Here is a 131715-nt window from a genome sequence, read left to right on the forward strand (position 1 = left end):
TCCAAACCGTCTCTGAGTAACAGAGCCAAATGCAAAAATTGTTCCAACTGTCCCCGGTCTCCCCTAAAGGAAATGTCATATGAAAAAAATCACTTCTTTTCAGGCTTTAAATCTCCTTGACAAATTAAAAAACGTACATGACATTTGTATGTATTCTAAATAAAAGATATAGATTGTACTAAATACCAGCTCGCGAATGTTCGTTGGAACGATGGTTTCAGGAAACGACCCCCCCCCACCCCACTCCCCGCCTAAACCCCCCATGACATAGAGTTAAAAACATTATTTGTTTTTTTATTTAATTTGAAAAAGTAGGCTATGCTATATTATTACCTCATATTTGGATAGGTTTAATTAGTGAACATTTTTAAATCGTTGCTGAATTTGTTTTGGTAATGATGCAAAGAGCACGCACCAAACCTCACACATTAGTAGCCTAATACTTTCTACAACTTCCTTTTCCTACCACATCAGGGTTACTGACTTACAAAAGGCAGTGCTTTCAGAGTCAGAGCTCACATCCTTTTTTATCTGCACATTGATCAACATGGCCGCAGAGGTATGCAATTTCGTTCCAACAGGTTCATTTTTTTTAAATTACATATATAGCAAATTAAAAGGTAACACTTTACAATAAGGTATAACATTAGTTCGTTAACTACCATGAACTAACAATGAGAAAACTATTTATACAGCATTTAATAACCTTTGTTAAATCTAAGTTAATAAAAATGTAAATGTGTATATTAGTTCACAGTAGCCTACATTAACTGATAACAGATGCAACTTTTGATCTCAAAATTAGCACATGCTGTGATTTTCACAAACTAAGATAAATAAATGATGTAGAATAATGGTTTGTTGTTAATTCATGTTAACTAATGTTAACAAATGAAGTGTTATTAAAAGTTTACATAATAAATAATAAAGTTTAAAATAAATAAAAAAATATAGTAATTGATCAATGTCTGTATTAGTGTATATCTATCTATCTATCTATCTATCTATCTATCTATCTATCTATCTGTCTATCTATCATCTGTCTGTCTATCGTCTGTCTATATCTATCGTCCGTCCGTCCGTCTGTCTGTCTGTCTGTCAATCTATCTATCGTCTGTCTGTCTCTCTATATATCTCTATTTCTGTCTGTCTGTCTCTCTATCTATTTCTCTATCTTTCTGTCCATCTATCTTTTGTCTGTCTGTCTATCGTCTGTCTATCTATTGTCTGTCTCTCTGTCTGTCGATCTATCTATTGTCTGTCTGTCTCTCTATCTATCTCTCTATCTTTCTGTCTATCTATCTATCTCTCTCTCTATCTATCTATCTATCTATCGTCTGTCTATCTATCTATATATTTCTGTCTATCTATGTATCTCTATCTAACTTTCTATCGTCTGTTTGTCTGTTTGTCTATTTATCTATCTATCCATCTATCTATCTATCATCTATCTATCTATCTATCATCTATCTATCTATGTATCTCATATCTATCGTCTGTCTGTCTGTCTGTCTATCTATCTATCTCTCTATCTATCGTCTGTCTGTCCATCTTTCTCTATATATTTCTGTCTGTCTGTCTATCTATCTCTCTATCTATCGTCTGTCTGTCTATCTATCTCTATATATTTCCGTCTGTCTGTCTATCTCTATCTAACTTTCTATCGTCTGTCTGTCTATTTATCTATCTATCTTCTCATTCACAAAGGGAGATAAACTCTAGATAAGTAGCAAAAAGCAAATTGTCAGAGAATTTGTTTTTCTTTTAAGTTCATTTTAACAGGTATGTTATATTATTACAATAAATATAAATTTAAAAATAAAAAATATTTATAAAAATCAGATCAATGTCCACATGTGTGGCATTTTGTGTTCTCTGTGACCCAGTTTTCCCATGTTCTAATTAGTTAATTTGATTCCAGCTGTGTGTTATTTAGGCTTACCTCATTAGCTTATTTGTTTGGTTCCTGCTTATAAGTCCTCAGTTCTCCCTCAGTGTTTGTCAGTTCTCGTTTATGTTAGTTTGTATATTATTCCTGTCTGCAGTTTATTTATTAAAGTTGATGTTCTAGCATTCTCCTTTCGTCTTCGTGAGTTTATCCTACACTGTATAGTGAGTCCTGACATTAGTCATTCCTACTCTATTTATTTACCGTCTGTCTGTCTTCTCCTTTTTCACAAAGGGAGATAAACTCTAGAAGTCTAGATGATAAGTATAGCAGAAAAATCTAGGCCTTTTCTGACCTTCTGTTTAAAGGATCCTTTTCTACTCAATCACATCCATGTTTATGACACGAGAGAAATGAAACTGAAATTTTGACAAGTCTAGAATAATCATGTGATCATGTGTGGGCGGCATTTGAAATAAATATTTTTGAGACCACCTCATTGTGATTCTTTTCCAAATCCTTTGTGTTTTCAACTGCACTGAAGCAAATAATTTCCTCCCGTAGATTGTACACCATCCGAGCCCTGGAAAAACAGAAGAGCGTGAATCTGAGGACACGAGTGGCATGAAAAGGAAGATGAAACTGAGATTCAGCCTGACGATGTTAAGTGAGGACGATTTGGGGAAGGGTGGGCACCAGGAACATCCACGAACAGAGTCGATAGATGAGGACATTGAGGACGACTGTTTCGATGATGACGATCAGCTGCTTGTGTCCCTGGCAAACATGAGCTTCAATCTTGATGACCAAGGCGCCAAAACTGATGAACCTTTCTGTAGCTGTGATCACCAATTTAATGAAGTCGTGGTCACCCCTGAGCAAGCTAATCTTAGCATTAGTAAGAAACATTCAATAATCTTTTATTCCTCACCTTTTTATGAATTTGAATTAACTATACTGTTGAAGTGACCGTTCCATTTTTATTGTTCATAAGAAAATACAACCCCATTTTTAGAAATGTTCTAGTCTGCTGCCTTTTTCACAGTTTCTACACAAATTGGAAAACTGAATAAAGAACAAAAGGATTTGTTCTTGAAGTCAAAATCATTCAAAAAGTATATTGCATCCGGTCAGTATAATCAGATATGTTTGGTGGACACCATGTCAGGTATGTATCAAATAATGAATATATATATATATATATATATATATATATATATTTAGTTTTAAAAACTAATTTTTTTCACATATTTTGAATTTTTTTCAGCAAAAATCACCATCTTCCGATTCAAGCCCACCAAAGACACAGAATCGCTTGTTCCTGTTGTGCTGAACTTCACTGGCACAGATAACTTCTTCTGCTGCACCAATGAAGGAGAAGAAAAGATGTTGAAAATTACAGTAAGTTTTCAATAATGTTCTCCATTTCTTGACTTTACATTTGAGCTTTGTTAGGGCTGCATACTGTTTCATTTGTATCTTAATATTTTCTGAACAGCATAACATTGAGATATACAATTCAGAAAATAAGATATATTTACAAAGTCTCCCTGCTCATGCAAAATTACTCACCAATCAATTTTTGTCCCATAAGCTGCAGTTAAACAAAATTATATTTCAGAGGTATGACAAAACAAAGTTACACATCGGTGAAGAAGATCAAGAAAAAACAGCCCTTGTTTTTTACATGACCATAACCCCGTTGGGTCACCGGCAGTTTGAGTCAGCGCTCCACAGAGGATGGTATATTCACACTGTAGAGTCAGGCGCTGTGAAAATGCAAAGAGACAGACTTCTATCCAGCAACTGCTTCGACTTAGTTAAAGAGTGACGCCACAAAAACCTTTCCATTTTAAAATAAAGATTTTATTCAGAATGTGCTTCTTTTTGTACTTTTATGCTGAACTGCTTTTCATTATATTGTAGTACCACATCACTGGGTATGTTTTTATAGTATGTATAAAAAAAAAGTACTTTATCCATATATTTATAATATTAATCTCTATTTACATCTGTATGTATAAGCTATGAGCAATTTGAGCCATCCTGTTGGTTACAGTAAATTTGTCATTATGTGTTAATGTATCTTTTTTACACTTTTACATCTGACATTTAAATAAAAATTTGTGGGAAAAAAGTGATTGTTTATTGTATTAGGAAATAAAAAATGTCTCCAAACGCATGTGATGATGTGGAAGCTTTTTTCATCACTCTCAGTTCTGATGTTAGATTAGAGATGTTTTTGAAAACCCCTTTTTCTTTACAGTCCTGTTTGTTCAATGTCTTGCTCAAAGGCTTTGTTTACTTCTCCTTCTGAATTCTCATATGGGTTCACAGTCTCCTCGGCCTTCTTAGCTTTCCTGAAAAATTTGGAAATATAATAATTCAGTCACTGAGCTAACAAAAATGTGTTATAAGAATGTTTTGCTACCGTTCAAATTAAGTTATGAAAATTTTATTTCTGAATGTTTTCAAAATGTCCAGTTTGTTTAAAAAAAATGTTTGTATAAAATTTTGCAGACATTATGGGAATGTTACTTTTGAATGTTCTCTGAACATTCTGAAACAAGAAGTAGCTTTAAATAATATTAAAAAAAACATTGAACAAATGTCCAACTGGCATAAGTTCCATGAACAATGTATAAATAACATTTTTGTGCTAACATTATTAAAGACAAAATAAATATAAACGAACATTCTGTCAGCGTTACTGGAAGAATGTTTGTTCATTACTTTAAGAGAACCTTGCCAGAACATTAACCAAAATTCTGAGATGTTAGCTAACGTCTGAGACAAGTTCAGTATTTGCAACAAATGTAAGAAATACAAAAACAAACTAGCTGTGGTCAAAGTGTGGATTTCAATAATATTTTTGAAGCCCATATTTTACTATTTCTATAGAAAAATGTGTGTAATCCATAACATGGATGCTAAAAATAAAGTGTTACTTATTATATTGCACCAGAAAAGGATGTTGGATTATGTCATATTTGTGTGTGTGTGTATGTATACGTGTGTATATATATATATATATATATATATATATATATATATATATATATATATATATATATATATATATTGTCTGCAATGCATGTAGCTATACAGTTTGTAGCAGTTAGGATGATGCAATTCCAACAAACATACCAATCTGTTATACGGACAAGAATTGCATAATTCACTGTCCCTAAAATGTTTCTAAGCCAGTTCCATGATTGACTCATTCTTGAAGTGGCTTCCCCTCTACTACTTACTTCTTCCTGTTTAATATCCCTGTGGTAATGAGATAAATCCCTCCACACACAGTTACTCCCATTACCACTCCAAACACCACCAGCCAAACTGTGATTTTTTCCTCTTTGGGTGGAGCTAATGTTGCCTGCAGCCCAACAAATTCCAGTGTTTCATCATTGAGTAGAAATGCACCATTGATGCGTTCTCTTGACAGCCTGTGAAGAGTTAACAAAGGGAAATTCTTTAGTCACAGGAACAATTGCTTTAGTTCCCCATAATTATGTCAAGATATGGCACACAATATTCATTCAATTATTTCCAAAATAGTACAATGTATTCAGTCGATGAGTTGAGATTAAGAATAAAATAAGGAATAATCACATTAATATTCCATTTTTATATGTTTTATATCAATAAAATAGTTTATAGTTAATATATTAAAATATATTCATAATATATAAATAAAATATATATAAATATACAAATAAACATATATATATAAATATATATATTAATATATAAATTTACAAATAATATTCTATAATCTAAATAATAATAATGTATTATTCAAAATAAAATATTTACTGTTTTTATTTCTATATTTTTATATAGTATGGTTTCAAGAAATACCAGATAGCCTCTTCTACTTCTGCCTTAGGAATAACTGTGCCTGGTTTGGTTGGATCCATCACAACAAAATAAAACGAGATTCTGGCGGTCTCATTGTACGTGTGGATGTCCTCTGGCCTGCGTGCAACAAATATGTTAATTTTATGATGAAAATGGTCACATTACTCTGACATGTGCAGTTTGTGAATGAGAAGAATACTTACATGAAATTCACATTTATTTTCTTTACTTCCAAGTAGTACTGGCGCATGGCAAAGCCCATAGTGGACTTAAAGAGATACATTTCATTTGTATTCCAGGTGTACTGGAGATAATAATGAACAATAATTAGCAAATTAACATTATATTTGTATCTGTAATTCATGATGAGTGTTAAAATTGAAAGAGACTTACTGCATCATTTCCCATGGCAGATTTTAGGCTTATTCTGACTTTGAAGGCGTTTTCTGAATCTGCATTATTTATATAGGAAGCTGTGATTAAGACAGTTCGCCTAATGAAAAACATTGTCATTTTTCAACAGACAGGATGTAGGCATGTCAATACTGGAACTTTATTTGGACTGCATTGATGGATGAAGGTAATATAATTTAACCATAGATTTATTATTAAAATAATCTACAGAAATGTAACCATCTTTAAGTACACCCCTTCATTTAGTAGTCACTTTTGCTTATTGTTTCTTACATCTATCAGTTTCTCACATTAACTGGGAGGAATTTTACTTTTTGTAAAAGAAAAGTAAGGTTTATGTTAAAATGAAATACTAACTTAATATTCTGTTAATATTCCAGCCGGGTACTCTGTTGTTCTTCTGGTTCTCCTGCTTTAGCCACTCCATGAGAGTGCTGAAGTAATGTAGCAGTGGCTGGGAGTCTATCCTCGTGGTTCCTGCAATATCTTCCAGAGCACGAGTCCAAGACATGGATCTGCCTAACTCAAGCATATGCCTGCGGACCACAATATTACAGTTAGTTTATAGTGGTTATGTTTATCCTAATATCAAAGAATACAGGTCTATTGCAGTGCAAAGTAGAAACTATATCAATAAGCAATATCAAAGACACAAAGCATTCTGCAAACCTGAGTTTGTTACCAGCTTTGGTCGAGTTGGTAATGTCACATTTGTGAAGGGGACCGGTGTGGCCAGCTGCCTCGCATAATGCCTCTTGAAACTGGAACTGATATATGGTTCTAGTGAAGTACCTATTTGAAAAACAAGACATAGCTGTTCATATAATATTTAGCCACATATTTAGCCTATATTGTATTGCAAAAAAGAAAGACTTATAATAATTCTGGCTATACAAATTATTACCGATGCAGATTTACCAATTAATTTCTGATTCCTACAGCTCTTGGTTCGATTCGACTCATTGTGTCTCAGTTATAATCGGTGTTGGGTGTGACATATTACTAAAGAATTTTTTACTATAATTAATTACTTTTCCCTTGAAAAAGTAAAGTAAGGGACTGTAATTTAATTAGTTACTTTTGATGTAATTGCATACTGTATAAACTATAGAACAACTCTATATAAAAACATTTTTTGGATTTAACATCAAAATTTCAATACTTTGGTCAGATCAAGAATATTTTTTGAATTTTACTTATTTGATAGATTTAAAAGAACAGTTTCATGTCTACCCTAGTATTGTTCAACTGGTCGAGGTTTATATGGTATTTAGAAAGTACTAATAATAAGTAATGCAGTACTCATAGAGAGAGTATTTAGTAGTAGTACAGTAATCTAATTACACTGTTGAAGATGTCATTAATAACTAGTAATGAATTACTTCTTTAGAGTAACTTATCCAGCACTGGTTTATAAAGTGCATTTTGTTTAAATATGAAAAACATTATTTCTCAGCTAAACCTGTAAATAACACAATCAGGTTGTTGTTGTTTTTTTGTAAGAACCAGCTCAATTAAGTACCGGCTAAGAAGAGTCAATTGTTTTTGCAATTGAGCAACCCTGGCGCCATATGTTCTGATTCACTACAAAGAACCATCTCAAAAGAGTCATTTGTTTCAGGAATCGACTACATTGGTCGTACAACATGTTGATTCACTAGAAAGGACCAGCTCAAAAGAGACATTTGTGTCTGGAATATATGCAATGTATGTTTCTATTCACTAAAAAGAACTGGCTGGTAATTTGTTCATAAATCGGACTACAGGGGTTGTGTTGTATGTTTGTTCTGTGCGGTCTGCAAAGGTCTCAATATAAAGACGTTTCTTGCTATTCTTTCACAGTTAACTGTATTTTTATTGCACTGCCTTTAACAAAAACTTCAAATTCACAGCTAATGTGAAATATGAACCATTTTGATTTTAGATTTGATATAACTATTCAAATAAAAAAACTCAACTTACGTAGTGGCAAAGACAATCAGCACTTTGTCAAATGCAAAACTTTATTAATACAGATCGCATTACCTTATAAAAGAATAATCCCCAGACACATGGAAAAGTGCAGGTGGGTCACAATACGACTCATCTCTGGGCACAGCCTCAGCCACTCCAACTAGTTCTCTCCTGCGGTTACAAATGTGATGAGCCACACTGAATAAAACTTCACAATGTTTGGATTCTGATCTTCATTTCTTCTGTCACTCACTTCATTTGCCACCAGCGGAGCATCCACTCGTCTTTGGGAATTGTCTCTTTAAAGGCTTGCCACCTCCATTCCTCCAGCATGTAGGTGAAGGGCAGAGTGGCCACGATGGTGAGGGCCTGCTTCAACAGGAAGTTAATCTCGGTCTCTGTGCATACAAAAAACGTTTTGGTAAAGAATGATCTGCTAAAATCAGTTTCTGTCATTTAGATGAAGTCAGACTCCTGACTCGGCATGCAATGGCCCTTTACCATAGTCCTCCTTGAAGTCAGACGGCAGAAGGCCCAATGACTGCAGGTGAGAAGGAGTGGCAGCCGAAAGAGACATGATCTCTCCCACAGCCTCATGGAAGCCTTCGTTAGCACCATCTCTCAGCAGGTATGAGAGGTTACGGTAAGCCATTTGGTATTGGTTATGTCCCATCTCATGGTGAACAGTTAAGAAATCATCCATGTTCACTTTAGTGCACATTTTGATTCTGTAAAAAAAAAAACATTTTAATTAGTTGAAATAATTATTGATAAACTTTTGAAATGTTCTATTGGTGATAATGCTGAAAATTCAGGTTTGCCATCACAGAAATAAATTACATTTTAAAATATATTTGAATAGAAAAGTTATTTTAAATTGTAATATTTTACAGTATTAATGTTTTTTTTATCAAATAAATGTAAACAGCAAAAGAAAATATTATTTTAAACATTTTAACTGAATTGGATTCTTTAAATTAGTATCTTTTCTACCAGTTAATCATTACCAAGCATAGCAGTATTATCAGCCCCACCTGAAGTCCTCTTTGTTTCCCATGTCCCATGCGGTAGGATGGCACACCACATCCTTTCCTTCAGGTTTAATAAACATTGAGTTTGTCCAGAAGTTGTCAAACATTGCAGACATGTTTACGGACATAAAGAATTTTTCCGCCTCTTTAAACAGGCGCATTTCATCCCAGCCCTGAAATGTACAGCAGTGTCAAAAAAAAAAAAAAAAAAAAAAAAGCTTGACCACATTTTGACAATTTACAACTCCATAATCTTCAGGGATGCTTTTATTGCTCCAAATAAAGAACAAAATGAATAAAAGAATAGATCACATTTAATCTTTGATCAAATAAAATCTGAACTGACCTTGTACTGTTAAACGTATATAAAGATAAAAGATAAAACCTTGGAGATAAAGAAACGCTCAGAGCAAAAGGGTAGGGTATAGAAATAAACAATAGTCACGTGTCTTACCTGGGCCACCATTGCAGAGCTCACGTCAATATCAGGCTTTTCTGGATACGGGATCATGAGAGGATACAGGTTGGTCCAAAACCGCCCCCACATATCACCTTAATGCGAAATGTCAGAAAATGTCAACCTATATCTCCACATTTCATCAGACAGTGCTATATCCTAATAGCATATATGTATTATATTAGCTGTCATTAATACCACTGTTTTGGCACTGTGAATCACTTAATAATATTCCATATATTACCAAGCAGATGTGCTGGAAGGCAAGCGTCAGAAGCGATGCGACCAGGATAGACGGTTTGCAGTTTTGCTCTCACATAAGCATGAAGCTCTTTATACAATGGTAAGATCTGGAACATCATATTTAGTGTGAGTCTCTGAATCAAAACCAAAGAAAGTCTTGTTTTGGCTTTTTTGACCAACCTCCTTGTAAACGCGCCTGGCATCTTCCATAACTTGGTCTCGGGAGTAACTGTATTCGGGTCCATCAATTGTTTCGTAATCCCCCCTCCAATAATCTCCATGGTCTTCGTAATCTTTCAGAAAATAAATAAATAAATACGAGAACAACTTTTATTGTTGGGCACCACCACATTAGCTGTCCATATAATTAGAGCAGTAAAAGCTAAGGTGTAACATCATCATTTCTGCAAACTAAAAACCTATTTCATAAAAGAACAGAGTTCATACTGTTGAGTTTGGCGGCTTCGTTTTTCAGATCGACATATTTCTCATACAGGGGTCTCATCTTCATCCCCGTCGCCACTCTCCAGCCCTCCCACACATTCAGACGTTCGTCGTAGTCTCTGCTGTTTGCCATGATGCTCTCTAGGCCTAGTGAATAAAAAATCTATTGAAGTTAGGTGAATTGGTAGTTTATGTTAAAAAGACATTCATTCACTAGTGTTCAAAAGTTTGGGGTTGGATATTAAATGGTAATTATGGTTGCCAAAGCTGCATTTTTTTATCAAATATACAGTAAAAACTGTAATATTGTGAAGTATTATTATTAAACAGCTGTTTTGTCATTCATTTCAGCATAACTGACTTTTCAGCAACATTACTCCAGTCTTTAGTGTCACATGATCCTTTAGAAATCATTCTAATATGCTGATGTGATGCTCAAGAATATTTAATAACTGAATATACAACATCTGTTTCTCAAATTCTGTGAATCTTTCTGCAGTGTTTGGGCCGGGTGATTCATTATTGAAATATTTATTAAATCTTAAAGGATTATGACACAACAAACCTTTCTGGCCATTTTACCTTTCCTTCACCTTATGTTTCAAATATATCCACATTTTCTAATAAACATCTCACCACATTCAACAATGGATCTGAGAATAGAAACTTACAGTTTCCTTTTACAGATTTGTACATGTGTATGAATGAAGCAGATCATAGAAGCCTTTTACACAGACTCTTTTATTATCATGAGTATGAAAACAAGGTATCTGTTAATGATCCTGAGATTTCGCTTTATCATTAGGATGGTGATGTGTATGCTGACATTACCTGGCTCCAAAGTCTGACAATCAGAGGGATCGTCCATTTTACACACAGTCGCTGTGTTGTAAATAGTGCTCATCTGTGCCATGATATTCCTTAACTGTGATACACAAGGCATTCAGAGCATTTTAGTTTTAATACTCATGCAGGAGAAGTGAAACATGAGAGCGTGGTGGAAACAAGGGTGATTATTGTAAATCAGCAATGTCATACTTACTTCGCTAGCCTTGTCAGGTGAAAGTGCCCCCGATCCTTTATCTTGGAGCTTTTGGAGCTGCATTTTAATCTCTGGATCGGAGATCTGATCGATAGGGTAGGCACTGGACTCCTCTGACATCTTGTTGTAGTATTCGCTCCAAACTGTATATGCTTCAGCCTGAAGAGAAGTTTAAAGATAACTCATTTTAGAATACCCAATTTGTGATGTCAACAGCTGAATGGGTTAAAACTGTCTGCAGAAGATAGAAAAAGATGCTCAACTTATCATGAAACACCCATATCCAGTTACTACTAACGTTGTTCAACTATTATTTTTACCAATAATTTCAATAACTAAACGAGTTAAAAACTGTCTGGAAAAGACAGAAAGAGATGCTCAACTTGACATGAACACCCATGTCCAGTTTCTACTGATGTTTTTCAATTAATATTTTCCCTAAAAAGAGATATTTTGTCATTTCAATAGTTGAACTGGTTAAAAACTTTATTCAAATGCTAGAAAAAGATGCTTAACTTATCAAGAACATCCATATCCAGGTGATACTGATTGTTCAATTAATATTTCACCCAAAAATGAGATGCTAAACTTGTCTGTTTACATCACACTTACCTCTTTATCTGCATTTTCCTGGGAAATATCTGTGTTGTAGGCCCAGGATGTAAGGGAATACTTGTACACGAGATTAGATGCTTCCTCATCAAATTTCTTTAAGAATTCCCTAGCACTTTCCTCCACGGTCTGAGAGTAAGCCATGGAGGCCATGGCCAAAAGCAGGAGCCACCGAGCACACATCATGACAGCGCGTATCCCACCGACACTGACTCTGTTGTTTTCCCCATGCACGGTTTTATCGAAGACAACTTAATTGCTTTGCCCTTTGACCAGTACCATAACCTAATAGAACAACATTCTGTTTGAATGCAGATGGGTTGGTTCCAGTAAATGAGTCCCACTGGACATTGCATAACATATTTTCTGCTCAAATTATCATATGTATAGTTTAGGTATTTTTTAAAAGTTTTTTTATGAATAAAACTTACTCGGTTACCTAACGTAACCTCGGTTCTCTCTAGAAGAGGGAACGAGTATTGCGTAAGTATAGCTTACCCTACGGGAAAGATTCATCTTTTCGAGATATTGAAGCCAAAAATTTATCCTTAATTTTTGTATCCATTGTCAATGCATTGCAGCAGCTAGCAGACCTAGAGTAGGCTGTCTAGCGTGCTCATAGGCTGCCCTGCGGGAACTGCAGCAGCCTATTACTGAACCCTTCACAGCGTCAAAGCCCGCCAATATATAAGCAGGGTTCGTAGGCTGATTCTCTGGTTTTTATCGACTGAAGCAAAAAACGCTCGTGGCGCAAGCACGGCAGGTTATGCAATACTCGTTCCCTCTTCTAGAGAGAACCGAGGTTACGTTAGGTAACCGAGTACGTTCTCTTACGAGCGGTTCTCTCGTATTGCGTAAGTATAGCTTATGCAACGGGAACCCCTTCTCAACGCCGTGCGTGCCAGCATCCACTTATGAGTCCCAGAATTTCGGGGAACCCAGATCAGCGGGAATAAGCGAATGTATATATAATCGCATGTATATAAGCACTCACAGGGAATACAGAGCGGCGACGGCGGTCAATGTATAAGCATATAGCACATAACCTGATACAGTGCAGCTCAACCAGAAGAGCTAGTCATATGAGAGTAGTTTGCGCATGATAGTATCTGGGCAGAACAGACCAGTTCTCACTAAACTGACAGTAGTTTCGCCTGTATGGCGGGAACTTCCAGATTATAGAATCTGACAAAGGTGAAAGTGGAAGAACAGCCTGCCGCCACACATATGTCAGGAATGGAAATTCCACTGGACCATGCCCACGAAGAGGCCACGCTTCTTGTGGAATGAGCCCTGACGCCCAGGGGGCATTGCAGACCTTTTGCTGTATAGTTAGCTGCAATCGCGTCTATTATCCATCTGGATAGACTCTGTTTCGAGGCGGCGAGACCCTTGGTGCGCCCACCAAACGAAACAAAAAGCTGCTCAGAACGCCTGAAAGGGGCGGAGCTCGTAATGTAAGCTCTCAGCGCCCAGACCGGGCAGAGGAGATTAACATCACTCTCACTATCGGATACTGGCAGAGCCGATAGCGAAATTACCTGTGCTCTGAACGGAGTGCCAATCACTTTAGGAACATAGCCATGTCTAGGTTTGAGGATGACTTTTGAGTCATTCGGGCCAAACTCAAGACACGCGGCGCTAACAGACAGCGCGTGTAAGTCCCCCACACGTTTGACAAGTACTTTAGATCCGCAGAGTCTAAAGGTTCAAAGGTGTATGCCTTCAGGGCCTCGAGGACCAAAGAAAGATCCCACATGGGAACTGAAGGGGGGGCGCGGAGGATTCATCCTTCTGGCTCCTCTGAGGAAGCGGATGATGAGCTCGTGCCTGCCTACTGACTGGCCGTGCGTCGATTCTGAGAATGCTGCGACGGCTGCCACAGGTGCCACATAGACTTTGAGCGTGGAAGGGGACCTTCTCTTTTCCAACAGCTCTTGAAGGAAACTGAGCATCCGCGAAACCCCACACTCCCGTGGGTCCAGATTTTTGTCAGTGCACCATTTAGAGAACACAGACCATTTGGACGCGTAGAGCCTTCTGGTAGAAGGAGCTCTAGACTGCGTGATTGTGTTCATTACTGCACCTGGCAAGGCAACGGGTAACCGTTGGTCAACCATACGTGCAGAGACCAGCGCTCTGGATGGGGATGCCAGATCGAGCCGCGAGCTTGCAAGAGGAGATATGCTCTCACCGGAATAGGCCACGGGGCTGTCTGTGACAGCCGCATCAGCTCCGGCAACCAAGTCTGGTTCTCCCAACGCGGGGCTATGAGGAGCACTGATTTGCGCGTTTCCCTGATTCTCTTGATTACCTGTGGTAACAGAGAGACCGGAGGGAATGCATATAGTGGGTGGCTGGGCCAGGTTTGGGCCAGCGTGTCCTGGTTCTTTGAAAAGAACTTTGGGCAGTGAGCATTGTCTTGTGACGCAAATAGGTCGACTTCCGCTTTGCCAAAAAGGCGCCATAGCAACTGGACTGTTTGGGGGTTCAGGGACCATTCCCCAGGGGGAACATTGTCCCTGGACAGTAGGTCTGGGCCGTCGTTCAGGTGGCCTGGCACGTGCGCAGCTCTCAGTGAGTGCAGATGGTGCTGAGACCAAACGAGGAGGCGTTCTGCCACATTGCAGAGGTTTCTGGATCTGACACTGCCCTGACGGTTCACATAGGACACTACAGACATTTTGTCCGAGCGGACTAGAAAATGGTGGTCCCATATAAACGGGAGGAAACGCTTCAGCGCATTCTCGACCGCTATCATTTCCAGACAGTTTATATGGAATTTTCCCCAGTCTGACCATAGGCCAGAGACTGTTCTGCCTTCGAAGACTGCGCCCCAACCCGAGTTGGATGCGTCTGTCGAGATGACCTTCCGGTATGAGACAGTCCCCATACTCACTCCCCACTGGTACCAGTCGGCCGCTAACCAGGGCTGCAGAGCTGTAATGCAGCTCTGAGTCCCTCTGATCGGGGTGCAGCCTGACTTCCAGGCTCGGTGAGACATATGAGCGGCCAGCCAGCGTTGTAGCGGGCGCATACGTAGCAAACCCGGCTGAAGTACCGCAGAGGCTGAAGCCATGTAGCCCAGCATCCTCTGGAATGTCTTCAGAGGTGCCGTGCTGTTCTTCTGGAAAGACGCAGCCAGTCGCGCGCTGTGTTGACAAGCGGGCCGTCATAGCCACGGAGTCCAGTTCTATTCCTAAAAAGGAAATTGACTGACTGGGCACTAATGAACTCTTGGTCCAGTTGACCATGAGACCCAGGCTTTCCAGGTGACTGAGGAGCACAGCTCTGTGAGGCAGTATTTCTGTCTCTGATTGTGCTAGAACCAGTCAATCGTCCAGATAGTTCAGAATTCGCATGCCCTGATTTCTCAAGGGGGCGAGTGCTGCGTCCATGCACTTCGTGAATGTACGGGGTGCTAAGGACAGACCGAACGGCAGGACGGTGTATTGATAAACCTGACCGTCGAAGGCGAATCTCAAGAATGGCCTGTGATGGGGTATTATCTGAATCTGAAAATAGGCATCCTTTAGATCGAGAGATATAAACCAGTCTCCTGGGCGAACGTGCGCGAGGAGTCGTCTGGTTGTAATCATTTTGAATGGTCTTATCATAAGAGCTTTGTTCAAATGTCTCATATCTAGAATGGGTCTGAGACCCCCGTCCTTCTTGGGCACGAGAAAATAACGGCTGTAAAAGCCTGACTCGCTCAGAGAAGGCGGTACCGGTTCTATGGCCCTTTTGCACAGCAGCTTTGCTATTTCTGAGCGAAGTAGATGTGCTACTTCTGCATTCACTGTCGTCGTGGTACGTGCTCGAAAGCGAGGGGGACGGCGAGCGAACTGTAACGCATAGCCCTGCTTTATTGTGCTTAGCACCCATTCTGATACCCCTGGAATCGCTTCCCATGGTTTTATATGTGCAGCTAGGCACAGAATGGCCTCCGGCATCTGATCGCCGCGCTGTGCGGGCTCGAGAAACTGGACCGGAGGAATGAGCGCAGCGCACGCGCTCTCTGTGCTTGAATGGGGCGGCTCGCCTACAGCGATAGCAGGCTGTTTCATATATAGCGTCCCGATCGCTGTGAATGGGGAGCACTTTATAATCACTTTGTGATGCGCAAGCGGCGCCATGGGCGGCGTGTATGTTGGTAAGCGTGGGCGCTCGTGAGCGGGCTTCATAATTTGACCGATATGAGGCTGCACTTTGTGACGCGCGTTTAACACCGTGGGCGAAGTGCATGTAGTAAGTGTGAGCCCTTGCAAGCGGACACGAGACTTACGTTCATATTCTGACTCATATAAGGCTGCACTTCGTGGTGCGCGCACTGCGCTGTGTGCGAAGTGCTTGTTAGTAAGCGGGAGCTTTTGCGAGTTGGCACGAGACTTACATCCACAACTTGATTGATATGAGTCTGCACTTTGTGATGTGCGTGACTTGGCCGTGTAATAGAGCGGGCAGATAGTAGATGTGGGCACGGACATGTGGGCACATCTCCTGCAGTTAACACTCGAGCGGCATTTGCCAGCTTTATGAGAGTGGGCTCTCTGGGTGACACAAGAAGTGCTGGGTTTGTGGGTAGGGGTGAGCACTGTGACGTGGGCACTTTTTCTACACTTAAAACACCACCGGCGTGAGCCGGATAACCAGACATTATGCTCTTTCTGAGATTTCTCTGGTTCGCCGTAAAAACGGTGGTTGTGTGCAGGCGAGCGGGTTGTGTTACCGACTCATTGGCTGCTAAATGACTCACTGCAGTAGCCTGAGTTTTAATGACCGTGTGATAGAGCGCCGGAAATATGGCATCTCGCTGAGGAGAGCCGCAGCTGCGAGACCCGGGATCGAACACGGGTCTCTGGCGCGAAGCTGTGGGTTTCGCCACTGAGCTACAGGGGGGAAATTACATCAGTTTTCGTTAGCGTGAGCAGATAAAGACAGCGTCATCACAGTTTCTGTGTTTCGGCGTTTGTTTGCAGGCGTGCGTGTTATATAACAGGCTCATGCTGCAATATTAACATTACCAGCCGCTCAAATTAAGAGGAGCTGAGAAATTTTTGAGAAATGGGGGATAGTCCGGCCTCGGCGGGACTATAACACACTCTTTCCTCATTTCGCCGGTGACGCATGCGCACGGGGCGCTGGAGGGCGTGTGCGCTTTCTGTACGTAAGAAAGCTGGCCGCGATCTCAGAGAAGAGAGCTGCATAAAAATTGTATCCGCTGCGAGAGCCGGGATCGAACACGGGTCTCTGTCATGAAAGCTGTGGGTTTCACCACTGAGCCACAGGGAGAAATTGAGAAATTTGAGAAATGGGGGATAGTCCGGCCTCGGCGGGACTAACACATTCTTTCCTCATTTCGCCGGGATGGGGTAGCTTTCTTGTAACATAAAGAATGCTAGCCGCGGTTAGAACAGCTGTCAGTGGCCACCGGCTCCAGCGGTCTTTGAGAACGGCGCTTCTTTCCTTGAGGGTTAGACACTTTGAGCCAAGTCCGCAGGGTCGACATCGGAAGTGCCACGCTGAGCTCACAAACCCCCGAGAGGGCAAGAGCTGCGTGTTCCTGGCCCAGGCAGAGAGCGCAGATCACATGGCGGTCTCTGTCGCTGAGCGGGGCTCTGCACGAGCCGCAGGAAGTGCGAGGCATCTTGAAAAAGAAGCTCGCTGCACTTTTAGACTAAGTTTTGCAAGAAAGGATATGTCGCCGGATAGCCTAGCTCGCACGGATAGCTGAAGGTGGCGAAGACGGCCGGCTTCTTCAGGCGCTGTCCTAAGCTGGCTTGTCGCTTTCTCGACGACGGCGGCTTCTCTCTAGATCCAGCGATACAAGAGCTTCGCTGAAGAGATGAAAATCAGAGAATCAGCCTACGAACCCTGCTTATATACGCTAAGCCACGCCCATATTGGCAGGCTGCCAGGCTTTGACGCTGTGAAGGCGCAAAGCGCCTTCATTGGACGTGACGTCACGTCGGGTTCAATGATAGGCTGCTGCAGTTCCCGCAGGGAAGCCTATGAGCACGCTAGACAGCCTGCTCTAGGTCTGCTAGTTGCTGCACTGCGTTGACAATGGATACAAAAATTAAGGATAATTTTTTGGCTTCAATATCTCGAAAAGAGAACCTCTCGTAAGAGAACGGCAAGTTCTGTAGAACACCTGCCATTATGATGCTAGAGTGTTCTGGACAGTTGCCAGGGTGCACATGAAATTTATCCAGAATTATTTATTTTTTTAAAGGTTTAATTGGAAATGTCTTAAATTATGGAATAATACTTTCATGATTAAGGGGCTATTTAAAATTTTCTAGTTATAAAGTATGCTTACAAGCAGCTTAGTTCATAAAATTAAATTACTTTTAAAAATAGATTAAAACGAAATTAATTAACTAAAACGAAATCCATAGAACCTGTTAGGGGGTTCCCATCATGGGATTGTATGAAGCACCTGAAAAATCCCTTTAAGGTTCTAAGTAGAACATTTTCTTCTAACAGGTTGCTGAATTCGGAAATGCATACTACTCTTACTATTCCTGCCATAGAAAGATATGGTAAACATAAGAGTAGTAGGCCTATGTTAGTATGTTCCGAACGCGTCTGTTGCGGCACAACAGCTTGATTGGCTGCATCTGAAATCACTACGGCTGCATCCGAAAACGCATACTCTTTTGAGTGGGTACTTATTTTGAATAAGTAGTTACTTCACGACCACTAAAGTATGAATTTAATGAGACGTACAACATTCGCCATGTTGTCATTATCATGTGACCTACCAGCGTCAGTTGCGTCGCTTAACTGCCATTCTCAAATCCTCTCCCACCTCATGGGTAGTGTCCATCGCGCACACTTCAGAATGTGAATTCGACATACTTCCTTTGTCTCATACTGATTTGCACCTAAATAGTATGTGATTTTGGATGCAGCGTACTCTCTTGAGTTCGAACTTATTTTGAATAAACTTGTAATTACTTCACAACAACGTACGTTCCATAGTAACCTATGAGTAGTAGCCTATGAATGTAATCCAGAAGTACTAAACTTGTCGCCCTGCTGTCATTATCATAGATATCATATAGAGCCTATATGATGTCTATGGTCATTATCATGTGACCTACCAGCGTCAGTTTCGTCGCTTCACTGCCATTCACAAATCATCTCCCGTGGCCTCATGGGATAGCAAAGCGTCGATCTTATGCACACATCTCGCCGGAAGTGGTAGGTCATCCGGGTACTTTTACACACAGGTCTACTTCTGCGTCGCTACTTGCGCCACATCCCAATTTGATAACTGATTAAAACCTCTGTGTTATTTTATGTTCTATTTATTTATAGTGTTTACAAAAATATTTTTGTTTTATATTTGGTTGGGAATGTATGTATCGTTATGTATGTGTTTAAATTGTTTTGATATTGAAGGTACGTACTGTTAATATGAATTTGTAATAATTTTTTTTTTAAGTTTTAAAAAAACTTACGCCACATCCACTGCTTTTGATGTGTTCTATCTGTCGCCTTGTCGCACCGCGCCGCTCGCTTCTGGGGTACACGGTGGCTATAGTGTGTAACAAGTGAATCATTTCAGCATTTTATTAATTTAATGTGGGCTTCGTATACGGACAGAGTACCTGTTGTATTCAGTAACAGCTACAAAATATAGCATACTGATTTTTTTTTTTTACTGACCAAAAAATACTGATTTCTGTAAAGAGACCTCTTTACTTTGAGCAGCGAGTCCATTGTGCAAACATAATATATGCCTATAAAAGCATAAATAACTGACCATAAAGGCTAAAGTAGTTCTCAAGATAAGGTGATGACTCAGAGAGTTCATAATAAATTGGATTGAACAGAAAGATACAGCTGTATTGTGCTGAGGCACAGATAAATGTTTTTAATGTTTTCTTGAATAATGCCATGAATTGTTACATTGCAATTGTTAGAACATTTTAATTTAGAGCATTTACACAGGGTTTTAACAACAAATTCTCTTTTCAATTACTACAATGCTCAGACAAACTTTCAGTTTTTAGTTTCAGCTTTCTGAGTTTAAGCAGATTGCTAACAGATCTGTTTAATGATTATTTTAGCTCATCCATCAATGAGAAGATGTGGTTCTATCTATTGTGTGTCTGTTTTATGGTTTCCATGTGAGGTTTTAAAGCAAAGGTTGGGTTAAAGTAAGATTATCTTTGTCAGATAAAATCCAGCACACTCACAAAACGTGTTTAAATGTTAACTAATACAATCATGATTAATCACTACACTTTATTTCTTTCATACATGTTCTCAGTGTTCTTAAAATTGATTCCAATTTGATCCTTGTATTTTGTGAAAAGTACAATTTACAATCAGAGTTTAATTAAAGGTTAAATGTATTTTAAATGCAATTTGCAACCATGTTATCAAAATAGCCTGTAATTCAAGTTATCCTCAAGATCTATTAACCGATTGCATCTTTATTTTCTATATTTGATTTCTTTATTTCATAATAATAAAATAATACACTTCCTCGTAGAAATACCATATATTGCCATAATAATTCTCGCAGTTGCATAATATGACCACCAGATAGTGATATCTTTTTGAATCCTTTGAATTTTAGCTTCTGCACTGCACTGATTTCGCCACGAGAGGCTGCTCTACACATATTTAGATTTTATCTGGAGTGGCTCTCATGACTGTGGATTATTAATTAGCCTATATTAATCTTTTTAATTAAAACAATAGTGACTAAATTCGGAAAAAGTCAGAGTAACTCCTTGGTCATCACATTCACTTCTCAGATCTATACACGCTATACCGTTCAGTTAACTTTTCGTATTTGAACAACAGTGTTTTTGCAGTGAACAACAGCAGTAAGCATCTGTAAGTCCTCGACAAAAGAGTGGATAAAGTTTATCCGAACGATTTCTTCTAACCGGAAAACCGATGCGCTGATGTAATACTGCTGCCTTTGCTGTTCCAAAACGAGGCACGGATACTTTACGCTGTAACCTTTGTGGAAATCACAATAGCATTAATGACGTAGTCAGGGATTGTGAATGAACTTCTTCATTTCAGCAGATTGAAAAGATATTGAACTCTGTCTATATAGGAGACTTTATTGTGCTGTAACGCAGGGAGAGTTAAAATGTTGTTTAAAAGTAAATAAATAGATTAAAGACGACCATCCAACTAAACGTTTAAAAAAAAACATTCCATGAACAGTAATGTTTTTGTGCTAACGTTTTGACAAGTGTTCATAACTTTGAGTGAACCTTGTCAGAACGTTAGCTGGGAAATCACTACCATACATAACCACCACCCTCCCAAATGATTTTGAAGTTGTATTATTAGAAAATAATATTTTTAATGCATTATAAGGTTACACTTTATTTTAAGATGTCCTTGTTACAGTGTAATTATACATTTAAGTTGCCTACTTGGTTATAATAATTAACTACGTGTAGCCTACATAGCTGAGTGTTAGGAATAGGGGTTGGTTTAGGGTTAGTTAGGCTACTGTAGTAATTATGCATAATTTATCACTTGTAACTACATGTAACGTGGAACAAGGACACTGTAAAATAAAGTGTTGCCCATAAAAATTGTTTTGAACAGTAGGCTGCATTTGATTTCCACAACAGTTACCTTTGAAATGTAGCCTACCTGCAACAAAAAGACAGGGAGTTAAAGGTGTTGAAAAGTCTCTAATATAATGTTTCAAGAACTACTTATCTAGAACATTGGTTGCTTGACAAGATGAATTAATCAAAGCTATAAACACGAGTGATAGACCTGTATAGATCATCTATGGAAGTTTTTTTTCTTTTAAAAACTAATACGGTTAAGGCCTGGCTCGTGAATATTAATGAAGCACCTGACTGGACGCCTATCAGGTGACGTCATCGTGTCCTAATTAATATTAAAGTACCACGCCTTCGCCATAGTAGAATGTGTAATTTTTCTCCGCTCCTGGCACAAGTAGACCAGTCCGTGTTTTTGCAAAGCCTCTCTCAATCCAACCTCAGCCTCAAAGCCCTGAAAGAACACAGTAGCCTACCAAAAAGCATCCAGGACCAGAGGAGGAGTAGAGATTTTCACTGAGAAACCTCCATCTCTTGTGTGAGCTCCTCTAACGGGAGAGCTGAAGTGATGGCGGGTTGCGCGGAGGATTCGTGTTTTTTTGCTTGACAGGCACCAGAATCTTCTGTGGGATTAGTTGATTTACTCATTTATGGGGGATTTGACTTACCTACTGAAAAAATGCCTTTTGCCAAACGGATCGTTGAGCCCCAGCTGCTGTGCAGACATCCCATCCCTAATGATGAAGGGTTACTGTTCGAGGATTTGTGCTCTATCACCAATGTGGCTCTATCCCGGACCCTGCGGCAGCTCTCCGACCTGTCCAAACACGCCTGCTCCTTATTTCTGGAGCTTGAGAACGAAATAATCTCCACAAACCAACGGGTTTGGGCTTTGCAGAACAAAATAGGCAAAATTCAGCAAACCGCCAGTGCGCTGGATCCAAAACTGGAGGCTGTGCGTAAGTAAACCATTACGCGTAAATTATATGGCTTGGTGATTTTACACATGAAAGTGGGATGGTTTTTAAATTATTTGAAAATAATGAATGAGTATAGTGGTTATATGTATCAAGTCACATGTAGACACTGCCTCGAAGCTTTGCCGAGCAAATTATAATGTGTCACACGCCTGTATGCGTATAACCAACACCTGCACCGTGACCGGGTGCGCTTTTCGCTACGAATCGAAAAACGTCTTGCCACACAGTAACCCACCTCTGCATATTATTTTTTATAGTTTATATGTGTGGTCGTTAAGATTTTGAAGACATACGTATACTGTTGGTCATTTTCAGCTGTTTGGAGAGAGGGGCGTGAGGTGCCATTTCAATTCCACTGCTTATTAAAATAGGTAAACGCAACAGCTATCTCTGCAGGTATGACATGTTTGTTTATTTAATTAAGAAGTATTTTAGTCATTTTTTTAGCATAATAAGAAATCTATAGTGTCTTCGTTTAAAACGCATAGTTGCATAATCTGCCTGCGCTAAAAAAAAATATGATGCTCATTTTTGCACAACCCTATTATAAAGCCGATATAAAAATAAACCATTATGTCCTTGTGTCACATTAAACTGGCACTGCACCCATCAAGCTGCTACAACAGAAATACATGCAAGATAAAGATAAATCTAACCTTAAGGTTATCTGTGATGTGACATAAACACGACGAGACGAGATATATTTGTCGCCCACATTTAAAAGTGGCTATGAAAATTATACATTTTACATCAAACTTCCAGGTTGTTGGATATTAAGGGTGTGGAGAGAAAATAAATACCCCAGTTGATTGGATGCAGCATTAAATGCAAAGCTACCTGAACCTCATATCCATGAAGAAATGTCCTAAAAGGATAAATATGTGATTTCAAAAAACTCCTCTTACATCATTTCAAATGCATGGGCAGATGAAACCAGGCCCCTTCTTTGAAATAAAACGCTACAGCCTCAGCGCCCTTGTCAAGCCTCTGAGGAGATCATAAACTCACGGGGATCATAGCCTCAGCACTGGGTGCTGCTGTATAGCTTTAATTATAAGCGGATGTTAAGCTGCAGTGGGGCTAAATCCAGTTCATGAACACTGCACTAGAAAGATGGAGATTTCCCCCTCTGCTTTGAGGCAAAGAGAAACAAGCACATTTACAGACTTTTGCAATTAGTTTGAATAGGATGAAATTGTTTCATTCCTGCCAATGCCTTGTGACGTGTGGTTACATCCAGGAATAAACTGATTTGACCCAAAAAAGATTAAGCCATGTAGGTCAAGCTAGGACCTGCTGAAATAATCTTTCTCCCTGAGTGATTATTACCATCGGACCAAAACTACTTCACCCATACAGCTCCTCTGCTCCTTACAGAATCTGTGTGCAATAGTGTGTCATTTTGGAGGACTCGATGTTATTTGTCATGTTACAGAGTTCAGAGCATGTCATGCCCTTGTAGCTTGGCAGAATGAGGTAAAGCTGGCAGTGTGTCTGGGTTTATTGGCGTACCTGGGTAGACTGACATCCTCCCCTGCAGGATAATACAATGTTTTCTTCTTGGTGGTAATTAAAGGATATTTTAGATATGAGCTTTGCTTTGATTGATGCACTTAACGTTAGATGGCAGGGTGATCCTGTTTTATGTGCCATCGGAGTTTATAAGGACACCAAACTAAAAATATCCATATGATGTTGGAAATTTATGTCAAAATGATTTGACCATTGATTAAAATTTAGCCTTGTTCGCAGCTGAAAGGCAACATTCTCAAAAAAATGGCTAAGGTTCTGGCAAGTCATTAGGGGAACCTTGCAGAGTTCTGTTCATTCAACGTTATCTTTAATAATGTTCTCAAAAGGTTCTAGGTTCTATGTATACATTGTTCATGAAACCATTTCTAGAAATGTTTTAGTTGGATGTTCGTCTAACATTTTTTAAATGTTACTACTTGTTTCGGAACGTTCAGAGAACATTCAGAAATAATGTTTGCACAACTTAATGGGAACGTTAGCAAAACGTTCTTAAAACATATTTTTGTTAGCTGTGTTGTCAACAAGCTCTGATGAAATAATACAAAGTTCTGTCATGAAACTTTAGATGGCGCAGGCTATTAAGCCCTTACTCCAATCTGCTTACAATTACATAATTCTCTATCGGGCATGGCTGATTGGTTTCCATTATATTGGTAGCCATATAGGCCCTGTCCCAAATGGCACACCCATATGCACTTTTGATCTAGAAGACTTGGCAGCCACGTGCGTTTGTACGTTAAGTCCACAAGACCGTAGGGTGTCCTGTTTGTCATTTTAGGTGTCAGAAAGGTGCTCACAAACTTTTGCGGTCGATATGTGCCCTCGATGCTCAGCAGCCAACTTCTTCCCGACATTCAAAACGGTGTTACATCACGAAAGTGCATACTCGTAGGAAGACCGCGAGTGTTTAGAGTGCCATTTAAAACAGAGCCCAATTCAAAGGCTGCATCCTTTGAAGGCCGCGAAGGTTGGACTGAGCGTTGTTAAATGGTATGGTTTAGGTATAGGGGGAAAAGTTGTTCTTGTCGTCTAGCAACTGTGACAGCTGCCGTTGATGAGTGACAGTAATGTTTATTCTAGACTTTTTTGAAAGTTATATTAAACTGTCTGAAAACAATACAGGATTGTCTAAATATGTTCACCATAGTCAATTTCTTTATATAATAAAAAGAGTATAAACTATATATAATAACATCTTAGTAAGATATAAATCAACATTTGAACAGTTTTAAAACTTTTTTTTTTACATTTGTATCATTGGATATTTGAGGAAGTTGAAACCCAATACTTACGTTTCTTACGTTTAAAAGCGTAATTCAGCAGTTTCTCTCAAAAATATCCTGTCGTCACCGGCGCAATGAATTCTGGGGTAGGCAAGGCCGCAAAGGATCCATTTGTTGTATCCTTCATTTCACGGGAAATGAAGGACGCTTTTGAAGGAGCCAACACATTAACATTGTCATACTCAGTACCATGTCAAACTCTCAGAGAGTTGTCATGACAGAAATATACTAACTGTATATTTTGTATGATTCTTTAAATTACTATAATAAAAAAATATATTTAAAAACTATTTCACAACAGTAACAACTTTTCTTTCATTTATTTTTTTTTATTTTGAAGCATTTATGCATTTTTCTTTCATTTGTTAGAGTTCAGGCATGTCTCTAATCAACATTGTGATGATTATACATTCACTTTAACCTCCAAAAAGCTTGATTTCTCAAACACATGAAGACGGTCAGAGCTATACTGTACGATTCTGACTGTGGATATCTGAGAAAAGCCCAAAATCCAGAGAGTCCAAAAGCCTGTTCCACATCAAAAAGGTTGGATTCATCCCTGGTGTTATCCTGTAGCTTAATGTAGATAAAAGAAAGGAATTACCAAAAATGATAGAGTACAGTCTACATATGTGTTTGTATGTCGCATGATTAAAGGAGGACAGTGTTATGCTAAAGCTGGTTGCTGTGTCTGACTTTCCAGTCAAAATAAAAAGATCAAAAGCAGGGATTTTGCTGTCTTAAGTTTTGAGGAGCACAAACTTATGGTAGTCTGTAATTTTTGCATTCTTTAATAGAAAAAAAAATCTTAAGACGTTTGACTTTTTTGCGCTAATTTCAAGATTCAGACAGTTGTTTTTTTAATTTTTGGAGAATTAATGATGACATAAAGCATTAATAAACGATGGACAATGAATAAATATTACCTTGCATTTGGTTATAAAACATTGGTTGTAAACAACTGTGCTGGGGGCCTCCACTCATTGTGCGTGTGATAGCCCTTTATGGCTTGATTAGTGTAAATGATCCTTATCCCATAATTGCAGTGTATTGTCATGTTATTCCAGTGATGGCATGTGGTGCCTGGAACGACACCCTGCTGAATTTGAATGGACGGTTGGCCATATAACTTTAATTGTGACCTTTTGTCTCTGTAGATTCACAACAAACCTTGAATACTTAAAGTAGGTTTAGATGATTTGTAAGAACCAACAGCGTCCAACTTTAATTTACAAAACTCTTTTGAATTTATATTTTGAATACAATTATTATATCCTTTAATGAAATACCCAGCTAACAAAAATATGTTCTAAGAATGTTTTGCTAATGTTCATATTAAGTTATGAAAGTGTAATTTCTCTGAACATGCAAATGTCCAGTTTTATAAATGTTTAAAAAAAATCTTGGATATTTTTTCCATTCCATTTCATTTAATATTTTTTCAAACATTATGGGAATGTTGCTTTTGAAAGTTCTTTGAATGTTCTGAAACAAGTAGTAAAATTTTTTTTTAAATGTTAGGTAACATTTTTTTTTAAATGTTTGGCAAATGCTCACCTAAAACATTTTAGAAAAAAACTTCCATGAACAAGGTATAAATGTTTTGGTGCTAACGATTTGAGAACTTTACTGAAGATCAGATAACTTTGAATAAACGTTCTATTAACGTTACCGTTAACTTTGAGAAAATCCTGCCAGAATGTTAGCTAAAGTTCTGAGAACATTAAAACTACTACATGTAGTTTCAAAGAAAACTTGTTGCAAACATGATGCATTTAGAAACACACTATGCACAGCACAGTAACTCAATGTTACAGACAATAAATTCACACAATAAACAGACGGAATTTACAAACAATAGACAAAGCCATAAAATGGCTAGTCCAACATCCTGTAACAATGACAGCTGCGGGAATTGTTGTTATAGTGATTGTCACAGTTTTAAAATGGCTATAGTGAGGTGGAATATTAAGGTGTCTAGAGCAATAAATGTGATGCAATGTATGTGCAATATATGGAGAGGGGGGTCCATATGAATCCTGTCGCTTTGTCATGTGTGAAAGCTGACAGTGTTGTTGATTATTCTGAAAAAACTAAAAAGGAAGTCAAAATTGCAAATAATCTATTAGTTTTAAGGGTAAGTTTAAAGGGTTTGTTTAGCTTTCTGAATCCATATAGACTGCAACGTCATTGCCACTTTTTAAGGCCCAGAAAGGTAGTAAAGACATCGTTGAAATAGTCCATGTGAGTACAATGGTTCAATCTTAATTTTATGAAGCGACGAGAATACTTTTTGTGCGCAAAAAAACCCCAAAAACGTCGCTCAACGCTTCATAAAATAAAAAAATATATATCTTAATTTGTGTTCTGAAGATGAACGAAGGTCTTACGGGGTTGGAACGACATGGTGAGTAATTACTCTAATAACAGAATTTTTGGTAACCCTAGAAATATTCATTATTGAAATCTTTTAGCATTGCATAAAAATGATACTTAGATATGTCAATGCATCACATTGCATAACAGCACAGAACAAAAACAGCTACAGTACCTCACACAGCATTGTGTCTAGTCTTGGATCTAATCCATTCTGGGACGCTTTACTCTTTCCATCCTGAAAGTGAGAAGGCCTGTGATCTGGCCTACCCAGCGAGGATGGGTAGAGATTACCTTGCCTGCCCCCGGACCTGTTTAATTAGACAAGATCTCTCCCAGAGCATACAGCTGTTTGCAGGTTTTACTAATGAAGGCAAACTATCAGACTGAGAAAAGTCGACTCGTAGGGACTGGAGAAACAGTTTTGACTTGTTACGCTTAACACCCTTAGCAATGTGTCTAAAAGAAAAACAGTCTCAACTTTGTACTGTTGAAAACTGCGTATTTATGATCTGAGGAAACCTCTGAGGTTTAGTCATTTGGTAACACTTTATTTCAATAGTCCACTTTAGACATTCTACTAACTATAAGGAACTTTGCAACTACATGTGAACTAACTGTATTTGAGTATTAGTAGACTGTCTGCTTAATATCTGCTAACACTTTATTTTGATGGTTCCCAAACAGACACTCTACTGACTATAATTAACTTGGCAACTACGTCAACTTATTCTCCTAACCCGAACCCTAACACCTAACCATAACCCAACAGTATTCTGACAGTCTATTACAGTCTACTAATACTCTAATGAGAGTTAGTTGACATGTAGTTGAAAAGTTGCTTATAGTTAGTAGAACATCTAAAGTGGACTATCGAAATAAAGTGTAACCAGTTGTTTTAATCATAATTCTTGCAATCTATGCCATTCTTACATAAAAAAACCTGTTAAAATAGATATTGCATTTGAAAATATGGTAACACTTTATAATAAGGTATCATTTGTCAACATTAGCATTTGCCTAACGTGAACTAACAATGAGCAATATATTTTTAAAGCATTTACTATTGGTTAACAATAGTTTATATATATATATCTGTGTGTGTGTGTGTGTGTGTGTGTGTGTGTGTGTGTGTGTGTGTGTGTGTGTGTGTGTGTGTGTGTGTGTGTGTGTGTGTGTGTGTGTGTGTGTGTGTGTACAATGATGGTGTAAAAAATGAGACATTTGAAACATTTAAGACATTAAATGAATGTACAAAAATAAATATATATATATATATATATATATATATATATATATATATATATATGTATAGCAGAATAGTAACAGAAGCCTGAGGTAGAGGGGGTCTAACCTTTTAACAGAGCCCACTGCTGCATCCACTCTCTTTGCTCTAAGAGCCCCTGGAGCAAAATTCATTGTCCTGTTGCTTTAGACATTCCCACACACATAGTGCATAGTACCCATGAACAGAAAAGGATTTTATATGTTTGTACATACAAAAATACATGCAAATGTAAATACACATATAAAAGACACAATCATTTGCAACCCAGAAAACACACTTAGCACACACTCAATCTTCCATTCTCTGTTTGTCTTATAATGGGTCGAGGACTCTCTGTCTTGTTCCATTTTGTTAAGTATCATACATAAATGAGCCTCAGTGGCCTGGAATTAAAGTAGCTATGTACGGCACATCATCCTCTCAGCTCCGGGCCACTGTGTGCTCAGTTCTGATTGGTCAGATTCAGAGAGCGCTGCAGCCCATGGTTTAAATACTCGTTTGCCCACCATTTGCACACACACACAGTCTTACAGAACAAGTCTACCGTGAGCACTTATGCATTGCCTCAGGTCAAAATAAGGATATGCATGCTTTTACTTTTGATGATTTTTAGCTTATATTTGATCTTACATGCTACAGTTTGGTAAAGATGCGTAGTATGTTGGAATCCCAAATGCAGCATAGCACAAAACATTTAGATGTTTAACACATTTAAAAAACCCATTTACACATAGCTTATTGGGGGGGGGACTATATTAAATTATTAATAATTTCTGGACTTTACGGTGTGAAATGAAGCAGTTATTTTCTATAGAGAGAATCTTTAATTAAAAAGGAACCTTTATTTGTATATTTTACTTCAACTGGCGACATTTGAGCTCTTAGGTCTGTCAATTTGAAGCTCTTAGTGGGTCCTAGATTCGGGCTTAAGACTAGAGGAGATTGAGCATTTTCCATAGCTGCTCCAAGACTTTGGAACAATCTGCCTACTGAAATTAGAACTGCGCCCGCTCTGTCCACTTTCAAATCTAGGTTAAAAACTGTTTTATTTGATTTGTGTTACAATATATGACTGTTGATGCAGTGTCCTGTTTTTTAGTTTTATAGTTTTTATCCATGTCTTTGTTTTTGTTTTTATTCTGTTATTGGTTTTTACTCTGTACAGCACATTGGTCAACGGTAGATGTGTTTAATTGTGCTTTATAAATAAATAAAATGAAATTGAAATAGAATTTGTGCAAAAATATATGCCAAACATTTGCTTGCATGCAGCAGTCATTTCTGAGTCCAAGAGTGGCAAACTTAATGCCAATCACACTAACTTTAAACGTAGTAAAAGTGCTTTTTGTTTTATGTGTAAATCATATTCAATAATTTTTCTGTTACAAGTTGCAACCGTATTTAAACAGTTTCAAAGAAAAATGAGAATTCCTGATTTTCCTCACGCAATATAACAGTTTTTTTGTTTCTAATACTTGCTTTGAGAAGATATTTGGGTTGTAGATCTCTTTGCCCCAGGGCTGGGCCGTCTCTAACATAGGGGTTAACACAATGGAATGGTAAAGACTCAAGAGTGTTATACTACTTCCTTTCAGGTAATTTAGTTCACACAAAGGGCAAATGACACTCTCAGGTTATAATTTACTTCAAATACAAGCTCAAAATGAAGTATTAGGCAGGTTCAAAGGATGTCGAAGAGGGAAAAAAAATATATAATATTTATAGTCTAATGGGTGCTTTATGTTAAGGAGTTTATGCTGACCTGTACCTCTGGTTGGTCATGCAGTTTTTTTCTTCGAAATGTCAGACTCATCTCTGTGTATGTATATATATATATATATATATATATATATATATACACACACACACACACATAGTATGGGGTAAAATGTTCTTTTAGAAGTAATTATTACTTTTATTTAGCAAGTACACATTAAATTGATCAAAAGTGACAGTAAAGACTTTTTACATTGTTACAAAAAAATTATACTTCAAATAATGCTGTTTTTTTTCAACAGTCAAAACTTCAGAGTAGGCCACATCACCACATAAATGAAGTTTTTTTTTTACCTTCTATCCATCAAAGAATCCTGAAATATTTGCACTGCAAACATCAATAACAACGTTAAGTCGTCAATGCTGGCAAATGACCATGGTATAAGCAGAATAATCCACGGCTGGCTCTGCATTAAATGATTTGTACACTCCGCAGAGGCAACTACCCTCCACTTTGCATCGCATTAATTATCCCTTATAATTCATTGTATAAGTGGTACCCCATGCTCTCACTCATTTAAACATCTGGTTAACGACAGAGTTTAAGTCCTGACCTCATGAATAATTAGTAAGACCAGCAGGTCCAGCGAGAACCTTTGTTTCTTTTATTGCCATTAAATATTAATAAACTAATTGTATAGGCTACTTTTGAGGGAAGTAGTACAGACTACATAGCGTTAAAAGAAAAGGGATGTGGAGCAGAGTGTATCTTCCAGCTTTCACTGACACTCTGTCAAGACAAAATTAAACCAATGGATTGGTTGATCATCAAGACCCCAGTGTTTTAATCTAAAAAGCAGATGCCATTCGCTATTTGTCCCAACATGTTCTGAGCAGAAACCCCTCCCCCACATCCTACAGTACCACCATCCTAAAAAGAACAGCACAGAGAGCAGCGTGCACAGACATACTGAAGTCAGAGAGCACCTGTGTATGCGGGTTAGTGGCAGGTTTCCCTCTCTCTGCAAAGGTACTTGCCCTTTCTATATGCAGCAAAGCATCACTGTTCTTGTGTATTTCAGGATAATGTTTTAAGTTTCATTCAAACTATAGAGGTAGTGAAGGACAGATTTCTGAAACTACCCAAGCTAACAAACATTTTTTCTTTTGTCAAATCAACTTTCAAATCAATTCATGTGGTTCAGATAACATAATATTTTAAGTTTCTATTGATTAAAACAATCTCTTTCATTGTATTAACTCAAATATTTAAGGCAACCAGGTTACTTATTTTTTAAATTTTTTTAAGTATATTATAATCAGAACTTCTCTGCCATCTTGGATTTATTTTTTAACTGAGCTTGTTGCGATGCATTATGGGATTAGGTTCCCTTGGTTTGAGACAGAACAATATTACTAAAATTTTGTTTTTCTGTTATAAACAATTAAAATCAGTTAAAATATATGCATAGATAATTACATATTTAAGTATGCAGGCGAATAGAAGAGCACAACAAGGATCATAGAGTCTACATTTTTTGCCTTCTGCCTTCTAGCCTTCTCAGTGCTCTACTTTTCCCTTAGAGTTGGTCTACTTCTGAGTTTGACAGTACTTTTAATGTTTAATGCACTTTGATTTTCACTGCAGACACATCAAGGCAATGAGGCCTGTCTGAGAACGGTTCATCGTGATGGAAAAGAAAAGTGCATCCTCTTAAAACAAAGCCTCAGAAATAAAGGTTGAGCTGAGAAACAGTCAAACTAGTAAATGCCAGAAAAGTATGTTAGCCTTGGCCATATGGACCAGAAACAGTCACCATTTTGATCAGACTGATAGAGTGAGGCATTTTCTTTAAAAAATAAAAATGATCGTTTGCTTAGACTTACTGTAACATAATTGTCAGGTATAATCCAATTCAGTCATATCTACAAAACTGTTTTTATGATGTTTTTAATAACAAAGTGTGGGAGGAGCATGTTCAGATAATTAACCTAATTAACCTATAACCTAACCTACAATTTTTTTAATTCTGTCATTAATTACTCACCCTCATGTCGTTCCAAACCCTTCGGAACACAAATGAAGATATTTTTGATGAAATCTGAGACCTTTCTGTCCCTCCATTGACAGCAACGTCACTTCAACTTTCAAGGCCCAGAAAGGTGGTAAAGACATAGTTAAAATAGTGCATGTGACTACAGTGGTTCAACCTTAATGTTATGAAGTGATGAGAATACTTTTTGTGTGAAAAAAATAAAAATAAAGACTTTATACAACAATCTCTTCCATGTCATTCTCCTACACTTTTGACCTAGTGTAAACATTGCAGCGCTTTATTGCTGTATTATTGGCTAGCTGTCATCACACACATGACCAGTGTCAGCCAATAGTGAGCCTACGTTCTGACGTAGAACCCAGAAGCGCTGCACTGTTTACACTACGCCAACAGCATAGGAGAACGACATGGAAGAGAAGAGATTGTTGAATAAAGTTGTTATTTTGGGGGTTGTTTGTGAACAAAAAGTATTCTCGTCGATTTATAACATTAAGGTTGAACCACAGTAGTCACATGGACTATTTTAATTAGGCCTATGTCTTTTCCACTTTTCTGGGCCTTGAAAGTTGCAATGAAGTTGCTGTCAATGGAGGGACAAAAAGCTCTTAATTTGTGTTCTGAAGATGAACGAATATCTTACGGGTTTAGAACAACATGAGGTTGGAATTTTGATCACATTCAGTTAATCAACTCAATTAGCGATTTAAGATATTAAATACAGCGAATTACCTCTGTTGTTTGACAGTTTTCCAGCATCCTTCCACCACCCCATCTCTTCACCTCTATCTATTCCTGTCCCAACCTAGAATAGGGGGAGTACTCTGGGTTCGGGCCAAATTCAGAACTTGGAGCCGTCCCCTCGGACAGCATGCCAAACACGCATAACCTTTACTCTTTTTAATTATATGTAAGTGTGAACTTGTGAAATACACTCTTTTATCAAAATGCACCAGACATCTGAAGGCTCCTTGCCCTCTTATCCTGGGTTATTCTGCACAGTGAGAAATTATCATACAGATTCCCCAAAAATTCCACTCAAATTTCTCAGCCTGAACGCTTTTAGTCTTGGTGAAAGAAATGTGTCTTATGATAAAATATAAATGGACGGAACCATTTCTCAGTTGGGGATTTTGACCATAACTCTATAAGGCTGTTTGTGTCAGTTTTGGGTTGCTTTCTGAAGCAATCGCAGCTGTAGTTCAATTTTACATTTTAGGTCATGTCCCACTTTTAACATGGTAACTGAGATGGGAAGTGACAGCCTAAACCAAGGTTTGACCAGTTATCCCCTGCTAGTAGGCCTAGTAGATGCTGTAACTACACCATTATGGGGGCAACAAAAAAAACTTTCTTCATTGATGGTCCACAATATTTGTCATCTCATCTTTTGGTTGTTTTCTGTTGTACAAGTGGTCTTGTTGCTACATGTACATTGGTAGGATGACATTTCTGAAAATAAACCACTTTATGGGGACACCCCCACAAGGAAAATTGATTCATAAAGGGATTAAATAATATCTTATGTCATAGGCCTATCTAAAATTTATATTTTAGCTTCAAATTTGGAGCTTCATAAATGCTGTTCATTGATTCGAGTAAATTTTTTGAGATTTGGGTTTAAAGTGTTTTAATTCTATAATATATGGTGTAAAAACGTCTGAGTGCTGCCCTCTTCAGGTTGAACGGTGGCTACTGCAGTTTAATTTTCCTATTGGATGTTGTGGTACCCTTTTCAAATATTGCCAGTGGGTGGAGTCAGGCTCTGACCAGGGGTTTAGTTACCCTTTAAATGCTAGCTAAAGCTGATGCATAAACATGCCTCAGTTATCCCACAACTTAACCAGTCATCAGCTACAAAAAGAGAAGTCAATGTTAACATCATATCATATAATGTTAGGTCTAATTCTCATGACAGAAATGGCAACAAACGTTTTTCTTTACCCACTCGAGGGCGGCGATATTGACTCTATTGCGTTCTGCCACTAGCGTCAATAAATTTATGTCTGACGAGAATGTTTACCTTATACCACCCTGAGAAACATTGTCCTTGACAACATTTCAGAAATTTAGTATAAATCGTGTATCCGTATTTACACGATTACACGCAGCTTAGAATCAGAACTAGACTGATTAGCAAATGAAACCTTATTTTGAGTCGGTTATTTTCAAATTAATCAGTCAAACGGGGAGAAATGAATCGGCTGTTTGTGATTGAATCACTCTTTCGATTCGGTTCTTTGGAACCCTCTTCAATCGGCTTAGCGAAAATGTGTGAATGGATTCGCGGTTGAATCATTAGAATAGTTTGGAGTAGGGATGTAACGATTCACTCGCAACCGGTTGAAAATCGATAAAACTGTGTGACGATTCAAGTCGGTTGAAATGTTAAACGAATCGCGATACACGTTTTAAACAGCAGGGCGCGTTTACTGAATAGCCTACTGTGAAGTTGTGAACCTCGCTTTACAGGCACAATAGCAGCGAGCACACACTGGCGCGAAACTAGCGAGTGTTTTCACTTCATTAAAGGGATACTCCACCAGTTTTTCTTATTAAACTATGTTATTCCCTTAACTAAGACGAGTTGATACATACCTCTCTCGTCTCATTTCGTGCACTATATCGCTCTGTATTGCCGCAAAACTATGTTAGCACTTAGCTTAGCCCATGCATTAAATATGGGCCAAGCAGAGAAGCGACCAAACACTTCCACGTTTTCCCTATGTAAACACAGTTACTCGAGTAGTGTAACTTGACCTGGGCTGGTGACACAAAATAAACCGTTGCGCTTTTCTAAGCGTTTAAAATTGATGACTATATTGTATGGCGGAATACCATAACAAGTGCTTTTGAGCACTTCGACTTGGCGCAATAATATCTTCACTCGTGAAAAGTCCTCTTACCGGCTCCCGCTTCCTCTCGTTGTATTGACGGAAATGTCAGAGGGAGAGGAAGCGGGAGCCGGTAAGAGGACTTTTCACGAGTGAAGATATTATTGCGCCAAGTCGAAGTGCTCAAAAGCACTTGTTATGGTATTCCGCCATACAATATAGTCATCAATTTTAAACGCTTAGAAAAGCGCAACGGTTTATTTTGTGTCACCAGCCCAGGTCAAGTTACACTACTCGAGTAACTGTGTTTACATAGGGAAAACGTGGAAGTGTTTGGTCGCTTCTCTGCTTGGCCCATATTTAGTGCATGGGCTAAGCTAAGTGCTAACATAGTTTTGCGGCAATACAGAGCGATATAGTGCACGCACTGAGACGAGAGAGGTATGTATCAACTCGTCTTAGTTAAGGGAATAACATAGTTTAATAAGAAAAACTGGTGGAGTATCCCTTTAATAGAACTTGAGCTTGTGTGTGCACTCAACTTCCACAGGAATGAACTGAAAACGCTCGGTTTGCTGGGTTTGCTCCGCTCGCGCCCTACCAGTGTGTGTCATAGACTCGTGTGCTCGCGCCGTCAAACACATGGCGACGGCAAGCGTAGATGTTGACGTTGACTCATTCAAATCGGAGGTGTGGCGGCATTTTTACTTTCCGTAGACTAATAATAATCACCACCGTGAGAAGCACCAGTCACCAATATGTCAAGTGCGAGAGCCACGGAGATCACAAGGTGCATCAGTGTTTCCGTGGCAACCAGGAATCTGGTTTATCTCTTACTCAATGTGTTCTGTTTTTTTTTTTTTACTCTTACTAGTGTAATGATACAAATAATGACAAAATTAGAATATTGCCTTTATTACAATGTAAAACCCCTGTCAATGCGGTAGGCCCTACTAATTTTACACAGTCTTTTACATAGCGAAGGTACCAGTTTCCAGCCTCTTGACCAGACAGACAGAAACACTGAGTTGAAACAACTTTAAAGGGAATTTTTTAAGCCCTGTTTTTAACAGGTTAATGTAGTTTTATTATTTGACAAATATATTTAAAAAAAATGTGCAGCATTTTGTTTGAGAAATAATAAAAAGGACACTTTTTCATTTATAATTTGTCTTAAATCTCATTTGTTAAAAAAATCGTGAGAAAATCGTATCGTGAAACCAGTATCGTGAATCGTATCGCATCGTGAGATGAGTGAATCGTTACATCCCTAGTTTGGAGTCTTTACTGTGACAAACTGTCACAGTAGGCCTAAACAACACAGAGAACAAAAAGAGCGCTGGGTGAATGTACCAGATCGTCTGACAGCGATGGCAAACACAATCACATGATGGCGCATGTGTACTGCAGGTAAAGACTTTTAACAACAAATAGCACCCAAAATCACTATAACATGTTTTTCGACATGTTGCCTACCTTGGAGTACCACCATGTAAATTAATATGGTAATCATTTAGTGCCTTGGTACAGCAGATTCATCAACATATTTTTATTTCTGTTAATGGTTATGCCAGTTTATGATTGCATAGTATGAACTTTGCATATCTTACTAATTATGGTGCCAAATGGAGACTTTCCCCATGCAGTTTGGGTTTTTTTAATCAGAAAAGGTTTTCACAATAGTTGCTGTAGCCCCGTCCTTTTTGCACAGAGAACAACTTTTATCATTACTTTATCATTATTAAATATCATTAAAGTTTACTTAACTCTGAATTGCAAAACAGCTTGATCTTCACAATGAACTCTATGTTAAGTTATCTTATTAGTTGACACAGAGGGGGAGCTTCTGGCAGGGGCTTGCTTGGGTTCTTCCTTCCTGTATTTACATTCAGACTAAATCAAGTTTTCTGCCTGCAAACCTCCTGTAATTCCGCCATACCTTTGATCACACAGCTATGATGATGAAACAAGCAGAATTAATACGTGTGAACTGGATGAGGGTGAGTTCATTTTTTCCCTTTCTCCTCATAGATACACAGCTAGAGAGAGACAGATTTATGTTGATTTGTCCTTATATTAGCTCTTTATATATTAGTTAGATTACTCTGGAATGTCTGACGCCATTCTCAATAAATTTATTTTTATGGCATGTAGCAATTCTCAAGAATTTGGGAAGTTTTTCAGTCCTCAAAAGGACACCTTGGGAAATCATTAAATACCTCCCTCAATTCACTGGATGTATGGATGGGTTAAACTGCAGTTTGACTTTAGTTGGCGATCTGCCCAGACAGAGCACAGCTATGTTCCGCAAACAGTGAGAGACGTGTCTGTCATAATTTCTGAATCCTGTCTACTACTTCCACTCTTAAAGATCTATCAAATCCACAGAGGCTTCCAGATCTACAGAATAGCTTGCTGAAGAGGAGCTGGAGCTAATGTTGTAATTAAAAAAAGGTCAAAAACGGTCCTATCTCATTTTAGTAAATAATAGTTTGTCACATGAAGAAGTTGTCACAAGGGCTTTATGTCAGTAACAATAACGGAGGGATTTATATAACGGTGGACAATTAATGTTCAGTAGCTTCTTTTTCTTTTTAGATTTGAAAATAAATTTGGATTTTGAGCCCACACAAAAATTATCTTTAAAAAATAAACCTTCCCTGAGAAATATGTTCTGTAAAAAACGGTTTACTAGGGGGGGAAAGGCCGTACAAAAATGAATAGTCCTGGCAGAAAATGACCGGTATACTTTCTGTTAAGTGTAGTATTTTTACTGACTTTTCTTAGTGTTTTTCTAAGAATTGCTCTGTTTTTTGACGTTGGGCAAATTTCGAACGCAAGCCGTGGTCACACTATAGACTATAGAGCACACATTGCGTCTTTTTTTATAAACACGAATTCTAAATTTAACAAATAATACGTTCAAAATGTAAAAATATATCTACTCTGCTGCAAAAATATGCGTTCTTTTAATTCAGCCCAGAGGTCATGCCATGATTTATCTTCTACTGGTCACGTCTTCACGTGATGCGAATTCGCAAGTCATTGTTCACCAAACATGAACTTTGGAAAGAAGTGAAATGCGAAACTTTTGCATGAGCTTGCATTTCTGGTCTGACACATTCGCATGCGTATGAATAGAAAGTCAAGGGAACTAAATGAGTACTCTGACCTCCCCTTTAGAAAAGTTTATATTTATGTCTAACTAATAAGTTGTGTACTTTGGAATTGAATAATTTGGAATAATTGTCTGAACAATGGAAGACTCTGAGGGGCTAGCAGAAGGGCCAGTAAAAGTATTTGTGAAACCTGTTAGATAACAGTTATTTTTGCAATTACATTGGTGCTTCTAGTGGTATACAAAAATCTCATTGACTGAAGGAAATGCTCTTCTGTGTCAGAGGAACAGAAGGAGAAGTGTTTGTTTGGCTGCTCGTGCTGCAAGAAATAGGTCGGTCTCACAGAGAGAGAGAGAGAGATAGTGAAGGAAAACAGAGAGGAAAACTTGGCTGATTGAGTCACAACAGAGGGAATAGCCGTAATTAAGACAGACAGACAGAGGGAGAGAAATGAGAGAGGGCTGTGATGATGACAGTGTATCAAAGCTGCAACTATAAACAGGGCTGTTGTATTTGAGTCATCTTTAATCTACTCCAGGAATGGATTAATCACTCACTATGCAGTAATGCTCTAAGGTTACATTGTACGGACATCTGTATGGACATATTTGCTCTGTCATCTTTTTTTTATCGCTGGTTTAAAGTTAATTGTATGAATATTAAGTTATATTATAATAAAGTATTTTTTATAAATAACATTTTGATTATTGTAATGACTTCTAATAAAAGAGTCCAGGCGATATGCAGAATAAACAGTTATGACAGATAAAACAATTACTATGAATTACTATGGACAACTGACTTCTTACATATAAATGAATAGTTGTTGTGTGATTTTTACTTTTTGAATGACACTTTTTAATGCTGTAGTAAATTATTATATTATATTATATTATAAACAGAGATGACAGCTGTATCTACAATTAAATATTGATATTTGAATGTGATTTACCCTCCACTGAAAAACTATCTTTCTTTGGGGCTGGGCAAGCTTTGGTTTGCTATTTTTATCCCTTAACAAAAAACACATGCCACTTTGAGAATAGAGAGTGAGCCAGAAAAACAACTCTGCCTTATGTAATAGTCTAAGCAGAGTTTTGTTTTCTGTGTGACTTAGGGAATAAATCTCTGCAAGTTTTGACCATGTCCAAAAAACCATTGTACTGTACAGTATGGCACTGCATTATAGGGGTTGACTAAAGACATGGTACCAAAATACGGCATCTGTTCTGGATCTGCCAAGAACGTTCATGCTGACCTGTGGCATTGTAATTGTTTTTTACCACAGACTTCTTAAACACGAATGGAATGGCTGTTTATTTGATTTATAACAAATCCCTTGTGTCTTTTCTCCTCGCTGCTCAGGTTTCAGGAGAAAAATCTGTATAGGTAAGTTGTTTGTCAAGTGTTGATGATAGAATTAGACAGTAGACCCCATATGTAGTCCATAGGTGTACGTGTATGTGTGTGGTTTGTGTGTGTGTGTGTGTGGTCTTAAACCACACCATTCTCTCAACAGATTGCCTTTGGTAAGCATCTTACAGTGCTTTTTCCCCCCAGTCTGAAGGACAGCTGCCCATACTATTCCTGAAAGAGACACCCTGGAGGGTCACATGATGTTGAAATCATATCTGGACAGATATAGGGATATCAGCATTAACAGATTAGGAGCAGCTTAAGCAGAACAGACACAAAAAGCAAAGCCCAAAGCCGGGCTCATTAGTTCAGGAATTAACTACTATTACTCCATTACTGGGGCACAAATTAAAGCAATCTCCAGCCAGGATGTTGAAGTGTACAGTCCAAACACCCCCTGCCCACGAGTCAGTAATATGGATTATGTTTTTTTTTTTTTTTTATGTCCTCAAACGTCCTCAGATTTATTCATCAAATGCTCCAAAAGGGTGGAAGTAAGATGTCAGAGAAAACAGGATACTGGTTGTTGTTGTTGCACCATGAATTTATAGTACATTTACACTATTGTTCAAAAGTTTGTTAATGAAATTAGTTCTAGGTTCAAAGTTCAGCAAGGATGCATTAAATTGATCAGAGTGACAATAAACTCATTTGTAATGTTACAAAATGATTTCCAATAAATGCCGTTCTTTGGAACTTTCTATTTGTCAAGGGATCCTGAACAATTATTTCCATATTGATAAAAACAAGAAATGTTTATTGAGCACCAAATTAGCATATTAGAATGATTTTTTTTTGAAAGTTCATGTGACACTGGAGACTGGAGTAATGGCAGCTTTAAAAAAAAAAATCAGCTTTACCACCACAGGATAAATTACATTTACAATATATTAAAATAGATTTGCTCAAATAAATACAGCCTTGGTAAGCTTAAAATTTTTTAATTCTTATCGACCCAAAACTTTTGAACAGTATGTAAGTGATTATTGATCTCCTATCACAAAATAAATCCCTAAATTTTTTTTTATTATTATTACTATATGAGAAGAAAGAGACCAGTAACAATCTATTCTGGAGAGTTGTGTATGTAATACAGGGATATTACTCTTGGAGCAACGGGGGTATACCTTGCTCGAGGACACAAGGGTGAAAATTTACAAATCGCTCTCTATGGGGTTTATATACAGTCTTTCGGTTAGTGGCCCAAATGGACTTCATCTTGTGTGGATTTGGCATCATTGTGCGGTTGTTAAGAGACTCGTGCGACCTTTTGTCACTGATCAGTGATTAGATGAGCAGTTTGTCTGATAATTCTTAAGAAAAAAAGGATTTGGTCCGAGACATCTGGCCCTAGATCAGTCTGTATGAGTTTATTTTTGTGTGGTCTGCTGAGTGGGCTGATGTGTCGTGTGCTGACAGCGGTAGTGGCGTGCTGCGGGGCTGCAGGCTAGTGCAGCTGCTCTACTAGACAGTGTTAAAACACTTTCACGCTGCACCTTATACACGAGGATGAAGATCCAAAAAAGAGATACTGAATGAAATATACAAATTACAAATTAGAGGTTGAATACAGAAGCCTCATTTGTCTGATAGAACCAGATCTACATCCACTCTATGATCAAATAATTGAAGGCGACTATTTTTACTCAGTTGAATAATTACAGATGTGCCAAACTGCAATTAACTTGCCTTGTAATTTCCACTGGGTTCACCCCCCCACTCCCCCCCACTGCTTCCATAGTGTGTGTGTGCAAAAGTATATATGGGGTTAAACCGATCGTTGTTGATTTGTGATCCGTATGGACCAGGTCCCATGGTTCGGCACAGATGTGATTCGCGGATCAATTGTCTATCGTTATACTGGATCTGTGAGTGCATGGGTTCTTAAAGTGACAGCAGCCTATAAATACCTGCTGTTGTCCGTCATGTTAATCAAACAACAAAACACAGTTTTCAAAAAATTAATCTATATTAAATTTATAATTTTTTTCACTGTAATACATTATTTTACATTTAAAGGTGGTGTATGTGATTTGGAAAACGACCGGCAGATTTTGAAAATACACAATTTAAATGGTCCTACCTTCTTTCCTCCAACGCTGGCCCTGACTCCACCCATTCGAAGAACACGCGCAATCATGCACGAGCGAAAACTCAGATGCGCGAGAGATTGTAATGACGATTTACCACTAATCAGGGAACCGGCTTTACTGACGAGATGCGCATGCGTCACGAGCTTTGAGTATGCACACGAAGGGGGTCACGCGCGCTGGGGGGAGGGGGGTATGGTACTACCGTTTGATTGACGAACTTACTGTCCAATGATTCCAGGTGGTCTTGGAAATGATCGGCTGGAGTTTTTCGAGTCCTGCCCGTTCCACAGATGTTTAAATTGCTTAATTTTCATTTCAGTGTTTCTAACTCAGTGGCTGTAAGTGGGTTAGGAATAGGATTTCAAGTTATTTTTCTGTATGTGAAATGAACACTACAGATAGACCTTACTTTATTTGTAACTATGTTGTATTTATCTATGCTTGTAATGGGTGTACAGTTTATTCTTTTTACTGTCTGTTCACTTGCCTTTAATAATGTTTTAACTTTATTCGTTAGGCTAGTAGTTTCTGCTGTGGTATCGGAGTACTTAAAGTGTGCTTTAAGTAATCAATGAAAAGCAAAGTTAACCCCCCCACCCCCCTTTTTTTCTTGCTGATCCAAACCATGAGTTTTGTGTTCCGTTGAACCACTAGTATATATGTGTGTATTCGTGGGAATTTGTGTTGTATTTAGGACGCGCCCTTTTACGTGTGGAGGGGGCAGAATTACTCTCCCTAGGCGTGAAGTGCAGATCAGCCATATGGTTTTAATACATCAAGGCGAGTGATCCTGAAACTAACTAAGGTCATTATATTTCTCTATCTGTGGCACCATCTGCTGTTGCTTTTTCTCATTTGTTTATCCTGAATCGACGAATTTTAAAGCACAGTTGAACCGACAGGATAATTATTATAGCTATCCTGCACTACCAAATGTCACTCTTGTACTGCATTAAAGTGACATTCAGGCATCAATCTGGTGCCGTGTTGATTTACCCAAGGCTAAACTGTTAGGTTAAAGGTCTTCATTTATTCACAGTCATGTATTTCCAGTCATGTATTTTCTATCTTTTGTCAGATGCAAAAATAAAAACAAAAATAAAAAAATGTTTGGCAGAATGTTCACACTACTCGTTTCCATACAAGTAAAGTGAATGGTGACCAAAGATAACAATAAAGGCATAATTAAAAGTACCATAATAGTATTTCATATGAATTGTGTTATGAAGCCATAGCTTTGTGTGAGGAACAGCTTTTTAATTTTGTTTGGATGATTTGAATATGTATGTACACTACTGTTCAAAATTTTGGGATTAGTTTGAGTTTTTATTTATTTATACTTTTATTTACGAAGGATGCATTCAATAGATCAAAAATATTTTATAATATAAAATATAAATATTTTATTGTTACAAAGATAGTTACAAAAAATTTTAATGAAACTTTATTCTTCAAAGAATGCTAAGAAAAAAATGATCACAGTTTCCACATTTCTATTATGGTTTCTGCAAAAATATTAATTGATATTAATTAATTTCAGCAGCCATTACTCCATTCTTCAGTGTCACACGGTCCTTCAGAAATCAGAAATGTTATGCTGATTTGGTAACATTTCTGATTTCTGAAGGATCATGTGACACTGAAGACTGGAGTAATGGCTGCTATAACTTCAGTTTTTAACTACATTTGAAAATATAATACAGTGAAAAGACTTGTAATTATATATCACAATATTACTGTGAAATATATTTATGATTTTGTGTATATTTGACCAAATAAATGCTGCCTGGGTGAGGATAAGGTAGTGTACATATTTGAATTTGATGTGTTTTGATTATTTTTCCACACTGAATGTTTGAATGTACATGAATTTGGATGAGTTTATCGGTGAATGACATAATTTGACTTGTGCCAGTTGCATAGAGTACTGTTATCATTCTTTCTTTGTCATATTATTCAATGTATTTATTGCGAATCCACTTCTGGATTTGCTGGAACAAAAGCATAATTTTGGTGTTGCATGATGAAAGTCACTAAAGCTACTTTTTCTTTGGCCGGTATAAGCAAGATAATTTTAGCAAGGCTAGATTTCTTGTTGAATGAAAAGAGAAAATGACCAACATTTATAAGTCCATCTGGAATTCAGCTATTTTTATAAAGTTTAGTCTTTTTGTAATGATTATTTTCCTTTTTGCTTTGACCTCAATGTGGCTGTTATAATGAATGCCTTCTCTCTGTACATTATGTAATACTTGCAGATGTTTTTGTTACAGGCATCAAAAAGCAGAGTTTTTATTTTATTTTACGGGTATTTGTTTTTTAATTCCAGTTCTTGTTTAGCAGTTCTTCATTAGCATCAAGCCTTTTGGTGTCTTTTGCTTGTGATTTGAATATAATAACATTGAGCGTATGGCTCATCTGACCACAGAGTTGAAGGGCTTTAGGGTTTGCTCTGCCTTTCTGTGCTGACCTCTCATTAGTTGTGCTGGTGCTAAGCCAGTTACCAGCATGGACTTGATCCGAGCCACGCAAATCTCCAGATTAGACGGAGGCGATTGAGCGTTCCGATCAGATTAATCTTCAGGGTCTATGGCATTGGATTGGAGCTTGTCACAAGCTAATTATCCTTAGCTCATGTGAGCAGGCTTTGCATATCCTCGGAGTGCTTTGTTCAATAAAGATTTATAAAATTAAAAAGGAAGCATTGTCATTTGCTACTGCAAGTACACACTGAAAGTTTCGCTATTGTCAATAATGTGTAAAGAAGTTTTGGATTAGCGATAAAACTCCGTAACTTTGATAGGATGGAGTGGATTTAGTTCTCCATTGCTTGCTAAGATAGCTCAGCCACATGTCAGTGAACCAGTGTTAATCTTGTTAGTGGTATTACTTGTTAGATGAAAATGTTTGTTAACGTAGTTTTTTTGTTTTTTTTGGCAATGTTAAAAAGATAGTTTTCCCAGAAATGAATGCTGTCATAATTTACTCACCCTCAAATTGTTCCAACCCTGTATGAGTTTTTTTTCTCCCGTTAAGAAAACAAAAAAAGATATTTTAAAGAATGTTGGTGGTAACCAGACAATTGATAGAACCCATTGACTTCCATAGTATTTTTTTTCTACTGGAAGTCAATGGCTACCATCAACTATTTGATTAACAACATTCTTTAAAATATCTTCTTTTCTTATTCAACAGAAGAAAGAAAGCCCCAGTGACAGTCATGTTATAAGGGTTGGTTAGTGCTAATAATCATACTCATATTTTGTACGATTAACATCATACGAATTCATACGAAATCGCCACTTCATAACATAGCTACGCTCTCCTAGGAGATCAGGTTTAACGGGAGTGTTAGCATTATGACTTGTACCGTAGGTCTATATGCGTGATAAACTGCAAAGTTTGTGCCATCAGTGTAACAAAGATGTTTTGGGCTCCACTGAAGCTTGTGATTTTAATCGTAGTGTGCTTTTCTTCGGGGTTTTCATTCATCATTCTGTACTCTATCTGAACAACGTGTGTCTCTTGACACCTGGAATTGTGGCTGTGGAGGCTGGGAGCTTGGTTTTTGAGGTGCTTGTTGCCATGTCCTCTGCATGGGCACTGTTTTGTCTCCCAGTCTTTCAGCAGCCTTACACATGGCTAGTGTTGTTGTGGGGGCGTCACGGAGGGCCGAGGGGGCAGGAGAGGGCTGGTAAAGGGCCTGGGATCTTTACAAATGCTGTCAAGGTTTTGAATGATGAGAAAAGAGTGTGAGTATGAGGGGGGTTAAATCAGCAGGGGTGAGACAAATTCCAGTTTGCGCTTCTGAGAAACAAACACGCGTACATAAGCACACATGCACAGTCTCAACTTGTAAAAGGAGCTTGTGGCATCTGTGCTGTGGTCCGTCACGGGGTCACCACAGTAATAACAAGAGCTAATTAACCAATCACCTGCAATCAGTCAGCAGAGCCATGATAGTCGTCTGTTCGTGCCACTCTCCTTTTAAGCTTCAAAAGCTGAAAGGTTGGTCCAGGGCGTGCTCTTTGCCTCCTGACAGACTTCTGTCCAAGCCCTAATGCCTGGCTTAGCATTCTTAAGTATGAGCAAAAGACTCCCAAGGTGACTTGGGCAAACCAAACCAATGAAGAATTAACTGTAGGTTAATACTTTAGTGTTAAATACTGTTACAGATCTGTCTATAAGACAAAAGAAGCTTTGAGTTTAGTTGCTTTTTTTCTGGAACCAATCGGCGTGTTATATTTAGCATGTTCGTGTAGAGCTAAATGAAAATTCCATCATTATTAACTCACTATTAAGTTTTTTGCAACCAGTTTTTTGCTCAATGTTGCTTTTTTAATGAAACTTACCCACATTCAAGTGTTGTTAAAAAATGGTTTGCAATGCATGAAGCTAGAATAAAACAAGTTGTTTTGTTTAAAGGCAGAGGGTCTGTCTTTTGATATATTGCATGTTCACATAACATATTCATACAACATAATATTCTGGAGGCCATGGAAATTTTGTGAAATTTATCAAAAATGCTGCCGGGGCTGGCAACTTCGAACAAAAACGCTGGCGGGGATAGAGTTAATAGAGGGCTGCCTATTGCCTAAGTATGCTGGCTGTATTGATATGTTTTAATAGTGGTTTATTTTCAGCAGTGACAAACAGTGCCAAAGTTTAGGGCAAACACGATTGTTACCTGGCTGTCACCAATGAAGACAGAGAGACTCTGCAGAGCGCTGTAGTGGCTGAGAATTTTTGCCACGGGTCAAATCTAATCAAAAATGAAAATGTCTTGCAAAAGGCACACTTATCAAGTCATAGGGCAAAAGGACAGTTGGGGTCTATCTATTCTGTGCACGTGCCTGTTTTTGGGGCTTCTTAGATGTGGTCACCATGAGCTGTCATTGTATGGGAAATGCAAAAAGATTTTACTTGTGTCTTGAGTAAAACAATAAAAAAAGAAAGCACATGTATGGAACGACTATGGTTCACACTTCACTATTGAACTATTCCTAAAGATACAAAATCAAATAAATAATGGAAAATGTAATTAAGCTTACAAATTCACAATTTTAAACATGCTAGACTGAATACTTTATTGACCGAGACTGTAAACTTTTACTATGCTGGGATCTTCAGGGAAACCCAAACCAACAGATGACAGGAGATTCCCCGTTTCCATGGAAACAAAAAAGCGTGTCTACTATGTGACTGTGAAGCAGTGTTCGGTTCCAACCCTTTTAACCACTTTTTGCCCTTTACTCACCCCTCTCTCTCTCTCTCTCTCTCTCTCTCTCTCTCTCTCTCTCTCTCTCTCTCTCTCTCTCTCCATTTGACCACTATGTCCCTACACCATTACGACCATGTGGTTTGTGGTTATGCCAAACTGTGGTGATGCATATGCCATCTGTGATTGAGTTAGGAAGTATCACTATAATGTGTTAAAAAAAAAGGACTGAACATTTTTTGCATATTCTGTTGTATGTCAAAAAAAACCTGTAATCTCACCCAGTTTCCGCTCTCCTCTCAAATCTGCTCTATCTGAAGGGATTACACCCTTCCTGCGATCTTCCCTGCTTTTTTTAATCTGTGTTTGGATCTCTATCCCTCAGAAACATTTTTAGGCAGTCCGCAAAATCCTGTGTATATTATTTTTGAACCATCACATACTACCAGCTTTTAATGTCCAGAAACCCACTACACGGTTGTAACTTTTTATTTGCATTATCAGACGTGGCATACATGGCAAGCAAATGAGGAGAATGTGAATATATATTATCTTGAATACAGTCTACCTAAAAACATAGACTAGAACAGGGGTTCTCAACTCTGGCCCTCAAGGACCACTTTCCTGCAGAGTTTAGTTCCAACCCTAATCAAACACACCTGAACAAGAAAACCAGGGTCTTCAGGATCACAAACAGAGATGGGCTGTGTTTGAAATCGCATTACTCCTCTAATATAGTCCACTTGAAGGAGTGAATGAAACGAGCGAGTAAATTCCAGACACTGCGCCAGAAGTGCTGTCGCTTTTGCATAGTTTGTGCTTGCTGTTTAATAATCATTTGAAACTTAGCAAACTCTGTGATGGAATGAACTCTGTCATGGAAACTATGTATAAGCCTTAATAAAACAATTTAATAATCAAGCAAAAAGGAATTGATACCCATATGATAATAGGCTGTACCCACATTGGACTAGCGGTTTGGAAAATGGATGGATTATTCAGATGTGGGCGCATCTTCTGACAAAACACGGAAATTCATTCAGCGCTACTGTTACAGGGCATTATGGGCATTCCCCTACGCATTGAATGTACACTCATTATTGTGGTGCATTGTGGGATTGAACGAGCGTACTCGATAACTTCCACTATGGTTATAGACACCACTACAAATGTCTGTCCCCTCAAATGTCCTATTTAAGGGTATGGGGGCGATTTTGGACACAGCCATGGTCTTAATATTGGGTGGTATGAGGGTCCGTGGCTCTACCATTGGAGAAAGCATAACTTGGTCATTGAAGTTGTGCGACAGTCAATCACTGTTTGCTGATACCATTGAAATGAATGAGAAGTGCTGTAAACTGAATCACACCTGTCCGCAATTGTCCATGAGTTCACTTATAAAAGCATTTTTTTTTAAGTAAACTCTAAAAATAGATCAATCCAAAAGGAATGTTTCAGAGCAAATATGTCAAAGATTAGTCGATGGGCAGTCGGTTCATTAAATGATAAGCTATTTTTCCACAAAAGCAGTTTATTCAGTGTAGTGAAGCCTGTCCTCCATTGACATCCATTAAAAAAACGGCCTGTGGTCTCCTTCCCTGTGTACCGATAGCGATAGCGGGCATAACGCTTTATTTTTGGCAGGCTTGCCTTCAAGTGACTTTGCTAGAAACCTACAGGTAAATGAGTTTGATCAAGGTTGAGAACCCCTGTGCTAGAATATATGTAATATTGAATCATGTTTTATGCTTTTTATTTTATGCTTATGTGATTAATTACCTAGAAGACATAACATTTTGCATTAAGGGTGCTGTAAACTGTTTTTTTATGTTTTGCTAGCTCTGCAAAGAAAAAAACCTAAACATGCAAAATCATTCACAGGCAGAACGTTTCTGTTTGGCACATATAACATTAGAGGTTTTTAAACAACACTCTAACAGCTGTGTTTATATACAAGATCAAGAACTGCTCAATTGGATTTTGGATATGAAAAAATTAATTCTCCATCTTTCTTTATCACTTACTTCAATTCTCCTCTCATACTCTATCCTGTTTTTTTTTTCTCACAGCATTTGCGGTTGTGGTTTTAGCCATGTGCTATAAAAACTAAACATTGTGCAGAAAAGCAGAAAATACACTCATAAACTCCAATTGCTCATAAATTACCCCACCCTCTTCCTGTCAACCACTTTTATTCACATTTTTTGAAGGTGAGAATGTATTCAAAGCGCTTGCATTTAATTGTACTGACCTGAATAATTATTATATGCTATGCAAATATCAAAGCATATAGGCTTACCTTTGTTCAAGTAAATTAGTTTGTGCTGATATGAATTCTTTTGAACGTTGTGTGGCGGTTTTGAGTAAACCACAACTTCTTTATATATTGCTACCTAGGTCTCACTATGCAGTGTGGAATGGAAAGCTATGTGCAAATTACGGGCAGGAGTTAAAGGGTTTGTGGACTGGATTGACCATATGCAGGCCTGCTGTGTAAGCCTGGCTGGACAGCAGGTTTGTCTGGCATGCGGTTTAGATGGAAATCCTTCCAAAAGCTTGATTGGTCGACAGAACATTTTTATCACATGGTAGACTGAGCATGTATGAATGCGAGTTTTGTTTTGGGATAGGGAATGGGATGGAATAGAATCAACTATTGAAAATCACATTTTGTTTGACCAATAATCTTGAATATTAAATGTCTATGATTGCGGCTATGGATGGTCGTAAAAAAATTCTGTACAATTAGGCTGGTTTCAGGAGGCTTTTCTTTGGGTGCATTGTTTACATAAGCTCAAAAAGTTCATAAATAAAGAACAAAAAAAAGATTAATTATATAAAAATATCGTATAATTTTTTTTAAATATATAAAAAATACATGATCATATATTTATTATTTTTAATTAAACAGATTAAATTAAACTTCTCTTGCCCAATGAAGGTTGTCTAATAGCATTATTTTTCCATTTTCTATTTCATTTTATTCCCATTATTGTAAAACCTTCCTTTTAACTGGTTTATTTTATTTTATTCAAATGTTATATGTAAGGGCCCGTTTTCTTTCAAACGATTCTTCTTTGTTCTGAAATGTTTGTGTGCGTAATGAATAATTGAGGTTGAGTGCATTGCAGGAGCGGAGAGAAGGATATATAGGTCACTGTGCAATCGCTGCTCAGGGAGGTAGAAAACATACACACAGACACACTCACACACACATGCACATAAATGATTCTCCATGGAGTGTTGGTATTGGCTAGCAACCTGACGTGAGATGTGTTGCCTTTTCCCGCACAGTCCCGATAAAAGGAAAACCTGTCCCTCAGGGCCACCGTAGAAACGAACCTCATTGTCGTCGATGGCAGTTGCGACAGTCCAACAATGGTTATTAAGGTTTATCTTGCCCGTTTTGGTAAATTGAAAATGCGACGCATTTGTAACCAAAGATACTCTCATTGTTTGTTCGATTAAATCAAGTACGTTAGAATGTGAGTCACAAAATCTTTGGGATTCTGTCTTAAAGGGATAGTTTCCAAAAATTCTGTCATCATTTACTCACCCTCAAATTGTTCAAAACCTGTATTAGTTTCTTTCATCTGTTGAAGTAAAAAGAAGATAATTTAAAGAATGTTGGTAATCAGACAGCTGACGGCACCCATTGACTTCCATAGTATTAAAAAAAAAATACTATGGAAGTCAATGGGTGCCGTCGACTGTATGGTTACCAACATTCTTTAAAATATCTTATTTTGTGTTCAACAGAAGAAAGAAACTCCTACAGGTTTGGAACAACATGAGGGTGAATAAATGATGACAAACATTTTTGGGTGATCTGTCCCTTTAATGTGTTTACAGATAAGCATATTTTATTTGTGAAGTGGCAGGGCGAGGTGGGTTCAGGTCACACATTAAGTCATTCATTCAAAGTGCACTTCCCTTCTGAAAGTTGTGAATTATGCGTGCGCTATATGTAGTAGGGCGTAGATATGTATCTTTCTTGCACATGACCTACATTCGTCAGGCTCTGGCTGTTAGCATAAAACCGCCTCGATCACATCGTCAACCAGAGCGTGTTATTGTTGCTGCCGTTCTATTATTTGTTCGGCTCCTGCTCTCTGTGGGATCCTGTTTTCATTATATCGAATCCAGTCGTCGTGGTCCACGTCACATGTTTGTTTGTTTTTTGTCACTACATTTGTCACAATCATATTTTCAGTCAATTCAAAGATGAATAACAACCAGAACACTTGAGAAGGACAAAAGCAAAACAGGTTGAAGAAAATTGAAAAGTTGGATGTGTAAAGCACTCTTATATCATGAAGAGTTCACTGTGCATGATGCTGTAACTAATGCACTCATCTTTAAGCTGTTACCATAGTAACATAGAAATGCAGGTGGGAATAAATGGCTGTCTGCTTGGTAACCTTACTGATGAGCAGAGCTCTACTTCTGTAGATAGTGCTGATCTGAGGTCAGCTTCCGTGTATCACCTCTGCACTTGTGAAGTTTTGAGATATAGGAGTGAGAGTTGGATTTGGAACAAGTAATTGAAATGTAAAAACATGGGCTCTGTACACGTTTTCTGTATCAATATGGTATGCATCAATCATTTATGCATTTACTCTCTGTTCTACGCTTTTTCTCACTCCACCATCTTTTTTTTATTTCTTTTGACCACATGCAATAAGATGCAGAAGTAGAGGCTGGTTTTCGTGTTATTCAAAAGATTATGAGTTGATAGAGGTAAGAGAGGAAGTTTATAAACTAATTGTATACTTTTTTTGGTCTTTCTCTGTTGACATCTGCTTCATGTTTTCATGATTTCACCCTTTGATTTGTCTTCACACTCATTTAACATCCCCTTCTGCACTACATAGGTAAGTTAGTTTTATTCCATTTCGAAAATGGCATTGGCCTGTTTAATCCTTTATTTTTAATACAATAGATAGAATATAAGCGAGTTATGTTGTCATTGTTGCACTTAGTATTGTAATGACTCAGGGTTGCAGAAGCTGCTTAAAAACTGTAGCTTACTTAACTGTTATAAATGCTTTAGTTTGGGTAACTAGTGCTTTTTAGCTACTGTATAATAAGCCTGTCTCATATTGGCTTGAATATGGATTGGAACTGTGTATCATGCTGAATAGCTGATAATATTATTGTAAAATCCTACAGCTACTGGTTTATGTATCCCTCCGCCTTGTTTTTTGGGGTATGACTGGCATACCAATGTGCTTATACTCTGAATAGTTAATCAGATGTGATTTTGTGATTTGATCCGACCTCATAAGACACACACACTGTCACACACACACACACACTGCGGCAGGCATGTGCAACGTGTGCGTGCTTCCTCCAGATGAAGCAGGATGAACTGCTGCATCTCCACACACACACACACACACACACATTCGGCAGGGTGCATCGCTCCCAGCATATGTGCTGGTTTCCATGGAGACAGAGAGTTAAAAATAACATGGGCGACGGCTTTATTGTACCATTCACCAACATGTCTGACACAAAATGTCACATACGCATATACACACGGAGATCCCATCCCCCTCGGTGATGAGACGGGACTGACGTTACTGACGGTCATAATGGGCAGAAACTGTGAACACTGGACTCTTGTATCCGGCTGGTTCTCGTGCACGCGCTCACACACACTCCGCTTGCCCCATGGGCTCTGCAGTGCTGCTGCACCCCACCCTGCTGCAGTGGCATTCTTAAACACACATGCGTGTGCATGAGGAGTCCCCTTCACCCACATTAACCCATTTCCAACTGCAAACAGCAGCCACGCTCTGAACGACACAACCTAAAGCACATACACACATCTCTCATTTTCACATCCCAGCGATCTCTTGATGTAAAAGAATAAGTCAGACAGAGAGACGTCGTCCCAAGTGCAGTTCACTGTAAGACACAGGAACTTCATTAACCTAATTTGAATCCCTTGAGCATCCGCTCCTTTACAAGAATAGTTACTGAGACAGATGTTTAAGATGATGAGTAATTATTTTTATTCCCTTTTCCCTTTGGTCTCTACATTTAAACTCTATGACAGTTGACATGGTAAAAAGAGACATGGTCTGGCAAGTGATGCGTGTACTCTTCGAAATTTTGGAGATGAGGACTCCCTAAAAACAACATTTTTAATATTGCAAATTGTATAAATTAAGATTATTTGATATATTAATTAACAATGTACATACATTAATTAATAATATACATTACATTACATACATTACTCTAATTAGCATACATTAAATAACAATGAAAAAAGTGTGTGTGTGTATATTTATATATATATATATATATATATATATATATATATATACACACACACACTATAAAATAACAACACTATAGTGCACATAGATACCGTTCAAAAGGGTCAGTAAGGTTATTGTTTTTTCCAAAAGAATTAAATACTTGTATTCTGTAAGGATGCATTAAATTGATCAACAGTGACAGTAAAGACATTCACTGTATAATGTTACAAAAGATTTCTATTTGTATTAAATGCTGTTCTTTTGAACTCTCTGAACTTTCTGTTGATCAAAGAATCCTGACAAAAATGTAGCACAAAATTATTAAGCTGCGCACATGTTTCTTGCAAATCAGCATATTAGAATGATTTCTGAAGGATTATGTGACACTGAAGACTGGAGTAAATTCAGCTTTGCCATTACAGGAATAAATTGCATTTTATAATCAAAGAGAAAACAGTTAATTTAAATTGTATTTATATTTCACAATATTACTGTATTTTTTATCAAATAAATACAACCTTGGTGACCATTAAATACTTTTTTTTCAAGAACACAAAGACCCCAAACTTTTTCATTGTTAATGTACATGTACACCATTTTATGTATTATTTTAAATTATATATGCCCATTTTAATGATTAATCTTTGATGTTCTTGAAAATGTCTCACAAACATGAAGATGGGCACTTATAAAGCCCAGGATATCCTTTACAAACATTGACCTTATTGGACTTCTAAACAGAAGATGCATGTTGAATTACGCAGGTGTGTTTGTGTGTGTAACGTTACCGCATGCATTGTGTCGAATGAAATGGAAGTCGTTTCAATAAAGTCTCCATCCATCTGTTCCTTCCTGTTCTCTGTTATTCTGTGGTTGCTGTAGACCACATGTAAGAAAGAATGACATCATATAGTATATGTATTCTGGACAGTGTTCTGAAGTGCGTCACACTTGCTCGTTTATACTGTACGCACACAAAACGTTGTATATTTTATCTTAGCATATCAATATGTGTGTATTTGTTTAAGTTGTAAAGACAGCGCAGTGTGCGTCTGAGACTTCCTGTTGGAGAGCATGTTTATGTTGAGCCAGCTAGTCACACACATGCAGTGGACCATCTTTTGTGTCTGATTTGTGTGTTTCTGTATGTGTTTCGTACAGCATGTGGTAGTGTATGTATGCTCTAGCAGTGTGTATGTGTATGGGCAGAGCTAAACTGTGTTAATATGTGGCATTAGTTATAAGATGGCTGGATGAAATCTGTATTTTCGGCTGTTTGAATAGATTTTGATTATATATTTTGAGATCACATTGATTGATAATAATAAGAAATGTTTGTTGAGCATCAAATCAGCATATTAAAATGATCTCTGAAGGATCACGTGACACTGAAAACTGGAGTAACAATGCTGAAAAATTTAGCTTTGCCATCACATGAATAAATAACATTTCAAAACATTTTGTTTCAGACAATAAATTGTAATAATATTACTTTTTATCCTGTATTTCTAAGCCAATAAATGCAGCCTTGGTGACCATAAGAGATCTTACTGACCTCTGTCTACTGCTTAAAGGTGAAGTGTCTTTTAAAATGCTTTCAACAATCCCAGTTTAATCTGCAGAGAGGACTATAAGGAGCTGTTTGTTGGTCGAGTTCTCTTAAGAGTGTACACTATGTGGTGCTTTCAACAATGCTTTGTTAGTTGTAGCGGCCTGACGCTGTGGCATTGACTCAGTCTGCAGTACCCAGAGAAAGCTATCCGTTAGCATTCCTATTTATTTCAGTGTAATGTTTAGGACATCTGTTTACAATTCATTTTTTTAATTATTATGATTATTTTGTCACTTTGTTTGGTTCTGCTAGCTGCTAGCTGAGTCTATCTTGTAGCTTACTTTTAGCTACTCTCATAAACATTGTTTCCGCAGCACAATTTCCTTACGCTGTCTCCATTTCAAATTCTGTGTGTGCGCACTCGCAGCAGACATCCCGTCGTAAGGTGGGCTTCAAAAGGGTCATGTCTGGAGGTAGTTATGTGATTAGCATAATTAGCCTCAGTGTGATAGCCACATCCTGCTGGGAACTCAGGTGATGGCAGAGGAGGAGGAGCTGAGGTGTCCTAGCTCTGTGATCCTGTGCTGTAAAATGACAAATTACCACCCGTTTATCCTAGAGGTGTTTGTGACACTGATCTCAAACACTGATAACTCTCTCCCTCTCTCTCTCTCAGATAGCTTTTTCTCCATCTCTCTCTCTATTGTTTGTTGTCATCTACTGTATAAAGAGAAACACATTTAAGTCAATTAATTGGCCATTTCAAAGTACAAATATTGGATTATAGGCCTATTAATTGTATGTTAAATAATAAAAGATTTTTACAAAAATGAATCTTACCATTTTACATTTTTGTTGATGAATGCATGCAATGCAGCATTCTCTTACATATAGCATTTGAAAATATGAAGTTTTGAGCTGCAACCAGCCTTGTCTCCTTTTTAACAGTAGGGGCCAGTGTTGAGAAAATATTGTTTTTTGATTGACAAACCTGGATTAAAATCCCAACATAAAACATATTATTTTAATCAATTATTGTTTTTTAGTTAACCAAACAAAGTGCATCACCATCAATTTAATCATTCGACTTAAATATGGTTATTGTTATTATTATTGTAGTCAATTATGTCATATTTTTCTTCAAATTTAAGTTGATTAAAATTCAGAGTGGTGAAGTTTTCCTTAACTTTTACCTGCTTTAAAGTCACTGATCATTATTTTCCTGATGTAATCTTGTTAAATAAATTTTGATGAGCTGGCATTTTTTCTCTTTTACTATTTTGTGTGCAGGTCTTCATACTCAAATTTAAAAGTATCTTCTGTTCAGTGTTGTAATCACACACTCTCAGAAAAAAAATGGTACAAAAGCTGTCACTAGGACGGTACCCTTTAAAAAGGTTCTAATATTTACCATTTAGGTACTATATGGAGACTTTTGGTACCAATATGTACTTCTTAAAGTACTAATATGCACTCTTTAGGTACAAATGTGTACCTTTTGAAAGGGTACCGACCCAATGACAGCTTTTGTACCTTTTTATTCTGAGAGTGCAGGATCACAAAGTACCCTCAGCCCCAGATAAATCAAAGCGGAGTGTGATTAAACAAGCTTTTCACTTCCTGTCTGAGAAATTCTTACACATGCAAACCCACATACCCACACTTTCATTATTTTGAAAGTAGAAATACCAATACAAGTAAATGTGTGTGGCCAGAAATACAGATGGGAAGCAGATAAGAAGAGTGATCCCTGGAAAAAGAGCTAGAGTATTTCGGAAAGAGAAACACAACAGCTGTTAGACTTTTTTTTTAAGCCGTGACATTTAAGACTTTCTGAACAGTGGTAATGATTTTTAGCTCCAAGAAAATGGTGCATTTCTGAAGAAATAGCAAAAAAGAGAGGTGTTTAATGGGAACTAGTGCATTCCAGGCATGTTTCTGGTCCGTTTGCACACATAAAATGTGATATTAAAGAGAGCCGCAGTAAAAGGCAGAGGAAGGGTGTGACTCGAGAGAAGATGAGGAAAGAATAGAACAGGTGTGCTCCATGCGGGCCATGCAGAAGCCATTGTACCACCCATGTCTTGTGACTTTTACAAGTCTGCAAAAGATAAAGTGTGCATTTAGGCATCAAACCATTGTCAGACAATGCTGTAAATGCTCCTTTTATTGTCATCAACAATCTGCTCTGCCTTTACATACTGCATGTTGCAGTTTAAACTGACCACAAAAACACACATAAACTCAATTTCACCTCAGACGCCTGTCATTGCAATAGCCATATTGGCTTGTGAATTTGTGCTGTGAATGGGCATCTTGCATAGCCACAAGCTGCCGGACGAAGCGGTCAAACCTGTGTTTTTATGTTTGCAAACGTGATTCTCTCTGTACTAAACACTCTCCCACTGTTAGTCCATTTGACGCCAAGGTCACAGGCACAGGATGACCAGATTAACATGGATTAGCGGGAAGGTCTGTATTATTCCAGGACTGCGGTGTGTACGGTTCACACACACACACACACACACACACACACACACACACACACACACACACACACACACACACACACACACACACACACACACACACACACACACACACACACACACACACTTTTGTACAGCTCTTTGTGAGGACATTCATTGACACAATGCAATCTCCAGCTCCTTAACCTTACCCATCAAATCTAAGTGCCTAACCCAGTGGTCTCAAACTCAATTCCTGGAGGGCCACAGCTCTGCACAGTTTAGCTCCAACCAGCTCAAACTCACACCTGCAAGGAAGTTTCTAGTAATCCTGAAGACCTTGATTAGCTGGATCAGGTGTGTTTGATTAGGGTTGGAGCAAAACTGTGCAGAACTCTGGCCCTCCAGGAATTGAGTTTGAGACCACTGGCCTAACCCAAACCATTACCATAAACCTACCCTTAACCTAATTATAACCTTGTTCCTGAAACTAAGGACTGGCCAACATGTCCCCCTTTACTTTCTTTGTCCTCACTCTGATGGTCTAAAACTCAAAGTGGTCCTCACAAAGATAGTTGTACAAGTACACACACACACACACACACACACACACACACACACACACACACACACACACACACACACACACACACACTCAAATGCATGCCCCCACATGCACACAAGGATGTTCACTTCTCAAATATGTACACATGGGGGCTCTCATTCACTTTGATGTCTACACCAAGCGACAAGCTATTATTCGTATTTGTATCAGTTACTTTGTGCTGAAAAGACTTTTTTGTATGGATGATTATGTATGAGAACTATTTTAATAAAATACTCCTCAGCTCCTAACTGGATTAGGCCCTATAGCTTATTTATAGACAGAAAATGTTTTTTTTTTGTTGCCTTTTTACCAGTCTTATTGCACCATATTGTATTCATGATTGTGGTTACATTTGCTGTTCATTTTAATATTGTGAGATAATGCAGCTCGGTAATTCTTCTATATAATTACTTTTGGTTTGTTTTGATGATCCAAACTCTGTTTAATATAACTGAAAGATTTTTCCATCTTTGATGTTTTTTTTCTTCCCTGTCATACACTGGGGGGAAAAATGATGTAGGATTTACTTTAAACAATTTTCACTTAGAAATTACTTGTAAATTCCAAAAATAATTCCACAGAAACTCCTCAATCTCCGAACTGGATGTATGTATAGCTAATTTATGGGCATAAAATTAATTTATTTTCATCTGTACAAACTCTGTGTATGATTTTACATTAATAATCATATCAGAACACCCTTCTTTTTTGTATTCCCGATTAAAATCCCCCTTTGGACCAGCTCTTACACTGGCCCATTAGAAGATTAAGGGCAAACGGAGTGCAGACTGTACCACCTGCATTATGCCCGAAATGGGGGGGGGGACTTGAGGTGGAAATGGAACAGTGTAAGTGCAGATGCTGCAGATGGGCTTATTCTGGTGTAAGGGTTAGTTTATGTGGCTGACGGCCGCTAACCGCAGCAGGTGAGCTTGTGCACGAAGATGCACAAAGATGAATGGAATGAGTGTTGAAGGGCAGCTGACCTGGCTTAGGAACAGTTGCCGTAGCTGTCCTTCCTGAACAATGGCTTTTGCCTGCTGTGTTCCTGTCAGATCCAGAGGTATGTCCTTCTGTGCATTCCTTTCCAGTTTATCCAGTCATAGAATTCTGTTCTCTCTCTTCCTGTGGTTTAAATTGGTATTCATTTTTATATTGTTTGTGAAATAATTTAGCTCGTTTATTGATAGATCAGTTACTGTTTGGTCTGTTTTGACAGTCCAAACTCTATTATATAACTGTAAGATATTTGCTTCTCTTCTTCTTGTCTAGTGCTTTCCTGGAATTCACTGAAAAAAATGAGTGTACGATTTACTTTCAAACCATTTTAACTCAGAAATTGCTAATCCATCCACCTTGTTATTTCAAATCTGAGATTGTTTTTGATTTGTTCTAGAAACGATATGCCTGCCATAGTGATGATGTCTCTGTCACGCAGACTGTCTGTCTATGCTTGGTGTGACATGTTGGATCATGCATTTGTGTAAACCGTAAAGTACTGTGTTGTTTCATGCTAAATTACAGCGTTGAAGATGCTGATCGACTGTTGTCTTTCTTTTCCATGGAGGTTTTAGCTGGCTGAGGTTTATTCCCTGCATTGTATTACGTGTATGCAATATTGACAAAAATATAATTTTTTCTGGGATTTTGATAACAATATTATTAATAATTTGAATATTGAATTTTTTTTAATGAAATGAAATACTCAATTTAAAAAAAAACTGCTTAAGTCTTATCGAGTGAGTCGTTGAATCATTAATTTAACTGATTCGTTCAAACAGCTGATTCAGGAACAGAGAGACACAGCAGTTCTATTGCGGCTTTGTTTGGAACTATTTTCATTGACAAAATAGAGCAAAAAGAGAGAGCCTACAAAATATAACTTAATTTATAACTCTAAATATAACTTACAATTTATTTTCTTGTTTATTGAACAGTTGTATAAAAATCAACATCACATTTGCATATTTTATAGACGATACATATCGCACACCTCCATATTGTATCCGAACATCTGATTCTGAATCTGGTATATGAATTCAGAGGTTTGTGTGTCATTGTCATTTCCATAGTTTATGTATGTGTGGTGTGGGGAGCATGCAGGGTTGGTGATTTGACACATGTCTATTAAAAAGAAATTATCCTCCAATGAACTGATGAATTTAGTGTGTTGATTATATAGTTTCGCAAAAATGAAAATTCTGTCATTATATACTAACGCTTGTGTCGAGTCAGTCCTGCAACCTGTTATTTTTATATTTATAGTTAACTTATAGTGAGACACTTTAAAGAATCGTCACACAGTTTTTCACCATACAATGACGGTTGTTAGCTGTTATGCCTCAAAAAGGACAAAAACACTGCAAAAGTAGTCCATATAGCTATTGTATTGCTTCAGAGGGCTTGGAATGTAGTGCACAAGTTTTTTGGACTACTTTTGTGGTGGTCTAATTATGCTTTTTGACAGTCATTGTCATTATGCGAAGAAATGTGAAGAATCTTCGAAAAACAGATGAAAACATGTAATAACTGCATAATATTTAGGTGAACTATCCCTTTAAGAAAATCTGATTCATTAAACTGACACACTGGCAGAGAGAGAGAGAGAGAGAGAGAGAGAGAGAGAGAGAGAGAGAGAGAGAGAGAGAGAGAGAGAGAGAGAGAGAGAGAGAGAGAGAGAGAGAACATATAAACTCAACAGCTCATCTGATCTGCTTATCTTGTCCTCTGTCTGAAATCTGTTTATTACTCTCTTCTATTATTTGTGGGAAATAAGGCTCAGAATGATGGAGCTAAAACAGGAATCAAAGTGAATAAGTAGCTTTTTAAAAAATGGATGCTTGATCCTCACCCAATAATGTTTTATTCTTTGACTGTTATAAGCTGTGTGTGTGTGTGTGTGTGTGTGTGTGTGTGTGTGTGTGTGTGTGTGCGTGCGTGCGTGCGTGCGTGCGTGCGTGCGTGCGTGCGTGCGTGCGTGCGTGCGTGCGTGTGTGTGTGTGTGGGAGCAGTGCAGTGGTCAGCACTACAGGAGGCAGCAGTCAGTCCTCATGCTTCAGTGATTCTGCTATGGCTCATTTGTAAAGGTCTATAAGTCAAGTCTCCACAGGGCCCCTCAAGCCAGCCATGGTGCCCTCAAATCAGGCTTATCTTATCAGACCCTCTTTAAATGGAGGGTGGGGATATACTTTTAGGATGAACTGCTTTGGATTTTAGGAAACATGCATCTGCATAAATAGCTCTGTGTTTACCTTTGGGATATAAGTAAATGATTAATGTATGAGTTGTACTGTGTCTTGATGTTTAGCCTTCCTCTTCCATGGTTTTGATTTATCAACATTTTATGCATTACACAAATACCTAGTGATAACATTTTTCACCTGGAGTTAATTGCATGTCAGCACATCCATAAGAAACATTTAATTTATTTATGCATGTCACTTAGGTAGAAGGTTGACAAAATGTTACATTTTCCTATTAAGACTGTAATGAACCGCATTTATTTCAAATCGATTTTTTTGTAACAATATAAAAGTCTTTAGTTTCACTTTTGATAAATTTTATGCGTCCTTTGCTGAATAAAATAGGAAAATAATGAATAGGAAAACAAAGTAACTTGTGTTACTTATTTGAAAAAGTAACTCAGATATATATATATTTTTAAAATGTAAAAGTAGTCTAATGCGTTACTTTCCTAGCTACTTGAAAAAAATTATCTGATTATCACTCACTATACATGTAATGCATTACCCCTAACACTGTTCAAGAGATTGATAGAAATACCAATATAAATGAGATTGATAGAAATGCCAATATAATGTGTTAAAATTAAATCAAAAAATAATATAACTTTTCGCTAATTTATATACACAAACGGCTTCTTAAATTGTAAAATTTACTGAAAGTGTCTTGGCATATCAGTTGGAACGTAATTATAAAACATGTCACAAGAGGTTCAACCGGTGTAAACATTGGGATCCCCTGCTGTATGGGAAGGAAAGTGCACCTCGAAGAGGTTCAGATATATTAATAGATCTAGTCCATAGACTTGTTATTGCTGTGTAGTATCAGTGGGTATTAAGCACTCCGCAGAGGGACCAGCTGTGAGACACTGAGTCCCCAGCCCCCATCACAGAGACTCTATCTCCATCCATACAGCAGGCAGCTGGACGGATTCAGCTAACAATCTGCTTTTATGTAATAAATGCATTTATCATTGATCAGTTGGTGCATGAGGGTTCCTCATGTTTTTGTTTAATGCCGTTTAGTGCTTTATTATTAAGTCTACCAATAGATAAATTCACTATTTGATTTTCCCAGATCTCAGCAATGTCTTTCTCTGCTCGGCAAGCTTGACCTAGATTCAACTATGCTAGCGCTCCGACTGCTAATGACTAGAGCATCTGTATATAAAAGAAGAATTGCAATGATGATTTGTGTTGCGTGAATGTAATTTAATGTAGTCTGGTTTCTTTTACTTTGCATAGTTTTTAGAAATGCCCAATACATTGGCGGTCATATTGATGTTCATTTTAGCGATATCAAGCTGATAAGTAAAATATCTGATATATTAAATCGGATAAAATATAGCAAAAAGATAATGGAACCTCACATTAATTCGCAGGTGTTTCATTGAGTTTTTTATTATTTGAAAGTCATATTTTTCCTTTTTTTCTTTTGGTTGCCCATGATTTATTTTATTCGAATGGTTCGTTATTGGCCTACATTTGTTAAATGCTTGTGTTGTGAAACATGTTAGAGATCTAGACTTTTATGGTAAGCATTTTTATTTTGTAATCACTATAGACTGATACATAACCAATAGCCAATACACAACCGTTCATTTATTTTAATTTAATTTCAAAATTAATACTTTTATTTAGCTGGGACACATTTATATTGATCAAAAGTAATTTATTATGTTCTATTTCAAATAAATGTCAAATAAAAGTTTCTATTCATCAAAGAATCCTGAAAATAATAATTATTATGAATTCTTGAGCACCAAATAAGCATATGCAGAATGATTTCTGATGGATCATGTGACACTGAAGACTGGATTCACACAGCTTCTGAAATTTCAGCTTTGCCATCACAGGAACAAATATACTTTAAAGTATATTAAAATAAATAAAACAGTTATTTTAAATTGTTATAATATTTTACAGTATTGCTGTTTTTATAGTATTTTTGATCCAATAAATGAAGCCTTGATAAACATTAAGGACTTATTTAAAAAATAATAATACTGAACCTGAACTTTTGAGCCGTATATCAGATATGAAAAACAAATTCTAAATTCTTTCTATAAAGAAAAAAAAATCTATACTTCAACATTCAAAATAGTCACATGTTGATGTCAGATTTGTGAAATTTTCTTCCACCAAGATGGAGCTGTGATATTTTCGAGGCAGGATTGTGTTGTTGTATAAAGTGGATACTTGATCGTATATGGTATGGTTGTATAGAGTGAATATTTTGGTAGTTTCATTATTTTAATTAGAACCTTTTTCTCTGTATTGTCCTTCTGTACAACTAATAAGAGATGTGTCAGTACTTTTTCTTTGCCTTGCTGCTGGCAGAGTCCTGACTCACATTGCTGACTGTGCACCTGCTGGAGACAGAACGAAAGAAAAAAGAGAGAGAGAGAGAGAGAGAGAGAGAGAGAGAGAGAGAGAGAGAGAGAGAGAGAGAGAGAGAGAGAGCAGCTCTCCCAGTCTTGCAGTAGTTCCAGCAGAATCCTTCACTCCTTCATTCTGTATGCTCAGTCCAGGGAGAGATGGGTAACTCTCAGAGGAAGATACCTGGCTGTGGCTTGAAAAAAAGGAGGAGGACAAAGAGGGGTAGTAAAAACACACGCCAGAGAGCAGGCACAACAGGTAAGACGACTATTTTAGACAAGGATAGTGATATAGGTTCCCTGCAGAGGTGAATGCAGGTAGTTCACGAACTACAATATAGATGACCATCGTTTTAACTCATTTACTTTGCATTCTGGTGCAATTATACTGCAGCGTACTGCTTGCTCACTAAGTACTGACCTCTACATGAATCGAACCCTCCCATAACTGCGGTGTTCAAAGGCACTTTACTGGACAGTGAGACTTTTGATGCTTTTGTGATTTAAATTATGTAATGCTCATTGAAGACATGCATGAAAACCATGTGTGCTTTGAGTTTATTTAAAAAAAATGCCCATTTACTGTGACTAATGGCATAATAAGAGTCTCAGACTATTATATCACAACATGTAACTCTACTCTACTATGTTTCATACTATGCTTCCTCTTTGGCTGAACTCATTTACAATTGAATGTCTTGTCCAAAATGTCCAAGTGCAGAGGGAATGATAGAGGTCAGGTCACGCATGTGCCGCATGAGGATCAGTGCTTGATAATGAGGGGCAGATACGAAAAGAACAGCAGAGCAGTGCTGAGTAATAGTCTGCTTACCGCATTCACACATCATTACAGCACACGTTCAAATGGAGGGGAGGAGAGATGAGGAGCATGTGAGGTGGTATTAGATCAAAACACCAACTTCTTTCCAAAGCTGGTATTTAATGAAATCTACATTTCTGTATAATCATGTATATGTATAACGTTTCTGTATAATCATGTATACGTTTACGTATAGGCTTAATCATGTACAGGTATAAATATAATGATATGTAATCAGTGTTTTTCTCACCTTGTCCTTCATTTTATAGTTGATAAGATAGTTACAAACTTATAGTTACATCTTATAACTTATAGTTTTCATTAAGGTTGTCGCAATGAATTCTGGTATTGCCTTCTCTATATTATAAATATGTATACTATTCAAATGTTTGATGTCAGTAAAGACAGTGAAAAAAAAGGACTTGACAGGACTTAAAAATAAATACCAGGGGAAATGAATAAGGTTCTTAAACCTGCAGTCCGTAACTTTTGGCGCTCTAGCGGTTGATTGTAGCAGGTACTGGTCTACTCTGCAGTGGTACAACCCGAACCATTCTAAAATACTCAGATTATAAACTCTTATTATAGGTGTACCGTAGTGATTCAGGATAAGACAAAAACACGGTTTGTAAAACGGATTTTTGGTGTACCCGCTTATTATGTAAATTTTGAACACAAAAAAGTTACGAACTGCAGCTTTAAGTAGATAAAGCAAAAACAAAAACTGGCCCACTACCAGAGACAAAATATTATTGTAGACTATCAATGGGAGGCTCTTAATTTCAATTGAAGCATGAATGCACTTAATCCCGATTTAAATTCCACTCACTAGCTCAGGTCTGAATACATCAGTAATGTGTCAATCAGGTGTGTTTAAGAGACAAGTAGTTAAAGCCTATCTGAAATATTAAGCTGAAATTTAAATCTAAATAATACAATTAAGTTTCCACTGGCAACTAATTGAAATATCTTTGATATCATTTGATTTCCCTTTTATACAGACAAATTTCAACAAGCAGAATTAGTCTTTAACTAGTTGATTAGCATTTGGGTAAAAGTCAATATATAAATGTATAAAATGTAAGAAGTAAAATTATTTTGAAAAAAGGGCCTTGCATCATTTGTTTTGCAGACACAAATAGGTTTGATACTAACGTTGATATCTCTTGCAATGCACTTCATTTATTTAAGTTTAGCTTAATTGTAAATATGTGATGCCACTTTATAAATGTATGATTAATTGTGCTCATTAGCCTACTAACATTTAGTTTCGAGCTGTCTCATTTATCAGTGCAAGTTACCATAAAACATGAAAAGACATTTAACAGTGTAAAAAGGTATCAGGTTAGCATTGCTGAGCAAAAACATTGTTCATTTTAATGGTTCTCTGCTTGTGTTTAGAATTCTCTGCTTGTGTGTGTGTGTGTGTGTGTGTGTGTGTGTGTGTGTGTGTGTGTGTGTGTGTGTGTGTGTGTGTGTGTGTGTGTGTGTGTGTGTGTGTGTGTGTGTGTGTGTGAGAGAGACGAGAGAGACGATGTGTTCATTTCTGTAAAAGACTGGGCTTGTCATGGTTTACCTCATTGTTAATAAGCATTAAAATGTTTTCTCTCTCAATGTCAGCTTGAACTATCTGCATCATATTTAGACATAGCTTTCAGAAATATAAGATCCCTTTGGGGCGCCCTTCAGGAAACCCCTTCATGTGGATCTGGGGAAAAAAATCTTCCCAGACCCTTCCTTGAGAAGCCACTTCTGTTTTGCATTACACTTTCGAGTAATATGTCCTAAGACATTTGTTCTATTTACATACAACAAAGGGTTTGTTGCTTTAAAATCCAGTGTTTTTCTATGCATCCATCATCATCAGCCCTCCACCCTTTTCTCTGTGGTCTTCTAAGAGAGGAAATGCATTTCTGGTATTATTCTGTTGATCACGGCCTGATAAGGATCTGCTAATTCATTGTAAATTAGATATGAAGGGTTGCTTGGATACAGATGACTCTGGTAGTTCAAGGGGACCACTGTGCATTGAATACTGATGGGCAGATGCTCCTTTATAGAAGAGAGGAGGAGACAGGAAGCTGGGGGAAAGAGAAAAAGATAGAGGGAGAAATACTAATGAAGCCGTCTTTCACCTTCATCTCAGAATGTCATTTGTTGTATTATAATCCATAATACTGATTACAGTGAATGAAAATGGAAACACACTACCGTTCAAAAGTTTGGGCCAGTAAGATTTTTTTTACATGTTTTTGAAAGTATTTTTCTGCTCACCCAGGTTGCATTAATTTGTTTTAAAAATACTGCAAAAATATTAATATTGTGAATATTATTTTCAAGTTTTATTTTCATATTTAAAATGTAATTTATTTCTGTCATGGAAAAGCTGAAATTTCAGCATCATAACTCCAGTTTTCAGTGTCACATGATACTTCAGAAATCATTCTAATGCTGATTTGGTGGTCAAGAAACATTTCTTATTATTATCATAACTTTTTAGGATTCTTTGATAAATAGAAACTTCAAAAGTAAGGTATTTTATTAGAAATAAAAATATTTTGTAACATTATAAATATATTTACTGTCAATTTAGATGCTGAAAGGATGTATTAATATATGCTCCTTTAATATATATATATATAAGTGTGTGTGTGTGTGTGTGTGTGTGTGTGTGTGTGTGTGTGTGTGTGTGTGTGTGTGTGTGTGTGTGTATGCACACACAGAGTTAGGTCCATATATATTTGGACACAGGCACAGTTTCATAATGTTGGCTCTTTATGACACCAGAATAAAATAAAAATGGTACAATCAAGATGAAGTTGAAGTGTTATTTTTTTTTAAGAAATACATGCTGGATCGGGTTAAAAAACAGGTTTTTGACTTGCCCATTGCAGAATATTCCACTTCTTTTCCTTCAAAAACTCCTGTATTGCTTTTGCAGTGTTTTGGATCATTGTCCATCTGTACCGTGAAGCAGCAAATCCAATCAACTTTGCTGGATTTGACTGAATCTGGGCAGACAGTCACAGTATATCCCTATAGACTTCTGCCACATTATCAATAAGTGCTACTGGAGGCCATGCATGCCCATGCCATCACACTGCCTCCACCGTGTTTTACAGATGACGTTGTATGCTTTTGATCATGAGCTGTTCCAAGCCTTCTCCATACATTTTTCTTCTTTTCATTCTGGTACAGGTTGATCTTAGTTTCATCTGTCCAAAGAGTCCTTTTCCAGAACTGGTCAGGCTTTTTTTTAGATGGGTTTTTTTTTGGCAAAGTCTAATCTGGCCTTTTTATTCTTGAGGCTTATGAATGGTTTGTACCTTGTGGTGAACAGTGTGTATTTCTCTCGTGAAGTCTGCTCTTGATTGTAGACTTTGACGATGACATGTTTAGCTTCTGGAGAGTGTTCTTCACTTGGCTGGATGTTGTGCATGTGTTTTTCTTTATCATGGAGTGGATCCTGCAATCATCTCTGTTGTCTTCTGTGGACGTCCAGGCCTTTTTATGTTGCTGAGCTCACCAGTGCATTATTTTTTTCTCAGAATGTACTAAACTGTTGATTAGGCCACTCCTAATGTTCCTGCTATATCTCTGATGGATGCGTTTTTTTTTTTTTTTTTTTTTTAAAAGCCTAATGATGACCTGTTTGACTTGTATAGAGAGATCCTTTGACGGCAGGATCTGGGTTTACAGCAACAGCTTCTAAATGCAAATACCACACTTAGAGTCCAGAACTTTTACCTGCTTAAACGAAGGAATAGCCCACACCTGTCCAAGAAACAGCTTTTGAGTCAATTGTTCATTCATTTTGAGGGGCTTGAATATGTTTTGGTTAATGTCTTAAAATTGTGGGTTTATATAGTATTCCTTTCGGGTTTTTCTTCATAATTTGGAGAAGGGTCCTCATGGAAATGCCCTAATAGGATTCCAACATAACACAAAATAACAAGTATTTATTTATTTATATGTTTGTAGAACATCACACATTTCCGGATTTGTAAGTCCTTTGTGATTACCATGAACTATTCAAGAGTTTCCATATGATTCCAACAAAATATAAATGCATGGGTTCTGATAAGGATTACATAATATTCAATCAAATCAAATAAGCACAAAAAAATGTAGGAATTATAGGATCTTGTTCTGACATTGTCATTTCTCTGTTTTTCTCTCTAGCGGTATCAAATCTGGACATTGAGAATAAACTGACATCCCACTATCAGGCTTCATGGAATCAGCAACACAATCTGTTCCACACTTGTACACGGCCACCATGTCTAGAGGAGTTACACCGACATGCCAAGCTCAACCTGCGGGCTCTGCACAGAGGTACTGAGTGAGGCTTTTGGGCCTACTTTTTTTGGGGGTTCTAAACCATAGTGGGGTCAAAATGGCCATTAGATTTTTTTATAAAGTTATTTTTCATCCAAACATATCTTATACCACAACAATTGTAACTAAATTCCCACTGTGGTTCAGTGGTCTGCCCAGGGCCACAATGGTGATAGATCAGCATAGAGAAGTGAGATGAGAATTATGATCCTGTAGTTCCCCTCTGGGATCAATAAAGTGTTTCTATGTTGTCCTCAACATTTATCAAGTTACTGGGTCTACTTGGAAATTAACCTCTGACCTTAGTGAGAGGTCACTAACCTCTCACTCCCATCTTCCAATCTCGCTATATGTCACCTTTGAAATCTCATTAATTCTCAGTATATATGGAAAGATTTTTCCTGTGAAGATAATTTGATATTTGCATAATACACTTTTTAAATAAGTGAGTTTGAAATTTTACTTGAAATTTATGTGGATCTATATAATCAAATAATTCATTTTATAAAATAATAATCAATAAAAATGAAATAATATTAGATATTAATTTATTTGTATAAGGGAAAAAATGACACAAATGCATTTAGAGGCAGATGTTGGAGGAGTTTAGTAATTCATATATCTGATTCATACTGCCACCTTGTGTTTGAATGATGAAATTTGATCTGGCACTGCCTTAAGCTCAATTTGAACCATCATAGCATAATTCATATTTTTCCCTTGAATCAATTTTACTTTCATTAATTACACATAAAATGTGACCAGAACATTGATTTGACATTTTTAGCATGCAATAAATCCATTAGAGGACTTCTACACATGAAACATTTTAGTTAGCAGTTGACAGTCTGCAAAATTCTGTAAAACAGAAGTTGTTATAATTTATACTTCAGTTTAGACTGAAATTGCTTAGTAAACTGAAGTGTGTGTGTGTGTGTGTGTGTGTGTGTGTGTGTGTGTGTGTGTGTGTGTGTGTGTGTGTGTGTGTGTGTGTGTGTGTGTGTGTGTTTGTGTGTGTGTGTGTGTGTGTGTGTGTGTACTTTACAGACCAGCAGCAGCGTCAGCGTTCAACCAGCAGAGAGCGTGGTCGGGTCACAATATCAATATCTGTGGCCCCGCCCATGCCAACCTTCCCTTCAGCTCACAAACTTAGACGGCGGGAGCAGAGGGGGCGACACTCACGCCTGGTGGTAAGGCACTCAAAATTTAACCGCCGGTCATGAAGGACATATAGGCTGTGTCCCAATTCAAAGTCTGCATCCTTTCGAAGGCCGTGAAGTTTGGACTGAACATTTTTAAATGGTACGGTTTAGCTTTAGGGGATTGTTCTTGTCGCCTAGCAACTGTGACAGCCGCCGTTGATGAGTGACAGTAACGTTCATTCTAGACTTTTTTGAAAGTTATATTAAACGGTTATTATTAAATTATATTAAAGTTATATTAAACTGTCTGAAAACAATACAGGGTTCACAAACTGTTTAAATACGTCCACCATGGTCCTTTTTTGTATATAATAAAGAGTATAAACTATATATAATGATTTCTTAGTAAGATATGTCAACATTTTAACCTTTTTTTATTACACATTTGTATCAGATATTTGAGTAAGTTGAAATCCAATACAAGCGTAATTCAGCAGTTTCTCTCAAAAATATCCTGTCGTCACTGTTGCAAAGAATTCTGGGGTAGGCAAGGCCGCGAAGGATTCATCAGTTGTATCCTTCATTTCATGGGAAACGAAGGACGCATTTGGAGGCCTCATTTGAAGGAGCCTTCAAATTTTGACAGTCTTCATCACGCCGCGGGGATGCAATCGTCCTTCGGCCTCTGGGACGCAGGGATGACGTCAGAACCCTGAAGACCGGTTCATTCGGTTCATCCGGAATTCGCCAGTGGTTCCCTTGAGATTTTCCTGTGGGTTTTTATTATGGGGATTTTCAATTTATGAGTAAAATAAGAACTTTGGTAAACATCGGTTGATGATATTTGGACGTTTTGTTCTATAACATTAATTACACACACCCAAAAGCTGTTATGATTATTTAAAAAAAACATATTTCTTATAAGTTACTAAATCAGAAAGTTTGGGGTGTGAGTGTGTGAAATTTATGCCGTAGAACAGAACATTCAAGTATCGTCAACTTATGTTTCGCAAAGATCTTATTTTACTCATAAATTAAAAAACCTCATTATAAAAACCCATAGGAAGATTTAGTCTTCCGGGTCTTGTCTGTAGAGAGGAGGTCCAAAGATCGGTGCTTCTCAGCTGGTTTTGTTTCAAGGACCTAGAATGTAGAATGTCAAGTGGTGACCTAATTCAGTACTATAATTGTTTATCTTGCAAAACATAAACTGTTATAAGACAAACAAAATATTTTTGGCCTAAGCTAGCACACTCTCTCCTGCCATGCACACCAGGAGAGGAGCGTTAGAGAGAGTGATGTGCAGACTATCCAGAGGAAGGTAAAGACTATCTGTTTGATTTCATTGTTGTAACATGTCAGTTTGTTTTTGTACTTCCTTCTGTGTTCATTGTGTGCTGTTTCCCGCCATTCCTTTGTTTCCATGGTCACCATCATCATTAGTTCTTTTGGTTCAGCTGTGTGTCTTCAATTATCTTGTTAATCAGTTTAATCAGTTCCTCCGTCACCTGTATATATTCCCTGTGATCTCCCTCTGTCTTGGTCGGCTCTCGTTTTTATTCGGTCTGAGTTGTGTTGTTCTCTCCGATTTCTCCAAGTGATTATTAAATATTTAAATATTTGTTCCAAGACATTCTCCTTCGCCGTGTGCTCTCCTTACCACACGACCGTGACAATTGTATTGTTCTGTGATACCATCCCATTATAACATATTTTGTCACGTTTCAAAAGGTTTTTTTTGACTTGCTAAGTCCCGAGAACATTACAAAACATTACGAACAAAGTTGATAAACCAAATATTAAATGGCAAATTACTTTTTTCTGTTTTACATCAATTCTGTGTTCAGTGTCCAGTATGAGACATGAAAATAAATATTGCTATAATAATCAATAATGCACATTTACTGCCCTATAATTCTTTTATACATTAAAGTGTCAGTGCATAATTGCATGGTGTAAAGGCCAATTCACATTGCACCGACAGCCGGGTTTTTTCGGATCAGTGTGTTTCCCCTGTTGACGTTGGGCGGCTCTCATTTTCGCCAGTTGAACATGTTGAATCAGTGTTTGTCAGGTCTTGGAATGTCTTAAAAGTGACGGACTGTAATCTGTTGACTGTGGCCGTTGGTCGGCGTCTGTCGGTGCAATGTGAATTGACCTTAAAATGCTGCTTAGTCCAACTGCTCAGTATAGTGTACAGCGAAGTGTCACTAAACTAAGAAATGTCACTAAACTAAGAGTTGTGTAGGAACACTCAAACGTTGGTCTGAAAACATGTTACCATATTGCAAAAAGTATGTTAGGTGATTGGAGTGAGGGTTATTTAAAAAAAAAAATTTTTACATCTTTTGAATGTTTTACATGTTTTCATAAGGTAACATGCACAAGAAATCAGTTGCTGCATGTGATTTTAAGGGTGGTGAAAGATATTCTGGGTTCTTTATCTGTTTTCTTCCTTACATTTAACTGCTGCAGGAAAGACCAGCCAAGGAGGGTGAATTCAAACCCGTCCTCAGAAAGGTAAATTACATAATTTTGTGATGTAAAAACAGGACCCTGGCCTAACAGGACCCACTGTTATTACAAATTTACTAAATTCCTTCTCCATCAGATTACAACCTTTCATTTCAGCTTGTATGTTGCAGATGTGAAGCACAAGCCAGAGTGTGTATATGTTACCTTTCGTTGTAACTCCGAGTTACGTCGGATGACGACGAATGGGGTTTCGCTTAGAAAGCCTATCAACTTTGAGTATTACAAAACGAGCCAATGGCAAAGAAATGCCATGGGTCTGCGGAATTTGCATAGCGTATCTCCGCCCTACCTTGTGGGTATACAAGGAGGACGCCGGCAACATGCAGATATGTTTTCACTTCGTAGCCAAGTTAATCCTTCGTTCCACAAGCCATCTCTGAACTGTCAGCTTTACAGACGAGCGAGATTCTCTGGTGTTGGTGTGACGGCGATCTCCCGGCGAGTGCGCGCATACTGCTTATCTGTGCAGTGGTTTGCCAGTGAGTGTGTTTCTCCCCGGGCGCTTCAACACTCTCAGGGTATCTTTTCTCTCACAAAAGAGCTCGCATGCGGCACGTCTTTTTCTGGTTGCGGTTGACTCATTTCCGATTTTGATGGGCACATTCTCTGCTCTGCGTGCTTGGGCTTGATCACGCTAGAGCAGCGTTTGTGGATGACTCACGTTCTCCCCGCGGGAACGTGACCATCACGTCATTACGGTCGAGACTCAGTGATCTCGTGAGAGAGAGAGTCCCCTCATCCACACCCCGATCTAACACTCTCCACGTGAGGTGCTACTTCGACTGGTGGCCAGGGTGACCTGAGGGAGTTGGTGTGGAACAAAGGCGCCGACTATCCGTCCGTGCCCCACGCCCCCCTCTTCATTGACGCAACCTGTGAACGATCACGGGACGCCCGTGGGCCCGTCTTCAGACCCCCCGCGGGTTTCCTTTGACGTTCCAGAATCGGATCTGTTGTCCATCGCAGCATCACAGGGCGGGCTAGAATCTTCAGGAAGTGAAGATTTGACAGTGCTGCCACTTTCGGGTGTGCATATGGCATTTGTCGAGTCAGATCCTGAGATGACGGCCATGCTTTCCCGGGCCGCCGCGAGCGTCGGACTAGAGTGGAACCTTCCACCCTGTCCTGTGAGCTCGCTGCTGCATGATTGGTTTTTGGGTGTGGCCGCTGACCCTGTCGGCGTCCACTCCAATACCTTTCTTCCCGGATGTGCATCAGGTGATCTCGAAATCCTCGAAGACCCTGTCTTCCAGCGATCCCTCGTTGATCTTCTGCGCCCTTCCTCCCCTCCACGGGGCCGCTACCCATGGGTACACTGGGGTCCCCCGGTTGAACGCTCTGTTGTGATACTAAAATAACTGTGTCCTCAGAGTGCTTCTTCTCGGCACGATCCTAAGCACCCGTCCGAAGCCTGTAGTTTTTCGTCTACACTTGTGGCGAAATCCTATAGTGCCCAGAACATGCAGCCGCCTCACTGCATGCCATGACCATTCTGCTGGTCTACCTGGCCCAGGTGCTCATGGACATGCAGGAGGGTAGGACTGACCCGGGGCTCTTCATCGAGCTGCGCGCCGCCACTGACCTTGCTCACCGAGCGACGAAAGTGGCCGCATCCAGGCTGGGTCAGGTGATATCCACCATTCAGAAAACCGGTGGGTTACGGCCAATCCTGGACCTGCGCGTGCTGAATCGCTCCCTTCACAGGCTGCCGTTCAAGATGCTCACTGCCAAGCGCATTTTCGAATGTGTACGGCCACAGGATTGGTTTGCAGCGATCGACCTGAAGGACGCCTACTTTCATGTCTCCATTCTCCCTCGACACAGACCGTTCCTGCGGTTTGGTTTCGAGGGGCAGGCATATCAGTACGCGGTTCTCCCATTTGGGTTAGCCCCGTCTCCTCGCGTCTTCACGAAGGTCGTCGAGGCAGCCCTTCGGGAACACGGGGTTCGCATCCTGAACTATCTCGACGACTGGCTGAACCTAGCTCACTCGCGAGATCAGGTTTGCGAACACAGGGATCTAGTGCTCCGGCACCTAGCCCGTCTGGGCCTTCGGGTCAACTGGGAGAAGAGCAAACTCTGCCCCGTACAGAGGATCTCTTTTCTCGGTATGGAAATCGACTCGGTCGCCATGTCCGCGCAGCTTACGAGCGAGCGAGCGCAGTCACTGCTGACTTGCTCCTCCATGGGCTGGGGCGCCATGTCTAATGGACGTGCTGCTGCAGGCTCCTGGACAGGACCCTTCCGCCTATGGCACATCAATTGCCTCGAGTTGCTGCCTGTACGTTTTGCTCTGCGCCGCTTACGGGCCTTGCTCAAGGGCCAACACGTACTAGTCCGATCAAACAATACCGTGACTGTAGCGTACATCAACCGCCAAGGTGGTCTGCGCTCCCGCCGTATGTCGCAACTCGCCCGCCAACCTCCTCTTATGGAGTCAGAAGCATCTGAGGTTGCTTCGTGCCATTTATATCCCCGGAGCTCTGAACTGTGTAGCCGACGAGCTCTCACGGTTGCGGCTCCTCCAGGGGGAATGGCGGCTCCATCCCCCGTCGGTTCAGCTGATTTGGGACCAGTTCGGGGACGCACAGATAGATCTGTTTGCCTCTCACGACTAGACCCATTGCGCCCGGTTTTATTCCCTGACGAGGGCACGCTCGGCACGGATGCTCTGGCGCACAACTGGCCGCAGGGCCGCAAGTATGCGTTTCCCACCAGTGAGCCTTCTTGCGCAGACCTTGCGCAAGATCAGGGAGGACGAGGAGCAGGTCATTCTGGTTGCGCCTTACTGGCCCGGCCGGACCTTGTTCTCCGAACTAGTACTCCTCGCGACAGCACCTCCCTGGCCGATTCCTCTGAGGAAGGACCTCCTTTCTCAGGGACGGGGCACCCCTGGCACCCTCGTCCCGATCTTTGGAACCTCCACGTGTGGCTCCTGGATGGGACGAGGCAGGTTTGAGTACCCTACCACCAGCGGTGGTGGCTACCATCACTTCCGCTAGAGCTTCGTCCACAAGACTCCTCTATGCGTTGAAGTGGAACCTCTTCGTCAACTGGTGCTCTTCTCGCCAAGAAGACCCCCGGAAATGTTCGATCAGCGTCGTGCTTTCCTTCCTACAAGATGGGTTGGAGCGAAGGCTGTCTCCCTCCACCCTAAAAGTCTATGTCGCCGCCATTGCCACACAGCATGACTTTGTTGAAGGTAAGTCTTTGGGGAGGCACGAACTGATCGTCAGGTTCCTGAGAGGAGCGAGGAGACTGAATCCTCCTCGCCCTCCTCTCGTTCCCTCTTGGGACCTCTCAGTGGTGTTAACTGCCCTGCAGAGTGCTCCCTTTGAGCCTCTGCAATCAGTGGAGCTTAAGTTCCTGTCAATGAAGACAGCGCTCCTGGTTGCACTGGCCTCCATCAAGAGGGTAGGGGACCTGCATGCATTCTCCGTTGACGTAGCGTGCCTGGAATTCGGGCCGGCTTACTCTCACGTGATCCTGAGACCCCGGCCTGGATATGTGCCCAAGGTTCCTACCACTCCCTTCCGGGACCAGGTGGTGAACCTGCAAGCGCTGCCTCTGGAGGAGGCAGACCCAGCCTTGGCACTGCTCTGTCCAGTATGCGCCCTCCGCGCCTATGTAGACAGAACGCAGTGTTTCAGGACCTCAGACCAGCTCTTTGTCTGTTATGGTGGGAAGCTGAAGGGAAAGGCTCTCTCAAAGCAGAGGTTGTCTCACTGGATAGTGGACGCCATTGCTTTGGCTTACTAGCAGCAAGGTCGACCATGCCCCCTTGGTGTGACTGCCCACTCCACCCGGAGTGTGGCGTCCTCTTGGGCTCTAGCGCATGGCGCCTTGCTGACAGACATCTGCAGAGCTGCAGGCTGGGCGACACCGAACACATTCGCCAGATTCTACAATCTCCGAGTGGAGCCTGTGTCCTCTCATGTACTCGCTTCGACCAGCTAGTACTGGACCCGCTCAGGTGTCTTCGCTTGCTCGCCATTCCACTCCACGGACTGGATACGGGTGATATTTTCCTCAGGTGAGCTTCCCCAAAAGCCCTGAGTTCCTCCAGCACTCCTGACGTCAGCGCCAGTGTCTATTGCCTGCGCGTCGGCTAGGTGCCTCCCGTGTGCATGGTCCCTCCTCTGAGCGACCCCCACATGTGTATTTCCGCTGTAAGCTTCTCTGAGCATGTGTCTTTCCCTTGGCAAGCCACCTTGCCACCCCTGGGGTTGAAATATTCCACCTGCGGCTGGACACCCCAGTGTTCTCCATATTCATCCTTCGGGTCATATGTGTATTCTCTAAGTCCCCCCCTCTGGGTTGGCAATAATTGCATTTTCCCCTAAACCTTGGGATATGCTCCCCAGTGTACCTTGGTATTCCTGTGCTAAATAGGAGTCCTTCGTCCATGCCAGTCTCACGACAGGGATCTCAGATTTACGCAGGGCACTGGAAGCAGCCGAGAAGGTGGCGTGATTTGACTGGTAACCCCATTCGTCGTCATCCGACGTAACTCGGAGTGACAACGAAAGGGAATGTCTCGGTTACGTATGTAACCCTCATTCCCTGAGTAGGGAACGGAGACGTTACGTCTTCCTGCCACTTTCCGCTGTACCGCGGGGATCGCCTGAAGCTCAGTCCTGGCTCCTCAGCGAAGAAACATATCTGCATGTTGCCGGCGTCCTCCTTTTATACCCACGAGGTAGGGCGGAGATACGCTATGCAAATTCCGCAGACCCATGGCATTTCTTTGCAATTGGCTCGTTTTGTAATACTCGAAGTTGATAGGCTTTCTAAGCGAAACCCCATTCGTCGTCATCCGACGTAACGTCTCCGTTCCCTACTCAGGCAACGAGGGTTACATACGTAACCGATACGTTCTCCCTGTTTCCTAACAGCATGCTCATTCCATGGACTTCATAAAAACATCACATCAGACTTTTATTTTGATTTAATGAAATCAAATACATGGTGCCATTTTTTTTGTCATTGGTTTAGTTCTATTTTCCATCTTTTAATTTTAGTATCAGCGCTCCCGTTCCTCCTCCCCTGTTCAGTGTTGTTACTTCATTCCTTGGATGAGAAAGGTATTTTACTCACTTAAAGACAGCTTGTTAACTCTAACTCTTAACATTTTCTTGTTCTCCTTGTCCTAACCTAATCATGTAAGAACAAGACTTCCTCGATGTGTAAATATGTGTGTTTAGCTATTAAGTTTGTTTGCTCTTCTTTTGCAAAGAATCTGTAAAGATTAATATTTGGAATTGCTAATAAAATTATCATAGTTCCATGTACAAATAAATCCTAATGATAATTAAGTAAATTATTTCACAAGATATTTTTGTATTTATAACCATAATCAGTTAATGAATATGTGCTATAATATAAATGATAATTTAATTATAAGTTTGTTAATTGACAACATTTTAAAGGGGGCATTTTACATTTAAAATTTTTGTGTAAGTAAAACAGATTTCTTTCATGATTTTTCCAAGGATTTCCTTTCTTATTTACTCTCTAGGGTGAAACCTGACCTTCATGAAAGACAATATTTTATACATTTGCACGTTTTTTTCTTGTTCTAAAGAAGTACCTAATCTCTATGCCTTGTCCATTGCTTTATGCCTCCTCATCTCAAAGCTGCATTTCTTATTCCCATCTATCTGTGTTGTTTTGACAATACATGTATGTATGTATGTATGTACATGACTATTTCATATAGTTGTGGCCAAAATATCTTCATTGTTAGTTTTGAGGAAAAAGTCAAGCATCAGTTAGTGCTTAGTTAGCTATTTTGTATTTTTATTATATATTTGCTGTGAAATTCAAACATTTAAGAGATATGTTTTTTTGTTTGTTTTTTAAGCTGTGGGGGCCACTGTATAAAATCTTGTGATCCTGTGGATAACATTTTATTCTTACATTCAACTGTGTCTTTACATTCTGTGTATTTTGATTGACATATTAAATCATCAATCTGGTTCTAAATAGAGCTAACCATTGTAATATCATCCCATGTTAGGCTGGTACCAACACAGAAACAGATGGAGAATTGCCTGTGATGAGCCATAGGCCTAAATGTCCTGTTCCCAATGTACCTACCACCCTGGACAAACAGACCAACTGGTCCAAAGGCCTGCCTCTTCCAACACCAGAAGAGAGAACAGGGAATGACTCTAATGTGATTTCATCCTGTATAATTCCAATAAATGTTTCTGGTAAAGCAACTACTTCAGATTCAATACAAACTAACACAAAAAAGGACTATGACATATGCTCAGCTGGTACTGAGGGTCATTATTTTTTTTCACAGGTGTTGGATTTGACAGAGAAGCCAGTGCTCGCTGCTCTCTTGTTCACTCACAGTCAGTTCTACAGAGACGTCGGAAACTCAGGAGGCGAAAAACGATCACTGGCATCCCCAAACGGGTTCAACAAGACATGGGTATGGTCAGCTAATACTTTCCATCTAAAGTTCCAGTTTATCAAAGGAACTTTATTTGTAAAAAATTCTGTTCATTTTACATATAACATTTTCTTTCGTTTTATCTGCATATAGTTTTAGTTTAATTATTCATTTTCTAATTTACCTGTAGATTCTGATGAATCACCTGTGGCTAGAGAGAGAACAGTGATTATCCATGCCAACCCACACAAGTCACTGTGGCGTGAGGAGCTCTCCCTGAGTGGCAGAGTATTGCACACCAAGGACTCTGGCTGTCAGACAGATGACTTCCTGATTGCTGCTCCATCCCGGAGGCGTATCCGTGCCCAGAGGGGTCAGGGAATTCCAGCTTCTCTCTCACACTCCACTGGAAACATCACCTCCCTGCCGGATCGCTCTGATACCGTGTATGCTGCAGCAACAGCCACCCGTGTTCGTTCTAGAAGTCTTCCACGTGAGGGTGGCCGACTTCTGGATGAGGACCAAGATGACAGTGATGATGATGATGAGGATGATGATGAAGATGATGAAGAGGAAGATGAGGAGCTCTCTCCGTATGAAGCAGAGGACTTCCTGCCAGGTCCAGGACAGAGAATTCCAAAGGATGAGGAAGAGAGTACTGATGACCAAGCCATGCCAGAGCTACAGTTTGGAACTCTCAAGCGTATGCAGCATTCGGATAGCCCTGACCACGCATGGATGGAGAGAGGGAGATCCAGGCTCCCACGCAAAGTTGACATGGGAAGCTGTGAGATTTCATCCAGCTCAGATACTTTCAGCAGCCCCATTCACTCTGCCTCTACTACAGGAGTGCTTGGCAGCCAGATCGACCATAAAGAGGATCACCAGTCCTCAAGTGGCAACTGGAGCGGAAGCAGCTCCACTTGCCCATCGCAGACGTCTGAGACTCTTCCGCCTGCTGCCTCCCCTCCCCTGACTGGATCCTCACACTGTGATTCAGAACTCTCCCTCAATACTGGGTCCCATGTCATTGATGATTCCACTGGCTTCATAATTGATCCCTACCACATGGACAAGCCACAAGGACAGGGGCAACGATCTAATTCTTTTACCTCATCGGCTACTGATCAGATGGATGATGCCGGGGTCAGCACTGCTAGTGATGGTGAGTGGAACTGTGCCCAGGAACAGCAGGATCAGCCCTGCCCCCAAGACTTCAGCCCAAAGCATTCCAGAGAGGATGAGAGCGGCGTCAGCTGCCCCAGTTATTCTAGTGGGGAAACTTACGAGAGCTTCGGTGACCAAGCAACTGCGAGGAAATCTGAAATGCACTACATTGTTGATACTGAAAGATTCTATTCCTCCATGCACTTTGACTGTGGTCTTAAGGATAGCAGAAGCTACTACAACTATGCAGCCATTGAACCAGACTGTGGCCCAAGTGGGAATATAGCACCTGGCATGGGTGAATACCTTCAGTCAGAGTACAGTGCCACCAGGACACTGGACAGACCGTGTCTCTCCTTAAGAAAACCAAAGGCCAAGCCACCCCCACCAAAACGTAGCTCTTCATTAAAGGAAACAAGCAGTGGTATGAACGTTCTAGAGCAGAGCGAACCAAAGATTACTTGCGAGTTGCCGCTGCCCTTGTCTTCCAGGGAGATGAAACTGCAGCTTGACTTGGCTGGTTCTGCAGGGCACCTTGAGACTGCAGGTCTTGAGTCACTTGGCGCATGGGGAGTGGAGAATGTCAGGGACATACTTGACTGCTCCTCTCCATTCAGTTCCTCAGACACACATTCCTTTAAGGATGAAGGTGCTGTGCAAGCAGACTATGCAGACCTCTGGCTCCACAATGACTTGAAATCAAATGACCCTTACCGGTCTCTGTCCAACTCTAGTGCTGCTACGGGTACAACTGTTATTGAATGCATCAAGTCATCAGAAAGTGCAGAAATGCAAGCCTGTCAACCCAGGTCAAGACCTACTTCTCCAACTCTTCCTCCACCTGAAGGTGACTTGAAGCTGACTTCCCCTGAAAAGCTGGCAGGCTTAGCATCCCCTTCCAGTGGATATTCCAGTCAGTCTGAAACACCTACATCTTCCTTCCCCTCCACTTTCTTCCCAGGGCCCCTGTCTCCAACCAGTGGCAAGAGGAAACCCAAAGTCCCTGAAAGGAAGTCCTCCCTTTGCTCCCTACAACAGCCACAGCTTTTAGTAAGAGACCCAGGCATTTCCACCAGGAGGGAAACTGACTTCCATGCCATACCCCCTAGTCACCTCGACCTAAGTGCTCTTCACAGCAAGCACTTTGCTCACAGAAATCAGATGCACATCCTCCACCAGAATAAGCAGAAGGCTGCCATAGCTGCTGCTGCTGCTGCTGAAGCACGCACTGCAGCAGCCGCTGCCGCTGCTGCAGAGGCTCGCATTGCAGCTGCAGCTTCCACTTCAGAGAGTGCAACAAGCACAGCACCCAGCTCAGCCCATTTGGCTATCACTCCAACTGTTCTTAGATCAGTGCAACTGCGATCTATTTGTAGACCAGCTGAAGGGAACCAAGGTTATGCTCTGGCCACTGTAAATCCAGTAACACGACCCAAGTATCCCACAGTGATAACTGACGCCCCATCCTCTAGCAATAGGCACAACCGGAAACCGCCAGCCTACAAACCCCCTACGGCACAGTTCTGTGAATCACAAGTTCCACTGGTGGAAAACATTGTTCTTCCCCAGGAGGAAGTGAGAGTGAGACAGGAGAGGCTTGGTCCTGGTACTTACTGGGCAATGACTGCTTTCAGAACTCCTGTAGATCCTTGTCCTGAAAAAGAAGACTCTTCAACAAGGTCATCTCAAAGTTTTGAGCAAGAACAAGACAGCAGAAGGTACCCAGATGTGCAACTAACAGTATCACCAGGGAGACTAAAACAAGATATTAATCAACTTTCGCGGCCAGAGCCTTTAGCACAGCCCATGTGTTTGGCCAGTACAATGGCGCCTCCAGCTTATAGTGAGATACAAAGGAGCAATTTTGCACTGTGCAGCAGTCCTGACAAAGTGCCTGTTTCAACTCAAGAGGCATCGCACACTTACACAATCAGGGATGTACAAGGCAGAGAGGAGGATTATGAGACATCAGGTGTCGCAACCAGAAGTGCCTCACGGGACATGAGGGAAGAAGAGTCGACCCCGGACACAGAGGACTACTTCAGCAAGGGTAATTGTCCTGTAAAAAACGGCAAGATATTAAAGTGATCTGATTTATAGTACCATGACTATATGCAATGATAACAAGGACTGTAAACATGCCTTGGCTTTTCTCTTTCAATATTTTAAATCAACTTCTAAAGTTTCTGGCTCTGTGCATAGTATAGTCACAAAACACAGCAAACTCCAGGCAGAGTCAGTGATTGTTTTTATTTCACCTCTAGAGGCCGCTATTCCAAAACAGCAACTACCTGTATACAACCATACTGTAGTAGGTGCTGATTAATCAGTAAAACCAATATATTGTTCAACGTCTTTTTCACATGATATAACTGTAGAAGGCCTAGCATGCATTTTTTACAAGACTGATTTCACATTAAAGCTGTTGAGTGTATAACTTTGAGGTTGAACTTGATGTATGAATGCTTTGCATGTTGACAGAATCAACTCCCAGTGACAATTCATCCTCTCCTTCGACTGATGACTCTAAACCTGATGATGATAATGCTTTTCCATCCCCCAATAAACTACGCACAACTGAAGATCTGTTTGCTATGATTCACAGGTAAGCCTGATTGTTTTACCTACTGATGCAGGGTCTTGCGAATCATTCTGTATGTTCTCTCTGACTTTTGGTTTTGATGATGACATTGAATGACATTGCATGCAGACATGGAAAGTGATTATGGCATACAATGCACATGTATGTGAACTTAATACACCATCAACTAAATATTGCAGATCTAAAAGGAAAGTGCTGGGACGTAAAGACTCAGGGGAGATGAGTGGAAAAATTCGGCCTGGTGTAGCACCTGCAACCGCCCCTGTCAGCAATCCTACTGTATGCCCGGTTACCCATGCTGCCTCAGTCCCTTCAAACTGCTCCCAGCGAGCCTCAGGACCCATCTACAGGAGTGCCAAAAAGTCCACTACATCCAGCGAGGAGTTTAAACTCCTGCTGCTAAAGAAGGGTAGTCGCTCAGACTCGAGTTTCCGCATGTCTGCTACAGAGATCCTTAAGAGCCCCATCACACCCAAGACTCAAGCAGAGCTGCTATTAGAGGCTGCAAGGCAACCAGAGGAGCCCCCCTTACCCCTACAGGATTCCATTAGCAGTGGTGATCCACTTCCGAACTCATTCCCTAAGGCCAACAGTGAGGGATTCTCCCCAAAAACACTTACCATGTCAGCTGCCTCTAGACAAGGACGTTCCAGGATTCCACCTGCGGCAAACAGTAGTCGCTATAGCACGCGAAGTCGGCTGTACACTGCCCCAATGCAGGCCATATCAGAAGGAGAGACTGAGAACTCGGATGGAAGTCCACATGATGACCGCTCCTCTTAGTGGTATAATCATTTTTTTAGCCACTTAGCAAAATGATAAATCTTTTATAATATGAAAACATTATATTTGAACTGTGTGAGAGTGCTGTACACAATGATTTGCCTAGTGTTCTCCCCTGAGGTTTGTGGTTTGAAAAAAAACATTGATTTATTTAAGCTCCTTTTGTACACTATAAGTTAACTGAAAAAATGGAAGTACATTAATTTTTGCATTACCCAATACTGTATTGATAATTTTTAAGGAATGATTTCAATCATAATCTCACACTTTTATGCTCACAAAATGAGAAGGTGAAATCATTTGTCATTTTTAAACAAGATATTGAAAAGGTAACTTGTCTGTTTTTTAATATGATAGAAAAAAATCTATTTCCACCATCCATCACAAATTTACATGAATACGTGGATGTTAAACCTTTCTGAGGACAATTGCACCATGTCCTTTCTTAGCAGGGTGTCTAAGTGTGCAAGGGGAAAGACTTCTGAGACAAAAAGCAAGAAATGTCACGAAAATAATTCTAAAAGTGAACTGGTTTGCAAATCTATTCATTGTTTGCACTTAATTGGTTCATCATACCTTGACATATACAACCTGGATGCACTGTTAAAAAACAAGGCAAGCAGAAAGAAGTAATCCAATTTTAGAGTAATGGAATGTCTATGGTGTGTGTCTGTTTGAATCTCAATCTCTCAAACAGCATTCCAACAACTGTTACGAAAACAAATGTAACCCTTTTTACATGTTTAGTTTACCGTTTCTTCGAAGACCCAAATTGGGTTGTGTATTTTCGTCACATTTTTCAGGTGTCGTCATGTATAATTACTTAACCACGCAAAATAGAAATTTTTTGTGACTGCAGAAGAAACGAGGACTTCCCAGAGAAATTCACTTCAATCTCAATGTATTCTGTGAATACCCTTAAAATCAAGCATACTGTACATTTGAAGAAGAATGGATTCACTTTTAAAGTTAAACTCTTCAGAGTTTGAAGTCTTCTCGGAGATCAAAACTCATAGGACTTAGCTAATTTGTCAAGCCTACACTGTGCCACTGAAGGGAAGGTGACAAGCTGTGAAAAGATAGATTTTTAGTCATCCGTCTGATTAACGCTCTTTCACTGTGGTCGTAATTCAGTTTCTTCATCCTCTGTACAGCATGCAATAAAACACTAGAACATATCACATCTCCACTTAAAATGTATTTACACCTTCACTTGAATTTGTTGAGTATGTGCTATGTTCAGTAAATGTACAAAATGTATAGATTTGTTTAAAACTAGCAGTTTTACATCACTGTATACACAGTTTGAGCTTTTTCTCATTTAGTGGAGGAACTGGACAATCTAATCTAATGAAGCACTATTTGTGGAGCTGAGTTTTTGAAAAAAAAAAAACAGATTGAGGCATAAGGGGCCATTTGGTTTAAATGATGATAGAATTATATTTAGGGATAAGTGTAATGCGAGAACTGATTTATCTCAATCTCTGGGATATATACGTATATATATATGAAATGACTGCAAACAGGCAGCAGTTTAAAATCCATTGCTCATCTGTATATACATGGATGATTGACTTAAACATAATATTTCAGCCTTTTTTCTGAACTGTTGTTGGTTTGTCAAGTATTGTCATGTCCAAGAGGTTTGATAATTTAATTATTTTTATTGTTTTATACCGGTAGAGAAACGTTCCAGGATATTCTGAGACACTAACAGAACAGATATTTTCTCTGCAATGTGCCACGTCTTGTTTCTCCTTTATTACAACCCTGTCTGGTGGTTGTTGCAATTAGCATTGCTTTATAACTACAGACTTTTGGAAGTACAGACTACTTTTTTTCCCATGTGTCCATATACTAGAACTAAATCTATGAAATCTTCTTTTAGATTGCAACATTTAATAGAAAAAAAGTATTTTTAATTATGGGATATTTTATCCAGAGAATTATTTTATTAATGAATTTGGAAAAGATTAATGATAAAGCTTTATTTAAATAAAATAAGAAAAAAATGTTTCATATCAGGGGTGTATCAGCCAATGATGAAGATACCGAACTTGTAAACATTCTTCTAATTAGCTGTAAACTTGCATTCTGAACAAATAAGCTATTCTAAATGTTATATAACTGTAGTTAAATGTTTTGGTGCTTTGAATTCTATTACCCAGGCCATATTCTGTCATTGTTGCAATTGACATCATCAGTTTCCTTTTCATATTTATCTCTCTGTACTTGTGATGCAAAAGCAGTCATGAAAACAACACTCGTGACAACTCAAACATTTATATGTAGCAATGAATATGTCTTTTGTTTTTATTTTATTTTTCATTACACAACAGTAGCCACATTTGAGGTATCAACCTTACCTGTAGTGAAGCTAGCCAGGGCCTTATTTGCAAAATATTAAAGAAAAAAAAATGAAGGGAAATCACAAAGTGTGTTATCTGTATCGTTGTTTTACCTCAACACAGTTTTGGACTGTTTTAAACAGGTACAAGGTACTACACAAAATGATCATATCAATAAAGAAATGAATGAAAGAAAACAAAAGACACTACAAAGAAAAGTTATTTTATTGTTTTCTTTGTTGTAACTGAAATATACATCTTGGACTATTTCTTTGTTTTAAATTTCATTTTTTTAGACACATTTTTGCTGAATTACTGCATTAATGGAGAAGCACAGTCTGTTTTGCCAAATTGTTTTAAATGTGTTTTGTTGTGAAATAATTGCAAATTATAATAAATTAATTGATGAATATATATAATAAAAAATTAGGGTTAAAATGGTAATGTCTAAGGCCAAGATGCATCTTATTCAGTTACAATAATCAGAAAACAAATCTCACTCTATATTCAAGCTCCGCTTCAAGAGATTTTAATCCATTTTGTATTTTTGTATAAACATGTAAATATGATCTTTTTAAAGTAAAAAAAAATAGAAGACACAAATGTTTCATTTTTTAACATGTTTTAACGGTTTACATTAATTCCAAGCCTTTGTATATTTTTGAGCTGTGTGACTCTCTCAGTCCTGTATTTATTTTTTAGTAAACATTGTGAAAATTCCATTGTAAATTTGAACCATTTCTTGCCAGCTCAAGTGACTGCTTAGTAACTGTGCATAGAGAAAGCCAATAAATGTGACTGCATTGAAGAATGACTGGATGTCTGAAGTATGATTTACATAGTAAGCCTACATGCACTCAATGATGCAATACTGATTCAGTAAGAACAAATTAAAAGTCTTACAATTAGGTAAGTGTTTTAAGGCCAATTATGTGAATGTATAGTGACGGGTGAAGATTTACAAATAGGATGCATATCACAACATTTATTTTCACAATCAAATGATCTGCTTGATGTACGCCTACCACTACTTGGGAATGATCAATATGACATTTTAGATTTGAACACTGACACCCTTATTTGACCCTGACAATGTAGGCTATTTGTCGTGTAAAGTATTCCGTCGTGAGTTTTTTTGTAATGCGACTGTTGTTTTAGAAAAGTGTCACAGTCCTATTTCCAAATGGCGACACATCAAGCTTCCGATGTGACAGTCCACACAGTCACAGTGAGTAAAAAGCATTATTTAAAACAAAGCTAACGTAGTAGCCTACATAACCATAAATAACCAAACTTATTTTATTTTTGCCTTATTGTCCAAAAAATAAAATAAGACTGCTTATTCTGGACTATATAGGAAAACAAAAGAAGGTGTTGAAACTTTATTTTGAACTTTGTTTTGTAGACTGAGATAAGGCCTTTTTTAAAATTCCGAAAAACGCCACAAGAGGAAGCCATTTCTCCAGGAATTGGGAAAATCGCTTAAAGGGTAACTAAACACTACCTCAACGTTTTTTAGTTAATGATCTGTAAGAACGGAGCTTCATAAATGCTGTTCATTGATTCCAGTAAATTTTTTGACATTTGGGTTTAAAGTGTTTTAATTCTACAATATATGGTGTAAAAACGTCTGAGTGCTGCCCTCTTCAGGTTGAACGGTGGCTACTGCAGTTGAATATTCCTATTGGATGTTTGCGGTGGTTCGTGACACAGCGGTTGTTGGTGACGTAGGCAGGTTCCATACAAAGAGATGCATCTCAGGTGCACGCCCCCCTCCGCTGGGCTCTGCCCACTTTTCCAGCATTTTTCAAATATTGCCAGTGGGTGGAGTCAGACTCTGACCAGGGGTTTAGTTACCCTTTAACTCGGCTCATACAAGAAAGGGAGAGCAAAACAACTCATACTGGTCCCTCTCAACCTTTAAGATCAAGCCTCCTTTCTTTCTTTCTTTTTTTGACGATCAAGCATCATATAGGGGTCATTCCTACTATTCGGTGCCACTGCACCTTGGTAAATTTATATAAAAGAAAGTAAAAATTTCCATGATTTAATAATTTTATCTGAAGAATGGCTTGTTACACTACAAGAAAAATATATTGGTCCAGCTCAGGATATCACTCTTTAATAATTTTGACCAAATTCTTCACACACGCAAAGGCCAAATGTCCACCCTGTTACAGGACATTCTCATCTAAATTAATAAATGTTTTGAATTCACCATTATTGTAATATTTACATTTTCTAAGAGCTCAAATGTCCCTCACTTTACCCCACAAATTTATTTTAACAAAGTGTTCATTAACGAGCATTATCTTGAAAAAATTTGTTGTATTTTAAGCCACAGTGGTAATTTCAACACATTTCTTTTAGAATAAAAAGACATTTCAATGGAATTTTGCCCTATTTTTTAATCATTTCATTTTGCCTTTTCATTCCCTAAAATTAAAAGACATTCCCCAAAGATATGCATAACATTTGTTGAACTTATTTTATTAACTTGAAAAAAAAACACAGAGGTAACAGGGTGGACATCAAAAAATGTACATGCATACCATTTAAGCTACTCTTTCAGGTATATAACAAATACATGTATAATAAATTAATTATAAGTACCAATTCAAGCTGTAAACACTCATTTATTTAGCATTTACACCCACTCTGTTACAATATGTCCACCCTGTTAGTGTGCAGGACAGTAACAGGAGGGACATTTTATGCTAAAGTTAGCCATTGCTACAAATGTGATGAAAAACAAGCTAGTGCGCAGTGATTACTGAGGAAGATTTTTAACCTGTTTATTAACCATATTTTCAAAATTACAAACAATTATCAGTTAACTTTCCACTATAAATAGGCATAACAGGGTGGACATGTTATGCTTTACCACTTCAGTGAATCATTCTAAAACATTTAAAAAAGAGTGAATTAAGGAGTGATACTTACTCTGCTTCTTGAAGATAATTTGCCACCAAAAAGTATTCAAATTCTTGAGAGACATGTGATTAGAGGAACAGTCAATGGGTGTGTTCAGAGGGATTTTCCATCAGAGTAACAGGAGGGACATTCAATTCAGGGACACAACATATTTTAAGGACTTTAACCATTAAACATGTATAACTAACAAAAAATATATTTTGGTGAGGAATATTATAAATAAGAATACACAACAATATTGAAACATTTGGAATTTATTTGATTTTTATTACTTATATTTGTGGCTGAAGTTGTGCAAGCTTACTTGGGGACATGGCAGTTTAGCCTACTTGCACTAAAATCAGAGTAATTTTTATTATTATTAATTAATCCTGTGTACATTTATGCTGTTCTATGGTAAAGGAGGATTAACTATTTAATATGATCATTTAGAAACAAGTATTAGCCCATTTTTACTCAAAATATCCCACATTGTGTCATGAGGACTCAAATGGCACCGAATGCTAAGAATGACCCATAGGCTAACATATCGTCATTGGAAAGTGTGTGGTCTCCTCCTCTCTCTGCTGCCATATTGTTACTCCTGACTAGATTAGGATTACTCTCCAGCACTCTTAAATAATTTTGGAGCTGAGAACTAGTCTTAACACACAGGAACCTGTATGAATCACACTTATTCTGGGAATGGCCAACATTTGTCCAAAACAGCTGCGATGGATGGCGATATGCAACACTTTCTATTTCTGCGACGTTGTGGCTGGAACAACAACATACATAGCCAGGCCTATAGGCTAATGGTAATCTCAGGTAGGCTATTAATTATTATGTGCTTTATTTAAAGTTAAAATAATTTAATGTGAGTTTGAATATCAGTTTGTGTGACATAGGCCTACTGCAAGTGACAATGTAGGCTATTCACCTCTTGTAGCCTAAATAAATTAAAGCAAAAACTCCATAGGCTACTCAATGTGAACAAAGTGTATTAAATTACAAAGATATTGATATAGTTTCAATCTCTCAGTAGGCTACTTTAAATAAAGTTAAAATTGCTTGCTTTTTAATGAAAACCAGACGTTTGCTAACTAGTGCAGAGCGAGCTGGCCGCACTTTTGATTGGCTTGATGATTTTTGATTGATTTTGTTCACTAGACCTACCAATCTCTGTGTAAAAATAAAATAATGATGATGTTCTAAAGTAATTTTAGACCCAATGTGTATTATGTCTGAGAAACTTTAAATACACATTTTATGTACCCTGATTCAATTTTCATCTTCGGAAACGTCCGTTTTCATTTTTTTTGCTGGACTTGCCATGATGTACCTTCTTGCTTCGACGTCTCTTGCTGATTACGCTACAAAATAAAATACAATAAAATCAAATCTCTGGTCTTGGAGCTGTTTTACCACTTCTAACATGTTTACACTTGCACAAAAAATACAATAAAATAACTAGTGTCATTTGAATAAACATTAAATAATCTAAGACAACCATCTGTGCATTTGTTGCGCTGCATAAATGAAAACTAAATTCTTCTACTCCGTGTATATTAACATGGGCATAACCTCACATTCCGGTTTCCTTATGGTAGAACTACTTTGTTACCACAACTACATCTGTTCACCTTCCAAAGCGGCCATTGCTCCTGCAAGCTCTTGCTCTTCTGACTTCTCACTTTCAGCTGTTTCCACCACTTTTTCAATTCCAACAACATCACGTGGATTTGTACTTTCCATACATCACCACTCAACAGATGCTCTTCCACAATTTTCCCTTCAATAAGCAGATGTGTGATGCCTTATTTCTCCAGGTAACCCCTAATGACTGAATTTGTCACATTCCGGTCCATTTTGTTACCATCTTGTAAGAGCGCAACTTGTCCACTGGCTGTATACTGATAATATTCTGCTTTCTGAAGAAATTTGCATCGATGGAACTCTGAAGTCAGATTGAAACCAAGCTGCCTGCCACGCCTGGCATTTTGTGCACTTTTTCGATACGGCAATTTCAGCACGAATGATGCTTCCAATGTAAGTGGTCACCTGCTCTTCCTCGGCTTCAAACTGTACAAAGGAACTTGCTCCAGCAACTTCTTTGATTTCCACAATTTCAATATTGCGAGTTGTGGTCAGGAACACAGATCCCAGATCTTCTCGTGGGCTCAGATTGCGCATCTTAATATGAATGACCACACAGCACCAGGCCTATCTGTCCCTCCCACAACTGCAGTTTGATATGTCCACATCAGTCTTGAACGTAGCATGTCTGAGTCTCCACATTTGCACCCATCATCTCCACCATCTCCATAGCTACTTCAACATGGCATACTTTAACCTCTATTGTGCCAACCTAACAGAAAAACACATACACAGTTATATAGCAAAACATCATATCACATTAAAAACAACACAACATTAAAAACAAACATTATTTCTAAGCATATATCTAGGCTCCACAACATCAATACCCTTGAACTGGGATCTATATTTTTTACATTTGCATACACATGATACTATAATATCGCAGCTACATAAAACAGCCTTTATTGTTATAAAAATTCAGACTTATGTTTATTACTGAACCTGAAGCTTTTAAATAAACCAGTCCTGTATCTGGAATAAAAACCAAACATGTGTGATCGTTGTCATGCGGTCAACCTAACCAATCATGGAACAACTGTGTCTTCATCAAAACTCATGCAACCGCTCTGGAGAATCTGCACAAAATGACCCAGCCAACTGTTCTCTAATTGCTGTCACAGTACTTTGAAAGCATACGTCTCAAGCATGTAATGTGAGCACTGTCTTAAGACAGACAATATTCATAAGTGCCATGCATTGCTTGAAGTCAGCCGCCACTCAAACTGTGCAACACTGTATAAACTCACACAAGCCTAGTGTGTGCACCTGTAAGGCGGGTGCCAGAAGTCTGGGCTACCACTCGAGGAAGCAAAAGGCTCTCCTGAGAATTAATATTTGAACCCTCCCTTCCATAATTATGTAACAGCAACATCCGAGACGCAGCACAGTGCAACTCACACCTCACTTTAGCAATCTCCCCCTTCTCCTCCTCACCTGAAACTCACTGAAAAAACCCATGAAATGTTAAGTGTGTACAAAAAAGTAACTATACATGTTTGATATCATTTTAAGTCTCTCAGTGCGCCTGGTCAAATTGTCTCATTCTCCCCACCATAATGAAAAGCTAAAAGAAGTTATAAAATATGAGAAAAGTGATGTTCCCTCCCTCAGATCCTCCATTCTGAACTCACAGTTGTGAGCCCCTCACTAGGGGAGCAAAATCTATTTATGATGACAGACACCACCATTTGGTAAGAAAATTTAATTATCTGGGTTTATAAGGAAAATGGCAAAAAGGTTCGGGGAGTCAGTAGGTAGACTTCCCACACGATCGCTGTGTGATTTTTCGTTGCCAGCTAAACATTTCTTGAATTACTCGATTTCCGAATTGTCGTTATATTTGATTGATGAATTGGATTTTGAATTATTGTTCTATTACCTGGTCAATAAATTGTAAACATTTGATTTTATTCTGACTGACTCTAAAATTGTTCTCCCAAGTAGATTAACTGGATTCGTATGTTCCCACAAGTTTGCGTCAGATTAGTGACGACTAGCCTAATATTTGGCACAAATTCAAGTGTACTTGTTTTGCAGATACAAGTTATTTCTGTTTAGGGCAGCAAACGCGCTGCTTGACCAACCTAAATCTAATTACTTTAGATAAGTGTACGTGACAAATCACGGGATGGCCAATCCAAAGCTATTATAAGATAAGTAAAGATAGTTAACGTATATTTAGTAGTGGCCATACCTATGCCTGAAGCAAATGTTACTTAAAGGGGAAATGAAGCAGTCAGTCAAGTTTACATGATTTACAAGATGGATTTCCACTATAATCAAAAATTATATAAGAAACATGACAAATGTTAACATATAAAAGAAACACCGTTATATCTTTCGAAGCAAGGGCGCCGCCATTGTGCAGTATTATAACCGGTGACGTCACTGGGTAGGTTTGCTCTGTGCTGAGTTCAATAAAATGTGTTTTTTTTTTTTTGGTGGGAACTGTGTTTTTTGGGTGGGTGGGACTTGTGTTTTTTTGGGGTCGGACTTGTTTTTTTTTTGTGTGGGACTTTTGTTTTTTCGGTAGGACTTGTGTTTTTTGGGTGGGTAGGATTTGTTTTATTTGGGTGGGCGGGACTTTTATTTTTTTGGGTGGGATTTGTGTCTTTTGTTTAGGGTGGGACTTGTATTTTTTTGGGTGGGACTCTTTTTTTGGTTTGGTAGGATTTGTGTTGTTGTGGGTGGGACTTGTGTTTTATTTGGGTGGGACTTGTGTTTTTTGTGGGTGTATTGAAAATAATTTGACATCACACAAGAGTTACGATCAAGTAACATTATTTATTGAACAAAATTAAAATTGTAAAAAAATAAATAGTAATAAAATAAAAGTAATCTTAAGTGCTGGTGCTTGATTAGATAAATGTTGAGTAACTTTATTTAACAAAATAAAATTGTAAAACAAATAAAATTATCTAAAGTGCTGGTGCTTGATTAAATAAATGTTAAACCAAAAAATCGTTGAACGTCGAACAGGAACAAAAAAAATTACTTTTCGACTTCTTCTGGAGATGTGGTCATCCAGTTACCAGGTGGTCCATGATTCTTAATAACAAGGGAAGTTGTGGATAAGTAAAAAAAATATAGTGTTTTTTGCTTGAATTAAATTATATGAAATAAGTGGAATAACATTTTTTTACTTATCTTTGTCTTTGTCTCTTCTTTTCGAATGCCTGAAAGGTTCTCACTGGGCGGGCCATTTCTTTACATGTGTTGAGGTATGTTCTGTAAGCCTAAACATGTGTCAATTCGGGGTGAGCCATCACTAGTTCCACCTCTTCAGCCGTCCACCTCGCAAGGATGTTTGCAGGAATAGTTGTGGTTTCCACCCTTTCAACCAGTTGCTCTTCCTCTTCTTCTGCTTGACATTCTTTTTCTTCTGGTTCTTCTTGTGTTTTGGGGGGGGGTTTTGAACCGTTGGGGGACGCTTATTTGTATTGGCTTGAATTTTGGGGACCTTGTATGGGACCGATTCATGGAGCCGGTTCATACGTGGAGAGTGTAGGAGAATTAGTGTAGATAGCAGGTGTGCCTGCTGCAGCTGCCGCTGGCTCATTGGAAGCTGGCTCATGAGGGACCCAATTGATGAAAATAAAACAAAATCCCCATCCTGAATGAGTGCGATTGAACTTAAAAAAGTTAGGATTGAGATTTTTTGATCCTTTGTCAGTTTTTTTTGGAAGTCTTTGCAGGCATGGATGTAGCCATGGCATGCCCCTCTCCTTGGTCGTTTGCAGGTTTTTGCCATAGGTGAGACTACCTCTTTCCATACCTGCACAGATGTCACCCATTAGGGCAGCTGCCTGAGCTTCTGACGATGGCATCTCAGTTTCAACATACAGCTCAACGTTATCCTTTTTGTTCCATTTGGCCTTTGGGTGTCGGTTCTCATCCCAGAACACAATTGCCGGAAAGAACTTAAATTTTGAAAGGGCCAGCTGCAGGCACATCTTGACGTCCTGACCCGCCGCCTCAAGTTGGAGAGCCCTTTTAAAGGTGTGCGGGTACTTAAAACCATCCAGCTCCACCAGGTCTTTGCTGAAGTCGGTTACTGTCCTGCACCCGATCAAATTCCCAAACAAAGGGGGGGTCTTGTCTTTAAGCGAATTTGTTGGTATTTGATCATTTCATTCGTGCAAGTCACTCAGAAGGACTTGCACGAGCGATTCTCCAACGATGAGTGGCGGGGCCTTCAGGGAATCTGTAAGTGGGAATATCCTCATCACTCTCATTTGTTTTAGTTGGTCATTGAACCATGTGCTGAGTGGTGGTGGATATTCTCCCACGCTCGCACTCCCCGCTGGAGACAATCCCCTCTTCTTTTGGTGAGGCTGTTAGGGTTAGTTTGTTCCCAAACTAACAGAGAACTGCACTGAAGTTCTGCTGTTAGGTTTCCCAAAGAAAAGCTGTTCTAGAGCTAACTCGAGCTGGAAGGCAGTCCAACTGTTGGTGTAACCTCCCTATCCTTTGCATTCTGTCGAGAGATTGTACAGGCTTTGAGTGAGGCATTCCGTGACAGGGTTGATGACATGCCGCAGTCCCAATTTTTTGGATTGTCTTTGAAGACAAGGACCATAGGATAGTCTTTGAGAAGGTTGTAGATGTCCGCTTCGTCATAGAAATGACGTGCTTCCAAAATTTCAGGAAGGTTCTCCTTTAGCAGAAAGACTGCCTCCATTCTTGCGTATACACGGCAATTTGTTTTGCCAGCAAGGTCCCGCATGCAGTCAACGTAATCCTTAGCCTGCTTCAGCAGGGATTGGCTGTGTTGCGGATTATGAAGTCCGCAAGTAGTGATTACCCTACTGACAGGATGTTTTGCTACTTTTCCAACATGACAGTGAGGTGTTCTTGAGTATAGTTGGACAAAGTTCAATTCTGTGTAAGGTTCCATGCCACTGAACACCATATTCAGACTGTTGTCAAGGGTTAGGGGATGTCAAACTGACGGATGTATGAACATCAAGCTTCTACCAGCTCTTCTCCCTAAGAATAAATGCAACCAAACATACTTTGTCCTTACCAAAGACAAAAGTTGGTAACAAGAACTCCCGAGGAGTTTGTGGCATTGCCAATGTTTCAAGTATATAAATTAGCATTTATCAACGTACAAGGTCATTGATAATCATGTGCTTGGGCGAGCAACAAAAGGCAGTTGGTAGTAACCAGTGCTGCCAGTAGAGAAGTTAGTCTAGAGCCCAGAAGGGAGTATTATATATAATATTAGAGCATGCTCTGTATAGTCCTCCAACCAAATTATTTTTCTAATGAATTATTATTCTGCTTACTATATTCAATTATTTAAAACATTGTTGAATATTATCTTGCAATCAAGTTCATTATGAAAATGTAGCAGAGAGCGAGTAAGTGGGTGTGTGGTGGGAGTGCATGACAGTATATGAATCCAGTTCTAGTCACCGCCTTTGTGTGATGGACAACCGCCGTCCTCCAATCAAGCCCTTGTATTGAACGATGTTCCAAAATTATCTCTCAAGTGTCACGCATTGAGCGTGAGTGTCATTCGGTCTTTTGTCATGCACTCCCACCACACATTGTATTTCTCACGCTGAAAAACTATTTATAATATATTTAATATGCCGCAGCACCCAAAATTTCTCTGGCCGCGCCGCTCTCGCTATAGAACCGGCAGGAATCAAGCGTGTCTCCCGTAGAGTTCTTAGTCGAGCCTGACACTTATCAGCCAATCAAAAAAAAGAAAGGGGTTACAAAATAGCCAATCCGAAAATAGCACTATTGTATCTGGGTAAGATTCAAGAAAAGTTATGATCTTGATCTCCTGCTTTAAAGGTATTGTAGGTAGAAATCCACAAAAATACTTTTTGTCAAAATTTGTTTAAACTGTCTTTATATATCAATGCATAATTAAAATGTAAGTACTCTGGAAAAGAAATTATAAAAATCGAGTGTCTGTAGTCCTCTTAGGACTACAATAAACACAGCTCATTATTCCATTAACTCCCACTCCCTCCCTACTCGGCTCCTTCCAAAGCCACGCCCCCAAAACAAATGAACGCGCGATCCCGGCCATTCGCTCAGCTGGAAGAGTCGGACGTGTTTACCAGCTTTACCAGATGTAGTGACATCATGTCAGAATCACAAGTAATAAAATAACTAACTTTATCAGTATGAATATAAACAATTAACATGGCTGTTAGTACTCACTATCCAGCTCGCATAACGATACTTGTAAAGTTTAAAATATTTTACTAGCTCGTAACGGAATCAAACTCAATATAAGGCAAAGCTATAAATAGCTTCATTGATACACGTTTGCCGTTACTATCAGTTACACTGTGATGAAGGTGAATTTGTAAGATTCATAACATAAGATTGTTTACAGATAAACTGAATTACATACACTCAAACACCTTCTCACAACTGCATTGCAGACCCAAGATAATATAACACACACACACACAACATATATTGTATAGCACATACAGATACAACATAAAGACATATGTAAACATATGTAGAGCATATAACAACAAACCAAACGTGAAAAAACGGAGTAGGTAGAGTTCACGGTGAAAATAGGAACACAGTTTAGGCAGAGGGTAAAGCTAGGTATAAAAATAGATCCCCTAAACTTTTTAACCTAAAGTTAGATTCGGCGAAATTAAATAAAACAGCTTTCGACTGCAGATAGGCCTATTGCTTATTTATCGTCTCAACCCTGGCTCACTAACAGTAACGTTATACTAGTCGACACCAAAGTTACACTGTCATAGCTAAGCCAGTACCGTTAGTTATGCTACGTAACGTTAGGTAGCTAATATTAGGTAGTTAGGTGTGCTAGTGATACATGCTTCATGAAAAAATAAATGCCATCAAAATGAAAACAGCAAGATTACCTGTCCAGCAGAAATAAAGCCATCATGGAGTCACTTTTCAGCCCCTTGAGATCACTCAGTAGTAGCCGACGCTGGAAAGCCACGCCGACTCTCTTATGATTTCTTTATTTATCCAAAGACTTTTTGTTCATAGCCTTTTCAAATACTGTCTTCCTTTTTTTAACTCGTTTGACTTCGCTGCCTCTATATGCAGGTAACGTTACTGAGAATTGTGACTGTTCTTTCTCTGCCATAATTGTTTGTCATTACTAGCTTCCGTTCCTTTTCAAACGGGTGCGCGCATTTGGGCTCCTCCTGTATCAGCAGAGGTGGTATCCATGGTAGCGAGGGAGAGTGACAGTCGCCCCAGCCAATCATTTCTTTCGTCCCGAATGGAATAATGAGCTGTGTTTATTACAGTCCTGAGAGAACTACAGACACTCGATTTTTATAATTTATTTTCCAGAGTACTTACATTTTAATTATGCATTGATATATAAAGACAGTTTGAAAAAAATTGGAAAAAAGTATTTTTGGGGATTTCTACCTACAATACCTTTAATGTTATAAAAAATTCACAAATTGTTTGACACAAACAATGACAACTTGACTGCTGTTAGAGAATGTTTCCCATGTAATTGGCATCAGTTTTTCATGAGTGTCTGTAACTTAGCCAACAGTCTTGCCTGTCTTTAAAACTTGAGAGCCCTATCAATCAGACTGGAGCTCTCAAAGTACGCCGGGAGATGTAGAAAGCGCTTTTATCACGACTCAACAAACGTTTAATTCAGAGTTGATCTTTCAACGTTGTATCATTATTCAAGGATCAACACTTTTTCAACAGTTAATTGATCAGCATTGTTTCGATGTTGGAAACAACATTATTTTTCTACTGATATATTTCAACAAAATGTTTAAAAGTCATGGTTGTAAAAATAATGTTGATTTGACGTACAACTCAAATTTTTTAAATATTTTATGTTGAATCCGTAGTGAGTTAACAACAACACTTCAACTATTTGGTCTTCAACGTTGTTTTGACGTTGAATTAATGTTTTTTCATAAACTGACATTAATTCAACAACGTTTAACGTCAGTCGAATTCCAGCTGGGACTTCAACACTTTAAAAGCATTTACACGAATAAGAGCGTGCAGATAGGATGACAGAAAAAAATTATTATACATTAATTGCACCATATTTTAATGCGTTAAACTGGACAAAAATGAATCGCATGGGTTAACGTTGACACAGCACTGATAAAGTAGCTACTGGTACAGTAGGTAGCCTAACGTTACATCATGGCTAAGTTAACAACACGCGTTTATTCGTGCAAACACTTTTAAACCATTAAAGCGCGACATAACGGAAACGCGATATGACGGTCCTGCAGACACACACAATTTACAAAACTTTTCTTTCCTATGCATGTCAAACACAGCTAACCAATGCTACTTTTGCCCAATGCCCAATCCCCAGCTCCAACTCCAACAGTTATTCGTCAATTTTATGAAGCTTCACATTTTGCCTTTACATTGACAATATTCAATGTCCCTTTTAAAGTTACCTGCTGTCGTGCTGCCACGGCTGCCTCAGACACTGTTATTTGGCACCACGGAGACTCGAAAGGTGAAACCAACGTCGTCGGTCACCACAACCAATTGACTTGCCGCTTTGAATGTAAAATTTACCCTCATTACCTTAACAACATACACTTAGTTAAAATTTATAAAATCTCAACAACTATTTACTTATTTACGTAAACATCAACGGATAGCCTTATTAGCCTATGTACTTACTAACGCGTCTCTTGATTCTCATGCTTCACTGGGCTCTTATTTTTTTCGCCCTGGGTGAAAGTTGTCCGCTTCTCGACAGCGAAAACGACATGTCTGAAATGAAAAAAGTTTTTTCCGCCATTACGAAACCTTTCCGCACTCACATTACTAGGGCTGGGTAAAAAATATCGATTTCTCGATTTTAATCGATTCTCATTTTTACGAACCGATATCGATTCTTAAATCCCAAGAATCGATTAGTCATCCTGTTTTCAGTTGATGAATGAATGGAACATTGTAGCGCGCATCCCATCCAATAAACGTAATGATCTTTGTGCTTTGTTACTATTGATATGGAACAAAGTCTCAGATTTCAAATTACGTCCATTTTCTTACGAAATTCAAAAACATAAATACCGTTTTGGCGCTGTGGCGTGAGATCGCTCTGGCGCAGCTCAAGAGAAGCAGCAGCGCCGAGCACACATAATCTTCTCTTCCGCCTTAATATTACCAGTTACAGCGTGAAATAAACATGAATGAGCATCTGAAAGTGTGTTAAAAGATAAGAGTATTACTTATCGAAATCCTTGTTGTCACATGGAATTGCTCAATCATTGTTTCAACCGAGGAAAGGCGTCAGTGAAACAGCTTGTAAACAATGTCATGTAACGTCACATTTACCTCAGAAAAACCAGTGACCATGAACTCGTTAGGCAGCTAGAAAAATTAACTCTAGAGAGGAGCATTTTGCTAAATATATGCACCATATTACATATGCATTTTATGTTATTTTATAATTATTTTATGTTTTTCAATATTTAATGCATGTTTGAATAAATCTGGCAAGTTTTTATGACAGCCACCATTTAAATATTTATATTTCATATAACTTTATTATTAGAAAAATAAATAAAAGTGTAATTGTTTGTATACAAATCAGTAAATCTTTATCTTTAATATTAGGCTATAGTAGGCTAATGAAACAATTTTAATGATACAACTGACTCCCATAGTTTACAGCATTGGTTAAGAGATTTGTTTTCCTTGAGAAAATTTGCCATGTATTGTACCTGATATCCAAAATAATCAATATTGAATCGAATCGAATCATAATCGAAATCGAATCGAATTGCAAGTTTGTGAATAGAAATCGAATCGAATTGTGAAATTTGTGTCAATACCCAGGCCTACACATTACACATATGCAAATACTGAAATGACATGCGCTGTGTAAAATATTTTGAGTGTCAATTATTTTCTTATATAAAAAAAACATGATTGTCCCTTATATTCTTTTCCAGAAGCTGGCAACCACTTGGCGGGCCTACATATAAAAAAATTGTGTGGCTAGTCCTTCACGCAAATTATAACTCGCTCTGTCATGCAATGAGCATAACAAATTGCACCAGCCGTCACTGATAATAATCTTTTCAATTGTAGGCCTATTATTATTTTTCAATAACCAAGCATGATCAATTTCAGTCATAACGTTATTAGCCTATTTTTTTTTTTAAACTTAACTAAACTGTATTTTTATTTGAGTGAGATGTCACTGAAACAAGTGAACAAAGCTCTCATGATCCATGAGGCGTTTTCAACTGTCCATAAGAGATTATGGACAGAGACCCTCTGGCCCCTGAGGTTAGTGCACAGCATTGTTGAAGGTCAAGGCAGTCTTTGAGGCTGAATGGGGGACAATGGGTCTTTCAGAGTCAGGAGACCAGAGACGACATGAAGCAACAGACCACCATCACTTCTGACAAACTCTTTGTTCCAATGACACTCTGTAAAATAAAAAGTCAGGTTTAAAACTGCACTGCACTCATTAAAATGGTACATGTTCAATTTGTATATTCAATTTGTCACCTGAAATGGTTATCAAGTCAATAATGTTGAACTGGACGACCTTATTTCAGCCAATAGAGCAGCACAGAAGGGGCCGTCCGAAAGATAATTCTCATACTTTCTCACAGATCTGCAGCTATCAGACTGAGCTGACTTTTCTGCAAGACTGCTGTATCCAGTGATACAATTTTAAAAAGGAATTGAGCCTTGCTATGTTAAATTAATTTGACAACATGTAATTGGTTAAAACATCACTTGAACTGCCAACTTCAGAAAAAGGTAATATTGTTTTTGTTCTCAAATGTAAATTAGATTTCAAGAGCATTTTAAAGGGATAGTTCACCCAAAAATAACCATTTTGAAGAATGCCAGTAAACCATACAGTTTACAGCACCCATTGACTTCCATAGTATTTATTCCCCCCCCCCCCCCCCCCCCCCCCCAAATAATAGGCAAATAATAGGTGAATAACACTGATGTAGAAGCACCTGCCTGCAAGCCTAAACTTGACATAAACTGTAAACTTGTCTCTTATATCTTATTGGTTGTTTGGAATGTTGTCCCAGGGTCAACAAAGGTAAAATCACTTTCACCTATTCCCATTTGTGAAAATAATAATTATTTAAAAAATAAACCTTTGTAGAATATTTTTTCCCTAAATACTTGTGAGGTTACAATGGATCAGTAAATTCCAAAAGTTGAATCCACTCTGCTTCAGCAACAGGAACACTGTGCACATGATCTGATCTTTCCCATCATGTGCACCATTCTCCTTTGGTACACAGTGTTTATTCCTTTGTTATCCATGTATTTTATCCATGTATTTGGATATGAAGTAAACATTTAGTTGCACAACAGTTAACTTGTGGAGGGCAGATTAAAAGCCACCCATTTCAATGCAAGAAATAAAAGAGAAAAATGAATGGATAAATATAGAAATATTTATTTAACCTGAAAGTAAACCAAATACTAAGACATTCGGAAATGCATGTATTTCTCTCCTTTGACTATATGTGATTCCATATTAGCATTAAATCCCACTGCTGATCTTTACAGAATTGTCAAAGCACAAACCTTTCATGATAGTTTTAAAAGCCTGTCTTCTCTCATCAGATGTGTTCTATACAATTTAACCCAAAGCAGTTCTTACATCTGCTCAATATTATTCATTTTTTATGATTACTAACCAAGATCTTAAGTTGATTACATTTCCCAAAACATATTGACTGCCCAGGACAGGGCCATCCTAAATGTATACCATCAAAACAAAGTGAAACCAAAATTATAAAATATTTTTTTAAATGATTATAAAAGAATATTCTGTTTAGTATAATTTTTGGGTTGAATGTTGAATCTCATTCTCATTGTATTTCATGTTAACTTACCATATAGACTATAGATGGACTAGAATACAAATATCCCATACAGCAGCAAGACCAAACATATTTATTTATCAGGAAATTCAAATTCAATCTGAGCCATCATCAGCTTGATTTAAGCATTACATTTATGCTGCAGTGGAAAGTGGCCAAATGTTTTGGGGATGTTGCCTATTTAATATGTGTGAATATTTGTGTTCTCCAGAGACAAATGCACTGGAGGCTACTTAGCCACTAAAAAAAAAATGTTTCTCCTAAATAGTTACATATGGGCCTATTACCCTGGGTTTAACCTCTTCTGCTGGAGACACACCATTCAAGGAGAGGGAATGATCGCATGGAAACTGTCTAGTTCACAAAATGGAAAATTGAAGCAAAGTAACATGTATCAGAGTTGCAGTTGCACAGAATTTGTTGCACACTTCACTTGTTATAAACCTTATGGTTCAAAATAGCTTTCTGTGATTCAAAGAGGTGCCTTTAAAGGGATAGTTCAGACAGAAATGAAAATGTACTCGCCCTCATGTCAGTTCTTGAGTTCAACTCAGTAAATAATAAACTTAAATGTCAAATCTAAACAAATTAAATGGTCAAGATTTTTTTAAAGATGCAGTCCGTAACATTTAACGCTCTAGCGGTTAATAAAAAGAACTGCATGCATCTTGCAGAAAACATTGTACCCGGAGCTACTTCTCTATGTGTAGTCACCGTCACGCAGGTTTTGGGCTACTCCGCAGCGGTACGACCCGAACCAGTCTAGTTTGTACATTTTGAGCAAAACAAAAGCATATGTGCAAATGCCTTTCCACTGAAAATACGGTGCAAATGACAACTTTATAAATGCAATTATTTATTCAAATGGTAGAAAAGTGTTCAAATAAGTAAATACAAAATATTTCAACCTGAGTATAAGAGCAAAGTAAATACAGTGTATCTAAAAGGAGCTAAAAATGTATGTATATAATATCAAAACAAAAAGGCTCCATCCCCCAAAGTCACAAAATCCATTATATAAACAGACACAATGCGCTCAAAAGCAACAGTTTCTACCTATTAAATAAAAAAAATGCACTAAATGATAGAAAACTGAACTAAATACACATTTGTATGATGTACACACAAACAGAACCACATACGTTTCTGGAACATCATTCTCCATGCAGATAAACCTCTACATTTCAGGACCATGTGACAAATGTCCACCTTCATGGGTGTCACCTGAAGTGCTGGTATGGACATTAATATACCGTAGTCAGTTTTTTTAGAGGGAAAAAAAAAACATCATGACAACAAAATATGAATAAATGAAAATGTATTGTACAAGTGTCCTGAGTAATTAATTGTCTTGAGTTAAAGAGTAATAGTAGACATCTTCAGTTACAGTCACAACTAAAAGTTTGTGCTTTAAAAATTGGTGCGCTTTTATAGACCATAGCAAAACCATTTTTGGTTTATATCACTTAAAAAATATTTTTTATTTTTTTTCTGTTACTTTATGAAACAGTAGTACATTTTGAAATATAATTCAATGTGTAATCCAATTCAAATGTAAAGAAAAAAAAAATGAAAATGTCACTACGCCAAATAGTGAACAATGAAATTTGATTCACCGGCACCAAAACCCTTCATATTCAATGCCCAAAGCATAAAGTCAAATACATCTCCAGACGTAAACAAGAGTAAAATACAGTGGAAAGCGAACATTTGTATGTGCGTGTAGACAGTACCGGACACGACACATGAACACAGTGAAATCCTTTGGGATTCAGCTTTCTCCACCATTGTCTGTAAACGCAGAGCATCATATCACTGAGGTACTGAAATCTGTAGCTGCAGTTCTACACTGAATTTGTTTCTAGATGAGACCCATTGTGAATATCCTTGGTTGCACAAAGTTAGGCAGTTTTGAAAAGTCAATCTGGTGGTTCATTTTTGCCACAAAAAAAGGAAATATTTGGCAGGTCAGTTTTTTCCCCCAATGTTTAAACCACCGGGAATCAGAACAGGTGAAATAGGTCAGCAGGTTGGACCTTTGACCACCCATGTCACGGGTAATAAATATCCATGAATCTTGACTGAAGGCTCTGGTGTCGCCTCTGAAATTAAGTGGACCTGTGTTTTCCTCTGTTGCCCTCTAGTGGATCGTCTGTGTTTTTGCTCAGAAGGTTCCAGCCACTATTTCACCAGTTTGAGTCTCTCAATGTGATGGCAAAGTTTGAGAGCAGGACCCAGTTTCAGCCCCATGTACTTCATGATCATGTCACTCCGTAAAAGCATCAAGGCCTTGCCATCAATCTCCTGTGGAAAACAATCAGTCCATTGGAACATCAACTATATAATATAAAACTTGCAAGTAGTACAAAACATATGAAAGAAGTCAAGGAAATCATATCTTACATGTTTCCTGAAGAGCTCTGCATGTGGGCCCAGCGCCTGTGGATCAGCATTGCGTACAAATTGCATCACTTCCTCTATACTCCATGATGATGGACACTTATTGGACGTTCTGGAGGAATCCTTCTCTGCTGCTTGATGATCAGGACCAGTGGTTGAGCTAGCAGCTAGCAAATAAATATAATATATAAATAAATAGGGCACCTACAATAAGGTTTTTATTTGCACATATGGATTTTTTTTGTTGATAATCACCACTAGGGGCACCAAAAAACATACGAATGACAAAATGGGTAACGCTTTATAATAAGGGTACATGAATAATCATGTTAATATCTGAATTAATACTTCAACATGAACTAATGATGTTTATAACAAAACTGAAGAAATGGTGTATTATGACAATATTATTCACATACAGAAGAAACAATACGAATAGTATGATAGCTTCAAATATACTCCACGACTGAAAATATGATATGCTAGAGGTAAAAAACAAATGGACCAACACATTTTTTGGGAAACTGAACATTATGCCTCCCTCAATGAGGGCTGGTCTAGAATCAGTGCCTGCTTGACGGTTTTGCTCTCAGCCGCTTTAATATGGAAAATAAAACTGAACCCCAAACATTGCTCATACTCTGAGATGCAATTTAAATAAATATGGCCCCCCGAGCCGCTAACAGGCTTTAATCCATATCAAAGCCTATTGTGCCATTTGACATTTGATTAAAGAAAATACATCTGGTCCTCACACAAGCACTCTGTGCGGAACTGATATGGGAGTTTATCCCACGATAGAAATAGATCCAAGTCTCCGAAGAGCAGCGGTGATCGCGTAAGCCAAGCTGCCAGTCTGAAAGCATTCTGAGGGCGCTGAACAATGAGGCGGTTCTACTTTTAGGGCTCAAACACAAGACTAATGTCAACAAGCACAGACACGAACAGCTCAAAACCCCTAAAGACTTTCAATCATTCAACTCAACTTTATCATCAATAAATCATCAAAAACATGCAAGCGTATATACAGATCAGTAGTTTAAAGTTTCTTGACATTTCTGAAATTATCTGTTAATATAAATGTCACCATGATATCAAAATTGACAATTCTTATTTTTTATGGAAAATTGCAGTTTGTCAAAAATTATTTATCTGTGCACATTATTATTATAGCTTCCTCTCCCTCCTGCAAGACATCTCTTTTCTTCTCTGATGATGCGTTTACTGGCATGAGGGCGGGATAAGCTGTCAATCACATGAGATCACAGCAATAGCAAACCACAACCATCCAATCAATTCCTGATGGGCAAAATCAAGTCCCTCTCAACATTTTTCCTTGTTCAAGAAGTCGTTGACTCGTTTTTACTCACATACAGGGAATGAAAGACTTTCGCAACTTCCGTTTCATGCCAACTTTAATATTATAAATAAAAGTTATTACAAAGTGTTACCTATAGATCTGAGTGCACTAGGTCTATTTAAAATTAAAATAAAAGTCTTTAACAACTATCATTAATAAATCATCAAAAAACAATGCTTATATACAGATCAGTAGTTTCTGAATGTGCATAATGATCTGTTTAGAATTCTAATTTTTTTTTTTTTAATATTATGAAACAGTGAGTACAAAGTGTTACCTATAAATCTGAGTGCACGAGGGCTGTTTAGAATAAATAAATAAGCATTAACAAGTCTGGTCATTTACATGTTATTAATAGTGCGTGTGTGAAGGTGTTTAAACGAAGCGTTCTTACATAGCCTACCTTCCACTCGTCTGTGTGTGCGTGCGGGCCCCAGCTCCGAGGGGTTGGAGGAGAGTCTGCGGAGGGGTGGGGGGTGAGAGGGGTAGTGCGGGCTGCTTCCGGCCGGGGGGTGATACTCAGACGGGGTGCGTAGGGCAGGGGGCCGGGGGGCCACAGAATTGGAGGCCGAGTCCATTGACTCTTCTGAGAACTGCTGGTCTGTAGTGGCACCATTTTCTGCATGGGCAATGGTTTCTGTCACAAAGAAGAGTGAAAAGTTTTCATTAATACCTGAGGTAATTATTTGGCAACATATGGTTTGAAATAAACACATGTATAGACTACAGTTCAAAAGTTTGGGGTCGTTAATAAAAATACTGCCCACTACAGGTGCATTTATTTGGTCAAACACACAGTTTGAATATTGTTAGCATCATTACTCTAGTCTACAGTGTCACATAATCCTTCAGAAATCACATAATCCTTCAGAAATCATTCTAATATGCCGTAAAGCAATTTTTTCAGGATTCTTTGATGAATAGAAAGTTCAAAAGAACTGCATTTATTCATAATAGAAACATGTTGTAATAATGTAAAAAAGGCCCAATTTAATGCATCCTTGCTAAATTAAATTATTTATATATTTATATATACCCAATATACAAATACTCAAGGGTAGTTTGCTACAAAGGTTTGAACAATAAATTTGTTCCTCATGCTCTTTTACATAATTGAATGGATGAATATACCATTTAAAAAGCATCTCAGGATGTACTTAATGAAGCTGTGGCTACTTGTCACCGCTCTCATAAAGCTGAAATATAACATTTTCGGTCAATACATAAATCCTATACTCCCATTTCATAGTTTTTCTGACATTAAAATGTGGAAAGTAGTCATAATAAACAATGACTAGTTGTGTCACAATTACAGGGTTATAGAAGGTTAACCTTGCACACTCGAGACTCTAAGTCTACAAACCTACAGTATTTAACAAACACAAACTAACCAAAATAAATGTAGTACAGGATTCCTGTGTTCTGCATGAATAAAAACACAGTTTCTATTTTCTCAACTGACGCAACAAGTTGCAACACATCTCATAATTTATGATTGTCCTCAAACACACGTGCGAACACTACTAGCAATTTTATTAAAAATTAACTGTACCTTCAATATGTGGCAATGAGCTTCATTTACGAGACATTTAATGAGAGCAGAACACACAACACACACATCTGGCAAATATAAATCACCCACAGCAGTAAAAATAACCCAAACTGGCAGGTTTTTCTCACCCTAATGAAAATCAGACACTTAATTAGTTACAATGTAGACGATTTAATTAGGAGTCTGTCTGCATTATTAATTGTTTTATTTTGTGCGGTTGATAAGAAAATGAACAGATGCGTTTAACTCCAACTAAAGAAAACCCAGTCCTCCATTAACTTTAAGTTCAACCAATCAGAACTGGCCAGGACTTGCTGCAGCTAGTGTGGCATAAACACTCAATCGGTATCATTCACTCACAGATACCAACAAGCAAAAACACTCAGAACAGCTGAACGGATCATACCGTCTGAGGGCAGAGCTTCTGTTCTCTGTAGTTTGGGTGACAGGGCAGCTGTGTAGGCCGCTGAATCACGGTTGAAACGTCTGGTACCTCGCGCTACGGACAAAGCTTCTGATGTCTCCTCTTTCACTGCAACAGAGGAAAAGTGCAGATATAGATCACTTCTGGAAGTACACAGGATTCAAAAATCACAAGCTAGATTTAGTCAAATTAATACATCAAAAAAGTTTCAAAGAGCACAGAAAATAAAGTCTCCTAAAAGAAAGAATCGATTCTGAAATGAATTTGCATAATGCCAGCCTATGGTCTTCATTGGCTGCCCATGAACAACGTCTCCCTGAGGCCTCAGAGTTTGGTTTGTGGTATCGAGACGTTGAGAAGACACTGCTTTCTATGCTGCGAAAACACTTTGCATGCACTTCCAAAGGATGAGGACTGGAATTCATATGGCAAAACCAACGCCATTCTTACAAATTCAAATATGGTAATGGGGGTCTGGTTTCGCATGCTGTAAGCGGTAGACCAATCACAACAGCCTGGGACATTTGACCAGTCAGAGCAGAGGAAGCTCTCGGAAAGGAGGGGTTTAGAGAGACTGAACCCTTGATCGAAACAGTTTCAGACACTGTGAGAAGAGGTGATGCTGCAATGTATGTTATGAAAAAGGTGTTTTTTGACCTTGGATGCATGTAAACCTATTGTAGGAGTCCTCCAAAACAAAATTAGGAATGTCTAAAATAGCATAATAGGGGCGCTAAGCTTTTCATTCATTAGATTTCTGCATAGTTTTTAGTTCAGTTAACAATAACACGCACACATACCTGATTTGCTCCTTTCATACGGTGTGTGTGTGTTTGTGGTTAGTGGACTGAACGGCTGGCTGCTGAACAGGTTATCACACTGCAGATGGTGACACAGAGTTTCCAGAAAGCGCAGAACGAACGAAGCACTGGAGGCAGTGGGGAGCTTGACGTAGTGGATTCCTCCTTCAGAGCGAACTGATTGAAAGTAGATATGTTGCATAATTAAAAAACACCGTAGAACTCTTAAACATGTCACACAGAAAGCATGTAGAATATAGGATGCTTCTCATGAATACATCACTTGTGCTATAAAAAAACCAAAAATCGAGTCCCAACCCTCCAAATGCGGGGGGTGTGTGTGTGTCTGTGGGGGGGGGGGGGTGATCTGGCTAAATGGGCGCCGATTAAGGGGCCATGCCGTCGCAGCAGATGGCCCTACAGTCCTAGCGTGGGCCCCACCCCCTGCACACATTCACAAATATAGACACGCACACACATACACACTTCCCCTAGGGACACCCCAATCAAATGATCCAAACCAGGTTACACACAGATGTCATCCCTTATTACTCGAAGTCTGATGACCTCAGCTGTGCACGTACACACACACTTACTTCTCTTTTCAGGTCAATCACACACCCATGCTTTTGCTTGTTTCTTTATTGTAAAGCACACACACGTTGACAGTCTTAAAACAACACTCAACTATACAAATTCAAACAGAGATTAAGTCTTACATCAATATGTCATTCAGCTCTCAAAACACATTTGATTGTGGATGACTCTTCCAGTTGGGGCACATTTGACTACCCCAGGTTAAAAAATGAACTTCAAACTGTTTCATCTTTGTTAAAACATGCATCACATGTCATGGCCACGTCGAGTAGATTTCAGTAATATAATGTGTTGATGTGGATATTTTATATTGTGATATTTCAGAGAAAATATTAGACTAAACCTAAACCCTAGAGTTACCTAGCAATAAATCAATTCCAAATTTAAAATATTTAATGTAAATAAAAGAAAAATATGGTGTGACACACATGTGGGTATGTGTGTGTTATTTACAATGAATTATATATATATATATATATATATATATATATATATATATATATATATATATGGTAAATTTTAACTTTTATTACTCGTAAATATTAGTAAATAAAAATATTAGTTAATAAAAATATTAGACAATATTAACTTTTTGTCATTAACAAGATAAGAAGTTAAGCTATTATAATGCATTCTTAAATACTAGTATGATTTCTAAAGCATTTTTTTTTAAAGCATTTTTCTTGCAGGCAGCCAAGTTCTCCTAATCAATGAATCCCCCCTTAAATGAAACGCAGATCACACAAACTCTAAAGCAGATCCAAACTAACCTCTGATGATTTCCCCGCCATCAGACTGAGACTGCAGGAAGCCGAACAGAGCTTTGGGCTGAAATGCACAATCCACGCAGGCTTGGACCGAGTGCTGGAGAACCGTGTTCACAGGGCCCGGCCCGAAATGATCGGGCAGCTGCAACAACAGCTTACGGTCCAGGTGCGGCCCCGAATCTCCGTGTTTATTCACGTACACGCAAACTAGAAGAGGCGAGTATGGATGGTCAGGTGAAGCGAACAACACAATGTAAAAGCATCAGAATATTGAGGAGTGCATGGCCCATGCCTGGTAGAAAATTAAGATGCACTTAAGATGTTACTTCAACCTGATGAACCACATTCCTGTGTGAAGTTTCAGTGCTTGTTTATGAGGTTTGCTTCAAGCCAAAATATTGTTTTAATTTTGTAAATAAATTCATACATGACCACAACTTAGATTTTCTTTTAGAGTACATTTGGCTGTATTGAAATGCAGTAAGATAAAAGCTTACCTGTGGACAAGACTCCTGAGTCTCTTGTTGTCTGTAGACTAGACAGTCTCCCATCTGACACTGAGGAAGACAACGTGGGGCTTGAAAGTGAATGAGGAACCTTTGGTTTCCTCTGTAAAGGCGGAAGAAAGAGAGCGAGAGATAAAAAAAACAAAAACAATACACCTTCACAAAACAACCCCACTATTGTTTGCCCACCTTCTAAATCTCAAAACAATGGCAGAAGGCTACAAAAGCCTTATCATGATAGTGAATCCAGCGTGTTTAATGTACCGTTCATGGGGAAGGATTAGAGAAGAAGTGTTTCATTTAGATAATCACTCATGACATACGACCCACCCTCAAATCAAACAAAAGCTGCTTAATGATCAGTAACCAGGGCAATTCTTGTATTTTTTCCCCTTCATTTTTTAATACCAATAAAATCCCATTGTGTTGGCTACCAATGACATCAGATTCAATCAAAATATCTCATTTTGTGTTCCTCACAAAAACGAAAATCATAAAGGTTTGAGTGAAAGTTAACCGTTATTTTAGTATTATTTATATATTATAGCATTTTTTAATATTTTAAACGAGCTTTTACTTTTCTATTTTCAGTTTTCATTGCTATGTGCTTCTTTTTTTTAAATATATATAAAAAATTATTTACCTTTAATTTATTCCTCTTTCAGTTTTAGTATCGGTAATTTTTCACTTGGTTGCATTTCTAATTTTCATTTAAGTTTTTTTAATCATCTAGTATTTATATTGTATTTTATTTCAGCATTTTATATATATATATATATATATATATATATATATATACATACATACATACATATACACACAAACACTTATTAATGACAATTTTCATCTCTGGGTGGACAATCCCTTTAAGAATTTAACTGAAAATATCATCTAAATAAATATCCAATCCCCAGTTAAACCTATTTACGACCACAAAAAAGCAGTTGTACCTTGCTGCCGGGTTTGGGTCCCCTCTTCTTATATGGTTTGGGTGTGAGCTGTGAGCTCATGGGACTCTTGACTGTGTTGGAGTGCGTTTGGCCGTTCTGTGACGTGGCGGCTGCGGCTGCTGCAGCCTCGGCGGCTTCTTTCAGCATTGCGATGGTCTGGCTCTTAGGTCTCCTCCCTCGTACCCCCTTACGCACTGGCAGAGGGGGCAGAGGGTGCGGCAGGCGGTACGGGGACTGCATTGGGCGCCAAGAATGACTGGACTGGCCCAATGCTGAAATAGGAGTCTTCAGGAGATTGACTAAAGGTGGGGGGGGGGGGGGGGGGGTAATAGAGGTTATAATACTATACAATTACAAAAATGTTAAAATCAAATATTATGCTAATTAATAATATGAATCTTATTATACCTTAACTGCTTTTTAAAAAACGATTAATTTGATGATTACATTCAATGGTATTACAGCATTTTGGGCATTATAAAAAAATCCATGAAAGTGCATTGAATATAATGTAAAATACTATGCATCATATTATGAATATGGTCATACTGTACTTTGGTTTATATTGAAGTACTACAATACCATCACTGTACCACAGACCCACCATAGTACTTTTTTGTAAGAGAAAGCATTTTTAACATGGTTATGGTTTCATCCTACTAAAATCAACTGGTTATTCATCACAAGCATCATGTTTACTACAATATAGTAGAACCCACAAGATGACAATGACCAATGTTTTACATTATATTTCATTGAACCCTATTGCCACATGTGCAATATTCGCAAGTTAAATGAGATGATTTATACTGACAATCAACATGAAATTATTTGCTATTACTGCAATAATTTCACTCATCTGTGTCTCACAAAGCATCATCCCATTGACTATCACAATATGCAATGAATAAATAAATGTGACCCTGGATCACAAAACCAGTCGCATGTCGCAACGGGTATATTTGTGGCAATAGCCAAAATACATTGTACGGGTCAAAATTATCGATTTTTCTTTTATGCCAAAAATCATTAGGATATTAAGTAAAGATCATGTTCCATGAGGATATTTTGTAAAGTTCCTACCGTAAATATATAAAACATTTATTTTTGAGAGTGAATGCAGCACAATCGCGAACATAAATGGAGAAGTTAAGGCGATTTTTAGAGATGCACCGATTACAATTTTGTTGGCCGATTACGATTTCCGATTTTTCATGAGTTCGGGCTGCCGATACCGATTTTAGCCGATTTCATTTTTTCTAACCACTTTACAGCAAACACATTTATTTTCTATCTTTTCTTTAATAGAACATTTTACATAGAACATAGAACATTTTTTGAACAAATTAAATAAAAGAGAACTATATAAATTATTACTCCTGGTGTGGGAAATCCACACATATCTGAGTGCAGTGTTATGGTATGGAAGAACCATTTTCTTTTCTATATATTCAACTAAAAAAATAAAAGTGATATTTACTTGTTTAGGAAACTAAACTTCTGCATGAAAACAGTTAATGGCAATAAAATATTATATAAATAGCAAATAAAAATAAAATAAATATAGCCTTGCAGTATAAAGATGTTTCTCAAAACACACACACACACAGGCCTATTGCAATCACTTGTACATCAATGGCAAGTTTTATTTCGCAAACAGTTCTTCTCTCGTCTGCCACATGTCCAGCCAGGCTAAACAATCACTTTATTTGAGCGCGAGCAGCGGATCAAAAATAGACTCTGCACTGAAACCCCACTTCACTGCTGTTCACGCGACGCTCCTGCTCTTGCTCTTGGTGTGAATGCAATCATTGATTAACATGCACGGCGGGAAAAAACCCCCCCGCGTTGCTCACGCTTGCGGTGTGAAACGGCCATAATTCACAAGGTTTCCTACATGTGCATTCCGTGTGCACGTGTGATGCTGATGTTGCGTGATATTAATCATGCAGCACCCGAGTGCATTTGACCGGCAAAAAAAAACCGGAATATGTCAGACTGACCGGCCGGTCGCCGGTCACGTGAAAATCGGCCGATTCCGGTCACCAGCCGATCGATCGGTGCACCTCTAGCGATTTTCTCAATGTTTTGATTTTTTTTTTGCATCCTCAGATTCCAGATTTTCAAATAGTTGTATCTCGGCCAAATGTTGTCCTATCCTAACAAACCACTCATCAATGGAAAGCTTATTTATTCAGCTTTCATATTATGTATAAATCACCAATGTGACTGGTTTTGTGGTCGAGGGCAAAGGTGTAACTTTGGTTTGAGAAGTGGGGGGGACACAAAGTGGGGGAAAATATTCTCGATTTGAATCCCATTTCCTGCATTTACAGACATTTAGGGACAATGGTGATGCAAAATCCAGGAAATCATTTGATTATAATGATAAATTCTGCCAAAAATAATAGTAGGCTATCTATGTATATAAGAAAAAGATGTCTTTATTGTTTAATAGGGGCCGATCGCCAAGACTTAAGAGAATAATTTTATAAGGTAAAAAATGTTAGCTATTAATGTTTTGTGTGTAAATAAAATGTAAATAATGTGAGACTCAATTTCCACTGTAATGTAGAAACAACATAAAGACAGAATAATGTCTCGATGAAATTAGGCTTCATTTTATTAGGCTTCAAAAAATAGTGAAAAAAGTGAACTTAAAACAAACCTCACATAAACCCATAATAGATGTCATATTATGTTGACTTTCTGTCTAACAGCTGTGCCAGTTGTCTAACATGTATGAAATATACAGACATTTCAGAAAGTTTATAAAACGGCATAAATTATAATTTAAAATATTTTATTTGATTAATCCGTTCTTTAGTCAAGACCAGTTAGTAATTTTCTCTTTTCCTTTTGTTCTTTGGTTAACTTTACTGACAGAGAGAATGAGTGGCTGCGGTCACTTTAAGATCTGCCGCTGCTGACAGGATCTCACACGTCTCATTCTCTCACAACTCTTTACTTCCATTTAAGATTCTATTTAACTAATTTAAGACTGTTCTTGTGGGATACTCGACAAAACGGACATTTTGGCATAAATGTGTGTGTGTTATTTTCAGTGTTGGGAGTAACGCGTTACAAAAGTAATGCATTACAGTAACATATTACGTTTTGCTGTAACGCAGTAGTGTAAGGCATTACTAATCAATTTTCAGTAATATTTTACTCGGTACATGTTCGGTAAGGCTTGCGTTACAACAGACTTTTAGTTTTAATTGTAAAAAAAAAAAAAAAACAGCAAGAACGCCAGACACTAACGAATGAAAGATGCAAGTAGGCTAAATTACCTGTTCGTGGTCAGTCAATAGCCGCGTGTGGTGTCCAAGTCTGTAATTAAAGACTAAATGGCAGCGTCTGATATATTTGTTTAGCGATTTATTTTTTACAGGAGTGCCGTGAGGTATGATTTCGGCCTCTGTGCTCGCGCTGGCCAGAGGAAAAGCGACTAATGGTGAAGATGGCATGAAGAAGACTACATTCGCGAGATGGACGTATGCGCATTAGGCTATTCGTTCTGTGTTTTCTTTCTAAACAGTTAGGCTATGTTTATGTGGTATTTTTCATGTTTTCATCACGCAATCATGTTTTTGATGCGGTGGTGACGCGTTCATGTAAGGGCGGCGGCGCTGCCGATAAAGCACCTAAAAGCTGTCACAAAGAACCGGCAAAAGCAATGATTATGCATATGTCAAATATAGCAAGGAGACATGTTGATTGTTTATTAATAGAGTCAAGATGAAGTTGACGATGCTGACTCGTGATCTTCGCAGTAAGCTAGTGAATGCACCAGAGAGAAATGCACATTTCATTTCATAAGCAGAGAGCAGTCTGTTTTCTTTCGTTTTGAATTGTTCTGTTTACAAGTAGACATTTCAATATAGATATAGCCTATTTTTCAGGTCCGTACAATTAATACAAAACGAAATTCACTTTAAAGAAAGGCTTCGTGTCTTCTGTGTAAGGTGTCTGTGAAAGTTTTAAAGCAGTCTTGTTAGTGCCGCTTCAGAGCGGTCGCGTCCGTAACGGAGAACTGTCACGTCTCTAACATTTTTTCCTCATAAATGCGAACACGAAAAATAAATTAAAATGAATATTTTATGTCCTGTGGAGAGCCAACCCTTCTTCATTAGATTTGCGCAGTGTAATTTACAGAATTAGGCCTACAACAAAAAAAATCGTTGCCTCCTAAAAGTTAAAGATTTTTTTTTTGTCACACATGACTGTCGATTTCCCTAATATTAAATATAAAACGCATGTGTAGACTGATATTTTTCTAATGTCTGGACTCCTTTCTGGGAGGAGCCTATGGATAAACAGACGTTTCAATATTTTGGTATTAATGCATTTTCTGAGAATTTATATATAAGTTTTGACTGCAAGTCTGCAAATGTCATGTCCATAACGCTGGAATTCCCAAATTTTAAATAATTTATCCTCAACTAGCTTTGTGGTGTAGGTCTACATATTTTATAATGTTAAGTTAACTTCAAATAATACTAGGCTAATAGTAGGCTAATTTAAAGATGTGGTAGCATTGGATCTGGACGGTATGGATAACGCTGGGAGTTGGTGTGTCGCGATTCTGCAGGTTCGTGGATCTGAGTGTCGCGATTTCGGTTTCATATCGCATATAGTTACAGCCCTAGTCATTTTAGAATGTTAAGTTCTACTTCTGTATAGTTATTTTGGTGAAAGTAACTCAAAAGTAATACAGGAGTAATGTAACGCATTACAATTCTGAGACAGTAATATTGTAAGGTAATGAATTACTTTTAAATACCAGTAACAAGTAATATATAATGTATTACAGTTTGGAAGTAACTTGCACAACACTGGTTATTTTTAGGTTCTGTCTTGACTACTTCGTTGCCGACAGAAAATGCAGCGGTTTAAAGTGGACTCGTTTTCATGGTAGGCCTACAGAATGTTTATTTTTTAGTAAGCTACACAGAATTTTCTACATTAATATATTTAGCTAACACAGCCTGAAGTTATTAAGCAGCAGTGTAGCTCGCCTCAGTCAACGTAAGGCTAACATCAACAGGTGTAACGTTAGACAGAAAATATGATTATCCTGACCTGAGCAAATTTACTGAATCAACCAATTCACATCTCCTTTCTTTCTTTACAACCATGATGACATTAAAGTCACCTGTTGTTGTTTCTGGCGTTGCGCCGCAACCGCTAACGTTATTCCTGCTCATTAGAACTTTCAGTGAGCTATTTTTAGAGTGGATGCGAAGTTCCTGGACGTGGACACGCGCGTCGACACAGGCTCGGTCCTGCTCCTCCGTTGCGATGACGGCGTGCGGTTTAAAATCATAACAAACGAATTTGAAAGTGGGGGGGGGGGACACAAACGGGACATGTCCCCCCTGTCCCCATAGGAAATTACGCCCATGGTCCAGGGTCACAAATAAGACAACCCTCCCCCGCCAAACACAAACACAGAATAAATATTAAATAATTAAATATATGAATAAAAAAAGAAGTCACTTCTTTTGCAGTTTGAATGAGGCGAGCTACAAACTTTGATCTTCTCCTTTTGAATTTGACCGCTGCTTCGTACGGCTGAAATCTCTTTCTCTTCCTCAGAGACAATTTTGCATATTAGAAGCATCACATTACAGCCCTGAAAGTGGCTGTTTAAATACGGGGAGCACAAAAATTGAGTTGTCTAGAGATCCTCTTTAAGACGGAGTGAGGAGAGACAGTTTCAGCTGTCCATTGTGCCGCACAGGAGGCCCTATTGTTTTGTGGGCCTTCCCCCACTGGCTTTCTGGTCAAAAGACCTCTTTTCTGTGGCCAACAGGTAATCCTCATTATAGGGAGAAAGAATAACCCCCTGGCCCACCTGGATGAGTGCGTTTTCAGATATCACGTTGTGGGACAAGATGTGATGAGTATGTAAGGGCTATGGAAGGAGTTCACAGCTAGAACTGCATCTTTGCATTTTATTTCAAGTCAAGTTTATCTTGCATAGAGCAACAAACTATTTTCTATGAATATTTCTGAGCTGGCAAGTTAATGTATTATTCATTTTGTAGCTGGTTCAAAATGCAGTTCCTACTTTATAGTCTCATTTAAAAGAGAACATTATGGTTATCATTTGAAGCACCCTATATCAAATGCACTGAACAAAGACAAAATAATAATAAAAAATCTGTTCTTAAAAAATAATAATAAATAATAAAATAATTTAAAAAATAATAATAATAAATAATAAAAAATTTACTTGCCTTGGAAACCAAATAACGTTAATGTCTGCAAATTCTTTTTCTGTCTCCTCAAAAACCCACAATGAATATCTGCAGTTCAGCATACACAAATTCATCAAAGGAGGTGTAAAATAGCACAGGTCGACGCTTTTATAGTGCCAAACAACATCGGAGTGAAATCCCCCGACTCATACACACCTCCTTTAGACCAACGCCACCAAATCCCCCTATTATAGCTTCTGTATAGGCCATCTCTAAGATCAGATAAACTTCTCCTATTACAGGGCGGCTGACGGGCGGTCAGCAGAAGCCGGCTTTGCTAAGTACATCTGGGAGCTTTCACAGAGTCCTACGTGCAGCTGCTCTCCTGGGCCTCGAGAGGGAAACCAAGCCGGAGCCATGCAGACGTTTAATGAGGAGACGAGAGAATGCGTGCGAGGAATAGACAAGTGTTTTCTTTCATTCGAAGGTCGGGAAGTGTGCGATTCTTATTCAAAAATCCTATGAATATAAGTAGGCACGTGAGGAATCTAGCTTATTAAGCGCAGTTATGCACAATGGGCATGCAAAACAGACGCAACCACTTTCAAAAGCACGGTCAGGGACAATGTAAAAAGAAACTTTACCCACTAATCGTTCCATGCATTTAAAAATGAAGCGAACCAGCTGATCACACAAATGACCTCTCTATGGTCTGCTGCCGCATGACCCAGTGACCTCCAAGTTGACTCCCAGTCCACAGACACACACCCTTCTGGGCGTCTGGTCACGGGAGAGGTTGCGACTGATGTGGAACAAATGTGTTCGGGTAAAACCAGTGTAATTACTCCATCTCTTCCTCAATATTTACATTTCGCCCCACACCAGACCCGAACGCCCGGGCAATCTGTCTACGGGTGACGGCGGCTTCAGCTCAGCGGGAACTAGAACCACATGTTGTGGGGGAGTAACACCGAAAAAGAGTGAGTGTATGTGTCTGTGTGAATGGTAAAAGGGGATATAGGGTTCCCTGAGCCCCAGGCAACTTAATGAAACAATCCAATCTGTTAAAGAGCTGAAGTCAAAACAGCTACCGCGCTTCAAAATATTTGTGCAGATTCTGTACAAAAAAACATCTGAGCTTTTCCATTGTAATTCTACAAGTCAGAAGGATTTTTTTCCATTCTGCTGGAAGTTATAGCTTATTGGATATTGAATAAATCTACCTGATGCATATCTATTATCATGCTAAAACAAACAAGTAAATTCAGCATAGCACAAAACAGAAATCGACAGAAACGGTCAATGGATCACCTTATGATTGACCAAATCTTTTTTCTTAAAAGGGGTTTAAGGACTCTTTTTGTGGCAAGCCATTTTATCATTTAAACTTATCCATTTTATGTTACTAGTAGCCTACTTTTTTAATACTAGTAAGTAGTTCAAGAGTAACTAGCATCTTAGTACTTAATTATTAGTGACCAGTTGAAAAGATGCGTATAAATGTTGAATTATTTACTGCATGATGAAACTTATTCCCTTGCTGGTATATTGACAACTAACTATTGATTTTTTTCAACAATTCCATAGTGATCCGAGGTTCAGATAATCATTTCAGACTAGCATGTATTCCAATTGTTGCTGGTATCTATTAAGTAAGATTTTCCTGAACCGTGTAGTAGCTATTCGGACTAATCAACACTAAGTCACTGCATATACTCATACTGCAAAAAATGCAAGTTGCAAGTAGTACTAGCATTAAAAGAATATTAAGGATTGATTGAATACTAATTACTACAGGAATAAGTACCTAATGAATAGTTACTAATGATTTTGAAAAATACACTAGTCACTGTTGAATTACTTGTAAAATATAAATACTAGTAAAATAAAGAAAGATACTGGTTGGTTTAACGCAATAAATATAAAAACGGCTTACCACAGTTCTTTAGCTCAATGAATGCTTTTCACAAATAGAGAAATAAAAGTGCAGTGTTAGTCCACTACAGGAGGAAGAGACTAACTGAACGCAACAGGAAAGAAACCTTTGAAAAAACACACTCGAATTAAACTCGTGTGACCTAAATGCACAAGCCACTAAAACAAAGCAACAGACATCAGAGACAAAAGCCTCGGAATACGCCAAAGAAACTCACCAAAACGCCAACTTTCAACTATATCCGCGTTCTGCGCCAACGAATCCGGTGTAAATCTTTCCCTTGGTTAAGAAAGTCTTGTTTTAAAGCAATATAACAACCGGAGCTCGAGCTCACTTTCGCACCCGGTTTGAACGACAGCGGCAGAAGCGCATGACAAAGCCCGTGCCGGTGGAGCCCTGATCGGGCAATATCTGATTAATATGGAGGCGGGGACGAGGAGTGGAGGAGGAGGAAGAGGAGGAGGAGGAGGAGGTGTGGAGGAGGAGGAGCGGGTTATTCATGTTATCAGCCAGTGTTGACAGTCCTCAAATGGGCGCCAAATTACATTATTATTAAAATACAATGAAACATTTAATTAAAGAAGAGCTTACTTGTATTTTATTAAATACAAAATATCATTAAATATCAATATAATTTATTTTAAGATTAAGTCTACATTTTTGATGTAAAATTCATAAATAATAATTACTTTTATTATTATCATTATTATTCAAATTATTAATATAATGTTGATTTAACATTTATAAAAATATATTCTTAATACTAATAACTATTATTTTAAAGTATTTTTTGTAAACGTAACATCTAAATGTAACTAAATATTATTATTAATAATAATAACAATTAATATTAGTAGTATTTTTCTTTAAGATTTAGACTTTTTTAGACTATAAATAATAAATGATTATTATAAATAATAATTACTTTTATTGTTATTATTATTACTTTTACTACTTCAACTACTTATTATAATAATTATGAGGATTTATTTTTAAAACATATGTCCAAAAAAAAAAAAAACATAAAAACATTGCACATCACTGTGAAGTTTTTCAAAATGGTATTTATATAAATCTGGCACACAATAGGGTTGTTGTTAACAAACTTGTTGACAAACTATCACATTTACATTCAACATCCCATACTAATCAGTCTCCTGCCATTTCAAAGGCCTCCTCCCAGGCTTTTAGGGCTGAAGGGGGTAAAGGGTTAATGAACATCAGATTCAGAGCACACGGGTCCAGAGAGGATGAATGATGCTCCTGCTGGAAGTGTTTATGTGCTTTCTTAGAGGCCCGGCGGGTATAGTCTGGTACCCAAACCTCAATCTGGTACCAGTCGTAATCCCAAACCCCATTCAGAAGGATTATTAGATAATTACAAATACACAAACAGGCCTATAGAGCCAAATTGGATTTGTCTGCTTTGTCTCACACATTTATTTTAAATGCATTAAGCTATACAAGTGTGCGAGATGTGTGAAAGCACCAGCACTTATTAAAAAACCTCACTTTAGGTGTGAGAACAGGAGCAAAGGTGAATACATATCTAGTGCTAATAAACACCTCTAAAAATAACTTAAAATGAGCCGTGAAGAAGATGATTTAGGCAGAGGATGCCATCTAATCATAATGGATTGTTGTTTAAGGCTCTGAAAAAAAGCATTAAAAAACAGTCAAATATTTCCTAATTCATTACAAAGGAAACAATATAATTAAACAATTTAAGGTATGTCAGGAATAAAAGAATGATTAAATTCATATTAAAAAGTCATTCAAATTCATTCTGCACATCTGTAGGCAGGCTGATTGTTGTTCTTTAAATGAATAACTCAAGTCAAAGATGTTCGAAAAACACCAAACTCAGTGGAGAAGGTTTTTTTTTAATCAATATTGTATCAAATTCTCATCTGAGATGGGAAAAGGATAAGATGTGACAGACCATTTTTCTTCCATTTTCTCTTAAACAATGTTATAAATGCTTCCTATGTGGCATAGCCAGAGGCTGAATCTTCTAGCTCTTTCATAATAGTACATCAATACATAAATTGAACTGATGACTTGTATCAAAACAAACTCTCAGAAAACGTTTTCTAACACAAACCAGCCCACTCCAGTTATTCCAACATCTTCTCAGATTACAGGACAACTGAGAACCTTTTTTCTAGGAGTAATTAAGTTGAAACAATTTTAATTTAAAAAGTAAATGCTTCATTTATTTGTAACTGACTGCAAAAGATCCGAACCAAAAGCTAAACCTTTGTCTTGTGTCCAAAGCTTGCCTTTCCATTGCACTAAGCACTTATTACAGTTGTTCTTTGCTACATTATTAATATATGCACATGTGCGCACACACAATGTGCTCTGCGCCCGAGGTAAAACCCAGCAAGAAAAACTAGAAATACAGAAAAAAATAAGCCATCCTTCAAACGTCAACAGACACGTTTTTTTCAGTGCTCATTAGAAAGGTGGTATTCACTAATGATCAGTTAAAACTACTATGCAAGGCAAATGAAGACAAATCACACACAAAGGAAAATATAAACTCGCAGTTCATGCTTTCATTCCTCCATTCAAAGCTCACTAAAATATCATTCATCAGAATTTATTTTAACCACTCATTTAACAATGAGCCTATGGTCTAACCAAATTTATATTATAAATAATATGGTATGGTGGTATAATAAAAACCACATAATTGAAACATCATATATGGCTGTTCTTTTAATTCTACATCATTTGTATCTCTCCAAAAGAACATGAAACCCTAAAACCTGTGTAGAATTCAGTTCAGAATTTTCTGGTGGTGTCAAAGAGGAGCAATTTGAAAGCAGGAGTCTTTTGTTGAATAAAGCTCTTTTAACTATAACTCTTCAAACTATAAACTACAGCTGAGTCATGGATTGATCCAAGCATTTTCAGTAAACCTTGGGTTGTGAATTGTAATCAGTCTGTCAATATAATATACAACAGTTCCAGTTCTGATGGTTGTGAGAAAATTCTAACTATTGAGTCACAAAGACAAAATCACTTATTTATTTCAATGAAGAAATATTCTAAAATGCCTTTAAAACAAAACAATCCAATAAATATTATAATGCCATAAACTATTTCAAACTCTATGTATTTTCCAAAATCACTGGCTATCTCACACAATTTCTCAATTCAGTGCATCAGGGAGTATGTGAAACAATAGCTTTTGTACAAGAACGGGGGAAAAAAGGAGCACAGATTCTCAATTTCTCCAGAATTGTGCCGCTCTACTTCATACTCAAAGAACCTTGTGTCTGACTGGGATAAATGGGAAACTTCTCCCAACACCCAATATCCTTTCAGTCTGGTCGTGTCCGCTCTGGTAAAAGCAGGAAGAGAGCAGTAAACATGCCTCGAAAGTATTCAGAGGAGGAAGAACTGATAGACACGTAACTACCAACATCCATCAAGAAGTCAATTTTCATTCACTTCACATCCATTATCCTGCCAGAGCCACACAAACTGCTTAAGCACATGTTAAACATTTCAACAGCACCAACAGACAGTGATAAACCATCACATCCAGATTTACGACACATCAGGAAATGATATAGTTCAGAAATATCAGAAATAGTGTAGCCCAGCAAAGTTTGCATGTTCAGTAAAAGTTGCTGTCAAGAAGAATAAGGTGTCTGCATGTTGCTCACAATATATATATATATATATATATATATATATATATGATAGATAGATAGATAAATAGATAGATAGATAGATAGATAGATATAGATATATGCATACATATGTACATTCTGTACAATACCCGTCAAAAGTTTTATGCAAATCAAGCCTGAATTTATTTGATCAAAAATACAGAAAAACAGGGATACTGTGAAATATTATTACAATTTAAAATAATGGTTGTCTATTTTAATAGACTTTAAAATATAATTTACTTCTGTGATGCAAAGCTGAATTTTCAGCATCATTACTCCAGTCTTCAGTGTCACATGATCCTTCAGAAATCATTCTAATATGCTGATTTGATACTCAGTTATTATCAATGGTGGAAACAGTTGTGCTGCTTAATATTTTTTTTGGAACCTGTGATACTTTTTCAGGCTTCATCGATGAATAAAAAGTTTAAGTTTTTACTGAAAGTTATTCGAAATTGTTTCTCTGTGCAGTTATCGGTACAGTTGTGGTGTGAACTCTACTATTGTTTTATATTTAGAACATTATTTAGAACAATATCTTTATCACTGTCGTTAAAGTTATAGTTCTTAAAATTCATAAACTGTAGCCAAAAACTATAGCATAGGCTATCTCTTATGAATTCTGAGTTCTCATACATTTGACATCAATTATCTATTAAAATAATAGTACTCCTCAGTCTCCTCAGGAAAGATTCCCGCAAAAAAAAAAATCTTACGATACAAAGAAATCTTTAAAAAAACATGTAAACAATTATTAAGTCATTAAATTAAACAATTTCACCTTGTAAAACTTGTTTTCAAATTTCAAAATCATGTAGGCTATATAATAAACATTTTCATCGGCAAGAAACTGGACCAGTTAAAAAGTCACTGTTCACTTGAACTTGAAAACACTAAATATTTCATAGAGTAAAAAAGGTGATTTCTCTAGTCTCTTGATTGATCAAGTCACGGTGACTCCAATACATCTCCCAATTCAAACAACATGAGGTAATGACGTTTCTCTGTACACACTGGAAAACCCCCTGTAGTGACCCCTAGTGGTCAGAGACTGTACTCACAGCAGTTGCCAGGAGGTTGCAGACTGTGGTTGGTCAGTTGACACCAGCCCACAGGGAAGATGTCCCTGGAGTCATACAGGCACCAGTAATCGAACGCTCCTCTCCAGCCATCAAACATGACGAATATCTTGTCACCTCTCACCTCTCCAATGGTAGCGGGACAGATGAGGTAGGGATTTTTCCGGTCCACTGCCTCCAGTTTCATACCAGGTTTGAAGTAGTTTTGAGTTGGTTTGGATGGCTCCTGAGGCATTCAAAGGAAACACATCATCCAGAAGCAAAATTTTATTTCAAAATACAGTACAGTATAACAAAAGCAATGTTTATGCTGAGCTCTAAACAGTTGAAAGATTTGTTACATCATTTATTCAAATTTGTGTCGTGGAAGAAAAACTATCCACTTTCTGTTTCTTTCACAGCTTTATTCATAGGAAGCTTGTTAACTTAACATGGTTTGGAATTTGAAGCAATTACCTTTTTGAAGGCTGAGACTGGAGCAATGTCTGCCCCACTTAGTGTTTTTAATAGGAACATGGGCCATGAAGAAGCGTTCATTCTGAATCCTGAAAATGGGTATAAACAGGCAATAGATTATGAACAGAATGGAAAAGAAGCATATTGCCATAAGTATGCACGGCAACAAGTTCACTTTCAAATCACTATTGTGCTTTATTTAAAGAAGAAAAAACGACTAGATTCTTATCAACACAACAATTTTTTTCTTAAACATGACATTATAACAATGATATAACTATCCAAAGGACCATCATATGGGATTTTTGTTTTACACAAAAAACTTTAATTTAACAGCGGTAACACTTTAGTTGAGGGTCCAATTCTCACTATTTAACTAGTTGCTTATTAGCATGCATATTACTAGGATATTGGTTATTTATTAATACTTATAAAGCAAATATTTATGCCTTATTCTATATGACCATATTATACTTCCCTTAATCCCTAAATTCAACAACCTTACTAAATTTAATAGGCAGTAATTAGGAGTTTATTGAGGCAAAAGCGGTAGTTAATAGATATTAGTGAGAATTGGATCCTAATCTAAAGTGTGACATTGGCAACAATTTGATCTCAAAACCAACTTATTCAGACCTAAACTTTATTTTACTGAACCTTTACACTAATATTCTGAACACAAATATTTTAGTTTGTGTTTACATTGGAAAACAATGGTTGATTTTTCTCTAGTGCATCTTATTTTCCTGTTTTATATCCCAGAATGCACCAGTGCAGAATTTACCCAGTGGTGGCTGCAACATGTCGCCACTCTTCTCGCATGTGCCGATAGGTTGAATGTCAGAGGAGTCAACCAATCGCCAGAAGTCATTGGTGTTGTCACTGCCATCCAGTCTGAGCCGCAGACGCACGCCCATTGACCCCATCACTGTGGCGATGCACACGGAGGTGGAATTCCTCGGGTCACAAGCCTCCACTTTCATTCCCACTTTAAAATCATTACTGGGAGGGATTCTGGACTGGAGAGAGAGAGAGAGAGAAAACATTACCATGAAATGTTAATGAAATACTGTGAATAATATATGAATAATGGCATATAGGGATCTGTTAGTGTCACATGATCATTCAGAAATCATTCTAGTATGCTGATTTGGCGTTTTGGTGTGTGTGAGTGTGTGTATATATATATATATATATATATATATACATTAGTGCTATCAAATCGATTAATCGCATCTAACATAAAAGTTTTTGTTTATATAATATATATATATATATAACACACACACACACACACACACACATATATATATAGGGGTCAATCAGTGTCACATGATCCTTCAGAAATTTTCCTTCAGTCACTTTTAAATGATGTAATGCATCCTTAATAAAAGTAATAATTTCTTTGAAAAACTCTTACTGGCCCTAAACTTCTGAACGGTAGTGTAAAAATACAACTTACAAACTTTATTATTGAACTAATATATGTATCATTAAAATCAACACATTCACTTCATTCTATTTTAATTTCACTTCTTTAGTTTTAATTCATTTAAATTCAATTCAGATTAAATTCAAATTCTTCATTGTCTTCTCAAATGAAATTCAGAAATTGAATTGGAATTTAAAAGACACATAACTCTGGTATCAAGACTCATTAATCTGGTAAGGACTGGAGTTTCATAATATCAAATATATCGCTTATAACAAATTAATAAGCAGCAATCATCCATGGATTAGCCTTTATTTAGTGAGAATAGCAGCATCACTGAGAGACTTACCTGTCTGAAACAGCTGGGGGAAGCAGGACAGGCTGAAGTCTCTCTCAAGTACATTTCCCAGCTGAACGGCTCTGATGAAAGAGCAGGGGAGAGAAATGTACATCAGGAAGTTTGAGATGAACTAAACAGTACATGTTTTGTTTTTTTACTTGTTAATATAGAAAGAGAAGGATCTACCAGTGAGCTTTTGTGAAGGGAGTGAATCCTCATTATTCCTCCCCGATTTCTCCTTATTACTGTATTTTTTGTCTATAAATTAAAAAGACATAGTCAGTCACAAAACTAGAGAATAATAACAAATAAGTTACTTCATTATGAAAAGGGACTAACAAAAAATGTTGACGGTTTAATTGAAATGTCAAAATGGGATGTAGTAGCAGTTTTGACCTTTGTGATGGGTTTTGCCCATGGTGACCTGGAGAACCACATGAAGCGGACAGAAACTGGACAGATCCTAAACAGCCAACTGAAAGAAAGAAAGAAAGAAAGAAAGAAAGAATTTATTATAGATTATTAATAGCAATACTGATCATACAGACGGTCATTCCTTGTCAACTCAACCAGAGAGACCCAGCTCAAAATTTTAATTTTGTTAATATTTTTTTCTAAAGAAAGACAAATAAATAGTAAGGAAAGACAAAATATGAAAAGCCATGGATGAATATGTATTGAGTAATCCACTATTTTGATGAGCGGGGTCAAAAGGACAGTTTTCACCTAAGATTTAAAGCCAAATTACAAGGGGAAGAAAATTACTTGAAAGATGCATCATTACTTTATTTTTACAGAGAGATTGGTAGGTCTATTATAAATTCTGTTCTTTCTTTCTTTTTTTGTTCTTCTTTAATTACAAGAAGTATCAGGTGTTTGAAAATTTAGTTTTCAACCACTGAAAGTGGGTAAAGTTCTACAGTTCGTACATGCAGCCTCACTGGGATCTCCATATCTCTAGGAAGAAACTATAGTTAGATCAGTAAGATATTTTTTTTGAGAAAGAAATTAATACTTTTATTATTATTACTTTTAGGATGCATTAAATTGATTTATAAAATACATGTAAGGATATTTAAAAAGATGATAATGATTTTTAATCACTGCTAAAATGTCAAATAAATGCTGTTCTTTTGAACTTTCTACACTAAGAATCAGTTTCCACAAAAATATTAGGCAGGACAACTGTTTTTAACATTGAGCAGCAAATCAGAATATCAGAATGATTTCTGAAGGATCATGTGACACTGGAGACTGGAGTAATGATGCTGAAAATTCAGCTTTGGAATTCACTGAAACCAATTACATTTTAAAATTATTTTAAATTGTAATAATTGCGTAATATTATGGTTTTATTATATTTTGATCAAATAAATGCAGCACTGGTGAGCAAAAAAAATCTCACCTTATATTCAAATCAGTTTTAGTGAGATCATTTTGTCTGTAAATAATAGTCTTCTCTTTTATCAGCTGGTTCAGCTTTGGCCCAGAGTTCATGAACTCTTCCGGGAAACCATATTACAGCATTACGGAAGACAGGGATTATACTTTATACTCCCTACTGGCATCTGAGTGCAATTTATTCCACCAACATTGTACTGTGCACAAAAAAAAGAGAGAGAAAAGATTATCACTAAATCACAAATACCTTTAGAGAATCAAAGCACTCGACAAAGAAAAGCTTTTCTTCTATTTGACATCATAATAAGTTACTGAGCTTCTGAGGGACCCAGCGCCCGCTGATCAAAGCCTCGGCTCTCTCAGCAAGTGATAAGTCACATTTCAGTTTGGGGGAAATTGGCTGCAGCTGACGTCCCGTGCAAACTGACAGTGGGATGAAGGACTTCCCTTTTATTCCTAGTGGACATTCAACATAGCTAAATAAAAAAAACAAATAAAGACTAAAACAAAGCAATTTTCCATTTTAATCCCTTCATCAGACTATAAGAGATTGTTGCACTCAAATTTGACAAAAAAATCCTTTTTCTTCAGGTGCGTGGAGCCAAGTTTGTAAAAAAGTGAAATGCTATTAACAAATATAATACTACAGCCTTCAATCTACTCTAATTTGTATAAACAATTAAGTGTTTTTAAGTTTTAGGTTTTATTTTATACACAAATATGAATTTAGAAGCACCAGGTGGTTATTAAGGTCCAACTAAACAGTGTTGGGTAAGTTAGTCTAAAAAAGTTATCAATTACTAGCTACTAATTACATCTTTAACAGTGTAATTAGATACTTATTACTAGTACTTTCTAAATCCCATATCAACATCGACAAGTTGAACAGTAATAGACATAAAACTGCTCTTTTAATTCTGTCAATTAAATACTGTAAAATTGCATAAATTATTCTTGAACTGACCAAAGTATTTAAATTTTGATGTTAAATGCACTATTGTTGTATATAAAATATTACAAACAGTATTATGCAACTCAGAAGTAACTGTAATTAAATTTCAGAATAATTAAGAGTAATAGGTTACTTTTCTTTTTCAAGGGAAAAGTAATTAAATTACAGTAATCATTTACTTAGTAATGCATTACACCCAACACTGCATTGAAATATTAAATCAGGACCTTTAAAATAAAATATATAAATGTAATGTGGGCATATTGGAATTACAAGGTATATTTTAAAGAGTTTTTTTTTAAGACACATGCAATAAAAACAGGTATTTCTGCCTTGTTTCTTACTTTCTTATCCAGCGAAAAGATTGAGCAAACACCTCCAGATGATGCTGAAACCAAAAAACCCCAAAGAGAATCCTGAAAACAAGTCTGACTCGTGGGGAAAGAAAGATATATCCTTTCAAAGTCACGCCAATGTTTCTGCACTGAAACTATACCAGCCACTTCTGTCTGGATAGAAGACAACCTCTCTCCCTCTCTCTCTCTCTCTCTCTCTATCTCCCCCCCTCTTCTCCTCCTCATTCTTCTGTCTTAAGCTGTGAATCCCATTCAGAGACTCGTCATAAAGATTCCAAACCGCCGTAAAAAGGTCAATAGCCAGTGTACATTTGTGGGAGTCTGCAGCAGCACATGAAAAGGATTCCAACACCTCCCATTAACAGATGATGTCTACATTTTGTGGTCTCTCTCTCTCTCTCTCTCTCTCTCTCTCTCTCTCTCTCTCAGACAGGAAGCATTCTCTTTAGACATGGCTGCTTCAAAGCAGGGGGTGAATATGAATATTTTGATTTCACAGATGAGTGAGATTAAGAAAATGTCAATATACATGTTTTTATGTATTCATTTTCATGTTGTTTTCTATGTTTTCATGCCAGAATTCATTTCCAAGCATGACACACACACACACACACATATGAATGATGCATTGACAATTGAATTAAATATTAGCATTAAGTGTGCTGAAAAAAAAAACTACTTATTTTGATAACTTTTACTGAGACAAAATAACTGACAAAAACCCTGAAACAATGAGTGTCACATAAACAGTGAATTGCCCTTCTGTCATGGGTGGAACAGATGCCAGTGTCATAAACATGCAGATTGTTAAATAACATTATTGTTTTTGCTTTTTTAAAGGCAAATGTATGCATGTAATACATAACACACATGTATCTGGCGTACTTTTTGATGCAGTGTAAATAGCTTTTCGTATTCACTCAACACCAGTGTGCCAATTAGAGAGAGGCAGCAAGCTGCTGTTTTAGGTCAGGGAATAACAGACGCAAGAAAACACAGCGCGCGCGCACATAACATCATCCCATGTAAACATGCATTCAGCTTCCGCATCAGTGACCATGAGATACTAAACGAGCGAATAGATGCACAATACACTGCAGCACAATTAATTCAGTATAATAGATATGAAAAATGTGCCACTGCTGTTCGCTCACCGTGTAAGGTCGGACAATGCTGCTGATCTGCTTTACTTTCCATTGGAACTAGGCCGCCATGTTTCGCGGATCCGCGCATGTCCAGCAGCATCTGCGCCTTGAGATAATATCAATGGAACATCGAAGAAACACAGATCATCTTGTATGGGTGAATCGGAATTTCAAACTCCCAATATTCCTTTATAAATCCACGTTTTCTCGCTAAATCCGGTTTGAACTGAACTCGAGTGACATCCCAAAAATAGAATAACATTTAAGTGTATATGTTGCTTACAGATTAATTAATGGAAAAAAAAACTATAGGCCTTTATGAGGAATATCATATGAGGTGTTTAATATTCATTGTGGTTACAAATAAACATAATTTAACTATAAAAATGAAATTTATGAGGTAGTCTACTTGATGTAAATTAAATGGGCATTCTTGTACAGCAAAGGAGCATATATCATTGCATATAATTATTCTTTTAAATAATTCAAATGATCTATAGCCTTTGTCTATAGCCTATATTTATAACTTAAAAAAAGTTTTCCTCCTGTGTGAAATGGGGTCACATTTTATAAGAGCATGACTGCTGTAAATAACACTTATTAGGAAAACAACCTTTTATTATTATTTGTATTGCATGTGATACTTTTCAGGTGGTAATAATCGCTAGATGGCACCATGCGCTTTTCCTGAAGAATCACTCCAGTCAGCCTGCCTGTCTCGAGTTTTCCCATATTACATTCTTCTTGCTCATTTTTGCTGGAAAACACAGCATTTTTGCATGGGATGTTTATTAAGAGTGACATATTATGCCATTCTGCTATAATTCTCTGAATAATAATAATAAATAAATAAATAAATATATAGTGT

General features: G+C 38.1%; 4 protein-coding genes across 14 annotated transcripts; 2 read left to right on the plus strand and 2 right to left on the minus strand.

Moving 5' to 3' along the window:
* The first annotated feature begins 459 nt into the window (after positions 1-459).
* Positions 460-4068, plus strand: LOC143711740 (uncharacterized). Its single transcript, XM_077203662.1, has 5 exons — positions 460-559; positions 2453-2786; positions 2934-3056; positions 3156-3289; positions 3510-4068. The coding sequence occupies exons 1-5, from the start codon at positions 548-550 to the stop codon at positions 3717-3719; spliced, it is 813 nt and encodes a 270-aa protein (XP_077059777.1). The 5' UTR covers positions 460-547; the 3' UTR covers positions 3720-4068.
* On the minus strand, positions 3864-19185 carry ace2 (angiotensin I converting enzyme 2). Of its 4 annotated transcripts, none has more exons than XM_077203659.1 (19): positions 19058-19146; positions 11949-12233; positions 11337-11495; positions 11126-11219; positions 10298-10441; positions 10031-10143; positions 9852-9957; positions 9605-9702; positions 9154-9323; positions 8621-8847; positions 8373-8517; positions 8192-8290; positions 6836-6958; positions 6524-6702; positions 6146-6204; positions 5956-6056; positions 5753-5869; positions 5143-5337; positions 3864-4248 (listed from the first exon to the last, which is right to left on the minus strand). In XM_077203659.1, exons 2-19 carry the CDS (start codon positions 12132-12134, stop codon positions 4149-4151), a joined length of 2415 nt encoding a protein of 804 aa, XP_077059774.1. In that variant the 5' UTR covers positions 12135-12233; positions 19058-19146; the 3' UTR covers positions 3864-4148. The 4 variants fall into 4 exon arrangements, with proteins under 4 accessions (XP_077059774.1, XP_077059773.1, XP_077059776.1 ...); XM_077203658.1 differs by having other exon boundaries at positions 6146-6225; XM_077203661.1 differs by lacking the exon at positions 11949-12233 and having other exon boundaries at positions 19058-19185.
* Positions 19186-21872: 2687 nt separating this feature from the next.
* nhsb (Nance-Horan syndrome b (congenital cataracts and dental anomalies)) lies at positions 21873-86883 on the plus strand. 7 transcript variants are annotated; one of them, XM_077203692.1, is made up of 11 exons: positions 22188-22467; positions 68940-69092; positions 70143-70285; positions 71514-71558; positions 72713-72757; positions 77794-77856; positions 78792-78987; positions 79083-79214; positions 79366-82392; positions 82824-82947; positions 83124-86883. In XM_077203692.1, exons 1-11 carry the CDS (start codon positions 22188-22190, stop codon positions 83725-83727), a joined length of 4812 nt encoding a protein of 1603 aa, XP_077059807.1. In that variant the 3' UTR covers positions 83728-86883. The 7 variants fall into 7 exon arrangements, with proteins under 7 accessions (XP_077059809.1, XP_077059807.1, XP_077059808.1 ...); XM_077203698.1 differs by lacking the exon at positions 22188-22467 and adding an exon at positions 36943-36982; XM_077203697.1 differs by lacking the exon at positions 22188-22467 and adding an exon at positions 59282-59380.
* A 16455-nt stretch (positions 86884-103338) lies between these two features.
* Positions 103339-130951, minus strand: scml2 (Scm polycomb group protein like 2). Of its 2 annotated transcripts, none has more exons than XM_077203666.1 (15): positions 130857-130951; positions 127390-127468; positions 127180-127251; positions 127003-127073; positions 126006-126240; positions 125222-125310; positions 124748-124991; positions 111856-112154; positions 110897-111008; positions 110403-110606; positions 109036-109212; positions 108218-108343; positions 106663-106896; positions 104903-105066; positions 103339-104803 (listed from the first exon to the last, which is right to left on the minus strand). In XM_077203666.1, exons 2-15 carry the CDS (start codon positions 127409-127411, stop codon positions 104681-104683), a joined length of 2172 nt encoding a protein of 723 aa, XP_077059781.1. In that variant the 5' UTR covers positions 127412-127468; positions 130857-130951; the 3' UTR covers positions 103339-104680. The 2 variants fall into 2 exon arrangements, with proteins under 2 accessions (XP_077059781.1, XP_077059780.1); XM_077203665.1 differs by having other exon boundaries at positions 106654-106896; positions 130857-130946.
* Between the last annotated feature and the right edge of the window lie 764 nt (positions 130952-131715).

This window comes from Siphateles boraxobius, unplaced genomic scaffold (assembly GCF_051911475.1).
Source record: "Siphateles boraxobius isolate OS27281-9 unplaced genomic scaffold, OSU_SipBor_1 5, whole genome shotgun sequence".
Taxonomy (NCBI): domain Eukaryota; kingdom Metazoa; phylum Chordata; class Actinopteri; order Cypriniformes; family Leuciscidae; genus Siphateles; species Siphateles boraxobius.

Excerpts from the sequence above, each read along its gene's own strand:
- LOC143711740 (XM_077203662.1), top strand. Across the intron at positions 3,057-3,155 it reads TTTGGTGGACACCATGTCAG|CAAAAATCACCATCTTCCGA; the intron begins GTATGTATCAAA and ends AATTTTTTTCAG. Across the intron at positions 3,290-3,509 it reads AAAAGATGTTGAAAATTACA|AGGTATGACAAAACAAAGTT; the intron begins GTAAGTTTTCAA and ends ATTATATTTCAG.
- ace2 (XM_077203658.1), bottom strand. The coding sequence starts at position 12,134 with ATGATGTGTGCTCGGTGGCTCCTGCTTTTGGCCATGGCCTCCATGGCT. Across the intron at positions 11,496-11,948 it reads AGGAAAATGCAGATAAAGAG|GCTGAAGCATATACAGTTTG; the intron begins GTAAGTGTGATG and ends ACTTCTCTTCAG. Across the intron at positions 9,958-10,030 it reads CCAGGCGCGTTTACAAGGAG|ATCTTACCATTGTATAAAGA; the intron begins GTTGGTCAAAAA and ends ATGATGTTCCAG.
- nhsb (XM_077203692.1), top strand. The coding sequence starts at position 22,188 with ATGCCTTTTGCCAAACGGATCGTTGAGCCCCAGCTGCTGTGCAGACAT. Across the intron at positions 77,857-78,791 it reads TCATTCCTTGGATGAGAAAG|GCTGGTACCAACACAGAAAC; the intron begins GTATTTTACTCA and ends ATCCCATGTTAG. Across the intron at positions 82,948-83,123 it reads CTGTTTGCTATGATTCACAG|ATCTAAAAGGAAAGTGCTGG; the intron begins GTAAGCCTGATT and ends TAAATATTGCAG.
- scml2 (XM_077203665.1), bottom strand. The coding sequence starts at position 127,411 with ATGGGCAAAACCCATCACAAAG. Across the intron at positions 125,311-126,005 it reads CATGTTGCAGCCACCACTGG|GATTCAGAATGAACGCTTCT; the intron begins GTAAATTCTGCA and ends ACCCATTTTCAG. Across the intron at positions 110,607-110,896 it reads CTCAGGAGTCTTGTCCACAG|TTTGCGTGTACGTGAATAAA; the intron begins GTAAGCTTTTAT and ends CGCCTCTTCTAG.